This window comes from Narcine bancroftii, chromosome 2 (genome assembly GCF_036971445.1).
Source record: "Narcine bancroftii isolate sNarBan1 chromosome 2, sNarBan1.hap1, whole genome shotgun sequence".
Taxonomy (NCBI): domain Eukaryota; kingdom Metazoa; phylum Chordata; class Chondrichthyes; order Torpediniformes; family Narcinidae; genus Narcine; species Narcine bancroftii.
The window spans coordinates 61,657,505-61,801,683 of record NC_091470.1 but is presented as its reverse complement, the minus strand read 5'-3'; the positions used below and the strand labels follow the sequence as shown (position 1 = coordinate 61,801,683).

General features: G+C 41.2%; 1 long non-coding RNA gene across 1 annotated transcript; it reads right to left on the bottom strand.

Moving 5' to 3' along the window:
- Positions 1-48,200: 48,200 nt before the first annotated feature.
- Positions 48,201-103,021, bottom strand: LOC138752358 (uncharacterized). The gene is made up of 4 exons (XR_011350556.1): positions 102,372-103,021; positions 90,414-90,497; positions 87,736-87,907; positions 48,201-48,316 (listed from the first exon to the last, which is right to left on the bottom strand). It is a non-coding gene; the product is annotated as an uncharacterized lncRNA (long non-coding RNA).
- Between the last annotated feature and the right edge of the window lie 41,158 nt (positions 103,022-144,179).

The following is a 144,179-nucleotide window of genomic DNA, read 5'->3' as shown; positions in this document are numbered from 1 at the left end:
GATCTGAAAAAAAATCATATTCCACATTGCAAAATGAAAACTTTGTTGTAAGCATGGAGCAAACTTGAAATATTAATAAAAATAATTTATTCTTAACAATTCCTGTACTGATAATTGCATTATTAAAAAATAGCTCATCTTCCCTGAGTGCCATTGATATTTTTCCTAAAACAACTTCACACTAATTTCATTTTAGTGAAAATACATAGCTGTAAGATAGTTTGCAGTTTCACATGCTGCACCAAGAAATGGGATCATACGTAATTGCAGTTAGCAACATGCAGAACCTGGACTGTCACATATAATTTTGAATTAGATTTAACCAAGTTTATTCAGCATCAGTACACAGTGCTGAAGATTAGAATTGTTTCAACCATAGGACCATAGGACAGTATGTCTATGAATAGAGTTCAAATTAAACTGGATTACAGAATCCAGCAAAATATCTCATTGAGGCATTGTTCAACAGAGGGTTAGCCTTGTGATGGCACATTATTAGCTGGATTTCTAATACGAACTGTCGACCAGATGCATTCTCCATCCTGGTTCTCCAGCCTCATCCCACTCAGCCAAAACAACCATTGTTGAACACTCTTAAGCAGGCCAATTAACATAACCCATGGAGGAAAAGGACCCTCTCCTGATTGATGAATCAATACTGATGACCCACATCCATTTCCCAATCTGAACATTCAGGACATCCATCCTTATCCATTCTCAAACAGATCGCTAGTGCCATCAGGAATGATGGCGTGCTATTAACTCAATCTCAAGCCACTATTGTCTTTTCACCACTGTCAATAGCTCTGACCCAAATTTCATGTCCATCATCAGACAGCAATTCCAACCCATTTTAATTTAGTGACCCCACCAAAAGCTCACTTCACAATATTGCCAGCCAGAACCTTGTGTGCAACTTGCTGTTATGCAGGATTCCCATTCATACTTCAATAAACCTGCATTTTTGCTCATTTCCTGCCAGACCACACTCTGATAAAGTCTCCAAAGAGACATGCTTCCTGAACCCAATTTAATTTGAAACACTGATTCAGTACCTGTGCTTCCTGCACCCTCCCCTACCTCCCCACCCAGTAAAATGTCCAGTCAACCTCCGTTGAAGGCCATCAGATCATTATTTCAACAAAAGTAGCAGACTCAAAATGTGGACTCATCCATTCTCATTGTGGTATCTACTTGACTGGCTGAGTGCTTCCAAACATTGTTTCTGTCTGAGATTGTAGGATCTGAATTTCATGTCCAAATGATTTGCATTTTTTAAATTTTAAATCCATGCTCTTAATCCAGCAAGTTCTTTTGTAAATCCAACTAAGGTTACCTAATCAAGGTTTTTATTGCGCTCCACTGCAGTAGATTTCATTTCCTTGAAGGGCTGCTCCTTCAGCCACATGACCGGAAGTTATAATTAAACTTTTTGCACACTTTCACTGTCATTCGTTCCTTATCATGAGTAGCACAAATTTTTAAGTGTGTGGTTTTAAACATTAATTTATTGATTTTGTGCTTAAAACCAGAATTTGAGATTTGGATTAAACAACAAATATGGCAATATGTAAAGTTATTGCTGATATATTTCATAGGGTGGCCATTCCAAAGGAGGGGATGGCTATAGGTTACCACACACACAGACACACACACACACACACACACACACTTAAATTAATCATCTTTAAGAATGTTTCCCTTTTATTATGAAATTGATTATAGAGCTAAGTTTATCATGACTTTTTTTTCTTTGGCTTGGCTTCGCGGACGAAGATTTATGGAGGGGGTAAAAAGTCCACGTCAGCTGCAGGCTCGTTTGTGGCTGACCAGTCCGATGCGGGACAGGCAGACACGATTGCAGCGGTTGCAAGGGAAAATTGGTTGGTTGGGGTTGGGTGTTGGGTTTTTCCTCCTTTGCCTTTTGTCAGTGAGGTGGGCTCTGCGGTCTTCTTCAAAGGAGGCTGCTGCCCGCCAAACTGTGAGGCGCCAAGATGCACGGTTTGAGGCGTTATCAGCCCACTGGCGGTGGTCAATGTGGCAGGCACCAAGAGATTTCTTTAGGCAGTCCTTGTACCTTTTCTTTGGTGCACCTCTGTCACGGTGGCCAGTGGAGAGCTCGCCATATAATACGATCTTGGGAAGGCGATGGTCCTCCATTCTGGAGACGTGACCCATCCAGCGCAGCTGGATCTTCAGCAGCGTGGACTCGATGCTGTCGACCTCTGCCATCTCGAGTACCTCGACGTTAGGGGTGTGAGCGCTCCAATGGATGTTGAGGAACGAGCGGAGACAATGCTGGTGGAAGCGTTCTAGGAGCCGTAGGTGGTGCCGGTAGAGGACCCATGATTCGGAGCCGAACAGGAGTGTGGGTATGACAACGGCTCTGTATACGCTTATCTTTGTGAGGTTTTTCAGTTGGTTGTTTTTCCAGACTCTTTTGTGTAGTCTTCCAAAGGCGCTATTTGCCTTGGCGAGTCTGTTGTCTATCTCATTGTCGATCCTTGCATCTGATGAAATGGTGCAGCCGAGATAGGTAAACTGGTTGACCGTTTTGAGTTTTGTGTGCCCGATGGAGATGTGGGGGGGCTGGTAGTCATGGTGGGGAGCTGGCTGATGGAGGACCTCAGTTTTCTTCAGGCTGACTTCCAGGCCAAACATTTTGGCAGTTTCCGCAAAGCAGGACGTCAAGCGCTGAAGAGCTGGCTCTGAATGGGCAACTAAAGCGGCATCATCTGCAAAGAGTAGTTCACGGACAATTGATTATAGAGCTAAGTTTATCATGACTACTAAGGTCTATAACACAAGAGATTTTTTTTTAAAACTTCGAAATTTATTCAACTGGTCATGTCCGAACAAAACCAAAATTCCTTTAAATGGAAAAACAGACTCAAAATGCTTAACATAGTAAAGATCATATAATGTTTGAAATAGTTTATTTCATAAAACTGGAATAAGACTTTTCTTATTAAAGATTGTAGTTCCTCCTACTCAAATTAAGTACAAAATGTGGGAAATATTTAACATACCAAGATCCTTTTCCTAATGGACGTCTCTACCATAGCCTGGGTGAGGTGCAAACATGAACTACCTTCAAAATGTCTTCAGAAAACTATTAGAAAGTGCTATCAAGAATCCTTGCAAACCAAAGTTTATCATTTTCCCAATTCTTATCAAAAATTATTTCCCCAAGGAAATAGGCCATCTACATCTTTTTCAAGGGAGAGACCAAAGCATAATTTAATTGTGTAAGAGTAAACAATCACATCTGCAGTAAATATCTGCATCTCCTCAGTTGTTGAGCTAGATAGTGAGGTACCCACAATGCTCTGCACCAAGTGAGAGACGAGCTACCCGGATATTTTGATGTTGGGTAGAGGTAATATCATATACACAAGTACAATGTACAGTTGAACTGAAATTCTTACTTGCTGCAGTCAAACTGGTACACAAGATCCATCAACTATAATATACCTATACATTAAACTACCACAATATGGGAAATGGCAAGATCATATTAGAAAAGAGTTATTTAATAAATTCTACATCACTTAGAATTAAGAAGGGCAAGACATGGTAAATGCTGGCAAAGACATTTTGGCTACAGAATCTAGTCTCATGATGAAGGGCCTTTTCTTTTTAATGATTGTGAGTGTTTGGAATACTAAGGGCCAGTTTTGGATGTCAATTGTTTAATAGGTACAAGATAGATTTTTGGATATGAAGCACTTGGGAATTGTCTGAAAAGGTAAAAATTTGTTTTAATCTTACTGAATGACACTCAGAGTCAAACAGCCTGTATTACTGTATCTTGTATTTTTATCATCTTATGAAAAGTTAAAGCAACGATAAAATAAAACTCTGCTTCCTCTCATGTTTTATTCACTGATATAGTGATCCAAATGGGCCAAGAGATAAGCATAATGATTTTAAACAAGAAATCAATCCAATGCTTCTAAGCATCTATGAGTATATAAAGCTTTATGTTAACTTTACCGCTATGCCAAAAAAATCCCAGTCGAGTTATTAACTGTGAATTAAAACTACCATCCCACTTCTAAACAGATCCTGCAAGTTTCCTTTCATAACTGTTCCAGAGGCAAAAAAATGCAAATGAAGATGTGTTCAAAAACAGTGAGCCACACATATTTGAAATTAGCATACATTTTACATTATTATTAAAAATTGCAGAGTCCATAAAATGCCATAAAGAAATATTATATATTTTTGTCACTACATCAGATATATTTTTCAGAATCATATTCTGAGTTATTTCTCCAATTGGATTGAACAAGTTAAATGGGCCAAGAGGACTCAAATGCACAATGGAAGAAATCATCATTAATAATTAGACCTTGTCAATCTCAGTTAAGCGTGTTCTTGCTTTCAGTGGCCAATAGGAAAGCAAAAAGAAGAAAGCATAATGAAAACGTAAATTGCTTCTAGAGTAAAATTCCAATTATCAAGGAATCGGCAACCTCAAGCAGCCAGAGAAGGAAAAAAATGAGGAATTAAATTAAAAAAATAAAATAAAAACTTAAATAAAAGTTTAAAATTGTAAAAGTAAGCGTTCTCTGAAGTAAACATAAATCATCTCTGGTGAAGATAGGTGCATCTAATAAGCTAGCAGGATGCCATGGTTGTGCCTTGCTTATAGCAGCTGTTTGAATAAAGTTGAGTTTGAATAAAATAACGTCATGCAGGATGAAGAGCCAGTTGATGCCATTCGCCATTGGGGTAACTCTCTTAAAGTGCTTCCTCATTCCTGTTTAGTAAGAGTCTTTATTATTAAGACTTTAACTGTAAACAAGGGAGAGGGCAGTGTTAATTATTATGGTGGCAGTTAGTGTTATGGTTAGCGGAACACTGTTACAGCACTAATGACTGGGATTCGAATTTAAATTTTATAAGTTTGGGGAATTACCAGATCAAAATGAACATAATTAAAAACTACAATACTGATATTTTAGAAAATCAAATAACTTTACATTTTGGACTTTATTTTGTCTATTAAACTTTTATTCTTAATGCCAGTGTATTGTTAGCCTTATAAGATTGAGTCTCAAGCAGCCAGAAAATGCACATATCTGGCATCTAGCAATCATCGTAGGTGCCAGATACCGGGGGTTTTACTGTATATACCTGTTGCAGCAATGATGTTTATAGTGGTTTAAGTGCTCAGTCAGCAAGGTCTATGTCAAAGCAATGAACTGTGAATGACTGTGTTATCTCTCGATGCAGTAAAAACCAATCCTTCTGCAAAGGGAGTAATTATCCATGTTTATTTAATATAAGACATGACAAAAGCTAATTAACTTTCTGATTAAGAAGGATAATGCAAGGCTTGAAGTCATGTTTTAGTTGACTCTATCAATGAACTATCTTGATTGTATCTATTTCTGCACAATTTGACAGAAGAATCAATAATTAAGGTCAATGTTCCATGATGTCTGTCAAGTACATGTTCTCCCATACCAAACTTGCAAATCTCCAGAGTTTTTATAATTTCAATTCAAGTGCTACATTCCAGTATGTTACTGGGCCTTTGACTGTGCCAATTGTACCATAAAAGATGTATATTATTTAACCTCTATTTCCCAAACCTGATTATAAAAATGTGTGCAGCAAAATATCATATTCCAAAATAAATTTTAAAATAATCTTCTTTAATCACTGAGCAATTGCAACAAATGTATTCAATTCAAAAATTACACTATCATCAAATTCTTTTTCTTTGGCTTGGCTTCGCGGACGAAGATTTATGGAGGGGGTAAATGTCCACGTCAGCTGCAGGCTCGTTTGTGGCTGACAAGTCCGATGCGGGACAGGCAGACACGGTTGCAGCGGTTGCAGGGGAAAATTGGTTGGTTGGGGTTGGGTGTTGGGTTTTTCCTCCTTTGTCTTTTGTCAGTGAGGTGGGCTCTGCGGTCTTCTTCAAAGGAGGTTGCTGCCCGCCGAACTGTGAGGCGCCAAGATGCACGGTTTGAGGCGATATCAGCCCACTGGCGGTGGTCAATGTGGCAGGCACCAAGAGATTTCTTTAGGCACAAAATAATGCAATATATTATTTATTTCAATTTCAACTGCATAGAATTTCAGGTCTTTGATGCCTATTGTGCCAGAATTCATAATGAGTAACCCGTTTATTCCTGGGAAAACATTCTTTAGTTCAATACACAAAAGTCCTGAAGAAACTCAACAGGCCACACAGCATTCTTTCTGTTGCACAGATAAATAATCCTTTAGTTGTTGGTCGAATTCATTTCTCAGTCAATGAAAATTTACTATCACTTCCCAATGCAAATCATCAAGAGCGAAAAACCCTGGCAATTGTTTGCCAACAATCTGGCCAGTGTGTCAAGGTGACTATTTTAGTAGCCAAGATTAATTAGTTTAACGTACCAAAGTTTCAAGCCTGACAACATCAATAACTTGGCTGAATTACAGAAAAACCCACACTTTTGTCATAGGTACAAATATTACATTTTTTTTAAAAATTGAAACATGTCATAAAATATATTTTAAATAGAATATTTATGAGTCAATACAAATAATTATTTTACTTTAATTTTCAAAATTGTAAACATTCACCGTGCATCTATAGAAGGATGGAATATGGCACATTTCAAATTGTATCTGTAAAATCTTGCATCGAGATCTAAACGTTCTAATTAAAATAATTACATCTATTTGAAGCCTTTTTCAAGATATTTAATAAATGTGTGATTGGTATTTTATGTTAAAATATTGTTTTATAATATATATTCACATCTCAAAGTATTAGTTTAAAATGGTCTCTATGTTTTGCAACATACAACATTGGAAAATCCATTTAATAGCAGTGATGTGATGTGAAGAACAGATTTTTATGTGTAGAACAGGATGACGCCAAAGAAAGCAGCATGTCCCCAAAGAACAGGCCCCCTACAGTGCCACGGCCAAGGTGAGGAGAACCCTATCCAAGGTGAACCCACATAAGGCGGCGGGACTAGACAACATACACAACTGGGTACTGAAGGACTGTACAGACCAATTGATGGAGATCTTTACGGACATCTTCAACACCTCATAGCAGCAGTCCATCATTCCTGCAGGATTCAAGACAGCCATCATCATCCCGGTACAATAGGTGACGATAACAGGCCTCAGTGACTACCACCCTGTGGCACTTACCTCTACTATTATAAAATGCTTCGAGCATCTGGTGATGGAACACATGAAAGCTCGCCTCCCAGAGACACTGGACCCATTTCAATTGAACTATAGAAGAAACCATTCCACATATGATGCCATAGCCTTGTCCCTTCACTCTGTCCTGACCCACCTGGAGAATGATGCCTCATGCGCCATGCTTCTGTTCACAAACTTCAGTTGGTGTTTAATGCAAACATTCTCCAGAAGCTGACTGAGAAGCTGTTCTCACTGGGTCTCAGTACCCCTCTCTGTAACTAGATTCTGGACTTCCTAAAGGAAAGACCATGGTCTGTCTGGGTCGGTTGCAGAATATCGAGCATTGTTACACTGAGCACTGATGTACCTTAGGGCTGTGTGCTTTGCCCACTCCTGTTCATGCTACTGACTTATAACTGGATCACTAGATCCAGCTCCAAAAGTGTCATCAGGTTTGCAGATGATAAAACAATAATGATGAGTCATATTACAGAGAAGAGGTGGAAAATCCCCTCATATTAATTTTTTTACATTTAGACATACAACACAGCAACAGGCATTTTGGCCCACAAGCCCATGCTGCCTAATTATACCCAATTAACCTACAACTCCTGGTACATTTCAAACAGTGGGTGGAAACCAGAAGCCCAAGAGAAAGCCAACACAGATACAGAGAGAATGTACAAACTCTGCACAGACAGTGCAGGATTCAAATCCTAGTCCTGATCGCTGGCGCTGTAATAGCATTGCACTAACTGCTATGCTAACCGTGCCACCTTTTGGTGTGAGAGTAATAATCTGAGACTCACTGTGGACAAGATGAGGGAGATGATCATGGACTTCAGGAAGACCTGGAAGGACCACTCTCCACTACACGTCAACGACCCTAGAGTGGAGAGCACCAAGATCCTTGGATTGACCTGTTGTGGACACTCAACATCTCCTTCCTTGCCAGAAATATGCAACCGCAACTACACTTCCTGAGAAGACGGAAGCGGGCAAGGCTACTGGCCACCATTATGTCAGCCTTCTACAGGAGCACTGTTGAGAGCATCCTGGCTGGCAGCATCATAGTGAGTTGCTGCAGAGAAATGGATCGTATATCAACCCACAGGACAAGAGTGGTAGAGGGGATCACTAGAGTCTCCCTCTCCCCCCTGATCTACTGGGATCAATGATTGAAAAGGGTGCACAAAACCCCTTCCACCCCACACACAGCATCTTTCAGCTGTTCCAATTGGAAAAGAGACACAGGAGGATCTTGCTGAGGAACAGCTTCTTCCCACAGGCAGTGAGAATCCTGAACAACTAAAGGAACTGCTCACATTAACTATATGGGCCTTTTACATTCTCAAAACAATATTTATTTATTTGCACATATGAAGACTTGACCTGCATATATATTGCTTGTCTGTACGTGTGTTATGTCTGATTGTGTGTCTGCATGTTTTTCACCAAGGACTGGAGAACACTGTTCCATTGGGTTGTACTTGCACAATCAGATGGCAATAAAGTTGACTTGAATTGATTGATTACTAATGAGCTTTTCTGATCATAATGAAGAAGCCCGTTTTTGTGGCATGTGAGAACAGTGAGTATTTATGTGCAAATACTGCAGATAACCTACAAAAAGGAAAACTAGGAATTATTTGTACGAGATACGTTCTGCATTTGCAATATTGCTCACATCACAGCTACAGTATGAGCAGTTTAACATTTTGGTGGTGGGCAAAAGTTATACCTGTATCTAAGAAGTGTAGAAAATAAAACAGTATTGTATTAGAACAAAACCAGCACAATTACCAAGCTTTCAACCACTGCTATTCTGACTTCAGTGCCTAAGTCCCCAGTGTGTACTCAAACACCATTAACCAGGACAAATTTTACAAAGAATTTTTTCCAAAAATTAAACATTTTCACCAAAATTAAACATTTATGCCAATGTTTTTCATTTGTGTATAATTTCTTGCTGGTAAGAAAATTGCCCTAACTTAAAAAAAAATTGCATAAACAATTTACCAGTGCTACTCTCAAAAATCTCTTCAGTCTCATCTGCAAAAAAGAGGTTTTATGAAAAATAAAGATCACTCTTAATCAAACCAATGATATTCTCAACAGCACCCTAACAGAACCAGACCATCATGATGGTTCCCAACCATACGCAGAAGTTGGAAACAGCTGATTTGCAGTAACCTCATTCTGAATTTTCAAATCTATTTAGGGCTATAGTTATTCTTATTTTACATTTTCATTATATTTATTCACATAATGGGGTTTCAAGTAAAAGTTATCCAACCATACTTTGTTGATTGCTAAACCATTACAATTTCAAACTGACCTTTTAAGGACCGAGTGCTTCATTAAGGTATGAGCACAAAGCAGGCACGTGTTTGAATTAAAGAGGTGGGCGGGGAGAGAGCGAGCGCAAGATGGAGAGCGCAAGATGGAGAGCGAAGAGAGACAGAGACAAAGCATGAGAAAAATAAATCTAGTTGAAGAGCGCCCAGACAGAATATTAGGTGTTCTTTCTCAATCCCTCATTTCTTTTCCCTTTTCCTTTACATTGAGTCGTTCCCTGTTCCTCTGTTTCCTTCATCACTGCGACTACAGACTTTCTTATTTAACTCAATTTTGAAATGAAATGCATTTGATTTGTAAATACCAGATCAGAAGGCCTAGAAATCAAATCAAACAGCTCACCTTTCTCAACTAAACACAATCCCAAATTGTTACTTGGTGAAATCATCCTAATTAAAAAATTGGTCCAAACACTTCTGATTGTAATCATGTTTATTTGTTTGATGTTTTCCCAGAATTAGGCTGGTGCCACTCATTTTGTAAGACACCTTTCAACTCCTTGTGGCAGAGTTTGGAGTTCCCAGCATCAGGAAACATTGAACAGGAGTACTGTCTAAGATATTGCATTCTCCCTTTACATATCTCATAAAGATTCCCTCCGTTGTCACCAGGGCATTTTTACAAGGAAGCTCAAAAGAGTTCCCCTTATATTTGAGAAAATTTTGTGAGAATAAATATATTGGAATGAATGTAGGATTAGTGTTAATGGATGGTTAATGATCAAAGTTGAAGGACCCACATCTGTGCTGTTTTTCCTCGGTAACTCGGTTATGGACATTCTACAGTGTCTGTATTCAGACTAATAAAAAATGTTTTATTGGATAATGTAACCAATGGGAAAGCAATACTGTAATTATTAATGGCAATAATAAACCTGTAGGTAGATCAACGTGAGACAAAGTACAGTAACCAATTCCAGCAGGGGGATGACTCCAGGGGAAGAGGCATACAAATAGATAATTGCAAAGCAAAGACTCTCTACTGCAGCTTCCCTCTTCTGTATGCTATCCTTTGTGTTTCTGGTACTTGCTCTGATCCGGTATATGATTCATAGTGGTTTAAATCATAATTTCTTCTTTTCTTTCTTTTTCTTTTCTTTGGCTTGGCTTCGCAGATGAAGATTTATGGAGGGGTAATGTCCACGTCAGCTGCAGGCTCGTTTGTGGCTGACAAGTCCGATGCGGGACAGGCAGACACGGTTGCAGCGGTTGCAGGGGAAAATTGGTTGGTTGGGGTTGGGTGTTGGGTTTTTCCTCCTTTGTCTTTTGTCAGTGAGGTGGGCTCTGCGGTCTTCTTCAAAGGAGGTTGCTGCCCGCCGAACTGTGAGGCGCCAAGATGCACAGTTTGAGGCGATATCAGCCCACTGGCGGTGGTCAATGTGGCAGGCAACAAGAGATTTCTTTAGGCAGTCCTGTACCTCTTCTTTGGTGCACCTCTGTCTCGGTGGCCAGTGGAGAGCTCGCCATATAACACGATCTTGGGAAGGAGATGGTCCTCCATTCTGGAGATGTGACCTACATAATACACTGGGTTTAAATCATAATACACTGATACTGATCTTGATAGGATCTACATGGGTTGTGATTAAACGTTTTCAACAGAAATAACCACATACCTAATGTACACTTCTAAAGCAATGTTGCATTTATTTTTGGGAAGATCTACCATAATTCACAGTTTGATTTATTTTTGGATACATTGGTTGATTTGTCCATGGTTAATGAACTCTTGGTGATGGTTTGGGAGTCAATCTTGTTGTTTAGCTTTTACACAACTGGTTATTTAGTTTCTCCACAACAAAAATGGCACAATGCAAGCACAATTATTTTGTTCAATTCTGCAGTGCTAATGGTGCTCAAAGTTAATTCACTAGCTTAGTTTGCATTGCACGTCTCTCCACATCCTTTGTAAAGTCAAGATTATTGTCATCTGATTGGACAAGTCTCTTTTTTGGCTTGGCTTCGCGGACGAAGATTTATGGAGGGGGTAAATGTCCACGTCAGCTGCAGGCTCGTTTGTGGCTGACAAGTCCGATGCGGGACAGGCAGACACGGTTGCAGGGGAAAATTGGTTGGTTGGGGTTGGGTGTTGGGTTTTTCTTCCTTTGTCTTTTGTCAGTGAGGTGGGCTCTGCGGTCTTCTTCAAAGGAGGTTGCTGCCCGCCGAACTGTGAGGCGCCAAGATGTACAGTTTGAGGTGATATCAGCCCACTGGCGGTGGTCAATGTGGCAGGCACCAAGAGATTTCTTTAGGCAGTTCTTGTACCTCTTCTTTGGTGCACCTCTGTCACGATGGCCAGTGGAGAGCTCGCCATATAACACGATCTTGGGAAGGCGATGGTCCTCCATTCTGGAGATGTGACCCACCCAGCGCAGCTGGATCTTCAGCAGCATGGACTCGATGCTGTCGACCTCTGCCATCTCGAGTACTTCGATGTTAGGGATGAAGTCGCTCCAATGAATGTTGAGGATGGAGCGGAGACAACGCTGGTGGAAGCATTCTAGGAGCCGTAGGTGATGCCGGTAGAGGACCCATGATTCGGAGCCGGGTATGACAACGGCTCTGTATACGCTTATCTTTGTGAGGTTTTTCTGTTGGTTGTTTTTTCAGACTCTTTTGTGTAGTCTTCCAAAGGTGCTATTTGCCTTGGCGAGTCTGTTGTCTATCTCGTTGTCGATCCTTGCATCTGATGAAATGGTGCAGCCAAGATAGGTAAACTGGTTGACCGTTTTGAGTTTTGTGTGCCCGATGGAGATGTGGGGGGGCTGGCAGGCTGACTTCCAGGCCAAACATTTTGGCAGTTTCCGCAAAACAGGACGTCAAGCGCTGAAGAGCTGGCTCTGAATGGGCAACTAAAGCGGCATCATCTGCAAAGAGTAGTTCACAGACAAGTTTCTCTTGTGTCTTGGTGTGAGCTTGCATGCGCCTCAGATTGAAGAGATTGCCATCCGTGTGGTACCGGATCTAAACAGCGTCTTCATTGTTGAGGTCTTTCATGGCTTGGTTCAGCATCATGCTGAAGAAGATTGAAAAGAGGGTTGGTGCGAGAACGCAGCCTTGCTTCACGCCATTGTTAATGGAGAAGGGTTCGGAGAGCTCATTGCTGTATCTGACTCGATTGGTTTTCATGCAGTTGGATAATCATGTTGAGGAACTTTGGGGGGCATCCGATGCGCTCTCGTATTTGCCAAAGCCCTTTCCTGCTCACGATGTCGAAGGCTTTGGTGAGGTCAACAAAGGTGATGTAGAGTGCTTTATTTTGTTCTCTGCACTTTTCTTGGAGCTGTCTGAGGGCAAAGACCATCTCAGTAGTTCCTCTGTTTGCACGAAAGCCGCACTGTGATTCTGGGAGAATATTTTCGGCGACACTAGGTATTAATCTATTTAGGAGAATCCTAGCGAAGATTTTGCCTGCAATGGAGAGCAGCATGATTCCCCTGTTGTTTGAGCAGTCTGATTTCTCGCCTTTGTTTTTGTACAGGGTGATGATGATGGCATCTCAAAGGTCCTGAGGCAGTTTTCCTTGGTCCCAACAAAGCTTGAAAAACTCATGCAGTTTGACATGCAGAGTTTTGCCGCCAGCCTTCCAGACCTCTGGTGGGATTCCATCCATACCTGCTGCTTTGCCACTTTTCAGTTGTTCAGTTGCCTTATATGTCTCATCCCGGGTGAGGACCTCATCCAGCTCTAGCCTTAGGGGCTGTTGAGGGAGCAGGAGCAAGGCGGAATCTTGGACTGAGCGGTTGGCACTGAAAAGAGATTGGAAGTGTTCTGACCATCGGTTGAGGATGGAGATCTTGTCGCTGAGGAGGACTTTGCCGTCTGAGCTGCGCAGCGGGCTTTGGACTTGGGGTGAGGGGCCATACACAGCGGAGGCCCCGGTCCGGGCAGAAAGTCGGAGGAGGCGGCCCCAGTCCGGGCACAGGGAAAGCAGCGGCAGCCCCGGCCCCGGTCCGGTCAATAGCAAAGGGGAGGCGGCGGCCCCGGCCTTGGTCGAGCCCCAGTCCGGGCAGAAAGTGGGAGGCAGCAGCCCCAGTCCGGGCACAGGGAAAGCAGCGGCGGCCTCGGCACCGGTCTGGGCAGTATGGACCGACCTAGGAGGGGAGGCAAACCCCTCCAGCCCGGGTAAGAAACCTGCATAGGAAAAGGCCACTCCGATATAAAACCTACGACCTAAGGACCTTGCTGCCACGTCCCAGCTTGTTTGGCCACGGCACATGAACCATGGGTGTAAAGGGTGGGGCCTGTACTGTGCGCACTGCACTCCACCTAAAAGCTCCTTTGCGCAGTCCCAAGGACAGGTCCACGTCCTCCCCCTCCACGTCCTCCCCCTCCACGTCCTCCCCCTCCACGTCCTCCCCCTCCACGTCCTCCCCCTCAAAAGATGCTCACAAACTCAAGCTAGCATGCTGGAACATCAGAACCATGCTAGACAAGGCTGACAGCCACCGACCTGAACGTCGGTCTGCCCTCATTGCACATGAACTCCTCAGACTTCACATCGACATAGCCGCTCTCAGTGAAGTCCGCCTGGCAGAAGTAGGCAGCCTCCAAGAACGTGGCGCGGGCTACACACTCTACTGGTCTGGCAAGCCTTTGGATGAACGACGCCTATCTGGTGTAGGCTTCATGGTCAAGAACTCCATTGCCTCCAAACTCGAAAACCTCCCACAGGCCACTCGGACCGGATCATGTCCATGCGACTCCCCCTTCAAAACAAACATCGCATCCCCCTCATCAGTTTCTATGCTCCAACCCTCCAGGCGGAACCAGCAGAAAAGGACAAGTTCTACACTGACTTGCGCAACCTCATTCAACGCACCCCTATAGCCGACAAGGTTGTCATCCTTTGCGACTTCAACGCTCGTGTCGGCAAAGACTCAGAAACCTGGCCAGGAATCCTTGGCAAGCATGGTGTCGGCAAGTGCAATGACAATGGGCGCCTCCTGTTGGAGCTCTGCGCAGAACAGCGGCTTGTCATTACAAACACCCTTTTTCAGCAGAGGGACAGCCTGAAGACTACCTGGATGCATCCCCGATCCAAACACTGGCACCTCCTGGACTACGTCCTGGTGCGAGAAAGAGACAAACGAGATGTGCTCCACACCAGGGTCATGCCCAGCGCGGAATGCCACACTGACCACCGGCTGGTTCGCTGCAAGCTCAACCTTCACTTCAAGCCAAAGCCCAGGAACAGTAAAGCCCCCAGAAAGAGGTTTAATGTTGGAAACCTGCAGTCAGACGAAGTGAGAGGCAACTTCCAGGCAAACCTCAAGGCAAAGCTCGAGTATGCAATCTGCCTCACGGACTTGTCCCCTGAAACCCTCTGGGATCAGCTGAAGACTACCATACTGCAATCCACTGAAGAGGTACTGGGCTTCTCCTCCAGGAAAAACAAGGACTGGTTCGACGATAACAGCCAGGAAATCCAGGAGCTGCTGGCAAAGAAGCGAGCTGCCCACCAGGCTCACCTTTCAAAGCCGTCCTGGCCAGAGAAGAAACAAGCCTTCCGTCGCGCATGCAGCCATTTTCAGCGTAAACTCCGGGAGATCCAAAATGAGTGGTGGACTAGCCTCGCCAAGCGAACCCAGCTCAGCGCGGACATTGGCGACTTCAAAACAGCATTTCCAGTCCTCGGTGCAAAAGATGCAGCCACTTACATGCAGACAAACAGTACATATGCAGGAAAAGTATTTAATCTCTACAAATAAATAAATGCATAGATTATGTTTTGTAAATATGAGAGCCTCAGATGTTTAGTGTGAGCAGTACCATTAGTCATTCAGCATTCTCACTGCCCATGGGAAGAAACCATTCCTCAGTCTGGTGGTGGAGGCTCTAATACACCTGCACTTCCTCCCCAGAGGGAGCAGCTTTAAGATGCTGTGTGTAGAGTGGAAGGGGTCCTCAATGATTTTTCACGCCCTCTTCAGATAACTATCCTAGTCGATCACTTCAATTGGGGTGGGGGAAGGGAGGGAGACTCCAGTGATCCTCTCTACCATTCTTATGGTCCTATCAATTGACCTCCGATCCATTTCTCTGCAGCAACCCTACCACGATTAGCTGCACAATCAACAAGCAGTTTCCAAAAGATCAGGAGGAACCTGTGCCTTAATAAAATCAACTCCAGCATCTTTGTTGGTATCACTGAGAGCAGGCACTTTCCCTCGTGTAGCAACTCCAATGATGTCACCATTAGAAGTGCCAGTTCCTTCCGTACTCTTCACGGGTCACCATGATGATTGGCAGTAGATGTTTGCAAAGAAGGTATAACCAATTCAAACAGTGACCAGATCCTTCCCCATTGTACGTCATATCTTGTTGCAAAGTGCATCCAACAATTCCACAATAAAGGTACAGGTTGTTACAAAAAGCAGAAGACCATTCCCATGGCAAATAGTGATTGTAATCACTTCAAAGGCAAGAATAACTAGATTGGAAAAAGGAATGAATGAAAGAGATATAGAATGTAGAATTGAGCATAGAAGAGTGACTATGAGCATAGAAGAGTGACATAGAAGAGTGGCAATCCTCCGGAAGTGCTTTATAGGTTTTCGACACAACAAAAAGATAATTTTTTTTTTAAGTTTTAAATTGCAAAGCATCTAATATTAGTCAAAATGGATTCTGTTAACATTTTTTTTTAAATTTACATACGAGCCCATGCCGCCCAATTTGCCACCAGGAAATCTTCATTCAGGACTATACTTTTTATTTTGCTGGTTGGCTCTCACTCCTGAACCAAATCAACATCTCACACCTCAAGAAGAACTGCATGGTTTATTTTTTGTTTCAATCGGATATCCTCTCAAGTAGAAATTTATCCTTGGATCTCATTTTCCTAACAAATTCCTTTCCATTATTGTCAGACTTGCCTCTGATGTTGACAATAATGGAAAGGAATTTGTTTGGAAAAGGTGTGTTATTTTGTTATTTTGTGTGAGTACTACAAATCAAAGGACATGAAATCAAAACTTGTCTGCCCTCTCAGACTCACTCAAAAGGCAGGTGAATCCCATCTCATTTTGCCTGATATTTATCCCTGGCCATTGTTATTTGATTTTATGTTTGTTGGTTTGTGCATTGCACTTGGGAATAAAAAAGATCTCTTCTAACTACAATGAACACTGAGGTACCTCGTGTTCATGAATGGCACTACATAAATGCAAATTCTTTCTCTACATCCTTTGCATGGTTTTCATCAGCTAGTGAACAATCCACATAATTTCTGAAGTGCTGGTGAAAAATTTATTGGAGTTATTTCTTTCCTTAGAAATGAAAGAGAACTATGTATTTCTAAAGCTTATTATATCCTGAAAAGGGAAGCTATCTGTAAAAGCTAATTATTTATTGGAAACAATGTGAAGTGTTTCATGGCTTTTGGAAATGAAACTCTAATGGATTTTTGGGCTAGAACAAAAATTCCATTTACTGTGAGTTTCACTGGATGTGATTCATAACGTGCACTCAAACAAATCAAGATAGATTTTATAATGTAATTTTCTTGTTAAAATCTGCAGGGAAATTCACAGCTTTATTCTAAAACCGAATATGTATAAAACTTTTGCAAGCACTTAAATAATGCGCATAATTACTTCCATCATACGAAGAGTACAACTAATAAACACAAAGTACAAGCTGTAATTTAATAAACATAATTGTTTGACTGTTAGACTTAAAGAGAATAGGTAACACTTGAAGATGTAAAACAAAGTGAGTAATTAGTGTTAGAATGAAAAGATGGAATTTGCTGCTAAAATCAGAGCAGCTTTTGGGCAGAAGAACCCATGAAGAGTGACTGGTACAGATGAAATCCTGGGATGTGTCCCAAGATCCTGCAAAGATCAAATGGCGGATGTATCCATAGACATCTTTAACCTCCCACTACAGCAGGCTACAGTTCCCATTTGCTTCAAGGTACCACAAAAGAAGAAAATCACAATAGGAGATTTATATGGCAACTGACCTGTGGCTCTGGCATCCACAATCATGATGTGCTTTGAGATGATGGACATGGCTTTTATTAACTTAGCCCACCAGCCAGCCTTGACCCTCACTTTGCAGCTAAATAGATTGATCCATGGCAGATACCATCTCTCAAACTCTACAAACAGCCCAAGAATAACTGGATATCAAGTATGATAGGCTATTGTTAATCAATTTCAAGTCCATGGATTACAGCTCATGGACCTCAAGCTCTGCCTTTATACCATAATTCCAAGCAAATTCATTCCAGGATCTTGGTCTCAGTGCCCCTCTCTGCAACTGAATTCTAGATTTTCTGTCTAACAGACTGTATCAGTGAAGTTGTGTAACAACATTTCCTTCATGATCACACTAAATGCTGGTGCTCCTCAAGGATGTATCTTCAGCTGCCGATTATATTCACTCTAAACATATGACTGTACAGCTAAATGCAATTCCAACTCCATCTTTAAATTTGCCAATGACTCCACAGTAATGAACCACGTATCCAATAATGATGAGTCGGAATACTTGAAAGAGCTTGAAAGTCTCATGGCATGGTGGCCTCCGTAAAATGAAGGATATGATCACCAACTTCAGGAGTGGGGCAGAGACCACACCCCTGACTATATTAATGGCACTAAAGTAAAAAGCGTACATAGAACATTACAGCACAGTATGGGCCTTTTGGCCCACAATGTTGTGCTAACCTACATAAACCTGCTCAACAATCTAAACTTTCCTTACCTCACACCCATAACCTTCTATTTTTATTGCATCCGTGTGCCTGTCTAAGTCTTTTAAATGACCCTATGGTACCAGCTTCCACCACCAGCCCTACCAATGCATTCCAGGCACACTCTACCCTGTATTAAAAAAAAACGCCCCTGACGTCTCCCCTAAATTTTTCTCTCCTCACCTTGTCCACTGGTGTTTGCTACTCTCGGCTTGGGAAAAATGTACTGGCTGTTTCTCATAATTTTTTTGACCTCTATTAACTTATCTCTCAGCCTTCTTTGCTCCAAAGAGAAAAAATTTAGAAGACTCGTTCTGCAATCCAGGCAACATCCTGGTAAATCTCCTCTCGATAAATGAAGGATATTCAAGGCTGCTAAGAATTACATTGTGCCAAAATCAAATGAGAATTTCTGAAGACTGAGACAAAAAGTTGACAGGGCAAAAATTTCAGCGGCAGCTATTCAAAGGTCACCACTGAAAGATCGAGCATTATCTAAAATGTCCATGCATCCTACTCCTCCCCACCCCCTGCAAAAAAAATGTTGCTCTTGCTGTCTTCAAAATGAAATCTTGGTAACAGAGCGAGGCTGGTAAACTGGGTCAAGGAACTGCATATACTTGGATGGTTTAGAATGTAATGACCAAAATCTGCACATGGCCACTCTGATTGCCTTATACATTGCCTTTCATGCTTTACTTACGCAATTGATTATGGTATGCAGCTTGGTCATTCTCCCTCTATCCCCGAAAAAATATATTTTTATGTCAGTAACATGTTAAAACGCAGCTTTAATAAATATTATCCTCAAAAGAAACCTCAAGGACATCCTCCGAACGTTTTCTCTATACCCTGGAAACCTCTTCTCTTGAACCTTCTGGTACAGTGCTTGCTTTTGCATCTGATGTGAAGCTGGCAGGAGACACCAAATTGATGGCATGAGCTTCTCAGGATTAAATTCATCAGCAGATATGCAGAAATATATCTGTAATTGTAGAAAACAGGAAGATAAACTTTCACTTAATTTTAGTTACACTGGTGCCTGAAAATCCATTCACATATTCACTCCATGTGATCTTGTATTAAACTTGCTATCACAACCAGGGTTGGAATTCTACATTTTGGATTTTGAATTAAATTGCACTACCATAATGCAGGGAAAAGATGGACTAGAAATTCATACACTTCATTAAAAGTAGACTTGATTGATAAGAGATCCAGTATCAGCATTCCCTCGTGGGTCAACATTCCCAGCATCCAGCCTGCAATCATGGCCAGCAGGTTTTAATGGTCCAGTTGTGTCACCTGCAATTCCAATACCAGAAGCATAAGCAAGCACTCTCCCACGAGGTTCATGAGAAGAGATTTTTAGGGTACAGAGAAAATGCTCTGAGGAATTCCTCAAATCTTCCTTGAAATAAAATATTTGTGACCTTATTAACAGGAGCATTAAAAGGGGCATAGGAGCATCTAGGGAGACACCGAGCTCTGAGAGTCCATTTTAGAAAGTAGCAGAGGCCAGTTCCAAACAACCCACCATCCACTGCAGCAGAGGTTGTGGATATTACCTGGAGCTCCTCAGTCACTTCCAAATCCACAAAACTGGAGTGGAGGCATTCTCAATTCTGTGAACTACCTATGAAGATAGATAGATTGGGGGAAATCACCACATTAAACATCAGCCGTGCTCCAAGCTGTTGTGGAACAAGGATGGATGCAGGGAGGAGCAGAGCAGAGGGTCCTGGATGATGTCAGAGCATGTAATGAAGGAGAGGGGGCTGGCCCACAGATAGAATGAACATCTATACTTTTGTTTTAAATACTTTTATCCTTGAACTGATTTGTGCTGACGGAGTAGAATTTTATCCTCAGTTGGTCGTATTACGTGCATTTTACTTTACACTGCTTCTGAAATGCGTGACTGGGATCAAATTCATTACCCATACCTTGAGTAACATAAACACTGGCAATAGCCTCATCTTCAATTAATGTGTTCTTTCCCCAGCCAGAGCCACCTGGCTGCTTCCTACAGGCAGTGAGATCGCTGAATAACCACTAAAACAACTCTCCGTGACCATTTAATAAATATATTTTAATATATGTACATATGCAGTGTCCATATGTATCATTTGTCTGTATATGTGTTATGTCTGTATGCATGTTTTGCACTGTTCTGCACCATGGAATGGAAAACACTGTTTCGTCAGGTTGGTTGCATTGGTACAATCGGATGACAAATAAACTTGTCAGGAACCAATATCAGGATTTCAACTGACCATCAATAAAGGAATAGCAATACAAGTTCAAATCAGGACAAAGTCTAACCCAGATTCGATCACTTTTATTTTTAAGCTGTGGCACCCTTCTAGGTGGATTCCTATTAGTTGTGGTAGATCCTGTCATTGGCCTGAAGCAACTGCATAATGAAGTGCGTGCAGCCCATGGCATTAGAAAGGAAAGCCTGTATTTCTCACAAAGCTCTGTACTCATCCTAGCAGCTGAAAAAGGAGAATTCAACATAGTCAAACTCAAAACTCTTTGAATCAATGGGGTGCCTGCCCATTGCTCTTTCTACAGCCAAGAAGCAAACCAACGCATGAATATCAATGGACACGACACCTCAGAATAATTGGCAAAACAAGGAGCGTCATGTTCTAACATTCATTTGGCTGGAATAGGTGGCGGAATGGTCGAAGGAAGAACTAACTATAGAGGTTGTGAAGACATTGGTAACGATTTTGCAAGAATCAATAGATTCTGGCATAGTTCTGGAGGACTGTAAAATTGCAAAGGTCACCTCGCTATTTCTAAAGGGAGGGAGGCAACAGAAAGGAAATTATAAACCTGTTAGCCTAATATCAGTGGTTGGGAAGTTATTGGAATCGCTTGTCATGGATGAGGTTACAGAGTACATGAAGGTTCATGACAAGATAGACCAAACCCAGCATCACTTCCTGAGGGGAAAATTTTGCCTAAAAATCCTGCTGCACTTTTTTTGAGGAAACCATGATCAGGCGAATGAAATGATCATGCAGTGGATGCTGTACTTTTGAATTTTCTAAAGGCCTCTGACAAGGTACTGAACATGAGGCTGCTTACAAGATGTGACCCCATGGTATTAAAGGAAAGATACTAGGATGGGCATAGCATTGGATGATTGGCAGGTAACAGAGAGTGGAAATAAAAGGAATCCGATTCTGGTTAGCTACCATTTACTTGTGGTGTTCTGCAAGGGTTAGTGTTGGGGCCACTTCATTTTATGTTGCAAGCTAATGATTTAGACTGTGGAATAATGGCTTTCAGGATAAGTTTGCAGAAGGCACAGAGATATGTGGAGGGGCAGGTAGTGATGAGGAAATGGTGAGGCTGCAGAGAGAATTAGATAGATGAGAAGAATGGAGAAAGAAGTGGCAAATGAAAACAATGACTCACGCCGGGCCGCGGACTGCTGGAGACTGGCTTGAAACTGGCTGAAGGGGTGCCAGGTATTGGAACCCGGATGCAAGAGGCTGCTGAAGGGTTCCTGACTGTGTCAGTGTTTCTGATCTGGAGCTCAGGTTGCCAATGGTTTAGACTGAATTCTGTGTGGCGGAAGCGAATCTACGGACACTCAGTGACTCTGGGGGGAAGGGGGGATCTCTCTTTTGCTTCTCTTTCTCTGACTCTATTTGCTTCAAGCAATTTCTGCCGATGGTGAATTTGTCTGCCTTACAGCGGGCAAAAGCGATTTTGTGTAAAATTACTCTGTTTTTATTACACGACAATAAATTGAACCTAGAACAATGTTGGAAAGTATATGGTCATACACTTTGTAGAAGGAATAGAAGGGCAAAGTACTATTTGGATGGAGAGAAAATTCAGAAGTATAAAGGGACTTGGAAGTCCTCATGCAGGATACCCTAAGGGTTAACCTCCAAGTTGAGTCGGTGGTGAAGGCGGCAAATGCAATGTTGATTCATATCTAGAGAAACAGGTCACAAGAGCAGGGATGTGATGTACTTATAAGGCACTGGTGAGGCCTCACTTGGAGTATGGGGTGCAGTTAGGGTGGCCATTCCAAAGGAAGACATGGTCATAGGTTATCATAGTAATATATGGTAACCTATGACCATGCCATCCTTTGGAATTGCCACCCTAGGTATAGTTTTAGGCTCCTTATTTAAGAAAGGATGTGCTGGCATTGGAGGGAATTCAAAGATTCACAAGAATTATTCCTGGAATGAATTGGTTAGCATATGCAGAATATTTGATGGCTCTTGGCCTCCTGGAGTTCAGAAGAAAGAAGACGGGAGGGGAGGGGAGGGGAGGGGAGGGGAGGGGAGGGGAGGGGAGGGGAGGGGTTTTAATACAAGTATTTTGAATGTTGAAAGGCCTCAACAGAGTAGATGTGGCAAAGTTGTTTCCAACTTCAGGAGTGAAAGGCACTCATTTAAAACAAAGATGTGGAGGTATTTCTTTAGCCAGAGAGTGATGAACCTCTGGAATTTGCTACCACAGGCATTGGGTTAATTAAGGCACAGATTGGTAAAAATCTCAATAATCAGTGTCTCAAACGTTATGGGGTGAAGGCATGGATTAGGGCTGAGTAGAAGAACAGCAACTCATGATGGATTTGATGGGCTGACTGGCCTACTTCTGCTCCCATATCTTATGACTTTATGGCCATGGATTTCAGTGAGCATTTTTTAACCAATGAACAAATATCCCTTCATATTATTCTTTATTGAAATTAAGTGTTTAAAACTCCTCTGTGCCCCTAGGGTGACTATGTCCTCCTGATGACACCTCTACCTCCTTCTTCTAGTAGCCAGCCTACTCAGTGATCAATCTCTTCACGTATCTCAGATGAAGCCCCCTGTGGAAAGGTTTCAGAGAAAGATAAATACGCGTGTTGTGTTTATGGATTTATAAATGGCTTATGACATTTCCAGGCATGATGACCAACTCCATGAATTTTGAATCTTCTAGTATTGCAAACCTGTCAACATTTGTTCACACCTGCAGAAAAATCTAAATTTCCATGTGTATCTTAGCAACAACAATGGATTCAGAATTGGCTTGCCTGTTGAAAGCAGAGTGGTTTTTGATGGAAAGTATTCTGGCTAGAGGTCAATGATGAGTTCCGCAGGGATCTTTTCTGGGACCCCCGCTCTGTGATTTTTATAAATGATCCAGATGAAGAAGTGGAAGGATGGGTCAGTAAGTTTGCAGATGGTACAAAGGTTAGAGGAGTTGTGGATATTGTTGAAGGTTGTTGTAGGTTACAAAAGGATATAGACAGAATGCAGAGGGAGATGGAGTTCAATCTGGATAAGTGTGACATAATGCATTTTGGAAGGTCAAACTTGAAGACTGACACTGAACAGTGTGGAAGAACAAAGGGACCTTGGGGTCCAAATCTGTATATCTTTCAAAGTTGCTGCACAGGTGGAAAGGATAGTTAAGAAGGCCTATGAGATGATGGCCTTCATTAGTTGGCAGACTGAGTTCAAGATTCGAGAGGTCATGGTTCAGCTCTACAAATCTCTGGTGAGTCCACACTTTGAACGTTGTGTTTAGTTCTGGTCGTGTCATTATAAGAAGGATATGGAAGCTATAGAGAGGGTGGAGAGGAGATTTACCAGGATTAGAAAATAAGTCATATGAGGCAAGGTTAGCAGAGCCAGGGCTTTCCTCTTTGGAGAGTAGGAGACTTAATAGAGGTCTACAAGATTATGAGAGACATAAATAGGGAGGACAGGAGTATCCAACACAAGAGGACATCTGTACAAAGTGAAGGGAGGAAAGTTTAGGGGAGACATCAGAGTAAGGATTTTTTTTAATACACAGAGTTGTGGGAGCCTGGTATGCCTTGCCAGAGGTGATGGTGGAGGTTGCAACATTAGAGGCATTTAAGAGACTCTCAGCCCCACTCCATGCCTTCACCCCATAACCTTTGAGACCCTGTGTATTGAAATTTCTATCAATCTCTGTCTTAGTTAACCAATGCCTTGGATTCCACAACTGCCTGTGGTAGCAAATTCCAGAGGTTCATGAAAGAAACATAGAGGGAGGTAGAGAGGTTTCGTTACTTTTGGTAAAATATGTAGGTCGGCACCTCGTCAAAGGCTGAAGGCCATGTACTGTGCTGTAGTGTACTATGTTTGAAGACCACATAAACATGAACTCAATAACAGCTTGCCATGGAGTTTGTGTTTTTACCAGCTCCTATCAAAAGGTTCACAGCATACAGTATATGTGTAAATATCTGAATGTTATTCAAGTTGAAATGAGAGGTAGAAAGTAAGAGGGTCATGAGTGCCACGCACAGACTGGAATGGGTAGATCCAGACCCATTGCAGGTGGAGTTCAGATAAGATATTGGTATCAACACTCCATCTGAACTGCAAGGATACTAAGAAAGAATCGAAGATGTCCTGTTGCAGAAGGCAGCTTACCTGTAAATCTCAGTACCTGGCTTTCACCTCCAGTAAGACTTCCACAAACTGGAGCGACAAAAGATTGAAGATGCTGGAATCTGATGCTGGAGGAACTCCAGGTGTCAGACAGCATCTATGAAGGTAAATAGACAGTCAACATTTTGGGACAAGTCCTTTCATCAGGACTTAAAAAGTAAAGGGCAACTGGTCGGAATGAAGTAGCATGGAAGAGAGGCGGGGTAATAGCTGTAAGTGATAGTGGATCAGCTGAGCTGCAGTTAATTGGCAGATAAAGTCAAATGGGGGGGTGGGTGAAGAGGGAAAGATGGAAATACAAGGTGAGGCTAGACCTCTCACATATTGGCCTTATCAATGAACCTATTCAGGAAACTTGGTGGAATATCGCAGGGAAACAAAGCTGGAGCACTCTATACTATGACCGTGAATGAGATAGTCTGCTGCAAAAAGTTGGAACACAATATGATCCTGAAACCACCGCACATAATCTGAAGATATTCTGTTAAATGTGCCCATCTCCCATGTGCTGCACTTCCAAATTCCTCCGTGAGGTGGACAAATTCAAGAGTAATATAGACATTCCTTTTCATAAAGACTTGGCAAAACTGTCATAAGAACATTTAAAAATCCCACTGACTATTCTGGGAAGCAGCAGGCAGCGTATGTGCTGTGAGAACCTACAATAGAAGGTGAAGGCACGGTAGTGACAAAATATATCAGAGTAGAGGTCTCTGGCCTCACCCTTCCCCAAAGGGAGTGAATGACCCTCAATATGATTGATGCAGGCTATAGGCAATGTAGACATCTGCTTCACTAATGAAAGGTGCTGGATGACTCCGTGTGCATGGCCACAACTCCCAGACAAAGGAATGTAACAAAAAGCTGCCCATTGACACCCATTGCAGGAGACATGCCATTTGTCTATTTAGAAAGTTAAGAGTTGATGAACGAATGAAAAGAATATCCCATCAATGGTCTTGTGACGCCATTGACGCCAATGTCACAAGAGTAGTGCCTGTCAATACAACCATATTTCAAGGCAACTTAACTGCAAAATTTTTCAACTTCTGTGGAAAAAAAATCCTTACTCTGATGTCTCCCCTAAACTTTTACAAAGAATTGTTGTAAAAGGTTGTTGTGTCTCTAAATGGATCTTTCTGGAGTGTCCCATCCTGTTTCTCCACTCCATTCCTTCCATCCAACTCGGTATTGAAAGCTTCGATTAATTCTGTACCAGCCTTAGAGAAAGCAAGCTCCAGAACATTAGAACTCTCTGCAACATGGCTGTATTTCACGACCATCAATTTTGACATATGCAGCCTCATCCAAGAAACATTCGCTGGAAGCTTATTGATTTAATACACCAATCAAGCCTCTTCAATCCTTGGAGAACAACCTCAGCTTCTCCTGTCTAAACTTTCAATTGTAATACCATTCCACTGGCGCCACTCTGATAAGTCTTTCTGTATCCTCTCAAAGACCTTCAAACATCAGGTAATTACAATGGGATACAATTCTCCAATTGTGGTCTAACCCCGGTTTTATAAAGATCCAATGTTTAACCTCCGTGATTTTGTACAAAATGCCTCTAGAAATCCAAAGGCTTTACCACTTTAGAAGTTTTAAGATTTTCAACTTTAATCAGAAAAGTGTTTTGCAATCAAAGTCGCATCCAGCAAAAATAATTGACAATAAAAAAATGAAGCTAATTTGTGATCCCCTAAATGGCACTGATGGGACCTTCTTGCAGTTGCTGATTGTCCACTCCACAAGCAGGCTCAGATGTTAAATAGATTGCCGACTTCCAAAACAACCAGTGCTGGCACCAAGTCAGCTAATTGCAGGAGCCAAAATATTGGTTATGAATTTCCACCTTTACTGCATAACGGACACTGTTTGACCTGCTGGGCTTCTCCAACATTTCGTGTTTTTACTTCAACCACGGCGTTGACAGATTTTCATGGTTTACTGCAGGAGCAGTGTTCCCTCATTGTATTAGCTGACTCTCATTTGTTGGGCATCGATCACAACAAACACTACATATGTACCCCTTGGATATCTTTCATAGCCAACTGGACAAAAGAAAAAGCACTTGGAAGGGACTTATTTTTAATGCTTGTGAATTTCATATGGCATAAGGTTAGCAACATACAAACAGTGGAATGAATTATGCACACACTAACATCTTTAATTTATGCTGGAATATGTGGATGTTGTAAATATATTCATGAGGAACAAAAAAAAAACCAGGAAGCACGAAATAATGTTGTAGGCATTTCACCTTCACTCTACCAATGTCTGATTAGTCTCACATAGGAGACCATTCAACCAGATCCATGCTCACTTTTCATTGTAAAAGCTTTTCCCGGAGACTTTTCACACGCCTATAGATATATTGTATATAATGTGTGAAGAGTCTTCTGAAAATTTTGATCAGGAGTGAAGATTCATCTGAATACATCTCACAAAATGATGGTGAAAAACTTGGCAATAAATACATTTCAGAAGAATTATTTGTTTTATTTGATTTGTTGGACGCCTTCATCCTTGTGAAATAAGGTTTGTGGAAAAATTAAGGATTTGAACGGTCATCAACATGTCAGATATAGATTACACCATTACACCAATGCCTTGTACTTCCAACATTGACTTGCATAGTTACCCAGTTGGGAATGTTGAGTATTATATATCAATCCTGAAGGGCATTTTCAGATGGATTACACTTGGCCTTTGCATACAAAATTTCTGCAGTATTACCGTCAGGCAAAAAGATAAAAATTATTATTAAATGTCATTGCATATATTGAGAGGTTAATAGAGTTTTACTCTCGTCATAAGAATTGGTAGAAATGGTGTAAATTAAAAAAAAAATATTTTCTTCTGAACAGAAATTCTGCTGGCAAGATCAGAGTTTATTGACAATCACTAATTGTTGCTGAGAGAGCTTCTAGTGTCGTCATTGCAGCCTGTACGGGACAGATAGTGAAACAGCATTATCAGGAAGGAAGTTCCAGGATTTAGCCCAATATCAAGGATAGAGTAACAATTTGGATTTTATCCATGCCTTTAATGAATTAGAAATTCACAAAGCACTTCAGAGCATTATCAAACATAAATCTGATGCCAAGTCACTTGAGTAGGTAAAACTGGAGTTATCTCTGGCTGGAGGTTGCATAGAAACACATTGGAAACGACTCCCTTGTGTCTCAGCTCTGACTTTGAGCACTACACAGAAGACAGAGAAGATCTGGATAGCAGATTCTGACTCGTACCATTTCACATTCTGCTGTTAGGCTAATCCTAGACTGAGGGCAGGGTTTGGATACACTTTGCATCCCAAACTCTGCCAAGGCTAGCAAATAAACACTTCATTCATCATAGTGGATTCACCAACTGCAACTTAAAAAAAAGGGAAGTGCAAGTAAGTGGTGTTGATAATTTCTAAAAAAAATTTGTTTTGTTTGTAATTAAATTTTGTAACTACTGTATATGATTTTTTAAATTTAAATATATTTTAATTGATATAGAATTTCTCTAAAAGACCTTTAAAAGCAGCTAATGAGATCTTTGATGGTATCAGGTTGCCAAGATCCAATCTGACTCAGAGATAGATGCCAATTTAACCTCGTAGGTATAGTCCTATCCAGTTGGACAACTGTGACAGTACTGATGACCAAATGTGGTGAAGATAAATAATACAGATCAGTGGAAATTTAGGCACCAAAAAGGAAAACAAAAGTTAAGCTAAACAAGTGCAAGGAGGTGCATTTTGAGAGGACGATGACAAGATGAAAATGTATGCAAGTGGCAAGATCTTCCAAAACGTTGATATTATAGAGAGCAATCTTTTATGCAACTCCACAGCTCCCCGAGGGGGTGCAGAAGATGTTCACTAAATGGTTATATGGTTATATGGTTAAGTGGCCTGGATTACAGTTTGGACAGAAGAGTTTGGAAAAACTTCTATTTTCTCTGGAGCTTCAGAGACCGAGGGTAAACCTGACAACTACTTAGAATTAAAATGAGACATAGGTGAGGTAGATACTCAGAATATTTTTTTCCTGGGGGGGCATAGGTTTAAGGTGAGATGACAAAAGTATAAAGGAGATGTGGGAGTCAAGTTTATTTTCTTACTTACAGTGAGTGGTAGCTGCTTGGGGATCATGGTTGAAGCAGATACAATAGTAATGTTTAAAAGGCATTTTGACAAGCATATGAAATGGAAAGGAAGAGAGCGACACATTCCATGTGATGGTATCATGGTCAGCAGAGACATGATGGGGTGCATAGGCAGTTCCACATGATATGCAAGTAGGCTGTTTGTGCATGGAGGGAAGCAGAAAGATTTTGTGGAATTTAGAGATGAATTACAGTGCACTCTCCATAATGTTTGGGGCAAAGACACCTTTTTCCCTTTATTTCTACAGTTTTAAATTTGTAATCAAATAATTCACATGTCATTAAAGTGCTCATTCCAGATTTTATTTAAGGTTATTTGTATATGTTTTGGTTTGACCGTGTAGAAATTACAGCACACTTCCCTCTTTTCAGGACACCATACTGTTTATTCTTCACGGGTGTTTAATTGATGCATTGGTACAGGTATAAGAGAGGTGAACTTGCTTCTAAGATTTTAATCAACTCTGGAGTCTGTAGATGCCATTTTTCAACATAAGGTCCAATGAAAGTCAAAATAAAAAACCATTATGAGGCTAAAAAACAAGAATGAAACATTAAGAGAGTGTCCAAACTTTAGGATTACCAAAATCCACTGTTGAGAACATCGTTAAGCAGAAAGAGCATACTGATGAGCTCAGTAATTGCAAAGAGGCTGCTGTTCCAGGGAAGACCTCCACTGCCTGATGAAAGGGGAATTTTCATTATAATCATATGTCTGACAGAACAGAAACTCTGTTCAGGAGGCAGGTGTGGATATGTGAATGATTAGTGGCCGCAGCAGACTTCATGAACAGAAATACAGAAGCTACACTGCAAGGTGCAAACCATGGCAAAGGTGGTATACTTTGGATCTTGTGATGAGAATTCTTCTGTTATCAGTAGAGGATGGCTTCCTTGGAACACCAGTCCCTTTGTGATTACTGAGCTCACCATCACCTTGTTTCTTCTTGATGTTACAACCTGTTGATTTTAGTCAACCTAAGCTTTGGTCGATGTCTCTTATTGTTTTATTCTTATTTTTCAACCTCATAATGGCTTCTTTGACTTACATTGACTCAACTCTGATCCTCGTGTTGAAAAATGGCAACTACAGGCTCCAAAGGTGAATAAAAGCTTAGAAGCAATCCAAGCTCTCTTATACCTGCACCAATGAAGCAATTAAACATACTTGAGTAATCCAACACCTGTGAAGCTAAATGTTCCAAACACTATGGTGCCATGAAATGAGGGACGATGTCTAAAAAGGGCTATAATTTCTACAGGGTCAAACCAAAATGTATACAAATAATCTTGAATAAAATCTGGAATGTGCATTTTAATTGCAAATGAATTGTTCCATAACAAATTTGAAACTGTGGAAATAAAGGAGAAAATAAAAGAAAAAAGTGTCTTTGTCCAAACATTATGGAGTGCACTGTACTTGCTGAAGCAAGATCTATTCTTTGACTTACTCCTTTAACCACATCATATCTATACTAGTGCAGTTAATTTTCTGGTCAGCATTGAATCCCCACACTTATAGGACATTTGAAATGGTAATACCTCTGCATCTCAAATAAAAGTGACAAGACCATTTATTGGAAGGGACAATCGTTGCCTGGACTTGCATGATTACAATTGTTTACCCACTATGAGCAGGGCCAAGTATGGTCTCATCAATGATTATTGTCTTAACATCAACTCCCAACAAAAAGGAAGATAGGCAAAGATCAATTTCAAGTGAATTTGATAGCAATTCCAGAACAACCAATCTTCTCCAAGTTATTCTTGCGGAATTTTTTTGAGCTCCTGTTAAGAGTCTCCAATTTCACATCATTGGGGACAGAAAGATCAAGAGAAAAGCCCAACAAGAAAGTTGATACTGTGAAACTCCACTCTTCCTGGAAGACCTGTGATGACAGCATAAGATGGGAGGTCATCTCCAAATTTGTTATTGAAGTCAATGTTTCTTTACAATGAGGGGAAGGCACTCCTCGGGTGATTGTACGTATGCCTCACACAATTATGTGCTTACATTGGAATGGTCTTTGGCGCTACTATGGTCAAGATCCTATCCTGCAATGGTAACAAGATGGAATGCAATTGTTTGAGGTTAGTATTTTGCATTGGTTAAGCCTCTCCAGCTAATCTGCTTCATTCTGGGCACCATGATTTCAGAAACATACTAAGGCCTCAGGAAGGCACCACTACTACAAGCGAATCAGGAATATAGCAAATTCAGACTGGAGTAACCGTTCTCTTCAAGTAGCAAAATAAAATATATTTGATGAAATGTTTGATGGGTTGTGACAAATGCAAAGTATTTTTGCCATGAATTTTGTAGGCTACATATTCATTCCATATATCTGTAGGTTAAGAACCATGGTAAAGGCTCCATTATTGTCACATAATACTACATTTAGAATGTAACATACATGAACTTCTTTAACTTTGTCTACCATAAAGAAGACAAAAAGTTGTCACTTGTCCAGCGCCCCTCACAGAAATGAGGCCACAGGTAGGAATAAACTCACAACACCTTGTTTACGACACCAGTGCTTTAACCACCAAGCTATCGGAGCTCAGTGGTCATCCCATTCAAATTAAGCATCTTTTCTTTAGAGAAAACTGGGACTCAATAAAAACTTTCATACCCCTAGGCAAGGAAGTTATTATTTTCAAGTTCCATTCCAGAGACTTGAGCAGAAACGTATAGCCTGGTACACCAGCACCACAGACAGACACATTAGGAGTGAGAGGAGGTGGCCACTCAACCCATTTAATTTGCTTGGCCACTTTACAAGATTGTAGTGTATATGACTGCAACCTTAATAATTCACTGCAGATGAGATGTCAAGCTGGCTCTTGTCTTTGAAATCAGGTAGATAAACATGTCCACATGGCAATACTTTGAAAGAGAATTTCGGCAGCTAACTACAAATATTTTGACCAGTTTCTATCTCTCCACTTCACACAGACACGATCAGTACATTGTCACCTTTATTTATTGTTCATACCAAGCTCACACTGTAAAGACAAGATAGTGTTTCCCAGGACCGTGAAACATATTTACATAAAAACAAGTTAGAATAGAACTTAAACACATTGAAATATTAAAACGTATACATTACAAATCCACAATATATTATCCATATATGTACTGAGAATTCAGGAGCCTGATGGCTTGGGAGGGAAAAAAATTGCTCCATCTAGATATAAGGCCCCGAGTGCTACGGTTTCTCCTACCAGATGGCAGAAGGGAGAATAGTTTACATGAGGGGTGTGTGGAGTTCTTCACAATGTTTATTGCCTTTCACCTGCATTGAGTGTTGTATGTCCTTCTTGGTAGGAAGAGAGCCTCCAATTATCTTTTCTGCTGATTTCACTATCTTCTGCAGGGTTTTGCAGTCCAAGGTGGTACAGCTTCCAAACCAGGTGGTGATACAGTTGCACGGGATGCTCTCAATACATCCTTTGTAGCACATAGTGCGGTTGAAGGGCGGGAGATGAACTTTTCTCAGCCTTCACAAGAAGTAGAGGGCTTTCTTGGCTATGGTGCTGGGGATCAGGGGAGATTCTCCGCCAAGTGCATTCTGAGGAACTTGATACTCTTAATGACCTCAATAGTTGAGTCATCAATGGTCAGCGGAGTGAGATCCCCCCAGGCCCTCCTGAAATCAACAACCATCTCTTTCATTTTATTAATGTTCAGATACAGGTTGTTAGCTCTGCACCAATCCATTTGTGGGAGTTTCTTAAGCATACAATGTAGACAATGCAGGTCACATTTTGACCATTAAATGAGAGACTGCACTGTGGCTATGGGACACAAAGTGTGAACGGTGCCAGAGGAATGCAAGTTTCATTTTTCAGCTACATCCAATCTATGTTTCTTTTTGATTTGGGATTGGTTTCAATGGTAGAATGTTCAATAACCAGAAATTGCAAATTTAAGACCAGAAGAGGGATGAGGGAAGATCTTTATTTTACGTTGATGTGAATGCCATGCGTGCTGGGAAAGATTCACTGATAATACTGAAAATATCTTTGGATAAACATGCAAAGAACAAAGAAATGAGAAGACTAAATTTAAAAATTCTAAGACCTTCCCAAATGGCAAAATGCTCAAGAGCCGACTCATACTCTACCTCATTCAATAATCCACCATCAAGCAAATGGGAATGATTCACAGCTGGCCTTCACTGCAATATTGTTGGGCAACAAACACATCAAATGAAATAGAGACAATAAATTGAATAGAATTATGTTACCATTTTGGCTCACACACATCATAAAACTTTCAATTCTTTTGCTTATTAAAGGATCCACTGAATGAGGTTTGGAGATCTACAGAAACATTGTCTGTAGGAGCTACTTAATCTCCAATTGCACAATGACAGTTCCACATTATTACAGTTACATTATTGCAAATAGCTTTTGGGCTACAATCACTTTACCAAAGTGCAGTTTATTTCAGGTTTAGACGCAAGAGATGTTTTTGAACAATAGTGGAGTATTTACAAGCCCTGCTAGCAATTGGAAAAGAAAGTCACTGAACAAATGCTTCTTATTACATTGAAGTTACCAACAATTTTCAAAAATCTTAACAAATTTTAAATATCCTCAGCCACAGGTGAGGTGCTGGAGGATTGGCAGGTAGCTCACATTCTGTTGGTTAAAAAAGGAGCCAAAAGGAAATTATAAGCCAGAAAGGCTGATGTCAGTAGTAGACAATATACAGAAAGGTGTCCTAAGGGATTGGATATGAAAGTATTTGGTTAGCCAGGCTCTGATTAGGGATAGTCAACATGGCTTTGAGTATGGTAGGTCATGTTTAACCAAACTTATAGGTTACCAGGAAAGATGAAGGAAAATCTATGGATGTTATCTATATGGACTTTAGTAAGGCCTTTGACAAGGTTCTACAAGGGAGGTTAGTCAAGAAGATTTAGGTACACAGTATTCATGGTGAGATAGTAAACTGGAGTTAACATTGGCTAGATGGTAGGAACCAGAGAGTAGTGCTGGATGATCGCTTCTCAGTCTGGTGCTCTGTGGCTCATGGTGTGCCTCAGGGATTGGTGTCTGGGACCATTATTGTTTGCCATCTATATCAATGTTCTGGATGATAATGTGGTAAATTGAATCAGCAAGTTTGCAAACAAGACAAAGATTCGATGCGTTGTGGACAGTGAGGAAGGCCTTTCAGGGGGGGGAATCAGGAACAGCCGGAAAAATGACAGATGGAATTTAATGCAGACAAGTGTGAGGTGTTGCATTTTGGAAGGACAAACTAAGAAAGGACATACTCGCTAAATGATAGGGCACTGAGGAGTGCGGTAGAACAGAGGGATCTGGGGATGCAGATACATAATTCCCTGAAAGTGGCATCACAGGTGGTTAGGGTTATAAAGAGATCTTTTGGCATATTGCCATCCATAAATCAAAGTAATTAGTATAGGAGTTGGGATGTTATTGTAAAGTTGTACAAGATACTGCTGAGGTCACATTTGGAGTATTGTGTATAGTTTTGGTCATCTAACTACAGAAAAGATATCAATTAGATTGAAAGAGTGCAGAGAAGATTTTCTAGGACATTGCTGGGACTTCAGGGGTGAGTTAGAGGGAAAGGTTAAACAGGTTAGGACTTTATTCCCTGGAGCATAGAAGAACAAGGGAAAATTTTATGGAGGTTCACAAAATTATGTGGGGTATCAATAGAGCAAGTAGTTTTTTTTTCCCACTGAGGTTAGGTAAGATCCAAACAAGAGGACATGGATCAAGAGTGAAAGGGGAAACATTTTGGAGGAATATGAAGGGTATTTCTTCACACAGAGAGAAGTGGGAGTGTGGAATGAGTTGTGAGCTGAAGTCATGAATGTGGGGTCAATTTTAACATTCAAGAAAAATTATATGGATAGGAAGGGTATGCAAGGCTATACCACATTTGTAGTGTGGATGGTCATGTGACCTCTCCAGCAAGCCTGAGATTGCTGCTGTCCCAATCAAGGGTTAGATCTGCCCACAGATGAGGCTGATGCACAATTGGTCTGAGCAGGTCACATGAATTTCCCCCTAATGAAAAACTATGCATGAAGGCTGTTTGGTCCCTTTTTGCTGCTGTCTCTAGACCAGAACTGAAGTCCAGATTGCTGGCCACAGGTGGGCATTGGAGGGCCAACTATAATGAGCCCACCCCAGAACCCATGGCAAGATTGATGCTGGAAAGTAGGTTCATTTCATATACTTGTTCATTGTAATTAATTTACTGTTCATTGGTGTGCTGTGCCTGTGGGTGGATGGGCATTGTGTGTTTAACCCTTGAATTCAGAATGTTTACCAGTGATTTATTTGCACATGGCCCCAGCCCCGGTCCGGGCAGTATGGACCGACCTAGGAGGGGAGGCAGGCCCCTCCAGCCCGGGTAAGAAACCTGCATAGGAGAAGGCCACTCCGATATAAAACCTACGACCCAAGGACCTCGCTGCCACGTCCCAGCTTGCTTGGCCACGGCACACGAACCATGGGTGTAAAGGGTGGGGCCAGTACTGCGCGCACAGCACTCCACCTAAAAGCTCCTTTGCGCAGGCCCGAGGACAAGTCCACGTCCTCCCCCTCCACGTCCTCCCCCTCCACGTCCTCCCCCTCCACGTCCTCCCCCTCCACGTCCTCCCCCTCCACGTCCTCCCCCTCCACGTCCTCCCCCTCCACGTCCTCCCCCTCCACGTCCTCCCCCTCCACGTCCTCCCCCTCCACGTCCTCCCCCTCCACGTCCTCCCCCTCCACGTCCTCCCCCTCCACGTCCTCCCCCTCCACGTCCTCCCCCTCCACGTCCTCCCCCTCCACGTCCTCCCCCTCCACGTCCTCCCCCTCCACGTCCTCCCCCTCCACGTCCTCCCCCTCCACGTCCTCCCCCTCCACGTCCTCCCCCTCCACGTCCTCCCCCTCCACGTCCTCCCTTTCCATGTCCTCCCCCTCAAATGATGCTCACAAACTCAAGCTAGCATGCTGGAACATCAGAACCATGCTAGACAAGGCTGACAGCCACCGACCTGAATGTCGGTCTGCCCTCATTGCACATGAACTCCTCAGACTTGACATCGACATAGCCGCTCTCAGTGAAGTCCGCCTGGCAGATGTAGGCAGCCTCCAAGAACGCGGCGCGGGCTACACACTCTACTGGTCTGGCAAGCCTTCGGATGAACGACGCCTATCTGGTGTAGGCTTCATGGTCAAGAGCTTCATTGCCTCCAAACTCGAAAACCTTCCGACAGGCCTCTCGGACCGAATCATGTCCATGCGACTCCCCCTTCAAAACAAGCGTCACATCACCCTCATCAGTGTCTATGCTCCAACCCTCCAGGCGGAACCAGCAGAAAAGGACAAGTTCTACACCGACCTGCGCAACCTCATCCAACGCACCCCTACAGCCGACAAGGTTGTCATCCTGGGCGACTTCAACGCTCGTGTCGGCAAAGACTCAGAAACCTGGCCAGGAATCCTGGGCAAGCATGGCGTCGGCAAGTGCAACGACAATGGGCGCCTCCTGTTGGAGCTCTGCGCAGAACAGCGGCTTGTCATTACAAACACCCTTTTTCAGCAGAGGGACAGCCTTAAGACCACCTGGATGCATCCCCGATCCAAACACTGGCACCTCCTGGACTACATCCTGGTGCGAGAAAGTGACAAACGAGATGTGTTCCACACCAGGGTCATGCCCAGCGCGGAATGCCACACTGACCACTGGCTGGTTCGCTGCAAGCTCAACCTTCACTTCAAGCCAAAGCCCAGGAACAATAAAGCCCCCAGAAAGAGGTTCAATGTTGGAAACCTGCAGTCAGACGAAGCGAGAGGAAACTTCCAGGCAAACCTCAAAGCAAAGCTCGACGATGCAACCCGCCTCACGGACCCGTCCCCTGAAACCCTCTGGGATCAGTTGAAGACTACCATACTGCAATCCACTGAAGAGGTACTGGGCTTCTCCTCCAGGAAAAACAAGGACTGGTTTGACGAAAACAGCCAGGAAATCCAGGAGCTGCTGGCAAAGAAGCGAGCTGCCCACCAGGCTCACCTGACAAAGCCGTCCTGTCCAGAGAAGAAACAAGCCTTCCGTCGCGCATGCAGCCATCTTCAGCGCAAACTCCGGGAGATCCAAAATGAGTGGTGGACTAGCCTCGCCAAACGTACCCAGCTCAGCGCGGACATTGGCGACTTCAGGGGTTTCTACGAGGCTCTAAAGGCTGTGTACGGCCCCTCACCCCAAGTCCAAAGCCCGCTGCGCAGCTCAGACGGCAAAGTCCTCCTCAGCGACAAGATCTCCATCCTCAACCGATGGTCAGAACACTTCCAATTTCTTTTCAGTGCCAACTGCTCAGTCCAAGATTCCGCCCTGCTCCAGCTCCCTCAACAGCCCCTAAGGCTAGAGCTGGATGAGGTTCTCACCCTGGATGAGACATATAAGGCAATCGAATAACTGAAAAGTGGCAAAGCAGCAGGTATGGATGGAATCCCCCCAGAGGTCTGGAAGGCTGGCGGCAAAACTCTGCATGCCAAACTGCATGAGTTTTTCAAGCTTTGTTGGGACCAAGGAAAACTGCCTCAGGATCTTCGTGATGCCACCATCATCACCCTGTACAAAAACAAAGGCGAGAAATCAGACTGCTCAAACTACAGGGGAATCACGTTGCTCTCCATTGCAGGCAAAATCTTCACTAGGATTCTACTAAATAGAATAATACCTAGTGTCGCCGAGAATATTCTCCCAGAATCACAGTGCGGCTTTCGCGCAAACAGAGGAACTACTGACATGGTCTTTGCCCTCAGACAGCTCCAAGAAAAGTGCAGAGAACAAAACAAAGGACTCTACATCACCTTTGTTGACCTCACCAAAGCCTTCGACACCGTGAGCAGGAAAGGGCTTTGGCAAATACTAGAGCGCATCGGATGTCCCCCAAAGTTCCTCAACATGATTATCCAACTGCACGAAAACCAACAAGGTCGGGTCAGATACAGCAATGAGCTCTCTGAACCCTTCTCCATTAACAATGGTGTGAAGCAAGGCTGTGTTCTCGCACCAACCCTCTTTTCAATCTTCTTCAGCATGATGCTGAACCAAGCCATGAAAGACCCCAACAATGAAGAAGCTGTTTACATCCGGTACCGCACGGATGGCAGTCTCTTCCATCTGAGGCGCCTGCAAGCTCCACCAAGACACAAGAGAAACTTGTCCGTGAACTACTCTTTGCAGACGATGCCGCTTTAGTTGCCCATTCCGAGCCAGCTCTTCAGCGCTTGACATCCTGCTTTGCGGAAACTGCCAAAATGTTTGGCCTGGAAGTCAGCCTGAAGAAAACTGAGGTCCTCCATCAGCCAGCTCCCCACCATGACTACCAGCCCCCCCACATCTCCATCGGGCACACAAAACTCAAAACGGTCAACCAGTTTACCTATCTCGGCTGCACCATTTCATCAGATGCAAGGATCGACAACGAGATAGACAACAGACTCGCCAAGGCAAATAGCGCCTTTGGAAGACTACACAAAAGAGTCTGGAAAAACAACCAACTGAAAAACCTCACAAAGATAAGCGTATACAGAGCCGTTGTCATACCCACACTCCTGTTCGGCTCCGAATCATGGGTCCTCTACCGGCACCACCTACGGCTCCTAGAACGCTTCCACCAGCGTTGTCTCCGCTCCATCCTCAACATCCATTGGAGCGCTTTCATCCCTAGCGTCGAGGTGCTCGTGGTGGCAGAGGTCGACAGCATCGAGTCCACGCTGCTGAAGATCCAGCTGCGCTGGATGGGTCACGTCTCCAGAATGGAGGACCATCGCCTTCCCAAGATCGTGTTATATGGCGAGCTCTCCACTGGCCACCGTGACAGAGGTGCACCAAAGAAAAGGTACAAGGACTGCCTAAAGAAATCTCTTGGTGCCTGCCACATTGACCACCGCCAGTGGGCTGATAACGCCTCAAACCGTGCATCTTGGCGCCTCACAGTTTGGCGGGCAGCAACCTCCTTTGAAGAAGACCGCAGAGCCCACCTCACTGACAAAAGGCAAAGGAGGAAAAACCCAACACCCAACCCCAACCAACCAATTTTCCCCTGCAACCGCTGCAACCGTGTCTGGCTGTCCCGCATCGGACTTGTCAGCCACAAACGAGCCTGCAGCTGACGTGGACATTACCCCTCCATAAATCTTCATCCGCGAAGCCAAGCCAAAGAAAGAATACTGTTTGTTGATAACACAAGTCCAGCCTTAATTCTCTTTGAACCCCTTAAACACATCATCTACTCCATTAAAGCCTTTCAACAGTTGAAATGCCTCAGCGAGGCCCCCGCCCTCACTCTGCTGAACTCAAAAGACATACAGTCCAATAGTCATCAAATGTTCCTCAAATTCTAATGTGTTCATTTATCATTCTTGTGAATTTTCTCTGAACCTTCTCAAATGCCACCACATCATTTCTTAAATGAGGATCCTAAACTTTACTCTGCACTCCATCTGAGGCCTCTCCAGTGTCTTATAAAGACTAAACATTGCATTCCTGCTCTTGTATCCTAGTCCTCTAGATATGAATGCCAACATTGTATTCACCTTTTTTACCACCGAAAACCTGAAGCTTAAACTTTTGGTTATCTTGCACAAAGACTCCCAAGCCCCTTCTCATTTCCAAATTTTGAATTTTCTCCCCATCCAAATGATAGTATGCCTTTTTATTCCTTTTTCCAAATTGCACGACCATCTCTTCTCTCTCTTTGGCTTGGCTTCGCGGACGAAGATCAATGGAGGGGTAATGTTCACGTCAGCTGGAAGCTCGGTGGTGGCTGACAAGTCTGATGCGGGACAGGCAGACACGGTTGCAGTGGTTGGAAGGGAAAATTGGTTTGTTGGTTGGGGTTGGGGGTTGGGGTTGGGGTTGGGGTTGGGGTTGGGGTTGGGGTTGGGGTTGGGGTTGGGGGTTGGGGGTTGGGGGTTGGGGGTTGGGGGTTGGGGGCTGGGGGTTGGGGGTTGGGGTTGGGGCTGGGGGTTGGGGCTGGGGGTTGGGGGTTGGGGGTTGGGTGTTGGGTTTTTCCTCCTTTGTCTTTTGTCAGTGAGGTGGGCTCTGCGGTCTTCTTCAAAGGAGGTTGCTGCCCACCGAACTGTGAGGTGCCAAGATGCACGGTTTGAGGCAATATCAGCCCACTGGCTGTGGTCAATGTGGCAGGCACCAAGAGATTTCTTTAGGCAGTCCTTGTACCTCTTCTTTGGTGCACCTCTGTCACGGTGGCCAGTGGAGAGCTCGCCATATAACACGATCTTGGGAAGGCGATGGTCCTCCATTCTGGAGACGTGACCTACCCAGCACAGTTGGATCTTCAGCAGTGTGGATTCGATGCTGTTGGTCTCTGCCATCTCGAGTACTTTGATGTTGGTGATGAAGTTGCTCCAATGAATGTTGAGGATGGAGCGGAGACAATGCTCGTGGAAGCGTTCTAGGAGCCGTAGGTGATGCCGGTAGAGGACCCATGATTCGGAGCCGAACAGGAGTGTGGGTATGACAACGGCTCTGTATTCGCTAATCTTTGTGAGGTTTTTCAGTTGGTTGTTTTTCCAGACTCTTTTGTGTAGTCTTCCAAAGGCGCTATTTGCCTTGGCGAGTCTGTTGTCTATCTCGTTGTCGATCCTTGCATCTGATGAAATGGTGCAGCCGAGATAGGTAAACTGGTTGATTGTTTTGAGTTTTGAGTGCCCGATGGAGATGTGGGGGGCTGGTAGTCATGGTGAGGAGTTGGCTGACGGAGGACCTCAGTTTTCTTCAGGCTGACTTCCAGGCCAAACATTTTGGCAGTTTCCGCAAAGCAGGACGTCAAGCGCTGAAGAGCTGGCTCTGAATGGGCAACTAAATCGGCATCATCTGCAAAGAGTAGTTCACGGACAAGTTGCTCTTGTGTCTTGGTGTGAGCTTGCAGGCGCCTCAGATTGAAGAGACTGCCATCCATGCGGTACTAGATGTAAACAACCATGAAAAAGACGCATAACCATACACTTTCCAATATTGTCTTTCATTTGCCACTTTGTCCATTCTCCTAATCCAAGGCTCTCTTCAGCCTCTCCATTTACTTCTCATTACCTGCACCTTCACCTATCTTTGTATTATCTGCAAACTTTAGCCATTCATTCCACAATCTAAATTATTAATATACAAAGTTTAAAAAAATGCCCCCAATACTGACCTGTGTGGAATTTCATTGTAACCAGTAGCCAACCAGATCAGAATCTCTTTATTTCCCAAACTATAAACTTGTTATTGAGGGGATTTATTTCTTAAATAGCGGGCAATTAAATATGATCTTCAGTATTACTTCACTCTTCAATTTTGTTTCCAAAATACCACGTTAAATCCTTAACCTTACTTTTGCATTCTTTTTCCCCATCTCCCTAGTTAAAACCCTCCCAAACAGCTGTAGCAAACCCACCCACCAGGATTTTAGTCCTACTCTAGTTCAGGTTCAACCTGTCCTTTTTTTTTGAGGTCACACTATCTCCAGGAGAGATCCCAATGATCCCTGAATCTAAATTCTTGTCCACTGCCCCACTATTTCTGCCTTCACTGACGCTTAGCACTGGCAACAATCCAGAGATTGCTACATTTGAGGTCCTGCTTTTCAGCTTCCTTCCTAGCTCCCCAGATTACCTCTTCGGGACCTCACCTAGTTTCCTATCTATGTCATTGGTACCAACGTGGACCACAGCATCTGGATGTTCATCCTCCTGTTATGACATAGGCCAGAAGCAATAGAAATTCACCAAGACAATGGCATCTTCAAAAGAATAATTTTTATTAATAACTGTTAATAATAACATTTCTTACTTAACTCTAAACTTGAGCCCACTATGCACAAACATATGCGTGTGTGACAGATACCAAACCATTAGAATTTAGGCATCTTTGAAAAGATTATTAAAATTTAAACTTCAGTCTTCAAAATCTTCAGGATCTTTAAACTGTTGTTCAAAAATAACTATGAAGTTGGTGAAGCGCCAAGTCATCAAACTTCTCAAAACTCATGAATTCCTGTAGAGTTGCTTTCAGAGAATGCTTCTTCAAACAAATGATTTTTCCATAATTCCCCTCTCCTGCATGGAGGTTACAGAACTTGCAATTTCCATAAAGATTTCACAAACCCAGGTTAGGGTTTTTAGATGGAATTACCATTACAAACGGCCCTGGTAACAGAGCTCTCTCTTAACAAATAAAGACAGTTGAACTGGCAATTTTTTCCAAAGCCACTTTGATTCTGCATTCCTCTCTTGACAAGAAGAATACAGTAGGAGTTCTTTTCTCAGAGAATAACCATATAACCATTTACAGCACAGAAACAGGACAGATTGGCCCTACTAGTCCATGCTGAACATCTTCTCCCTCCTAGTTCCATTGACCGGCATTTAGCCCATAACCCTCCACACCTCTCCCATCCATATACCTAGAATGTTACTGCATTTCTGACCTCAGGTGATCTGGTTCATAATATTAAAGATGCTTTCCTGAAGTGTCTTTATCACATAACATGACATCACTGTTGGCTCTGTATAAAGTTTAATTTCTTTGGAAAGATGAGTCAACAAGCAAATGATATTCTATTTGACCAGTTTGATGTAGTCAAACTGTCTCTTTGAGCAAACTAGCTGCCAATTTAACAATTAACTCTAACTTCATGGCTCTATTCACAGCTTTCAACTGGATAATGAAAAGGCTTTGATGGCTCCCACTTGATAGAACTTCAGTGTCTGCTTTAAAATGATGTAATGTGTGTCTTTTCCTGTCCAAACCCACCCAGTAACTTTATTTATATATATCAAAATATGATCTAAAGATTAATAATAACACAAGTCTGTCACACTCCCACTTCAGAATGCTGTGGATTCAATCTTATACATCCCTAACCCTGATACCTGAGAGGCAACATACCATCCAGGAGTCTCAAACTTGTTCACAGAACCTCCTATCTCTTCCCCAGAGCTCGTTAAAGAATGAAAAGCATTTTAAGACAACTTGTGGTATAGAGACAGATGATGAGTCACAATGGTTTTCAATGGCATATTAGGTGCTTGAAGGCCTATTCCTGCTCTTACTTTCCTTGTTTTTATTGCTAAGCATTAAAAAGACTGAGTCTGAATAATATTCTTCAGTGAGGTTGTCAAAAGGAACTGTTAAAGGCATATTAGATATGGAAAATATCAATTTTTGGGACACAAAATTGGTATTGGATAAAGAGTCTTGTAAACTTTGGAGCTGACCCATGAATTCTGAAAATAGAAAGAATTCTACCTCTTACAACAAAAGAATTTGCCACCTTGGTAAATAAGAGAAAGACCAGAAATTATAAACTTCATAACTTGGTCTTTCTGACCCAGAACAAAGAGTTACAGATGATCATGGAAACAGGCCCTTCATCTGACCAAATCTCCACCAATTATAACCATCCATTTATACGAATCTTGTATTATTTTATTCTCCTCATTCTCATCAACTTCCCCAGATTTCACCTGCAATTATGGGCAATTTATATTGGCCAATAAACCCATCAACCTGCACAGCTTTGGGATTAAACCAGAGAACTCAAAAGAAACCCATACAGTCATGGAGAACACACAAACGCCACATAGATAATGCCCAGGTTCAGGGTTGCACCCAGGTTTCTGGTGCACTGAGGCAGCGATGAATGGCTCACTATCTCAATGTTCAGATCAGAGCAACAAAAATGTAGCATGCATGGGAAAGGATAAAATTTCTTAAATGACACTTTTCCTCAGAACTCAGGATAGTCTTTAGACTTTCCTGACAGTTTCCAACAGATGGGGTTGTGTTTCAATGTAAACTTAACCTGCTGAAAGCAAAACTAGAGCAGGATAACTCCCAGGCAAATACAATCTCCCCACCTCCATGTTTTTGGACAAGTCACCCACTTCCAATGTGCATTTGGCAGCAGCAAAAGACTAAGTGCTCCTCTCAAAGTGAGTTTGGGCTTGCCTATTGGTTTGGGAGATTCACAGAGAAATCTCTAAAATTATATAGGAGCTTGGCATTTAAAGTTTACACGAGACATTGGTGGAACACTTCTGTTCCCTCCAATGCCAAGAGAGAAAAAATACACATTCTCTACTAAGTATTGAGAGCTTAGCATCAAGGCTGCCAGTCCTGTAACCTGGATATAGCCCAGCAAGTGCTTCAATAAAAGTTGCCCTTTTGCATGGGTGAGAACGGCTCTGATCATATAAAGTGGTAAAAGACCATTTAACTAAAGCTTTCATGCATCTTCTCTGTTCACAGATGTGGCTCAACTTGCTGTGCACTTAACATCATGCTCCATTTTTATTTTGGATTTCAAACACCCACATTATGTGGGTTCCTGATGTTTGATTCTAAATAAGCACCCACCCTCTAAATGAGACAAAGAATTATATTTTCAATGGAGGATGACTTTCTGACAATGGATTGACAACTTTTGACAGCAGCTGGATTAAAATTACAAGCTGGGAGTTCCAAAAGGAAGAGAGTTTATCAGTTCCTGATATGTCCTCAGCATCCTGTCAAGCTGGTTCACCTTGAATTGGGGCGCAAAATTTGCACAAGAGCTCAGAGTATTCTATTAATGCAGCGGTTACTTTGAGGCAGTACAACTGGTGAAGTGGTTAACGCAACATCTTTATAGCGCCTGCAATCAGAACCAGGGGGTCAAATCCCCCACTTCTTGTAAGGAGATTGTATGTTCTCCCCGAGTTTGTGTGGTTTTCCTTGGGCTCCAGTTTCCTCCCACCATTCAAAACGTATCAGGGGTATATATTCATTGCGTGCGAATTGGACAGCACAAAATCATGGGCTGAAATGGCCTGTTATCATGATGTTGGTTTAAATTTATATCCAATGCTACATGGGAGAATACTAAAGGTAAATAATTTTAAAAAGTTTCCCCCCCCTCCTCCCTCTCTCCCCCCCCCTCCTCCCTCTCTCCCCCCCCCTCCTCCCTCTCTCCCCCCCCCTCCTCCCTCTCTCCCCCCCCCTCCTCCCTCTCTCCCCCCCCCTCCTCCCTCTCTCCCCCCCCCTCCTCCCTCTCTCCCCCCCCCTCCTCCCTCTCTCCCCCCCCCTCCTCCCTCTCTCCCCCCCCCTCCTCCCTCTCTCCCCCCCCCTCCTCCCTCTCTCCCCCCCCCTCCTCCCTCTCTCCCCCCCCCTCCTCCCTCTCTCCCCCCCCCTCCTCCCTCTCTCCCCCCCCTCCTCCCTCTCTCCCCCCCCCTCCTCCCTCTCTCCCCCCCCCTCCTCCCTCTCTCCCCCCCCTCCTCCCTCTCTCCCCCCCCCTCCTCCCTCTCTCCCCCCCCCTCCTCCCTCTCTCCCCCCCCCTCCTCCCTCTCTCCCCCCCCCTCCTCCCTCTCTCCCCCCCCCTCCTCCCTCTCTCCCCCCCCCTCCTCCCTCTCTCCCCCCCCCTCCTCCCTCTCTCCCCCCCCCTCCTCCCTCTCTCCCCCCCCCTCCTCCCTCTCTCCCCCCCCCTCCTCCCTCTCTCCCCCCCCCTCCTCCCTCTCTCCCCCCCCCTCCTCCCTCTCTCCCCCCCCCTCCTCCCTCTCTCCCCCCCCCTCCTCCCTCTCTCCCCCCCCCTCCTCCCTCTCTCCCCCCCCCTCCTCCCTCTCTCCCCCCCCCTCCTCCCTCTCTCCCCCCCCCTCCTCCCTCTCTCCCCCCCCCTCCTCCCTCTCTCCCCCCCCCTCCTCCCTCTCTCCCCCCCCCTCCTCCCTCTCTCCCCCCCCTCCTCCCTCTCTCCCCCCCCTCCTCCCTCTCTCCCCCCCCCTCCTCCCTCTCTCCCCCCCCTCCTCCCTCTCTCCCCCCCCTCCTCCCTCTCTCCCCCCCCCTCCTCCCTCTCTCCCCCCCCCTCCTCCCTCTCTCCCCCCCCCCTCCTCCCTCTCTCCCCCCCCCTCCTCCCTCTCTCCCCCCCCCTCCTCCCTCTCTCCCCCCCCCTCCTCCCTCTCTCCCCCCCCCTCCTCCCTCTCTCCCCCCCCCCCTCCCTCTCTCCCCCCCCCTCCTCCCTCTCTCCCCCCCCTCCTCCCTCTCTCCCCCCCCCTCCTCCCTCTCTCCCCCCCCCTCCTCCCTCTCTCCCCCCCCCTCCTCCCTCTCTCCCCCCCCCTCCTCCCTTTCTCCCCCCCCTCCTCCCTCTCTCCCCCCCCTCCTCCCTCTCTCCCCCCCCCTCCTCCCTCTCTCCCCCCCCCTCCTCCCTCTCTCCCCCCCCTCCTCCCTCTCTCCCCCCCCCTCCTCCCTCTCCCCCCCCCTCCTCCCTCTCTCCCCCCCTCTCTCTCCCCCCCTCTCTCTCCCTCCCCTCTCTCTCCCCCCCCTCTCTCTCCCCCCCCTCTCTCTCCCCCCCTCTCTCTCCCCCCCCTCTCTCTCCCCCCCCTCTCTCTCCCCCCCCTCTCTCTCCCCCCCCTCTCTCTCCCCCCCCTCTCTCTCCCCCCCCCCTCTCTCCCCCCCCCTCTCTCCCCCCCCCTCTCTCTTCTCCCCTCCTCCCCTCTCTCCCCATTTTAAAAAACAGAGAATGATATCTATGTGCACTTGTCACTACTACACTGCATTGTAAGCATCCTGGCAGAGTAAATAAATGAACTCATCAGAAACAGCTTCTGTCTGAGCTCACTTCTGCTAGAAGTAAAGCACTGTGACATTTTGCCGAAGTAATACCAGTGCACCCCCTTTCAGCTAGCTGATCCTATCCTTTTCAGTAGCCCTGAGCAATGGGACCGTTCTGCGCCCACATATACACACAGACAAAAACTGTTGTATTCTTTCTCATTAGAATCATATAACACTACAGAATGAAAACAGGCCCCTTCAGCCCTTCTCATCTGTGCCAAAGCATTTGTTTTTAACCTAGTCCCTCTGATCTGCACCCAGTCCATAGTCCTCCATACCTCTCCTAACCATGTACCTCTGTAAATTCTTCTGAAGTGTTAAATTAAGCCCATATTCACCACTTTAGCTGGCAGCTCGTTCCACACATCACTCTCTGTGCGAAGAAGTTCCCCCTAAACTTTACCCCTTCACTTTTAACCCATGTCCTCTGGTTTGTATCTCACCTATCCTCAGTGCAAAAAGCCTAGATGCATTTACTTTGTCTATCCCCCTTTAAACATTTTAAATACCTCTATCCAACATAAACAGACATAGAAAAAATACACAGCCTTTCCTTCATCAACTTTCCTGGTAACCTCAAAAAATTCTACAAGGTTGTTTAAACATGACCTACCATGCACCCAGCCATATTGACTAACCCCAATCAGTTTCCGGCTATCCATATAATTGGATATCAATCTGAAAGAACACCATCAAATAATTTACATCAGGTTTACTGGCCTATAATTTACAGGGTTACATATGGAGCTTTTTTTAAACAACAGAACAACGTGAGCTAGCCGTCAATCCTCCAGCACCTCGCCTATAGCGAAGGACATTTTAAACATTTCTGTTGAGCCCTTGCAATTTCTACACTAGCCTCCCTCAATGTCCGAGGGAATATTTTGTCAGGCCCTGGGGATTTATCCACCCTTATTTGCTTTAAGACAGCAAGCATGTCTTCCTCTAATCTGTTTTAAGCTCCATGACCTCACTGCTTATTTTCCTTACTTCCCACAACTCTGTGCCAGTTTCCTGAGTGAATACTGATTTTAAAAGACATTCAAGATCTCCCCCGTCTCTTTTGGCCGATACAAAGCCAACCACTCAGATCTTCAAGACGACCAATTTGTCCCTGTTATCATTTTGGACTTAATACCTGCAGAAAGCCTTAGTATTTTCCTTAACATCGTCTGCCAAAACAACCTGATGCCTTTTTTTTTAAAAAAAGCCTTTCTGATATTTATCTTGATGTTTTTCTTGCATTTCCTTTTATACATCTCAAGTACTTTGTTTGCTCCATGTTGCCTATACCCAAGGTCAGGGCTACTACTAGGCGAATGAGGCCACCGCCTAGGGCACAGACCTCAGGATAGCCGGACGTCCAGTGTGTAGGGGCCAAATGTGCAGAAGTGTACTTACTTTATCAGCTGGTGTCCTGGGGTCTGTCGGCTGGGTGCAACCATCTTTATTCTTGTGTGCATGCACGATGGATTTGAGCAACTGCGGAGCTGCATGAGCACTGAGCAAGCCAGACACATGCTGCATCAGATGCAAATAGGCAACTATTCAGCAAGGGGCCAAACAAATCCAGTGCAAAAAGAGATCTGGATTGGAAGGGTAGTTTTGATGCCGGTTGGAAAGCAGAAATGCCTTCATGACATTTACATGGAGAATTAAAAGAAACAAAATTCTTCTGTCATTCAAAAGCTTTTACTTCAAAGCATAATTTTAAGGTAACTGCAGAGATCTTTCCATGGCTTCCAATAAAGGACAAATTCCAACTGTTTCAACTCTGAACCAAAACATCTTTTTGAATGCAGGGTCTGACTCGGGTAAAGTGGGAGCTCTTCAGTACCTGAATGCCACAGAGGATGAAATGCAACAAATCTTACTGACATACAAGTACATGGGTATTTTCTTGTTACATTCACATAGGTGCTTATACAAATGAAGATTTCATAGTCTAATAACTGGGTTTCAACACCTTACATTCTTTTAAATGTACGGTTGTGACCTTAGAAGGAAATAGCAGAACAGTTTGAAGGAATAGTCCTATCATATGAAACTTTTACATCAGTGTTGTGAAATTTGGATAATCTATTCAGAATTTAAAAAAATGATCTTAAGTTAGAAATATATTGACGCTGAAGATCTGGGTTACAAACTTATGACAATAGCTCAAAGACTTCCAATGTCTCTACCACCACAAGGAATACTTCGCTTCATACTACAACAAAAACTCCAGGATCGTGTTCCAATGCTTCCGTTGCTCTAAGGATCCTCCTCACATTTGCAGTATCAGAGCCAAGTGGTGAATATAGTTCCTCAAAGCTCAAACTTAGAAATACTTACATACGCTCAAAAATGTTGCATCAGAGACTAATGGGTTGGCAACTCTATCAATTAAACATGCCCAGGCATCAGCAATTGATCTGATTGAATTGGTGACACAATTTACAAAGGAAAAGGCTGGCAAAGTGAGATTCTGATGTGCCTGAAATTGAAACTTTTATGAGACTTAAATTTTAACAACACAATTCACAAGATTATTACCTTCAACAAGGAGGCTATGTTTTTAATTGTATTTTTTTGTTTTTCAGTCTGACTGTAAGCAAAATATTGTCCTAACACATTGGGAGGTTATGTCAAGTAATCTTAAAATTTATGTAGACTTAAAGGTGGATGAAGTAAAAGGTTATTCTTGGCGGATGTACCAAGTGCCCTTTAGTTCAAAATTATTTATGTGCCAAAATATTTTTTGTATTTGAGAAAGGTAATCAAAGATTGATGTATTACATATTCTTGCAATTTAAAATAAATTTAGCAGTTTCAAGTTTAATGCTTTTCATTTTTTCTACAAAACATCGGTTTTTGAAAATTGAAGTTGGGATTTTGTGGGGGGGGGGGGTGGGGTGCAAGTAGTTGGCCTTGCCTAGGGTGCAAAAATAGTCTGGCACTGGGCCTGCCTATACCTCATTCTTCTTCCAAACCAGATCCCCATTATCCCTCGAAAACCAAGGTTCCCTATGCCTGTGAACCTGCCTTTGATCCTGACAGGAACATAAAAACTCGGTACTCTCAAAATTTCACCTTTGAAGGTCGTCCACTTACCTCACTCATCCTTTTCTGAAAGCAACTCATCCTAATCCATGCATTCAAGATCCTTTTTAATTTCTTCAAAATTAGCATTTTTCCAATTTAGAATCTCAAACCAAGGCCCAGACCTATCCTTCTCCATAATTAACTTGAAACTAATGGCATTATGATCATTGGACCCAAAGTGTTCCCCTACACATACTTCTGTCACTGGACCTGTCTCATTCCCCAATATTAGATCCAGTGTTACACTCTCTCTCTAGTTGGTATTGATTTAGAAAACTTGCTTGAATACATTTGACAAACTCCAAGCCATTCACTCCTTTTACAGTATGGGAGTCCCAGTCAATATGTGGAAAATTAAAATCCCCTACTATCACAACCTTGTGTTTTCTGCAGCTGCCTGCTATCTCTCTACAGATTTGCTCCTCCCATTCTTGTTGACTATTGGGTGGTTTATAATTACAACCCCCACGAGTGTGGTCATACTTCCCCATTCATCAGCATCACCCACGTAGCCTCAGTAGACAAGTCCTCTGGTTTGTCCTGCCTGAGTACAGCTGTAATATTTTCCCTGACGAGCAATGCCGCTCCCCCCTTTCTTTCATTCCACCCACCCCCCCCCCCCCCCACCCCCAGTTCTAACACATCTAAAGCAAAGGAAGCCCGGAACATTGAGCTGTCAGTCCTGCCCCTCCTGCAACCAAGTTTCACGAATGGCCATGATGTCACAATTCCACATGCTAATCCACACTCTAAGCTTGTCTGTCTTTCCTACAATACTCCTTGCATTAAATATATGCACTTTAGAAAATGTGCACCACATACAACCTATTGACTCTCACAGTGCATGCAATTTTCACATCATCTTTTCCCTCCTCCACTCCTCTATCTGCTCTGGCACTCTGGTTTCCATCCCCCTGTAAATCTAGTTTAAACGCACCAGAGCAGCAGTAGCAAACCTTCCCGCGAGGATATTAGTCCCCCACTAGTTCAGATGCAAACCGTCCTGTCGGAATATGTCCCACCATCACTGGAAGAGAGCCCAATGATCCAGATACCTGAGGCTCTCCCTCCTGCACCATGTGTTAGGCTGCATTATTCTCCTATTTCTAACCTCACCAGCACACAGAATCCTGAGATTACAATTCTGGAGGTCCTCTTCTTCAACCTAGTGTTCTCAACCTTTACCTTTCCACTCACATGTCACTTTAAGTAATCTCTACGCCATTGGATCTCTATGATTAGTAAAGGATTGCTTAAGGTGGTATATGAGTGGGAAGGGAAGGTTGAGAACCACTGCTCTAGAACTAATTGTTACTGAAATATTTTGCTTGAGAAAAATTGTCCTTGGTCCATTTTCTTTGGAGTTATAAAACCATGCACATAACGAGTCGATTAAGTATGATTAGAATAGTGGTTTTTAGTTTTTTTTCTTTCTACCCACATACAACCTTAAGCACTCCCTTACTAATCACAGAGCATCTATGGCTTAGGGAATACTTAAAGTGGTATGTGAGTGGTAAGAAAAAGGTTTCTTACCTAGCTCCTAACTCACTGAAATCTCCTTGCAGGACCTCCTCACCTTTCCTAGCCAAATCATTGATCCCTCCATGGACCACGAAATTTGGCTGCTCACCCTCCCTCCCAAGAATGCTTCCCAAGAATGCCATGAACTCAATCTGAGATATCTCAAACCCTGGCATCAGGGAGGAAACATACTATATGGGATACGCAATCTCTTCTGCCGAACCTTTTATCTATCCCCTTAACAATGGACTCCCTTAGCACTACAGCTCACTTCTTCTCCTCTCTGCCAGAGACCTGATCACCCTGCTATGAGACAGATTTTAAATTAGCACCAACAACACAGCTAATTACCACCAATGATTTATGGACAGATTTGCAGCAGAGATTTATTTTTAGTCGCATGTACTAAATGTCCAATTTAGGACAGCTCCATTGTGTAGATCTCTCACAATATTCAGTTTCATTTATATCAGTGGTACCAAATGCATTGACACTGCCAAATGAAACCAATTTCTTTTAAAATCTCATAAAAATAAAAAGTTGATTATGGGTTTAGCTTCCCTGTAAATTATTATTTAAACTCATTTGCTGTTAAAATTCAGTCCACCTGGAAATACATCTCATCTGTTCTTTCCAATTTTGCTTCTAAATGAACAATTAGTTTGAATAATTAATAATTAAGATCAGATTACTTCTAATAACATGTTTAATAGGCAACCTGAAGAACAAAGGCTACAAGATACATGAATGTACCTTTGGATTATTTTGATATCACCATGGCAGCACCCCTTTTAATAAAACATGCCTGATTTTTTTTAATGTTGGTTTTCATTCAGTATGTTTTTTTTTGTGCTCAAAGAGGGCCTAATGTTTGCAATGTAAGTAAAGCTGCCTTTACACTGTTTCTCTGCAACTTGTGGAAATGGTGCATTAATATTACAAATAGGAGTTTTAGTTTGGATATCCAATCTAAAATTTCTGCTAAATTTCTTCAGGGGGTTGTTTTATATTAAATTTATTTAATAAAACAGAAAATAATCAACTTCCGTACAGTTAAAATTTCAGGCAATCGTCCTAACAAATTTAAGTTCATTACCTCATGAATTAACCAGGTTACTGAATAATTCTGATTTATGTTTAACCTGCACCATTCTCTGCAGTGGAGTGAATCAGGTCTTGATTAAGAGAATCTTCTGCACCTGAACATTGGATTGCATTGTGAATATGTTGCCAGACAAACATTCTTTACCTCTTTGGGTTGACTAAGTTTTTTTTGGGAGAATAGCTTAAACAATTAAATTTTCTTTAACTTTATAGACTTTATGTAACATTTTGAATTATTTCAGTTATTTTGAGGATCATTCTTTAATAATTTAGGCCTTTTTTTAAAAAAAAACACAGAAATCCAAATTAATTAGCATGTGAACAACTTGTCTTTAAAGACAGCTGAACCAAGAAATGCCAAGTCAGCATTTACATAAGCAAGCAGGCACCCCGGAGCGAAAGGAGGCGGGACCTGAAGCATTACAGCACCAGCGTCCTGTGTAAACCCTTCGAGACAGAATCTGTTATGAATTGCATCATCTTGGCAGTATCAGACATGGGATGAAAATGAATCCCATTCCACCTTCATTGCATTTACACAGGTAGGTGAAGCAGTTAAAAGGCAGTTACTTTTAAAGGCTGTGTAAAAGGGGCCAAGGTCTACAAGTTGTGGATAACACACCATTTTCACCTTCTGCCCAATTCCCAGCTGAACTGACAAGGAGATTTATTTTTAAGCGGGTTATTGGCCATTTACACTTCATAACATCTCAGACTTTAAGTGGTGAAAGAAAGCAGACTGAAATGTTATGGTCAAATGCCACTCTGCTTGATCGGTCACTCCATTCAGCATCGAGTCCAGGATTAAGCAGTGACTCACACTTGCACCTTGTCCCTGGAATTAACGGCCAATTGACTGGTTAAGGGTCAAGTGTGAAAGCAAAATCGTCTGAATTGCCGACATGAAATTATGACATTTCATGCCAGGGATAGACGGCCTCGAGGCCTACTGCAATCCCCGGCGTGCAGATTAGCCGAGTGTGAAAGTGAGAATTGCATTATAGGACAGAAATGACGCACATTTTTGCACAAGTGCAGGAATGTGAAGGAAAGAAAGGATGAAAATGAAGGTATAAACTTATCTGAGGGAAAGTTGCAGCAAAAGAGAAAGGAAAGTGCTAATAATAGCAGACAATTTATAAACAGTGTGGGTAAATTGGTAGCGCTATTGTGCACAATTTGTAAAGACAGTGGGAAAAAGTGATGGCGGACTTGCCCTCCCAGAATTCCATGTAGCAGAGAAACCTCTCCATATGTGCTCCATGCAAACAGCCATTTTTCTGCTGCTTATTTTTATGAGAATTCTGGGAGGGTAGGTCCGCCATCACTTTCTCCCCCCCCGCCCCCTCGGTATTTATAAATTGTGCCACAATAGCGCTACCAACTTTCCCACGCTGTTTAAAAATTGGCTGCTATTACTATTTATTGCTAGCACTTTCCCACGGTCCCTTATAAAGGTTTATATAGGTCGGTACAACAACCGCCATGGACTTAAGGGCTCATACTGTGCTGTACAGAAATCTTAATTATTTTATAATTTAAATGTAGATGTAACTATCCATGCAAGATCATAAGACATTGATCAGGATTTAGGGCAGGTCCAACATCGCTCGATCCATCATGATGTCAACAGTAGAAGGGAGAAAACTCCTATCCCGGGGAAGGCTCGAGGTGAGTACGAAAGTGTTCAGTGTCCTGGTTAAGAGTGGCCTAACTGAGACACCGAACAGCTGATTTACTGGGACGCATGTCAAAAGGGTTACACAAAGTCTGGATGTGTTCCACATTTGCTCCCAGCTTTAAACCAGAAAGGCCTGGTAATGGGAACAACTGCTCCATTTATTTCAAAAGTCCTTTGGAAAAAGGTAATTAACTGATTTATTAAACAGATTGAAATAAAATAAGTTGTTAGAATTTTGATGTGTTTTAATTAATATATTTGCTTCAAAATAATTTTAGATCTTTTTGAATAGCTCTAAAATGCCTCTAGATATTAAAAAAAACTGACAGTTAGGGAGCTAGCTAAGATTGGAAGTGCATTAAGGCAGAAGTTCTCAGGGTATTCTCGCTGGAGCCTGCTCCACCTCACCAGCTGCCTGCCTTTAGAAAGCTTAGGACGTCAGCCATAAACGTACATGCAGCCAGGTCAGGATAACAGGTGGTTATTTTAGGCCATAGGCCATGTCCCAGATGATCTAGTCCAACACATGTCTAAGTCACTACAGGATTACACTCAACTTGTACACAAAGGAGCTTCTCTTTCATACAATCCTGACATTCAGGATCTAATCCAGTTACCATAGTTTAAACTCTCCATTCAATTGTGCGGCTACATTTGGAGGAATTAGTTTTCCTCCTTCAATTCCATCTTCCTCCAGGAGAGAGTGGGGATTGAGTAATCATTTTCACCTGAACTTTAACCAATTATTTTGCCCATGGCTTAAACATTTTCATTTACCTTAATCAACAAACCAAATATTTTCACCATACCTGGATGCAAATTACTTACGCTCTGAAAATATCTTCCAAGCATCCATGAAAGTAAATCAAATTTCACTTTTGCATCATGGGTGTCGTCAACTAGATGGTTTATTTCAACTTGCAATCCCCCATTTCCCCCATCTCCTGCACTTCTCAATATCTTTCTTTTTTCTTTTTTTTTCTTTGGCTTGGCTTCGCGGACGAAGATTTATGGAGGGGGTAAAAAGTCCACGTCAGCTGCAGGCTCGTTTGTGGCTGACAAGTCCGATGCGGGACAGGCAGACACGATTGCAGCGGTTGCAAGGGAAAATTGGTTGGTTGGGGTTGGGTGTTGGGTTTTTCCTCCTTTGCCTTTTGTCAGTGAGGTGGGCTCTGCGGTCTTCTTCAAAGGAGGTTGCTGCCCGCCAAACTGTGAGGCGCCAAGATGCACGGTTTGAGGCGTTATCAGCCCACTGGCGGTGGTCAATGTGGCAGGCACCAAGAGATTTCTTTAGGCAGTCCTTGTACCTTTTCTTTGGTGCACCTCTGTCACGGTGGCCAGTGGAGAGCTCGCCATATAACACGATCTTGGGAAGGCGATGGTCCTCCATTCTGGAGACGTGACCCATCCAGCGCAGCTGGATCTTCAGCAGCGTGGACTCAATATTTTGCATTGAAATATATACAAAGGAAAATAGTATAAAGGTTCTTTACATTTTTAGTGTCATTCACTGTAGACATTTTTAGTGTCAGTCTGTACATTCATGTTCTGTTCGTAGTGTTAGCACTTCCCTTTCATAAATAGGACCATTATCAACCATGGGGGTGATATAGCTTTCAGATGTTTGAGGGGCTTCCCTCAAACTTGACCCTTGATGTCTAAGACTCTGCACTGTGGTCCTTCCCCACAGAGCCTTTGCATTGGCTGCACCAAGCTTCAGTGCATCCCTCAGCACATATGCCTCCAGTCAAGAATGTGCCAATCAGCTGCATTCTTTCACTGACATCTCACTGTAATGGAAGATCACCTAGATCCAGGCAGACCCAAGAGAGTCTTTCATGGAGTTGAGGATCTTTCAGCAGAGTTGTTGAGTCTTCACTATCCATGCAAATTACAACAGAGGCAAACAAATAGGTTCCTATTGTCTAAGTATCCATTTTGCACTATGGTGGTCAAATTCTACCCCTTTGAGCTTTTCCAGGGATTCCAAGAATCTTTTGCAGGAAATACAAATCAAGTTGAACGACATAAAACCTTTGAGCTCAGTCTGGCCATGAGGGATACTGGATTACTGTTAGAATTGGATCACTTTATCCTTTTCATTAAAAGAAAGCATCCAACAATAGAGATGTCGCCTCTTGCATTGAATAACTTGCACTGTTTTCTTGTACAATACAAATAATCATCATCCTTGCTTAAAAACTGTGTTACTACACTGACATTCCCTGATGTACATTATGTATTCCATTTTTCTTTCAAAAATTGAATCCCCAGTTATGCGTCAACAGCCTACATTTATTTTTTACAAAAGCGACATCTCAGTTGAATGTTATCTGATCAGATTTTCTTTTCATCTTTTCAACAACTTTCCTCCTAGATATTCATGTGCAAACCTCATTTTTCATCTGGAAATATCATTCTCTAGTTTCTGCTGACTGGCAGATCAGACTTTTTTGTTTAAAAAACATTCGAAAAGCTTACTCATACCTATTGACTAACATAACGCACCTGGACTTCATGTTTTTTCTTGCTCAAGATATCAAGTTCCCACTCATTTGCTGATTGATAGCTCAACTTCCTCTGAACTTTTATTGTCACTGACAGGCACACACTCATCCACCACAATCCAGGAAAATGTGTGCTGTGCCAACTACAGTTTAATTAGAAAATATTTATAAAACACACATTTACAACATTGTCACGAGGGGAAATAATACGGACACCTCTGCCAGTTTTTTTTTAATATTTTACAATGCAAGCAAAACAAGATAATTTTAATTTTACACAAACACATTTAAATCGTAACCTCTGTATATTATAAAAATCCTTTTAACAGATCTCTTATAACTAGATAATGCCAAAATCACAGTGAGGTTGTCACTAGTTACCATTACAATTGGCACAAGTCCTATGGCATTTACATTTTCTCCTCAAAAAATTGAAATTGAAGAGCAACTGTATAAAACAACTGTTTCAAGCAAATAATAGACAATAGACAATAGGAGATGGAGTAGGCCATTTGGCCCGTCAGGCCAGCACCGCCATTTTAGATCATGGCTGATCATTACCATCAGTACCCCTTTCCAGCCTTATCCCCATAACCCTTAAATCCGTTACCCACAAGAGTCTTGTGGTTGTTGTATTCAGTTAATGAAGATTATGCAGGTGTTATCAAGTGGTTAGTTTTCTGATTTTAATTTTTCTAAATATTAACTTCTCTAAATCATTACTAGGAATAAAAATTATTCAGATTTACAATGTGTAGAACGTGTCAAAAGAATCAAAGGATTGTTGATCCAAACCAAGGCTTTTATTAACTAGAAGACTGGAGCGTATCACATGTAGATCGACCAGTCCAGAATGATCTGGTCTGGCTAGGAGTAATCCTTTAAGACCTGCCAGTAGATGTGGCTACACTCTCAGCCAATCACAGTCATCCTCCTCTACAATCTATACATATACACATTGGTGATAGAATCTGTACTATTACACAATGCTCAATAATTTAAAGGATGGCTTCCAAATTAATATCTGGTTGAAGAAGAAAATTTGGATAAATTCTACTGAATCTTATAAGGATAATTTTGGCAGGGACTTCAATGATCAAAGCTCAGAACCAGTTAACATTTGAAATGGGTTGCAGCAATAAAATTGGATATCAATGGGGACTGTTGCTTGTAAGCCAGCAGTTTCCATGCAGAGTATACAAATGTGAAAGCAATACAAATTAATTCACTTTTCCCAAGTGCCTGACACTGATAATGCAGCAGGTCTTGAATTTCAAGTGAGCAAAGGGAAGCTAGAGAGATTCAGCAGGGACAGGCAGCTGGTTGCATAGAAATAGTGAGTCAATATTAGGACACTTTTCCCCCCTTTTTACACTTGCGTCCCTGTAAATCGGCCATTCAGTGTTCTGGTTAGGCATAGCATTTTAGCTGTTCACACTTTGCCACTCCTAACCGGGACACACCATGCTTTCATACTTACGATGAGCCATCCTCGGGGATAGGAGTGTTCTACCTTCCACTGGTGACGTCATGTCGCATTGAGAGATTGTGGACCTGCCCCAAGTCCTAATAATGTATTACGATTTTACATTTGAACAAAATTAATCATACCTAAGTATAATTAAGCTGTATGTACACAAAGTATGAGCCCTTCAGCCCCTATTGTGCTGAACTATGCAAACCTTTGAGGGACCGTGGGAAAGTGCTAGCAAAAAATAGCAATAGCGGCCAATTTTTAAATAGCGTGGGTAAGTTTATAAATACCTAGGGGGAAAAAGCGATGGCGGACCTGCCCTCCCAGAATGACGTGCTCCAGAGAAAGGGCTTTATGCATGGCTGCATGCACAGAGCACTCATGGAGGCATTTTTCTGCTGCACAGCATTCTGAGAAGACAGGTCCGCCATCGCTCCCCCCCCACCCCCGTCTTTATAAATTGTGCGCTATAGTGCTACCAACTTCCCCATGCAGTTTAAAAATTGTCCACTATTGCTATTTATTTCCTCTCTCTCCCCCCACTGCTGTGACTTTCCCACTGCAAAGTTTATACCATCATTGTAATCTTTCCTTCCTTCACATTCCTGCACTCACGCAAAAACTTGGTTCATTTCTGTCCTAGAATGCATTTGCCCATTCTATGCTCGCCTGATAGCAATTCTGTCATTTGCACATGCCAGGGATTGTACCAGGGGTCGAGGCCGTCAATCCCTGGTGTGAGATGACTTCATTTCATGCCACTGTTCAGACACCTTTGCTTTCTCACTTAACCCTTTTTCAGCCAATTGCTTATCAATTCCTGGGACCATATGCAAGTGTGAAAGGGCTACAGATTTACAAATGAAAAACATCATCATCTCCTCTCAAAAGTTGCAAATAGCATTGCCAGTGGGATCTGTGATTTGGATGGTCAATTTTAGAATGAACATTTCTGTGTGAAGGGCTGGACAAAGTGATGACTCTGTTGCCTTACAGTAGACAAAAGTTAAAGAATTTCATGTATGGTATGTTACATTCTAAATGTAGTATTATGTGACAATAATGGAACCTTTTCCTTTAATCTTGAGTTATCTTTCTCATTTCACTGCAAACTGTTTCATGATCATTCAGTTTTCCCTCATTCTGGGAGGGCGCCATATTAGCATTGTAATAGTCCCATTGCCTTCAAAAGTTTAAATTCTTCTGACCTGTTGAATCGGGGTCAGATTGCATCCTCAAAAATACACTGCAGAATTGTGCAATGTGTCCTCATTAGATGTGACTGTCAAAGGCCTAATAGCTTGTCACCTAATCTCAGTAAAGAGAGGGTACAAGAATTCATCATCCAAAAAAATGTAAGATTTCCTGAAGTCAAACTTCAAACAATTTTCACAAGGATCACACTCAAACTCCTCTAATTCAACTATCAAGTCAATCAAATTGGTTGTAAAGACTTGAAAAACCATACTAGTGTGACTTGTTTCTCTAAAATGCTGTCTTAGCCATTTTCCTTCTGATTTAACAGCACCCATGATATTGTGTTTTCCATTTGGTCTAATCTTGCATTTACAAATCTTCTCTTGGATCAATAACTAATAACTTTTAACCAAGAAAGGTTAAACAATGGTCCCATGGTGTGGTGATACAACTACCTGTCTACCTTTTACCTGCAGGAAGACCACCTAGGAGGCTGACTCCACCTGGCTAGCTGTCAATCAACCGACCTGGATAGAGACCTTGAGCCGACCCCTCCCAGGCCAGTCACACGTGCAACCATTGAGACTGAACCTGGTGCACAAGACTGTGGGTGGATTAAAGCCCGTAGTACAGTCTTTTCTGCATTTTGTGTCTACTTGCTGCACCACAGTGTGCCACACATCGGAATGTTTGGACCACAAAATCTAACCAAACCAACTCATGAAATAATTTTCTTTTGGTTAAGAACCATTTTTGGCATTTAAAAAAAAATGGTAATTAGCCAGGCTGTAGATTTGTATTGCCACTTCCATGAGAACAGATCAATAAAACATGTTCAAAACTAGTTAGCATTCCATCAGATCAACAGTGTTCCAACAAGGTTCTCCACCCACAATTCACTCCAACAGCATAAAGCATCCTAAATCTTGGCTGTAGAATTGTGCAGAAGTCTACAGTCTTTCCAGAAGGTTGGAAACCAGGAGAAGGAGTGAAGAATGTTCCAAATTGTTGAACTTCAGGTGTCATTTTTTTCCCCACTTTAAACATAATTAAAATTATTTAAATGATTTCCATCAGATTTATTATTTTAATGTTTCTGAATCTCAAAAAAATTTAAATTTAATAATCCCTTTTTCTAAATATGTGGCAAAACTGTGGGTAGGACTTTGCTAGCAGTCCAGCCCATCAGTGATGTTGGTAGTGGAGCTTCCTCAATGGCTTACCCAGGGCTTCTTCGTTCATGCCCCACTGCTGAAATGAACAAGGAAGAAATGTCTGTGTCCCCAGATCCAAGTTTATCAAATTTATTTTAGCAAAAAGCAAGGTGAACTTGACCATTTCAGCTAGTTAACAATTTTTAAATGTAATTTATCTAGTTTTTATTGAAGCTCTGATCTGTAGTTATACCACTGTCAGAAAAAAAAACTTCATCTTACAATCACAGCCATTTTCAAATGCCTGACCTGCTTCCCTCACACAAACCTGTGTTAGATTGATAACAATATTTCCATATTGCCAGCGCCAGTCAATACACTATAAGCAATGAACCTGGTTTGCCCTTGGCCCTGCACCAGACTGCACACTGCATACATCTCACCGCAAGAACTGATTAGATCCACAAGAGATTTGGGAGGTTGATGAAGTGTCAGAATAGGAAAACACAAGTGACAAATATTGAACCTTCTGCTGGCCCTATAAACAAACATTGTACACATTATCATACCATAGATGTCAACCAGTGATTAAAGTGATGGCATGTTTCAAGAAGCAGCCCCAGAATTGATGCTTCTATTAATGGATGACTCTCAGATACAATAAGCAACCAAAAATAATAACAGCACCTGGGAGGCTAGATCAATTGGTTCTGAAAACAGATGAAGACAATGCAGGCTCACGCTGCCCATAGTAAAAACATAATGCTGGAGAATCTCACCCGGTCACACTGCATACCTGATGTAGACAAGTGACATTTCAGGCCTGAGCTTTTCTTCATAGTATGATCAATATGTTGGCAGGTGCCTGAATAAAATGGCAGGGGTGGGGGAGGGAGGATCACAGGTCCACAGCCACAGGGTTATAGATGGATACAGGAGGGAGAAGACAAGACTGAGGGCATTGGGAGTAACTGAATGGGGAAGAATGGGGGGGGGGGGGTTGGGGAAGCTAGAAAGGGAACAGTGAGGCCTATAGAGGTGGCAGGCAGGGGAGGTCAAAGAGTTGGGCGGGGTGGAAACAGGAAGAAATGAGAGGGTCCAAGAGCTGAGTTTTTCCAATATTGTGTTTTTACTGCAATCACAACTTCTACAGACTTTCCTGTTTCTACTCACTTGTGGCCCATTGCTTCCAATATCAGTGTCACAAGGAAAGGGAGATGTACAAGGTAGTTTTGCAAATCCTCAATACTTCACAACCTCCTCAGTGCTCCACAACCTCCTCAGTGCTCCACAACCTCCTCAGTGCTCCACAACCTCCTCAGTGCTCCACAACCTCCTCAGTGCTCCACAACCTCCTCAGTGCTCCACAACCTCCTCAGTGCTCCACAACCTCCTCAGTGCTCCACAACCTCCTCAGTGCTCCACAACCTCCTCAGTGCTCCACAACCTCCTCAGTGCTCCACAACCTCCTCAGTGCTCCACAACCTCCTCAGTGCTCCACAACCTCCTCAGTGCTCCACAACCTCCTCAGTGCTCCACAACCTCCTCAGTGCTCCACAACCTCCTCAGTGCTCCACAACCTCCTCAGTGCTCCACAACCTCCTCAGTGCTCCACAACCTCCTCAGTGCTCCACAACCTCCTCAGTGCTCCACAACCTCCTCAGTGCTCCACAACCTCCTCAGTGCTCCACAACCTCCTCAGTGCTCCACAACCTCCTCAGTGCTCCACAACCTCCTCAGTGCTCCACAACCTCCTCAGTGCTCCACAACCTCCTCAGTGCTCCACAACCTCCTCAGTGCTCCACAACCTCCTCAGTGCTCCACAACCTCCTCAGTGCTCCACAACCTCCTCAGTGCTCCACAACCTCCTCAGTGCTCCCTGTCCCACTCATTCCCAGCATTAGTGGATTCACCTGCCTTTATATTTCCAACTATTCAATCAGGACAGCCGCATCTCATTGAGTGATAATTGTTTGGAATTATTTGGGACATCTTTAGTTAATTCAAATGACAAGAACCAGACTTCAAAATCTGTCAACTTTTACTGATATCTTAAGGCCCTTGAAACCAATCATTGGAATATATTGTAGCTTTCAAGATGGAAAGAGGGAACACATCTTTTGCACTGACGCATAATGAAAGACTAATTCCTGCCATTTAAAACAGTCCACCACATATGTGTTTGTTACTTAATATTCTGGCTGCTTGTATATCCAGGAAGCCATTCAAAAGTAGTGTGAATATATACAGTATGTTGTCTGGTACTTTGTGCTCAGACCCCCCTTGGACCAACCACTGGTATTTGGTGGGGTTCTATTGGTTGAGTTGTGCTCCTGTTGTAAATATGTAATTCTGCAAAAGTTATCGGTCTACCCTCAAAATGTTAAAGTGGGTGATAAAAGCCCAAGGATGCTGCGGTTATTCTTTTATTGCTGCTTTTTTAAAATAATGCTGTTGAGTGTCAGGAGAGAAGAAATAGTTTCTTTTGGCCCACAAGCCCATGCCACCCATATGACCTACACTCCAGTACGTTTTGAAGGGTGGGAGCACCCAGAGGAAACATATGTAGACACGGGGAGAATGTACTAACTCCTTACAGACAGCACCGGATTTGAACCCAAGACAGTGCACTGTAACAGTGTCCTGCTAACCTCTATGCTAACTGTGTCACCCTATTTACACTTGTAAATAAATTCCAATATATTGATTCTCATGCTATCCACCAGTGAAATAAAGTCAAAACATTGGGACAATATCGTCAACGAGAAAGCATGTTTAGAATGGATGGATGACTAATATTATATGAATGAAAACCATTTGTGATAAATATCTACCGTATTTTCAGTTAACCAGTCACAAAATAAATCATGGTTCAATTCTTTCTTCTACATAGGAAGCATTCGGGCAGCCAGAAGCAAGCTGCTGGAGGAACTCAGTGGTCCTTGGTCATGCCAGTCTGCATGAGCCAAGTCAAGTTTATTGTCATCTGAATGTACAAGTACAACCCAACAAAAGTGTTCTCTGATCCTCGGTGCAAAAAAAAGCAGACATACAGCCAGACAAAGCATACAGACAAACCATACACATGCAGGACAAAAATTTAATCTGTACAAATAAATAAATATTATTTCATGAATATGAGAGTCTCAGATAGTTAGTGTGGCACTGGTCCATGAACACCCTGGGCGAAGACTGATGGTCTTTTAGCAGAGACTATCCCTTTTCCTCCTCCACCCCCTCCTCTCCAGTAACTTGTCATTCTACGTAAGTCCTCTCCTTGTTTTCCAAAGGAAAATGGACGAATGTCTTGGAGCAACAGAAGCATAAAGAAGCCTTTTCAACAGGAAATGTGTTAGATGTTCAATTCTGAAATATACTGAGCCTTTGCGCAATCAAAGCACCAGCCACAGAAATTTATTGACCCACGATTCCTCAAAATCAAGCTAAGGGTCCCTCAAGCAATAAAACATGAAACCAAGGTCTTCAGCCCATCTCACCGGCCTGTTTCCCATGCTGAATGTTTATTGAGCTGTGCAAGTTAAGAGATGCAATGGATGGAGTGTTGAGCTCTAACATAGTGGTGCTGATGTTAATTCATGTTCAAAGTTCAGATTTATTGTCAGAATACATGACATCACATACAGAGCGAGTCAGGCACATTTCTAATTATCCATGACTGTAAACTGCCCTCATGAAAGAAATGTAAACAAACTGTGCAAATACAGAAAAATAAATTTTCAGTAATAACTAATGATTAAAAATAAGAATCCTTAATTAAGTCTGTTTTTTAGGAGTCTGAGGGGTAGCAGCAGTCTGTGAACCTGGAGATACAAGCTCTGTGCCAATAGTATCTCTTTCCTGATGGCAGCAGGAAGAACAGAGCATGTCCTGGACGGTGTTGATCCTTAATGGTTGCTGCTGCTCTCTGATAGCATTGCACTTCGATTGACAGCACAATTTATTTTTCTATGCAATTTCTTTAGCATTACCTGTTTCTGCAATAATGCTATCATGTATTTGCTATTAGATGTGACTATTGCCAGAATTGTGTGCACTTGGACCATTCTCGAACTAAAATGGGATATTCAGTGTGTAAATGTATGGCCTATGTAGAACAAAATGTTTCATTGGTGATGCAACTCAGTCCTGTGAAAATGTAATAAAAAAAAATGTTATTGAACTGCGAAGCTTGTTAAATAACTTAGAGGTGCAAGATTCAAATAACAAAAGAGACTTTACCTACTGATGCCTTCCACCATCACAGAAAAACTGTTCTCACACACATACGCATACACCCCATAATGGAGCACTACAATTACTAAAGTGAGAAGGGTGTATTCTTACACGGTTAAAAAATAGTTCACATTATCCTGACTATATAACAAGAACCATCTTTCTTTCAAATCAGTAGAAGCATCTTTAATACCTGATCTCTGTTCTAATCTTTCGTGAATGCACTGACCTTGTATCATGGAAATGCAGCTCCTTCAGAGTTAGAATTGCTTGCAAGATAAATGCAGTCCCTGTTTTAATTACTAGTAAATGAAATGACTTCTAAATCCCATACTTAATGAATAAAGTGTCTTCATTTACTCCATCCAGACAATTACTTACCAAAGGTTTAATTATTTTGCCAATGTCATAAAGTATAGCCTTATCTATTATCTCACCTGAATCAATTACCAAAGAAGTCTATTTTGTTCAAATGCAGATGTGAAACCATTATGATGACTTTCTCAATCAGTTTAACAGCAGAGATTAAATAAAGCACATTCACCTTGAAATATAGCATCAAGGTTGTTACCTACATCTTCATTAGATTTTATTTTTAAATTTAGGCATTTTAGCCCTGTACCAGTTTCTTTTGGCCCACAAGCCCATGCCACCCAATTGACCTATACTCCAGTACATTTTGAAGGGTGGGAGCACCCAGAGGAAACATATGTAGACACGGGGAGAATGTACTAACTCCTTACAGACAGCACTGGATTTGAACCCAAGACAGTGGCACTGTAACAGTGTCCTGCTAACCTCTATGCTAACTGTGTCACCCTATTTACACTTGTAAATAAATTCCAATATATTGATTCTCATGCTATCCACCAGTGAAATAAAGTCAAAACATTGGGACAATATCGTCAACGAGAAAGCATGTTTAGAATGGATGGATGGCTAATATTATATGAATGAAAACCATTTGTGAGAAAATGGCCAATTCAGAACATCTTTCTTTTTATTAAACTTATTATAAGTAAGCAATACATGAGGAGAATAGAATTGAATAGTAATAACAGAAACATCAAATGCAACACTTAATACAATGTATAACATTATAACATATTGAATAATATTATCCCTTTCTCCTCAATTTGGAATCTTCAAAAATGAGAAAAAAATTGTTAAAACTCCATCTAACCTACCAAAATAAAGAAAAAACAGCAATAGAAAAGGCTGGGTAGCCTAAACTGAGAATTCACTACAAACTATTTATCTGGTCTATGCCAATAAAAAAAACAACAGAAATCCAAAATAGTCAGGAAGGTAAAATCAAAATACAAATTAACTCGTATGAAAATAGTTTATAAAAGGACACCAAGTCTCTTCAAACTTAAGAAGTACCAAAAGCGAAACTTCTAATTTTTTCTGAACTTAAACATGATATAACTTGAGAGAGCCATTGTATCAAAGTAGGTGAATAAGGATCTTTCCATGTAAATAAAATGGCTCTTCTGGCTAACAGTGCAGTAAAGGCGACCGTCAATGTGCAGAAGTGGGAACTTGACACACCTCTGGAACTATAATTCCAAAAATAGCAGTGAATGGATTAGGTTGCAATCTAATTCCCAGTACAATTGACAAAGTCTAGAAAATATCTGTCCAATACTTCTCCATACAGAGCAAAACTAAAACATTTGCGTTAGTGTGGCCACTTGTGATTTACATCTATCATACATCGGGCTAATATTAGGAAAGAAAACGGGCCAATTTATCTTTGGATATATGAACCTGATGTACCATTTTAAACTGAATCAATGTGTTTTGAGCACATAATGAAGAGGTATTAACCATTCCAAGAGTTTTTTTTTCCCCAAAGTTCCTCTGGGAGAAGTGACTGAAGTTTCAATTCCCACGGCCCTTTAATTTTAACATTATAGATCGATTGCAATTTTAATAAATTATTGTAAATATTACCTATTAAACCCTTATGGGAAGGATTCAAATGATATGCTAAAGGAAAGTTAACATAACATAACATAACATAACAATTACAGCACGGAAACAGGCCATTAGGCCCTTCTAGTCCGCACCGAACCAAACACCCCTTTCTAGTCCCACCTCCCTGCACAATGCTCATAACCCTCCATCTTCTTCTCATCCATATACCTGTCCAACCTTTTCTTAAATAATACAATTGACTTTGCCGCCACTATTTCTCCCGGAAGATCATTCCACACGGCTACCACTATCTGAGTAAAGAAGTTCCCCCTCATGTTACCTCTAAACCTCTGCCCCTTAATTCTTAACTCATGTCCTCTTGTTTTAATCTTTCCTCCTCTTAACGGAAATAGTCTATCCACATCCATTCTGTCTATCCCTTTCATAATCTTAAATACTTCTATCAAATCCCCTCTCAACCTTCTACGCTCCAAAGAATAAAGACCTAATCTGTCCAATCTCTCCCTATACTCTAGATGCTTAAACCCAGGTTACATTCTGGTAAACCTTCTCTGCACTCTCTCCACTCTGTTTATATCCTTCCTATAATTAGGCGACCAGAACTGCACACAGAACTCCAAATTAGGCCGCACCAACGTCTTATACAATCTCAACATCACCTCCCAACTCCTATATTCCATGCAATGATTGATAAAGGCCAGCATACTAAAAGCCTTCTTCACCACCCTATTCACGTGAGTTTCTACCTTCAGGGAACGATGTACCGTCACTCCTAAATCTTTCTGCTCTTCTGTATTCCTCAATGCTCTCCCATTTACCACGTATGTCCTATTCTGATTCTTCTTACCAAAATGAAGCACCTCACACTTATCAGCATTAAATTCCATCTGCCATTTTTCAGCCCACTTTTCTAAGCAGCCCAAATCCCTCTGCAATCCTTGAAAACCTTCTTCATTATCCACTATTCCACCTATCTTAGTATCGTCTGCATATTTACTAATCCAATTCACCACCCCATCATCTAGATCATTAATGTATATAACGAACAACAATGGGCCCAATACAGATCCTTGAGGCACACCACTGGTCACCGGCCTCCAACCTGACAGACAATTATCCACTACCACTCTCTGGCCTCTCCCTTTCAGCCAATGTTCAATCCATTTGACTATCTTAAAATTTATACCTAAAGACTGCACCTTGCTAACTAACCTTCCATGTGGTACCTTATCAAAGGCCTTACTGAAGTCCATATAGACAACATCCACTGTGCTACCCTCATCCACATTCCTAGTCACCTCTTCAAAAAATTCAATCAGATTGGTCAAACATGACCTTCCTCCCACAAATCCATTGTTAGGAAATATTCAAAAAAACTTTGAACATGGAAATATCTAAAAAAAATGTAACAGGTATATTTGTTAGTTACATTAAACATCCATCTATAAAATTTCAAAAAAATAAACAATTCGTTTCATTTTCCAAAAAGAAAAAACTTGATCCATTATAGACGATAAGAAAAAAATAATGAAGATAAATAGTACTTGATAAACTAAAAAATTTTAAATAAAAAAATATGCAAAATTGAAACTAAATCTGTAATGTATGTTCAAGAATTGGGTTAATCTTTGAAATTGTAAAAGGAAGAGCAGGTCCCAGTAAGGAAGCTAATGAACAGCTCTGTACAGATTTCAACTACATATCTGTCCAATGAGGGTGTTCAGGTTTGTCAGAATAATATACCAAGAAAATAATATATTGAATATTAACTGCCCAATAATAAAATCTAAAATTAGGTAAAGCCATATCACCATCTTTAATTTCCGCAAATGAAATTTACTCAACATAGCATTCTTAATAGTTTATATACAAGAAAAAATTTAAACCCAAACAAAAGTGGGAACAAGATCTAAACATAAAGATAAAAAAATGAAATATGGGAAAAGCTATGCTCCGGAACTATGAGAAATACAATAAACACGAGGTTACGCATGATACAATATAATTGGTTACATAGGCTATATATCACGCCCGAAAAGCTAAATAAATGGGACCCAACAGTATCTGATATATGTTTTTGCTGTAAGAAGGAAATGGGAACAACAGTACATGCAATTTGGGCATGTGAGAAAGTGAAAAAGTTTTGGGAAGATCTAAACCATATATTAAATAAAATCACAAAAAGCAACATACCAAAAAATCCAGAGATCTTTCTTCTAAGTAATATAAGAAGTAAAGAATTAGGCCTCAAACTGGATGAAGCACAAAAAAAGATTTATTATGATAGCCTTAGATATAGCAAAAAAATGTATAATGTCAACCTGGAAATGAGAAGAGAGCCTGAGAGTACAGCAATGGTACATAGAAATGAATAAATGTATTCTATTTGGTAAAAATAACATATAATTTAAAAAATAAAGTCATATTATTCGAACAAATGTGGGCACCGTACATGGAACACAACAGAAAAAACCTAACACAGACTTCCACCCTCTAAAATTATAGAATGAGAGCAAGGCGAAATGAACTGACCCAGTGTATAAAAGCAGATGACACAATTTTCTTGTTTATTTTCATTGTGTAATGACATTGTTTAATGGGTTTATTGTATTGTATATGTTGAACATTTAGTGGGTTGGGAGGGGGGTGGGAAGAAGGGAGGGAAGGGAGGGGGGACAATGGGAAGAAAATTACACTGTGTATATTCAAGAGGGAAATGTTTGTGTGTATTTTAATTAATATGGTTCATAGTGTGAAAAATAAAAAAATTATATGAAAAAAATACTGAATTGGGAAAGCAAAGACAGCATTGAAGTAATGGATTTCTCAGGATCTGAAATATATACTAAAAGATCACCTGAGTATAAAGATACCTTATAAATTACTCGGAATATCACTGGAGTCATGAAGGGCTATCACTAAAGGTTCTATGGCTAGGTTAAATAATAAAGGACTTAATGGACAACGCTGTCTAGTTCCTCAAAACAGAATAATAAAAAAGAGGATTTTTGATTATTTGTAATTATTGCTGTGACAGAGTATATAGATATATTTTGAGAGATAAATTAGGAAAGGTATGTTAGAGTAGGTCTCATACAAACACTTTAAAACAGATCTTATATAAATACTGGAGCTCTGCCCCATGGAAGACATATTGGCTCCAGAGCTTTTGCAGGTTCTTTGGATAATACTCAAGAGACTTCACTAATGGATTGTTGTTTGCAAAAGGAAACAGATGAAAGAGCATGTCAGATCCGCCATGTTTGGAAGAGAACTTGCTGTTCTGAGAGGGTTACATGGTTTTGCAAGCAGAGAGAGTCAAACAGGCTTTTTCTCAGAGAGAGAGAGAGACACACACACACCGAGATCACTTGTACAATGTTACAGCAGCAGACAGCAGCTGGGACTGGAACAGGACAAGCTGGCAAGATTTTGGAAAGCCCCAGTTGTAAGATGGCTTGGTTAAAGCCCTTGTGGTTCATGCAACAGGAGAGGACTGACTATCTAATGTTTCACTTGGAATAAGTGAAACAGAAAGGAACTCTGTGATGACCTGATAGAAAGAGATTATCATCTGGTGAACCCTGAAGGGGCAAGTTTCATCAGCAAGACACTGAAGTGGGAGGGGGCATGGCAAAATAGCGTAAGGATCAGACGTGCCTTCCAGTCCTCTCCTGACTCTATCTTATTGTTTTGTCTAGAAATGCCCGTTAAAATTCTTTAAAAGTTTAGATAATTTCAGTGCTGTTAATTTAACTTATGATGGTACAATTGGTGAAAAAGAGCAAAATAAAACGATAACAGATCATCAAAAATGACATTTTCCAAAAGTTCAAGTTTTGGAGCCTACCTGCAGGAAAGACACCGGGACTCAACGTGAAATGGATCCCAGGAGAGAGGTACAGTGTTTGGATGTAGAGCTCTATGTTACATCAGTAGAGCCCCCTAAAGAGGGCGCCATACAGCCTTTAGAACAAAGAGTTTCTCAAAGGCATTTGTCAACTATAGAGGTGGCGCTGAAAACTGCACCTCTTGAGATAGAAGAACCTATACAACTTGATGTACTGGGAGAACTTAATACATTATGGACTGGGGAAAACCCCGGCCAGCGTCCTCCACTCACTGCTGGAGAGGCTGTGGCTGGGGTTTCCACACGCAGTCATACTACAAGGAAGGCAACCAGAATGAAGGAAGGAACAGAAGATCCTTTGGTTATGCAGAAGAAGCAGGAATCTGTTGAGCAAAAATCTCTTCCAATTGAAAAGATTTTTGTGAATCTTGAATCTAAATTATCTTATACAATGCAGGGATTATCCAAGATTATGACTGAACTTGGTACTAGGTTTAATACTCTGGTGAAAATACATTCTCAACAGATGGCTGAGTTTGGAGCTTTTAAGCTTGAAGTGAGAGATAAATTTAATTCGTGTGAAGAAGATATAGACGAAATACGGGATCAAGTTTTTGATGTGATCAAAATGGTCGAAGACTTACAAACTCAAAATAAAAATTTGGTGAAAAAGATTGATTATTTGGAAAACCAATCCAGACGGAACAATATAAAGATTATTAGTTTGCCGGAAGGTATGGAGGGAGCAGACCCAAGAAAATTTTTTACTGAATGGATTCCGCAGGTGCTGGGTCAAGAACATTTCCCGGAAGGTATAATACTGGAACGTGCTCACAGAGCCTTGCATAGAAGACCTATTTCAGGTCAAAGTCCAAGACCTGTTTTGGTTCATTGCTTGAATTATTACGACAGAGAAATAATTTTACGAGTGGCTATTAGAAATGCACAACAGAGAAAATCACCCTTGATGATTCAAAATAATCGAGTTTTCTTCTATGCGGATTTGAGTCAAGAAGTTATGTTCCAACGACGGGAATTCAATCCTGCTAAAGAGTTGTAGTGGAAGAAAGGTTACAAGGCAACCTTTTGATATCCAGCTGTTTTAAGGTTTTTCAAGATGGTTACCAACCAAAGTTCTTTGATTCTCCAAAGGAAGCTATAGCATTTGCTCAAGAGCTGCCAATTACTCAGTTTCAACAGAGACATAGTCCGCCGCGATCTCTAAGGAGACAAGAGATGGAAGAAAAGAGCCGTGCTCCAAGAAGGAATGGTTGTAATGGTGACTCGGCAGTTGGAGCTGATTAAAAGAAGAGTTGTCCTTTTTTTTTCTAATGTTTTTTTTAAAAAAAAGGGATATTAAATAATGATGATGTTAGTTAAAGATGAAGTGAGAGTTGGGGGAGAGAACTGGATAGGCACTATTTCCTGAAAGTCATCTGCTACGTGTGAGTTATCTCACACCCATTTTTTTTTTGTGAGTTACCGCATTGCACGGTTTAGATGGGAGGGGGTATTTTTAACCTCCTACCCGTTTTTTTTCCTTTTTTTTGTATTATTAGATTAAAGAGTGAAGGGGTTTTTTTTGTTTAAATATAAAAAAAAAAGCATAAGAACGTATTTGATTGTTTAAAAAAATAAAAATTGATGTGGTTTTTTTTTGTATATTCAGTAGATAAGGAATATCTAAAATTTGAATGTGAATGGGATGGATAAGTTTTTTTAAAATTTTTTCTTTAACTTTAAGGTGAAAGGAGTGGTAATTCTGGTGTATATTGTTTTGCTATTTTAGTTATAGAACGAAGGGAATAATGGTGAAAGTTATAAATTGAATTGTACAATTCTTAATGAGGCTTGAATTTTGTTTGAGGTTTATGCTCCATTTGTTGAAGATATAGATTTCGTTGTAGATGTGTTTTTATTATTTGGATATCTGAATTTTAACGTAATGATTGGGGATATTTAAATGTGGTATTGGAGCTTTTATTGGATAACTATTCAAGAGTAAAAGGGAAAAATGGTGGAAGAGTACTAAAATTGAATTCTACAATGCTTAATGAGGTTTGAATTTTGTTTTAAGATGGTGGTTTATATGACTAATATGATGATAGATGTGAAGTTAGTTGATATTTGGTGAAGGTTTATCTCTATAGAGAAAGTTTTTTTTCATCTTTTTTTCATGCTACAATTTTTTTTAAGAATTGATTATTGTTTAAGAATTTTTGATAGATAATGTTACTAACTTTACTAATTTTTTATATTAAGTTTGAGTTAAATATATGTTTCATCTTAACTCCGTTTGTTAAATATATGCATTTAAGTTTGATTTAAATATGTTTTTTAAGTTTGATATCTTAGTATTAATTACTTTTCTTTTTTGTTAGTATTTTAATCGGTTATGTTTTTGTTTTTTTTTGTAAGTGGGTTTTTTTTCTCACATATATTATTAACTTTATTAATTCTTCACTCTTTATTTTTGGGGGGAGGGGGGGTTGGACTAATTTGAGTTGGGTTATTAATGTGTAATAATTATTGGGGAGGGTATAGTTTATTTAGATTACTGATACTGTATTGTAATTTTATTATTTTATTCTTAATTTTTTAAAATGTAATCCTATATGTTATTCATGTTATAAAATCTTAAATAAAGTTAAAAAAAAAGCAAGAGATTGAAGTGGCTGATTAAAAAGGAACAACAAATCTCTCTCTAAAAATCAACAAGAACCTTCCTGAGTGGTAACCATTTATCTTTCAAGCACCAAATCCTGGTGAACTTTATAAATGTTAAATTCTGTGCACAGAATAAGAATTACCTGCAACTAGTGAACCAGGGGGAATGAGAAGTGAGATTGGACTGTGAACCAAAGAATTTTTCTGAACTTACACACACATTACAAGCATGTGCGCTTATAATTAGAAGGGGGTTAAGTTAGGTTAAGTAAGTCAATAGAGATAAGTTAAAGTTTGATTCTATTTTCATGTTTAAAGATAGTTAAACTTTTGTTTAAGTAACTATTTGTTTAAGTAACCATTTGTCATAGTGAATATCTGTTGCTGCTGGGTTTTGGGGTCCTCTGGGCTCATAACACTGCAGCTACAGAAGCATGATGGATCAAATTAATTCATGAAATAAAATCAGGATCAAAATTAAATATTTCCAAAATTTCAAACAGATATTTCCATTCTACTCTATCAAAAGCCTTTTCTGCATCTAATGATATTATACATTCTGGAATTTTAGTCGAAGGAGAGTAAATAATATTCATTAAACTACAGATATTAAAATATGATTAACAATTCTTGATAAATCTTGTTTACTCCATAGAAATTATCTGAGGAAGAATATTTTCCAATCTGAAAGCTAAAATCTTACAGAATTTTGGAATCAAGGCATTGGTCTATAGGAAGCACAATCTAAAGGGTCCTTATCTTTCTTAGGAATTAACAAAATTGATGCTTCATAAAATGTCCGTGGCAAAGTTCCAAGAGATACAGAATTGTTAAACACCCTACACAAAGCATTTTAAAAACTCAAAGGAATAACCTTCCTCGTCTGGGGCTTTGCCAGATTGAAGAGAGAAAATAGCTTTAAAAATTTCCATTTCTGATATTAGATTTTCCAATAAAAATTGATAATTAGAAGAAATTTTAGGGATATTCAATCATTGCAGGGAACTATCCATACTTATGGTATTATCAGGAAATTGAGATTTATACAAATCAGAATAGAAATCTTGAAATGCCTTATTAATTTCATCATGATCATATATAATGTTGCCATCTCCTTTAGAATCTTGTGAATCTGTCTTTTAGCCATAGCTGCCTTTAATTGTCCAGCTAATAATTTACCAGATTTATCTATGTCTACATAAAAGTAGCTTTTTGATTTAAACAATTGTCTCTCAATAGGATATGTTAATTTGGAATTCTACTCTTTCCTTATAGAGATCCATATTAGGTTTCCACGAGTATTCTCTATCAATTTCTTTAATTTTTTATTCAGTAATAATAACATTTTCTTAACCCTGCTGAATAAGAAATTACTTTTCCTCACTGATATGCCTTAAATGTATCCCAAAAACAGTTAGGCTCAACATTCCCTCAGTTGAATTTCTTTAAAAAAAAGAGATGTTTTTTTCCTTAATAAAGTCTACAAACTTCTCATCTTGAAGTAATGTTGAACTGAACTGCCACTGCTGTGCTCCGGAAATGACATCAGAAAATTTAAGAGGATTTCAAGGGTGTATGATCAGAAACAGCAATTGCAACATATACACAATCAGTTATTAAGGAAACTAGACAAGTATCAATAAAGAAATAATCAATCCTAAAATAACTATGATAAATATGAGAAAAAAAGAAGTCTTTGTCCTTTGGATGTAAAAGCCTCTATATATCAACCAATTTATAATCAATCAAAAAAGTTAATAAAAATAGCATATGTATTAGGAAGCGTCTGATTAGAGGAAGAATTATCAATCATTGGATTAAGATAACCATTAAAATTTCCATCTATAATCAATATATATTCATTTAGATTCAGTAAAGAAGCAACACGTTCTTAAAAAAAATCCAGATCGTCAACATTAGGAGCATAATATATTAACCAATGTGACTTTTTTATTATTCAATGTACCTGTAACTATTAAGAATCTACCCATGGGATCCAGTTCCAGATGAGACAAATAACATCAGACTCCACAAAGTACTTCATGTGGTGAACTCCTTGGACCAAGAAACGTCGTCCATGCCCCACTAGAGGAAGGGTAACATGTAGTACTGAAAGTGGTACTCCTCAGCACCTTCAGACTCTCCAGATACAAAATAGCAGCCAGGCTGATGCATCTAGATGGTCTGGGCAACCGGACCCAGTCAGCTCTAATGGTCGAAGCGCTAGCACTGGCAGAGGGACACAAGCCCCTCATGTTTCAAGCAACTGCCCGACAACATCCAGATGGTGCTGGCAGACACAGACTTCAGCAAACCGGGATGTAGCAGCCAGAGCAAACATCTTCTGGAGAATCAGGAGGGAGAATGAAGCTGCTGTCAGCCAGCTGTCCAGAACAAGGACCCCACAGTCAGCTGACCCTAGTGGGACACAGGAGAACCAGATACCCCGATGAAAGATGGAGGACACAGAGGACCAATGGTGTTTATATCACCAAGGGATGGGGACAGAAGTCTTCCCCTGCTTACCACCCTACGGGTTTCAGGGAAACATCAGGGCCAGCCGTCACTGATGGCTTTGGCGGGTGGCCATCCAGACAGTCTGCTGCATGTGTGGGACAAAAGGTCCGGGCACCATTTCCTCATGGACAGAAATCAGCATCATCCCACCCATCGTACTAGAGACAAGGACCAGACAGCATGGACCTGTCATGATAATGAATATGCATGATATGTATTAACCTGACCGGAAGTCAGATGGTATGCACTGGAGGTGGAAGATGCAGGATGATGAAATAAGGGAAGCAGGAAAATAAAGACACGGAGATGTTCAACCGGTAAAGCATGTGGTGATGGTGTTATTAATTTCACATTTCGGGCCACAAATGTGATATTGGTGACGAGGATAAACATTTTGGATTTTAAATGTGATAAACATTTTGGATTTTGAATCGGTGGCTTTGAGCTGGAAGGTTTTCTTCATGGCAGTCACAGGAGCTGAATTTCTAGCACTTCGAGATGTTCCTCATTTTGACACGACGGGTGATGCAAGCACTGTGAGTGTGAAGTGGAAGGCATGGCTGGAAGAATTTGAAGCCTACGCCGACAGTCGTGGCCTATTTCTCGATAGCAGTACGGAGGAACAGAAAGCGCAGCGGAGGGCGTTACTTCTCTTCACCGCAGGACCCGCAGTTCGGAAAACTTTTAAGACGCTTTTGAATACTGGAAGGAAGGAGGAATACCAGAAAGCCGTAGATACAATGAATGCACACTATGTGGTGACACCAAATGCTACATTTCAACACCATTTGTTTCGCAAGACAAAACAAGAAGATGGAGAAACGGTTGCCCAGTACGTGACGAAATTGCGACAACTGGCTGTGGGATGCAATTACGTGGTAGCTGATTTGGACAACCAGTTATTGAATCAAGTTGTGCAGCACTGCAGATAAGACAAACTCAGAAGCTGACTGCTGGAAAAAGGGGGTGAGTTGAAACTTACCAATGCTTTAACAATGGCTGCTGCATTAGAGGCTGTTGAGGGGCTATTTCATACCATGAAACTGAAAGACAACTCAAGCCAGCCCAGTAAAGACAAAGTTGGTCAATAAGTAAATAGGCTCTCGCATAGCCATAGCCAGCCAAGAAATATGCCGACACATGACTTGGAGTGTTACAGATGTGGAAACAGAGGTCATTTTGGAAAAGACCCATGCTGCCCAGCAAAAGGCAAAGTTTGTAGAAAGTGTGGAGGTAAAGAAGTGCAAAAGCAAGTCAAATGCAAACCAGAATGGGAAGAGTACAGCTTCTAAGGGCAAAGCTTTGGGGAAAGGAAAGTATCCTGGAAAGAAAGGCACTATTCGCCATATAGAAGGTGACCCAGAAAGTGACGATGATGATGACAACCAGGATGGGCAGAAATACTATCAGTTTACATTGAATGATGTACATCATGAGAAGGTCCCAGTGAATATAGGTGGTGTGACAGTTCCGGTCATTGTAGACTCAGGCAGTGACAGTAATGTAATTGATCGACATTTATGGGAGAAATTGAAAAGAAAAAAGATCATTTGTACATCAAAGAAGTGTTCAAAGAAACTGTATCCATACACAGCAACCAAGCCGTTGCAGACCATTGGATGTTTCACTGCGACTGTTGAAGCTGGTGACAAGTACACCGAAGCAGAGTTTGTTGTCATAGACGAGAGGGGAGAACCATTGCTGAGTAGACGCACGGTGCAAGACCTGGCAATACTTCATATTGGAGCTCAGTTCAGTCATACAAGGATATGAAGCAAGAATTCCCCGCAGTTTTCCAGGGAGTAGGAAAGCTGAAAGGTCGACAACTAAAGCTAGCAGTGGACAAAACGGTCAAACCCAAGGCGCAACCAGTGCGCAGAACTCCATTTGGACTTCGTGGGAAAGTCGAGGCCAAAATCAAAGAGTTGATCGAGCAAGACATTATTGAACCTGTAGAACATTCAACACAATGGGTCAGTCCAGTAGTGATCGTGCCCAAACCAAATGGTGACATAAGACTGTGTGTTGATATGAGGATAGCCAATGAAGCTATAATTCGAGAACGACACCCCATACCAACAGTGGAGGAAGTACTTCAGGAGTTAACTACCAGTCAGGTGTTCTCAAAAATTGATTTAAAATGGGGCTATCATCAATTAGAGCTGGACCCAGAATCCAGGGACGTGACAACATTTGTTTCTCACTGTGGATTGTACCGGTACATGAGACTATCATTCGGCACCAATGCAGCTCCTGAGATCTACCAGTACGAAATCCATCGAGTGATTCAAGGCATTCCTGGAGTCGCCAACATTTCTGATGACATCATAGTCCATGCGGCTACAAAGGAAGAGCATGACAGACGGTTGAGGTGTGTGCTATCCAGACTACAGGGGGCAGGCTTTACCGTGAATGGAGACAAGTGCCAGTTTGGTGTCTCAGAGATGGACTTCATGGGACACAGGCTTACACGGGAAGGACTGAACCCAGCTGATGCCAAGGTGAAAGCTGTTGCAGATGCACGTGAACCCCAGAATGCAACGGAGATGAGGAGCTTCTTGGGATTGGTTAATTATTGCGCAAAGTTCATCCCCTAAGGTATCAGACCCCTGGTCAGCCCAGCAGCAGATGCACCTTTCCTACATATTGGAGTTTACGACAGCAATCCAGCACGTCTCCAGTGAAGATAATGTCATGGCAGACACTCTATCCAGGCCAACCATCCAAGCTTTGGCACAGGGGATTAACTACTCGGAGCTAGCAGAGGCACAACGAGGAGACACACAGCTACAGGACCATGGCCTCAGGCCTGCAGCTGCAGGACGTACCCTTGGGTCCAAGTGAGCAGACACTTCTTTGCGATACAGCCCATTGTCCCGGCAGCCTGAAGACAGTGTGTATTTGACTCCATGCATGACCTAGAGCCACAGTCCATTTGATATCCAGTTGTTTTGTGTGGCACGGCCTCAAAAAACAAGTCAGCAACTTGTGTCTGACACCCAAAGTCCAGAGGCATACTAAAGACCCCCTGCAGCAGTTTGAACGCACAACCCACAGATTCGACCACATGTTACCTCCTCATCATGGTGAACCATTTCACCAGTTGGTCAGAGGCAGTTCCCTTCACAGACACTACCACCGAATCCTGCGCCAGGGCCCTAGTCGCAACTTGGGTAGCACGTTTCAGTATCCTAGCCCACATCAAATCAGACAGAGGGACCCATTTCACATCAAGCCTGTGGACCGCCGTATCCAGCTTGTTGGGGACCCAGCTGCATCACACCACAGCCTATCACCCGCAATCAAATGGACTGGTGGAGCGCTTCCATAGACACTTGAAATCAGCTCTGATGGCCAGGCTGAAAGGCCCAAATTGGGTGGATGAGCTTCCCTGGTCTTACTTGGGATCCTCACAGTGCCCTGGTCTATGGAAGCCCCTGGAAGTCCTTGGCAAGTTTCTACCTGCCCTGAGGGGGCAAGAAGCAGACACCATGATGGCCCTAAGCAAGTTCCACGAAAGGCTGGGTAACCTGCCACCCTCCCAACCTCCCAACATGGATGGACACTGACCTCCATTCCCAGACAATTGAAGGACTGTGAGTAGGCCTTTGTTAGAAGGGGCGCACACTGGCCACTGCTGCAGCTTCCATATGAAGGGTTGTTTAGAGTAGTAAAAAAACAATGGGTCTATGTTTGTGTTGGGCATGGTGGGGATAAAGAGGAGGTGTTCACGATGGACCGATTAAAGCCGGCACATGCAGACTTGTAAAAACCGGTCAAAATGCAAGCAACCAAGCATAGAGGCAGGCAGCCCAAACAGAAGAATGTGCAGACTTTGGGCTGTTGGGGATGTGGGGGGGAACATCACCCGTTCTGAGGGGGGATGGGGTGGGAGGGCTTGTGTGGCAACCAAAACATTTGGTGTTCAGGCGAGCTGGCTCCGATTGTAATGTGCGTGTGGTCGGAGCAGTTTATACCAAGATGCCACTGGGCATCTTCCCCTTCCCCTCAAGGAAAGGGTCCACACATGCAAAGTATGAATAGCTGCTAGTCATTCAGCGACGCAACTTCTGGTTCCCAGCGGCAGAAACAGGGAGCACCTTTAAAACACTCAGTGAGCAAACAATAAAGCAGCGAGTTTTAGAACGAACCTGTCGACTGCCAGTCTCGTTATTTGCTCCGTAGTGTGAATGCTACAATTCCATCATTTTCACACATTCAAGCTCCAATTTGATTGATTTAACAACATAACCACAAGTGCGTTTACACTGAATTAACAATGCCACACGCAAATGATTTGTGCAGAAAAGATCCATTCAGTGACATTTAAACAAACTGCTGGAGGAACTTAACAGGTCAAGTAGGGAGGTAAATAAAAAGACAGCAGATGCTGGAAACTTGGAGGAACACACAAAATGTTGGAGGTGCTCAACGGTTCAGGCAGTATCCATGGAAAGCAAGAGGCACTCAACATTTTGGACCAAAAGACTTGGTCAGAGATGTTGCTTGACCTGTAGTGTTCTCCAGTTTATTTTTTTCCTCCCAAATTCCAGCATGTTGTATCTCAATGACATTGAAGTTAAAACACAATGCTGGAGAAACTCAGCAGGCCAAACAGTGAACTTTATGTGGCAAAGGTAAAGATACTTAACTAACATTTTGGGCTTGAACCCTTCATCAAGAAAAGCTCAAGCCGAATCATTGGTTTTGCATCTTTATTTTTGCAATATAAGGACACTGTTTGACCTGAGTTTCTCCAGCATTGTGTTCTTACTTCAATTATAGTGTCCGCAGACTTCTACATTTTACTCAAATTTCATTGAAATTGGTTCCAGAAAACTGCATGGGTCCATAGCTTGAACAGCACCTACTCTTGGAAACATAATAGATGGACCTTGTTTGTCTTTATTGCCAATTCCTTTATTAGCACCCTTAAGTCCATTCATTATCAAAAGATTGCTCAGGATTAAGCAGTAGCATAAGCTACTCTGGGCAGGAAGCCTTTTTATTTTCCTTTGCACTCTACTCAAAGGTATCGATGAAAATCAAATCACAACACAATATCTCCCTTCCGAGATCTCAACCTCAGTTTTGCTAATGACATTCCAGAAGATTTGGAATTAAAAATCAATTCTCCTTAATCAAACCCCAAATTCTGTTGCTTCCACTGGCCAGCCTCCTTTAGGATGTCAAAAGTCTAATCAAGACTACAACCACATAACATTATCCAAGTTTTCATTCCAGCAACCTACTATCTTTGCTCATTGCTCTGGTTGCAGAATATTTGCATTGATTGGATCACTGGATCCAGGTCCAGGATCTCCCCAAGTGGAGATCCTGGTGGCCAAACTACAGCCCCTGGGCCAACTGCAGCCAGTTGCTCATTTTTAAGTGGCCTGTTAGAACATAGTCTCTAACAATAACTTGTACTGCATGTACATGCAGTTCTTAGTTTCAACATGAGATGTGCCTGCCATTTTGAACAACTACTAGACTGAATTTTGAAATGTTTCTTATCACTGAAAACATTTGCTTCGGTTGGTTAAATATGGCAGAACTGAAAAGGCAGAAAATAGCAAAAGAGTGCCATTAAGGTGGACGCTTGGGCCATGAAATGAATTCACTAAGAGTTGTAGAGGAATTTTGGAGACTGCCTTGATACTTTCTTGATCTTTTCTCCTCTTCTTATTTTGCATCCAGCATTTAATTTAGCATTGCTTTTTGAATGAGAGTTTCAAATAACTTTATTGTATCCATTTAAATTAAATTTAAGAGCAGCAGATATTAAAAAATACAATAATTGATGTGAGCACATCAATAAACTTATGTAACGTCAACAGTTAAGTTGTTTAGTGATATCATATAGTTATTTTGAAAGAAAATAAATTTTCAATGGCACAGCGGTTTCTGGTCATAAACACCATGTTTTCTTGCAGTGTAACTGGTTAAAAACTGCTGGGCTTAATATTGGCTTGTGACTCCATAATGTTTCCTGTATGTCGCTCACAAACAAAAAGGTTTGGTCACCCCTGTTCTAGATCATACTTCCTATCTGAATCTGAACTGATGGAGGAGAGTATGAAATCAGGTGATGTTGTGTCTTCATCTTGGTCTTTTTCCATGCCCAGGCCATGGGGGGGATGAAAGGAACAAAAAGAGACAAAGAAACTTCAGTGCAATATCCACAGAATGACCATCAGAAATCATTCAGTTGAAGAGGAAATATAAAAGATACCAATGCATAATGATGAGCTGGCCCATAACCTGGCCCACAAGAGTGGATTTGCTGCAACAGCCAAAGCCTACTTGTGCACCTCTCTCCCACCTAATAGTCCTTGCTGTCGCTATAAAGTGATATTTTATACTTCAAGGCAGATTGAGGTATGATACTGAGTCAGTGAAATATGTTTGGGAGATGCAGCAGTTACGGTTGGACAGCTGGCATAGTGCAAGGTTCAAATTTATTGCCAAAGTACATCCATGGCATCACATAAGATTCTTTTTCCTGCAGGTGAGGAAGAATTACCATTTATTGGTAGTGAAAAAACTATACTCAAGAAGATGCATATGCTGTACATGTAAACAAATAAGGAAATATAAACAAACTGACTGCACAATACAGAGAGAATTGTAAGAGTTCTTGAATGAGTCCTTGATTGAGTTTGTTATTGAGGAGTCTGATGGTGGAAGGGGAGCAGCTGTTCCTGAACCTGGTGGTGCGAGTCTTGTGGCATCTATATCTCTTCCTTGATGGTAGCAGTGAGAACAGAGGGTGTGCTGGGTGATATAGATCCTTGATGATTGGTGCCCCTCTCCGATGACAATGTTCCCTGTAGATGTTCTCATTAGTGAGGAGGGTTTTACTTGTGATGTCCTGGGCTGTGTCCACTACTTTTTACAGGACTTTATGCTCAGGAGTATTGCTGTCCCTATACAAGACAGTGATGTAGCCGGTCAGCACATTTTCTACAATGCATATGTGATTTCGGTCCAGGAAAAATCCTCTAAGATGGTGATTCCCAAGAACTTAAATTTGCTCACCTTCTCCACCTCTGATCCCCCCAATGATCACTGAATCGTACACGTCAAGTCAATGAATAGCTCCTTGGTTTTGGTGGCTTTGAGTACGAGGTTATTGTTGGTGCACTATTCAGCCAAGTTTTCAATCTCCCTCCTCTATGCTGACTCATCTTGCCCTTTTATACAACCCACTACCATGGTATCGTAAGCGAATTTATAAATGGTGTTGTCGTCGTACTGAGCCACACATTCATAGATGTATAGGGAGTACAGCAGGGGGCTAAGAATGCAGCCCTGTGGTGCTCTGGTACTTATGGAGATTGTGGAGGAAATGTTCTTACCAATCCCCACTGATTGTAGTCTAGACGTGAGGAAATCCAGGATCCAATTACACAGTGGGGTATTGAGCCCCAGGCCATGGATTTTACTGATCAATTTTGCAGTTGGAATAACAAGGTTTGTAGACGTCCGTGAGAATGAGATGTAACGGAATGGTTACTAGGTCCGATTGACAGATCGTTGGTAAATTAGTCATAGGAGGGAGGTAGTGGTGCACTGAGGGGTTGCTGTTGGGCAAGTTGCATACAGTATGGTTTGGCATTATGAGGCAAAATTACTAATCTCGGCAACTGGTAAGATTTCATTCAGCTTGTCTGCATTCAAGTCCCTGAAGATAAATTCATGGTTTCTATAGTTACCTGTTTACATTGTTTTCTCGTGGTGTGTAGGTGCAGCCTCCTGGCCCCTGCAGGCAGGCAATATGTTTCTTCTCCATCTCCTCCAGCTGCAACTTTAGAGTAATGCATCTGCAGAAAACTTCTGGCACATTTGTTGACCATGATTAACCAATCCTCTTTGTGGCACATTATTCAATAATTTCCACAAAGCCCAATCATCCTTAATTTTAAAGGTAAAGGGCAGCATTATTAGCAATGGTCAATTTTAATGGCCTTCTGAGTACAACTACTGAGCTACAGAACTGGTGTGACTCATGCAGAAATTGTGTCTAATACACTGAATGAGTATGATAGGAGTGTGCATCATGTCTCTACGCATTGTCAGAAACTATCCAAATTAGCATCTACAGTTCCTCGACTGGTGCATAATCTTCTTTTGCGAGAGAAGACACACAAGCAGCAATTGCAAACCTTCTAAAAATAAAATTCATCTCTTCAGTAGACTGCTACTCCATAACAAGAGGTTATTCCCCAGTGATACAAATGTGGTTATTGAGTTTGAAGCTTGGTTGCTATTTGGAACAAGGATATTCTTGCTATCATATTGAAAATAACTCACTGCCCCATGTGTGGTTTCATCAACATTGTGCAAATAAACAAGTCTGTGATGTTACTGAAAATTCAACAATTGTACCAGTTACAAAATCTTACAATAGTTGACCAAGTCCAAATAAACTAAGATCGTTCCTGCATATTTTCAGCTCTGAAAGAAATTGCTGAAGGTCTAGATAGAATAATATAATAGTTTCTTCAAGCACTCAAAAGTTCCTGTCTTTCAGTCTGGAGAATAATGCATTTCCTAATCAGTTGTATAACCTTTAAGGGAAATTGTTTTAAAATAATTTAAGGAAAATGGAAATGTTACTTTGGAAAGCAGAGAGAATACTTGTGGCATTGGAGCAGTGTTATGAAGTGTGATTAAAGTTCATAACCAAATCACCTACTTAAATATCTCAATATATTTGATGTATTTGATATGTCTGAGCAGAACATGTTTTACAAGCATTTCTAAGTCAGTCATGTCAATCACATCATGCAAACATACTTTAGGTTTCTTTTCTTTGAAATATGCTTTCCAATTTATAGTGTGATGTTAAACTACAAAGGAATTGCAGAACTGGGGCAGTTGTAATAAGCACATACCATTTTAACTTTAAAATCAGGCAATATTATTTCTTTGTTTAGCAAATTAAAAAAACTCAAATTCATTTACAGAGACACAAAATTCTATCTAAAGAATTTGCAAATGTCAATTTCTGGGGTTTTACAAAAGTTCATAGAGTTCTGTCGATACTTCTGGGAAAATTTGAGCCAAGGAACATGTGACAATGTTTAATGTGTGAATAAAACATCCCCTGAAAATATTTAAAACATTTAAATTACTAAAACTGCAACCAACATCTTAAATAATGTAATGTATTCTCTAATTAGCCAAAACATTTTTCCCAAAATAAGAGGTATGTGAATATAACCTCACATCAAATCTGATGCCCCAGTGTAAATGTTGCAGAGATCCAGTAATGTCCTGCCACATTGATGGATTCCAAGATTCACGGAAGAACTCTGCCAACAAGTTCACTCAGATGGTAGTCCATCTTTGGAATGAGCAGTCAGAGGAAGCTTAACAAGCTGGCACAATTACAGCATTCAAAGGGTGTTTAAATTGATATATGGATGTAAAGGCTAAAACCTTGTGTTTTTCATTTTGTTAATTTTGTGACTATCCCTTTAAGTAAGATTGTTATTTGTAATGTTACCATAGTTACTATGATGTCATATGTCATAATATTTTGGTGTACAGGGAGCTTGTGTTCAGTCTTCAAAGAACCATGTAGGAGGCGTGAGCAGCAAAATACTTTAATCTCTTATCTTAATAATAACAATATAAAATAATAAGATGATTTGTTTATATATCATTATGAAAATCTTAATGCAAAGTTATTCAAAATGGTTTTATCAATGAATTAAAAGCTACTTACAGCCGAAAATACGAAGTTTGGTTTATTTGAGTGATAAGATAGGAATTCGGAATATTGAAGCTTATGTTTCTTAGAAGATGACGTTTTGAAATTGAAAATTATGAGAGATTGGAAAGTGTCATTTACAATGGCAATGGATAGGAAGGATTTAAAAGGCTTTGAACCAAATACAGCCAAATGGGATGAGCCCTGTGACAGATTGTTATATTTTATATTATATATAAATATGTTTTTGGAAGATAAATTGTGGGGTTTTTTTTTAACTAGGTCACAAACAAATACTTCACAACACAGATCTCATTTAAAATGCCAGAGTTCTACTCAAGCCAGACAGTCCAGGCTCCCAGTGCCTCGGTAAAGACAATGGAAACTGCTTTGATGAAGGACTTCACAAGTAGGTTAACTGGGCATGCTGTAGAGTAATTGTTTTGGAAAGCAAAAGATGAACGGACTCAGAAGATTAGGTCCAGAGCCCCAGTCTGTGGTTTTGAGAGAGAGAGAGGGAGAGAGAGAGAGAATTCAGTTCTACTGTTTAGCAGCAGCAGCTGGGACTAGAACAGGACAAGCTGGCAAGCTTGTGGAAGAACCCCATTTTGGAAGACGGGTTGTGAGTTCTGACTTCAGCCTATTCAAAGCCCTTGTAGTCCATACAAGAGGAGATGGCTGGCTGTTTGATGTTTTGCCTGAGATAAGGGAAACAGAAAAGGAACTCTGTGATGACCTGAAAGAAAGAGGTTATCATCTGGAAAACCCTGATGGGGCAAGTTTCTTCAGCAAGATACTGAAGTGGCTGATTGGAAGGAATCAGTTTGTGTTCAATGAGCAACAAATCTCTCTCTGAAAACTGACAAGAACCTTCCTGAGCAGTAACCATAAACCTTTCAAGCACCAAAGCCTCGTGAAGATTCATAAAAGTTAAATTCTGTGCACAATATAAGAATTGCCTGATACTAGTGAACTTGGAGGAGTGAGAAGTGAGATTGGACTGTGAATTAAAGAACTTTTCTGAACTTACACACACATTAGATACATGCACGGTTACAATTAGAAGGGGGTTAAGTTAATAGTAATAAGTTAGTTTGATCCTGTTTTTATGTTTAAAGATAATTAAAAGCAATGTTTGTTTAAGTAACCATTTGTCTTGGTGAATTTCTATTGCTGCTGGGTTTTGTAGTCCTCTGGGCTCATCACAGCCAAGAACACCAACTCGGTCTGCATGGATGTTGGAATGGAGGGCCTGTTCCATACTATATAGCTATGATGCTACTGTTCAGATCTGTGTGGTGGAACAGGGTACTGCAGGCATGACCTCGCTGGACTGGACAGGCTAACCCACCTTCTGTACCAGTAGTTCCTCCCCGTAAGATCCCTAATAAAAACTGATAGCCCTAATCTCCTCCATCATACTCATCTTGGTTGCGAGCCAGCAGCATGTGCAGGCAAACCAAGGTTTTCTGATTAATAAAAACTTTGACTACTTGCTTCATGTCTGCGGGTAGTCATTGATCATTCCACAAGACCTACAGAGGTTGATAGGAGTAAATATCAATGGTTGCATTGAACTGCTGTCAAAAGTCAACAAAGAAACGGTCCCTGTCTATCAATAATAGACTTTGCTGGAAACTTACATAAAACTTTTGCTAGGCTGCACTTGGAAAATTGTATTCTATTCAGGTTTCCACAAAACAGAAAAGATGTGAAGGCTTTGGAAAGGGTACAGAAGAGATTTTCCAGGATATTTCCTGGATTAGAAAGCGTGAGCTACAAGGTGAGGTTGGACAGACTCGGATTGTTTGCTCTCGAGTGTCAGTCAGAGGCTGAGGAGAGACCTAATAGAAATTTGTGAAATTCTGAGAAACTTCGATAAGGTAAAGACTCAGAAACTTCCCCCCCCCCCCATAAAAATATTATATTTTAGTGTATATAATTAATGTGAGAGAGGAGAAACATTTAAAGGAAATGCATATTTAATAGAGAGTGCCTGGAATGTGCTGCGAGGGGTTCTGGTGGAAACAGATACAATGTGGAATACGTTTCCACGGGTCAGCGTAATATGATGGCCTGAAGATTCTGTGTTGTAATGTTCTGATAGTTGTGCTTAAGAAGCATTTTGATGGACAATGGAAGGATATGGATCATGTGCAGACATGAGAGATTGAGTTGAGTTTAGCATAGACAAGGTAGGCTGAAGGACCCATTTCCGTACTGTAATGTTCAACATTCAATTATTAGTAACAACCTTGGTAATGCACTTCAATGATCCAGCTCCCTCAGCTGGAAGTGGAGACATTGATTAGATTTCATACTTTGCCAATCATTGTCCCAAAGGGTTCCCATCCAAAGAAAGACACCAACATTCCACAAGTAAACAAGCAGAGAGAACACATGGATTGCCCTCCCTCCCCTCTATTATAGATATGCCATTGTTTCGGAGGCATTTGTCAACTCTGTCAGCATTCAAACAAGCACATGCTTCCTAAGCTCATGCAAAATTCCAAAGCACTGTGAAGCATGATATATCCATGGGCCCACAACTCAGTCACAGTTATGCAGGCACGGAAACAGGCCCTTCGGCTGAACTCACCTACACCTGCCAAGTTGTCTACTTGATCTAGTCCCATTTGCCTGCGATCTACCACGGTTTCCTCCTTAGCGTAGCACAGCCATGGTTTTAAATGACCCAGTATAGACACACTCAGATCATTTATGAATAATAAACAGGAAACGTTGGAACCCCTCAGCCGGTGAGGCAACATCTGTAGAAGGTGAAACAGGGTTAACTTTAAAGACTTTTGGTCAAAATGGTATTTCTAGAGACGCTGCCCAATCTCCATATTTTCAGCATTTGCATTTTCTGTTTCATTTGCATTTAAATCAGCTTTGGTTTGACTGGGTGCATCAGAGTCACAGCTGCTTCGACTGAAATCACAATTTCAAGTTCTGGCTTTCAGTCAAGGGGGTGGCGGCCATCTACATTATCAATCCTGGCACAGTTTGTAGCTACTTGTAGGGTTTATTTCTAGAAGTGAGTGCAAAGGGTGCTTTTCTAACCAAAAAGCACTCAAGCCACAGAGTACTAAGTAGGATCCCCCTCACCCCCCCCCCCCCCACAAGCCAATACAATTTAGTAAGAGGTGTAAGGGAAATGGGTCAGGCAGTATCCGAAGAGAATGGACAGGGCACCAGACCCGAAGTTTGTCTGTTCACTCAGGATTTCAGTGTCAGCCGCACTTGTGTTTCTCTACAATTTCATGAGAATTACTGATTGTAATTGCGTTCCTTCCACCCCACCCTCTCCACGGCGCCAGCCTGTTGGTCTCAGCATCTTTGGGATGCTCTGCCCCGGGGAGTTTCACTACCCTGCTTCTCTCCTTCTCTCCCACCCCAGGCAGGCAGCGCAGGGAAACCAACCCCCGTGGTGAGTGAGCGCAGCGGGCGGTTTCCATTCCTACACAGACAGTGGCTTTTAATAGATGCAGCCTCAAACTTCTCTGATGTATGCACCGAAAGAGATGGGCTCCCCGGCGAAGAACTGCAAGCCGGAGAGCTGGAGCCCATGCGGGGGTCAGCAGGTGATTCTGCGGAATACCTACCCCAGCATTTCTCGGCCAGGTCAACCAGGAAGGTTTGCTTCGATCAGGTGTAACTGATGTCGGGAAGGGCAGAAAGCAAGAAAACTTTCCCAAATGAGAACAATCTGAACCCACGCAGTCCTTCTGCTTCTCTAATTCTTAGTCAATTAGAACCCATCTCACTTTGACAGTAAAGGAATTCAACGGTGGCTGCAGATTTTTTTTTTAAAGAAGGGGAGGTGGAATAATGCCGTGGACCGAAAAGTAGAAATGGGAAGCTTCAGGAGTGTTTCACAACATTATGCCACAGATTGAACTTCTTTTTATTTTATTCATTGGGCTATTTTACATGATCAGCACCTATCAGATATTTTAATTACACAGAATTCTGGATAAAATTGAAACCAGTTTCTGCAACTTCGAACAAAATTCGCTGAACAATGGTCATGGGGCAGAAATGATGGATTGAGTGACTTTTCACGAACATTTTTTTAAGGTCTGTGTAAAAATGTCTGAATACACTGAGCCCTGTTTTGGCAACTGTGGGTATTTATTTAACCAGATAAAAACCTTAAACACTACAGCACAGAAAACAGGCATTTGACCCTTTTCGTTTGTGCCGACAACAACATTCCGCTAGTCCCACTGACCTGCACCCATTCCATAACCCTCCAGACCTCTCCCATCCATGTTATCTTTCCAGTTTATTTTTAAAACTTAAGAGTGAGCCCACATTTACATCAGATGGCAGCTCATTCTCAGGGTTGGCACCAAGGGGTCACCTGCGGGCATTTTCCCGGAGTGAGGTGCTGTGCCCCGCCCCATACTGTCACGGCAATCGTTGGCTGTCAGACCTGCCCCCACTTCCTCCTGCATCACTAGCATCTAGGTTGGTGCACGCTAGCTGCTCTCCACCCACCCTCAGCCACATCACTAGCCTTGGTTTGGCGGTGTATGAGGCCAGAGACAGACATGTTAGTGTGGGGGTGGGGCACAGATTTGAAATAATTGGCCACTGGGAGATCCCTGTCATTGATGAGGACAGAGCGACGGTGCTTTCAAAGCAATCTCCCAGTCTGCGTGCGGTTTCTCCGACGTAGAGAAAGCCATAACAGGGGCACCAGATGCAGTAAATGACTCCCACAGATTCACAAGTGAAGTGCTACTTCACTTGGAAGGACTGTTTGGGGCCCCAAAAGGTGGTGAGGGAGGATGTCTGGGCACAAGTGTGGCACTTCCTGTAGATTCAGTGGAATGTGCCAAGGGGGCGATTGATGGGTAGGGATGAGTAGACGAGGGACTCACTCCTTTCCTCTAGTTTTCCACCCCTTCCCTCAGTTTGCTGATGTGCCCTCCCTCCCTTATCCTCCTGCCTGTGCTTATCCCCTCCCCACCATTTTATTTAGGCACCTGCTTACGTTTTGTCCATACCTTGATGAAAGGCCTAGGTCCAAGATGTTGGTTATGTATCTTTATCTTTGCTATATTAAGTATGCTGTTTGACCTACTGAGTTTCTACAGCATTGTGTTATTGCTATACCACTTGCTGTCCTGGGAAAGGACTCATCCATTCAGTCAGCCTCTTCCTTCCATCAGGCTTGAAAATATAAACCTACAGATACAAAGGCAATTTCTTTGCAACTGTGCGAAAAATCGCATATGCGCAATACAGTAAAGCAAAATGTATTACTTGGTGTAGGACCACAAGCCATGGAGAAGTCGAAGATTTCCACTTCAGTGCTGGACGATGAGGAGTCGGGTTCCAGATGAGGATCTGCAAGCGAAGAAGAACAACATCAACAGGAAGAGGATGTAATTAAGAAAGTTAAGATTATTTCACAGAGTAGAAGATTCAACTACAACAATAATTCATCAGTTTAAAGTAATGAAAGTGGAAATGAAAGAAGAAATGAAGGGATTGAAGGCAGAAATGAATGCAGAAAGGAAGGGGGGAAAACTAACAGTGTTAGAGGTTGTGATTAAAATTAAGAAGAAATCGGATCAAATGGATGAGAAAATAACAAGCATGCAGCTTGTTGAAGACAGGGCGTCAATTGTGGAAAATACAACTACTGGTTTAGTTGTGGTGAATCAAAAGCTTTTAGAGTAAGTAGATGTATTGGCAAACTTCAGTAGAAGGTGAAGTAGTAGGCCTTCCAGAGGGGATAGAATATCCGATTCAATTTGTTTTTTTTGTTTCAAAAATGGATCATTGAAGTTTTGGGAAGATCCAATTGAAACTGAAAGAGTTCATTGGGCTCTGAGAGCAAAACCCCTTTCAAACCAGGAGCCATGTTTTATTTTAATCAAATTTTTACATTATCAAAACAGAGAGAAGGTTCTAAGTCTTGCTGTGAGATTGGCAAGGGAACAGGGTGGAAGAAGAATTTTATTTTATCCTGATTTGAGTGAAGAGAAGAACAGAATTCTATCCACCTAAGAAAGCTCTTTTGGATAAAGGCTACAAATTTGTGCTCCGTTGCCCTGTGACTTTGAAGATTTTTGTACCGGGAGACCAAAATAAATTATTTTCTAATTTCACTCAATCAGAAGAATTCACCCAGGGTCTCCCTAGAGGGCAGTTCCAAGATACTTCACCTCTGCTGCAATGAACTATTTTCCTTTTTCTGTTTTATTATTACTAGAAAAGAGAAAGTTTGAAAGATTAAAGAAATTAGAATAAGAATTATTGTTTTATTTTTTTCGATTTCCAGGATGTTATTTTAGTTGTGGATAACTAACTAATTAAACATGATATACTAAATATACCAAGGGAGCTGGGAGGAGTAGATTGCTACGAGATTGTGTGTGACTTTAGTCACAGCTCGTAAAATGGAGGTAGGTGGTGTTGTATGTTATTTAAACATCACTTACAGGGAGGGTTTTGTTTTGTCTATATATAGTTATAAGTGAGGGATAATGTATTTTTTGAGTATTTATCTGTTTTCTTCTTTTCTATTTGGATTGCGAGAGGAGATGCATACTTCTTCTTTGGCTTGGCTTCGCGGACGAAGATTTATGGAGGGGGTAAAAAGTCCACGTCAGCTGCAGGCTCGTTTGTGGCTGACAAGTCCGATGCGGGACAGGCAGACACGATTGCAGCGGTTGCAGGGGAAAATTGGTTGGTTGGGGTTGGGTGTTGGGTTTTTCCTCCTTTGCCTTTTGTCAGTGAGGTGGGCTCTGCGGTCTTCTTCAAAGGAGGTTGCTGCCCGCCAAACTGTGAGGCGCCAAGATGCACGGTTTGAGGCGTTATCAGCCCACTGGCGGTGGTCAATGTGGCAGGCACCAAGAGATTTCTTTAGGCAGTCCTTGTACCTTTTCTTTGGTGCACCTTGTCACGGTGGCCAGTGGAGAGCTCGCCATATAACACGATCTTGGGAAGGCGATGGTCCTCCATTCTGGAGACGTGACCCATCCAGCGCAGCTGGATCTTCAGCAGCGTGGACTCGATGCTGTCGAACTCTGCCATCTCGAGTACTTCGACGTTAGGGATGTAAGCGCTCCAATGGATGTTGAGGATGGAGCGGAGACAACGCTGGTGGAAGCGTTCTAGGAGCCGTAGGTGGTGCCGGTAGAGGACCCATGATTCGGAGCCGAACAGGAGTGTGGGTATGACAACGGCTCTGTATACGCTTATCTTTGTGAGGTTTTTCAGTTGGTTGTTTTTCCAGACTCTTTTGTGTAGTCTTCCAAAGGCGCTATTTGCCTTGGCGAGTCTGTTGTCTATCTCATTGTCAATCCTTGCATCTGATGAAATGGTGCAGCCGAGATAGGTAAACTGGTTGACCGTTTTGAGTTTTGTGTGCCCGATGGAGATGTGGGGGGGCTGGTAATCATGGTGGGGAGCTGGCTGATGGAGGACCTCAGTTTTCTTCAGGCTGACTTCCAGGCCAAACATTTTGGCAGTTTCCGCAAAGCAGGACGTCAAGCGCTGAAGAGCTGGCTCTGAATGGGCAACTAAAGCGGCATCGTCTGCAAAGAGTAGTTCACGGACAAGTTTCTCTTGTGTCTTGGTGTGAGCTTGCAGGCGCCTCAGATTGAAGAGACTGCCATCCGTGCGGTACCGGATGTAAATAGCGTCTTCATTGTTGGGGTCTTTCATGGCTTGGTTCAGCATCATGCTGAAGAAGATTGAAAAGAGGGTTGGTGCGAGAACACAGCCTTGCTTCACGCCATTGTTAATGGAGAAGGGTTCAGAGAGCTCATTGCTGTATCTGACCCGACCTTGTTGGTTTTCGTGCAGTTGGATAATCATGTTGAGGAACTTTGGTGGACATCCGATGCGCTCTAGTATTTGCCAAAGCCCTTTCCTGCTCACGGTGTCGAAGGCTTTGGTGAGGTCAACAAAGGTGATGTAGAGTCCTTTGTTTTGTTCTCTGCACTTTTCTTGGAGCTGTCTGAGGGCAAAGACCATGTCAGTAGTTCCTCTGTTTGCGCGAAAGCCACACTGAGATTCTGGGAGAATATTCTCGGCGACACTAGGTATTATTCTATTTAGTAGAATCCTAGTGAAGATTTTGCCTGCAATGGAGAGCAACGTGATTCCCCTGTAGTTTGAGCAGTCTGATTTCTCGCCTTTGTTTTTGTACAGGGTGATGATGGTGGCATCACGAAGATCCTGAGGCAGTTTACCTTGGTCCCAACAAAGCTTGAAAAACTCATGCAGTTTGGCATGCAGAGTTTTGCCGCCAGCCTTCCAGACTTCTGGGAGGATTCCATCCATACCTGCTGCTTTGCCACTTTTCAGTTTTTCGATTGCCTTATATGTCTCATCCAGGGTGGGAACCTCATCCAGCTCTAGCCTTAGGGGCTGTTGAGGGAGCTGGAGCAGGGCGGAATCTTGGACTGAGCGGTTGGCACTGAAAAGAGATTGGAAGTGTTCTGACCATCGGTTGAGGATGGAGATCTTGTCGCTGAGGAGGACTTTGCCGTCTGAGCTGCGCAGCGGGCTTTGGACTTGGGGTGAGGGGCCGTACACAGCCTTTAGAGCCTCGTAGAAACCTCTGAAGTCGCCAATGTCCGCGCTGAGCTGGGTTCGTTTGGCGAGGCTAGTCCACCACTCATTTTGGATCTCCCGGAGTTTGCGCTGAAGATGGCTGCATGCGCGACGGAAGGCTTGTTTCTTCTCTGGACAGGACGGCTTTGTAAGGTGAGCCTGGTGGGCAGCTCGCTTCTTTGCCAGCAGCTCCTGGATTTCCTGGCTGTTTTCGTCAAACCAGTCCTTGTTTTTCCTGGAGGAGAAGCCCAGTACCTCATCAGTGGATTGCAGTATGGTAGTCTTCAACTGATCCCAGAGGGTTTCAGGGGACGGGTCCGTGAGGTGGGTTGCATCGTCGAGCTTTGCTTTGAGGTTTGCCTGGAAGTTTCCTCTCGCTTCGTCTGACTGCAGGTTTCCAACATTGAACCTCTTTCTGGGGGCTTTATTGTTCCTGGGCTTTGGCTTGAAGTGAAGGTTGAGCTTGCAGCGAACCAGCCGGTGGTCAGTGTGGCATTCCGCGCTAGGCATGACCCTGGTGTGGAGCACATCTCGTTTGTCACTTTCTCGCACCAGGATGTAGTCCAGGAGGTGCCAGTGTTTGGATCGGGGATGCATCCAGGTGGTCTTAAGGCTGTCCTTCTGCTGAAAAAGGGTGTTTGTAATGACAAGCCGCTGTTCTGCGCAGAGCTCCAACAGGAGGCGCCCATTGTCGTTGCACTTGCCGACGCCATGCTTGCCCAGGATTCCTGGCCAGGTTTCTGAGTCTTTGCCGACACGAGCATTGAAGTCGCCCAGGATGACAACCTTGTGGGCTGTAGGGGTGCGTTGGATGAGGTTGCGCAGGTCGGTGTAGAACTTGTCCTTTTCTGCTGGTTCCGCCTGGAGGTTTGGAGCATAGACACTGATGAGGGTGATGTGACGCTTGTTTTGAAGGGGGAGTCGCATGGACATGATTCGGTCCGAGAGGCCTGTCGGAAGGTTTTTGAGTTTGGAGGCAATGAAGCTCTTGACCATGAAGCCTACACCAGATAGGCGTCGTTCATCCGAAGGCTTGCCAGACCAGTAGAGTGTGTAGCCCGCGCCGCGTTCTTGGAGGCTGCCTACATCTGCCAGGCGGACTTCACTGAGAGCGGCTATGTCGATGTCAAGTCTGAGGAGTTCATGTGCAATGAGGGCAGACCGACATTCAGGTCGGTGGCTGTCAGCCTTGTCTAGCATGGTTCTGATGTTCCAGCATGCTAGCTTGAGTTTGTGAGCATCTTTTGAGGGGGAGGACGTGGAGGGGGAGGACGTGGAGGGGGAGGACGTGGAGGGGGAGGACGTGGAGGGGGAGGACGTGGAGGGGGAGGACGTGGAGGGGGAGGACGTGGAGGGGGAGGACGTGGAGGGGGAGGACGTGGACCTGTCCTCGGGCCTGCGCAAAGGAGCTTTTAGGTGGAGTGCAGTGCGCGCAGTACTGGCCCCACCCTTTACACCCATGGTTCGTGTGCCGTGGCCGAGCAGGCTGGGACGTGGCAGCGAGGTCCTTGGGTCGTAGGTTTTATATCGGAGTGGCCTTCTCCTATGCAGGTTTCTTACCCGGGCTGGAGGGGCCTGCCTCCCCTCCTAGGTCGGTCCATACTGCCCGGACCGGGGCAGTATGTCCACAGATGCATACTAACACATAGGATATTAACAATGGAATTAAGAGGAGATTTGTGGGGGGAGGTAATATAAGTAACATTAAAGGGATTGATTCATTATAGTTTACCAAGATGAGTAAGGTAATGAAATGAGTAAATTTTAATGTTAATGGGTTAAACAAAACTGTAAAAAGGACATGTGTTCACACATATTAAGAAAATGGGAATCAACGTGGCTTTTCTCCAAGAAACACATTTAATCGAAAAACAAGACTTGAAATTAAAAAGTGACTGGGTTGGATATGTAGTGTCTTCTGCTTTGTAAGGCAAGAGGTGTGGTAAGTTAATCTTCCAATTAAAATTCAAAATGTGTGGCGGATCTTGCAGGGAAACATGCAATGGTACATTGTCAAGTATATTCTGAATTCTGGACTTTTTATATGCCCCAAATATTGATGATGAGAAATCATTCAAGAAACATTTCTTAAATTAGCAGAGGCACATAACAATATTTTAATAGGAGGGGATTTTAATTTCTGTTGAATAAATCCACTTGAGTAGCGATGAGAATAAAAGCAGCAAAAGCTACATTGGTATTAAATTTAATAGATGTATGAAGGAGGATTCATCCTGGAGATAAAGATTATTCATTTTATTCAAATAGACATGATTCTTATTCTCGAATTGATTTTATTTTTTAATTTCAGCACACATGCAAACTAGGATTCTTGAAACTGATTATAAAGCAAGGATCTTATCTGATAATTCGCAGTGGATAATTGCCCCATCTGCCTGCAGACTAAAGGATGCACAGGAATGCATACTTCATGGCAGGAGAGCAGGCCAAGTGTGGAAAATAAACTATGTTGGCCTTCTCCAATGCCAAAATAAAAAGAGCTTCTTCCTGAGGATGGTGGACACCTACTCCGGTGTCATGGTGGCAGTGTCCTGCGAGATGGCTGACCAGGATAACATTGAGGACTGAAGTACTTCTCTCTATTATGGAGTCCTTTGGGAGGTACAGTCTGACCAGGGCTCACACTTTATGGGGGCCCAAAATACAGAATTGGATGGTAGAGGCTGGTATCTTGTGGCTGTTGCACATCCCCTACCACTCAAACGCATCCAGACACATAGAAAGGATGAATGGTCTCCTGTAATGGAATATATATTTGGGAGAAATTGGTAAAATTAGAGTAGATTACATACATACACACATTTTAAAACAGATCTTATTTGAAATACTGAAGAATTTATATTCAGTAAACTTTACTGAAAATATGGAGGATGCTATGCACATTTCACAATATGTGTTAATTGAAATGACGTCATGAACTGAATGGACCATTGACTTGGACTGGAGACACTCTGGCTGTTTGCAAGGATCTACAAAGAGCTCAAATGTCAATGAGAAGTTTTAACCTAAAGCAACAGATGGGAGCAGAAGGATAATCCCTGTTGTTTGCTGAAGAGGGTGGGGGGGGGGGGTTGTAACTGAGAGAGACACATGAGCTTTCTAGCAGTTGGAAGATGAGAGAGAGAGAGAGAGAGAGAGAGAGAGAGAGAGAGAGAGAGAGAGAGAGAGAGAGAGAGAGAGAGAGACTGAACAGTCACAGCTGAAGCAAGCAGGAAGCTTGATGGAATTGAAACAGAAAGCTCCAGGGTGGCAGATGGCTGGAAGTGCTATCTGTCTGATGTTTCTCTTGGAATAAGAGGAACAGAAAGGAAATCTGTGATAGCCTGAAAGAAAGAGGTTATCATCTGGAGAACCCTGATGGGGCAAGTTTCATCAACAAGACATTGAGGTGACTAATGGTGGTACCTGAGTGGTTGAAATCCTGGAACAACTAATCTCTCTCTGCAAACCTCCAAAGAACCTTCCTGTGCAGTAAACATTTACCTTTCAAGCACCAAAGACTGGTGAAGTTTATACATGTTAAATTCTGTGCACAGTATAAGAATTGCCTGCAACCAGTGAACTTGGAAGAATGAGAAGTGAGATTGAACTGTGAACCAAAGAACTTTTCTTAAATTAACATGCACATCATACACGTGCACTTAGAATTAGAAGGGAGTTAATTTGGGTTAGTTAAGTCAATAGAGATAAGTTAAAGTTTCATTCTGTTTTCATGTTTAAAGATAACTAAAAACAACTTTTGTTTAAGTAATTATTTGTCGTGGTGAATATCTATTGCTGCTGGGTTTTGGGATCCTTTGGGCACGTAACATTTTATGGGGGCTTGTCCAGTCAATTGAACATGAGTTTTGTGGGTTATTAGACAATTGTTTTTTTTTCCAAGCTAATTTAAACCTTGAGTGTGAAAAACAGTAGCAAAACTGAAGAGGAAGAGAAAAGAGGAACTGATGGTTATTTCTAAGGCATTAAAACTGACTGAAGTTAAACATTGGACGAGGAAAGTAGAAATTCAGAGGATTATAGTGAATATTATATAGGTGAGAGTTAATTTGTTCAGAAAGAAGATTTTCCAGAGGATAGATCTGGTGAGTTGCAATTGGAATTGGAGAAATTGAAGATAGAAGAAGAAAGAGAAAAACGGAGGGTGTTGGAGGCTGAGAAAAAGAGATAGTGTGAGGCCGACCAAGCTGAAAGGCAAAGAGAAGAGGCTAAAAATCAAAGAGAAGAGGATGAAAAACAGAGGAAATATCAGGGCAGAGGAAGCTGAAAAACAGAGGGTATATAAGTTAGAGTTAGCTGAAAGACAGTTTAAATTAGAGAGGATTAAAAATAAACAAAAACTGCATACTAACACCCAACCACACGTTTAAGGAGGTGGTTCAGCATGCTGCATGAAGCAGTGAACCAGTTAAACTCATGCACCACTGCACGGGGTGGGGGGGGGGGGGTGGAGGGTCCCACTTTCATGACATCTGGCCACTTTAGACCTACAGAAAACACATGAGGTCGACCTACAGGACCCATAGGAGAATGGTAGTGTGTAGGTGCAGTAGCAACAGGATTCACCTAAAAAGGGGAAAGTAATTGCACGTGAAGCGGGAGACGCACGATGGGTTGCATTCGCCAGACAAACGTCATTGTTGAGCCAACACGCTGACAGACTCTCCAAATATTCCATCCCACCTACCCTGAAGGCCCACTACACCAAGCTCAGCACAACGGAAGACCACAACATCGAGACGCTCTCAGCATCACTACTTCAGACTGCTGCGTTCAATTCACTGCTTCTGTATTTACTGTATATTTTGATTTGCGTGGTTTATGTACACTTCATTTAGTATAAGTATCGTAGCCTATCAGTTGAAAAATTCCTCTCTGTTAACCATCGTGCACAATGTTGTTGATCATGCCTGTAGACGATTAGTGAGTGGTGTGACTTCCGAATGGAATGTAGTGTGGATTGTGGAGAGTCATGTGGCCTCTCCATCTGGAACTTGGTGGGAATGTGGCTTGTGGAGGATCACATGACCTCTCCATCTGTATCCTAGTCGGAGGTTGCACCACCTGCCAATCAAGGTGGGACTCTGCCCACCCATTGGCCCCTTTAACCCACTTACTGATTAACTGGGCTGTCTCCCCAGCTTACTGCACTTTAAAAGCCCACCACGTGCAGCTGACCGATCTCTTTGCTGATTACATTTATTTGTAAACCCAATTTCACAGAAATTAAGTGGTTTAAAACTTCATCAGGTCCTCAATTGCAATGATTCCTCTGGCATGACTCAAAGATAGATTTATCCTTTAATAGTCATGAGAGAGAAGCTATTCATCTTGTAAAATATCAAAATCACAGCAATTAAATTTGCTTTCCACTGTCCACAAATGGCAAACATTCTTTCTTTAGTGCAATCCAAGCAAAAAATTACACTAGGAACTACAATGAATCAGATTTACCATCTTTTGCATATTTCCCAAGTCCCCCCACCCCCACCAAGTCCCCAATTTATTATGCTCATTGCATGCAATTAATACTCTGCTTCATCAAACTTAATAGTCGGGTAGATCGTTACCACATTGGCCTGGATTTGCTGAGAAAATTTTGACGAGATATGTAATTATCCCAGATATATTTTCTATGTGGTTACAAAGAGGACTGCTGGATTAAATTCTATATTCAGTCAGTGAGATACATCATCTGTCCTTGCTTCATATAATGGAACTGTGGAATTGCTGCACAAGCCTTAAGAAACATCAAAGTCATGTCCGAGATTCACTGTCTGTCAATATCGATAATGCTTTTTCTCATCCCTGATATTCAGAAGTATCCAAAAAAACATTTAAAGTAAAATAATGAAAACAAAAACAAGAACAGGAAATTAATACACATTTAAGTACTTAAGACAGCTACAAACACATATATTTCACATTTCCTTATGAATTAAAAGGAGGCCATTTTGGTGCAAGGAATTTATGCCAACTCTGGTCGACAGCATCGAGTCCACGCTGAAGATCCAGCTGCGCTGGGTGAGTCACGTCTCCAGAATGGAGGACCATCGCCTTCCCAAGATCGTGTTATATGGCGAGCTCTCCACTGGCCACCGTGACAGAGGTGCACCAAAGGAAAGGTACAAGGACTGCCTAAAGAAATCTCTTGGTGCCTGCCACATTGACCACCTCCAGTGGGCTGATATCACCTCAAACCGTGCATCTTGGCGCCTCACAGTTCGGCGGGCAACAACCTCCTTTGAAGAAGACCACAAAGATTTATGGAGGGGGTAAATGTCCACGTCAGCTGCAGGCTCGCTTGTGGCTGACAAGTCCGATGCGGGACAGGCAGACACGGTTGCAGCGGTTGCAGGGAAAAATTGGTTGGTTGGGGTTGGGTGTTGGGTTTTTCCTCCTTTGTCTTTTGTCAGTGAGGTGGGCTCTGCGGTCTTCTTCAAAGGAGGTTGCTGCCCACCGAACTGTGAGGCGCCAAGATGCACGGTTTGAGGCGATATCAGCCCACTGGTGGTGGTCAATGTGGCAGGCAACAAGAGATTTCTTTAGGCAGTCCTTGTACCTCTTCTTTGGTGCACCTCTGTCTCGGTGGCCAGTGGAGAGCTCGCCATATAACACGATCTTGGGAAGGCGATGGTCCTCCATTCTGGAGACGTGACCCACCCAGCGCAGCTGGATCTTCAGCAGCGTGGACTCGATGCTGTCGGCCTCTGCCATCTCGAGTACTTCGATGTTAGGGATGAAGTCGCTCCAATTAAGTCATACCAATCTCACCCACCCTATTTCCCTGATATCTCCATGGCCATACAAAGTATTCTCTCTCAGTTTACCTTGTGAGAACCATGAGTGACAGTATTTCCACCATCCCTCCAAATTATTATAAATCTCACATCATTTGTGCTTTTAATCAAACTATTAAGTCTGTGACCCCCCAACCCAATGTGCAGCACTTCTGGGCCATGATCTTCTAAACCTCCAATAAAATATTCTTTTCTTCAGGGAGAACAACCTCTGCTTTCTGGCATTCCTCATCCCTCAAACCATTTGAACGCACGTATAGTACAGCATACATTTTTTTTTTTTTTTTTTCTTTGGCTTGGCTTCGCGGACGAAGATTTATGGAGGGGGTAAAAAGTCCACGTCAGCTGCAGGCTCGTTTGTGGCTGACCAGTCCGATGCGGGACAGGCAGACACGATTGCAGCGGTTGCAAGGGAAAATTGGTTGGTTGGGGTTGGGTGTTGGGTTTTTCCTCCTTTGCCTTTTGTCAGTGAGGTGGGCTCTGCGGTCTTCTTCAAAGGAGGCTGCTGCCCGCCAAACTGTGAGGCGCCAAGATGCACGGTTTGAGGCGTTATCAGCCCACTGGCGGTGGTCAATGTGGCAGGAACCAAGAGATTTCTTTAGGCAGTCCTTGTACCTTTTCTTTGGTGCACCTCTGTCACGGTGGCCAGTGGAGAGCTCGCCATATAATACGATCTTGGGAAGGCGATGGTCCTCCATTCTGGAGACGTGACCCATCCAGCGCAGCTGGATCTTCAGCAGCGTGGACTCGATGCTGTCGACCTCTGCCATCTCGAGTACCTCGACGTTAGGGGTGTGAGCGCTCCAATGGATGTTGAGGATGGAGCGGAGACAACGCTGGTGGAAGCGTTCTAGGAGCCGTAGGTGGTGCCGGTAGAGGACCCATGATTCGGAGCCGAACAGGAGTGTGGGTATGACAACGGCTCTGTATACGCTTATCTTTGTGAGGTTTTTCAGTTTCAACAGACTCGCCAAGGCAAATAGCGCCTTTGGAAGACTACACAAAAGAGTCTGGAAAAACAACCACAGCATACATAGTACAGTAAGTAAGACAGAGTTCAAGAGTGGAGAGTTACAGAGAGGGATCAGTACTGAGCAAAGGCAGCAGAATGTTACTATTGTGAGGTTTGTTTTGGAGTCTGATAATGGTGGAAAAGAAACTGCCCTCGAATCTAGTCATGTGTGACCTCACATTTGTGAATCTTCTTCCGGATGAGAGGAAGGTCGGGGTGAGATGAGTCTTTTAATATGTTAGCTGCTTTTGCAAGGCAGCAACCGAGAGTGTTGGTTCCATCATGACCGATTTGTGTCTCACATATTTTTTGCGGGATTGATCAGCTTTTGTACTCATTGTTCATAAAAATACACAGGATCCTATAATAATACCGTGTCTGCTTTTTAAAGGGATGTTAGTCTATATGAATGAGAAGTAATGTTCAACCCTTTGTGGGCTTAAAAATTCACATCCTTAAAAAATGACTTTGTAGGCAAGTTTGTTAGAATTTGTTTCACATAAAATATTACAAGAGTAGCATTTCACAAGTAAAATATAAATTCACAAAACAGTCATGAGATGGAGGTGAAATGGAGAGCAGAGGGAACTCCAGAAGTCAAGAATGAAGAGATTAATTAACATATCATTTCTGAAGCAGTACCTCAAGCTGATTTTATAACTCATTTATTGCTTTTAGACTGCAGGCATGTAATGACACAATATTCAGAATTTGCAATTACGTGGGCAGTCTAAAAAAGAAGTATCCTGCAGGATACTTTTTGCTACAGGACTACTTTTTGGGGGAAGCCTGCAGTCTAAATCGCACCGCAAAACTCACCTCATTAATTCAACGTCCAGCTGATGACTCAGGCCACGTTGCTCCATGGAAAAGAACCGGGACTAATGCGCACAGGAACTGTATCTCCCCCGTGCTCCAACAGTCATTGCTTCACTTCGTTAGACTGAATCCCAGCCACATAACCATTCATTATGAGGTCATCAGTGATCCTGGCCGCAGTTTTATCACTGCACGCACATGCTCTCCCCAGTAACTTTAGTGCCTTTAGGTAGGCTCTGTAGGACTCACCCAGCTGCTGTCTCCTGGTCGCCAGCATGTGTCTAGCATATACCTATTCACAGGTCATTCAAAGAGTCCTTTTAGCACATTCATGGCTGCTGCATAGGAGGTCACATCCTGGATGTTTTTGTAGACCCTTGTGGACACCAGAGACATCAGAACTAGCAATTTATCGGCGTCTTCCTCCACAATGGGGGTCTGAGCACTGCAGGTATGCCTAAAAACACCTCACCCTGTGCCTGAAATCACTCTGAGCAGTAGCTGACTGCGGGTCGATGCTGAGGCATTCTGGTCGCAGCATTCACTCCACCCATTGAAAATTTTGGTAATAAAATTGTAGCGTGTCGAATGACTCAAAGACGTTGACTCAAACCAAGGCTTTTATTACCAAAAGACTGGAGCATAGTACATTGAGGGTGACCAGTCCAAACTGATCTGGATCTGTTTAGGTGCAGCCCTTTATGACCTAGCCAGTAGGTGTGGCTACAGCTCTCAGCCAATCATTAGTACTATATGCAAATATGTACAAATATATACAGTGATGATAGGATCCCATACTATCACAATCATAACAGGGAAAGCACAAAACAACACTTAATATTGAAACAATACAGGCATTTACATTGGATATAGCAATCTCCAATGCCTGTGGCTGCCTTTCTCTCTCCAATACACACATGCAGCAATATTCAGTAACTAGCATACTCTTACAAAGCAGGGAGTTCAACACACACTCCCAATTCCCTGTACCAATGGGTTAGGACACATTGCTAAGCTTTCCCACACGATACTACGGTCCCACTCTAAGCACGTGTTGGGCTTTTAAGTGTAGATAACCATGCTGACTTTGGTTTATCTTCAGGTTCACCATAACCTCATCCTTGACAATCAATTCTAACAACTTCCCAACCACCAATCTTAGACTAACAGGTCTATAATTCCCTTTCTGCTACCTCTTGAAATAGTGAAATGACCATCGCAATTTTCCAGTCCTCCAAAACCAAACCAGAATCTATTGATTCTAGGAAGATCATCTCTACTGCCTCCACAATCTTAATAGTTACTTCTTTCATAATGCAAGGGTGCATTCCATCTGGTCTGGGAGATTTATCTACTCTTAAATATTTCTGCTTCCCAAGCACCTTATCTCTGGTGATTGTGACTGCACTCATCTCTCTTCCTTGACACTTTTAAAAATGAGGTATACTGCTAATTTCCTCCACAGTAAAGACAGATACAAAATAATACTCAGTTCCTCTGCCATCTTCTTGTCACCATTACAATTTCTCCAGTGTCATTTTCTTTTTTTTAATACTTTATTTTAAATATTTAAACCACAATTACATTCAATTATAATAAAATACATATATGGACAATATATGTGTATATATATTAAAAAAAAGATAAGCCCCTCTCCCCACCTTTACTCCATTACTTACCCACCCTCCTCCCCCTAGAATTACCCAATAAAAGAAAGAACATCAATTATGCATATAATTCAACTTTACAGCTGTGAAACTAAAAATCATCACCAGAACGGACTGAGAGCTCATATCTTCAAACCAACAATTTATCCTTATGGGCTCCATATTTTCAAAAATAAATTATATTTATCCCATAAATTATGTTATCTTTTCAAGAGGGATACAAGATTTCATTTCAATATGTCATCTTTGCATTCCCAACACCAAAGCAGATTTCCAAGTGATAGCCAGACATTTCTTAGATACAGCTCAAGCTAATCATAAAATTTAATCTTAATTTTAAACTCATCATTTTAATATTTCCTAATAAAAACAACATTGGATCAAATGAAATTTTAACTTTTAATATTATTTCCAAAAATAATTGAACTTGTATCCAAAAAGTTTTAACTTTGGAGCATAACCAAATTGAATGAAGAAAATAACCTATCTCTTTATCACATCTAAAACATAAATCTGAGGATATTAAATTAAAACTTTTTAATTTTTGAGGGGCTAAAAATGGTCCTTTTCAATTGAGCAATTTGCTTACACTGACCATAATCCCCCTCAACTAATGGCATAATTTCACTTTTGCCCAATTAACCAGATATTTCTCCATAATTTTGTTACTTCTTATATAGTGAACTTAATGAACTTTCAGTATTTGATAAGGAATAGATTGAAAGAGATATTGAATCCTTGGAAAAAATATTCATTTTAATACAACTTACCCTACCTATTAAAGTTATAGGTAAATCATTCCACCTCTTTAAATAATCTTTAATGTTATTAAGTAATGGTAAATAATTCAATTTAAACAAACTATCCAAATTTTTAAAATCAATTTTGATTCTTAAATACTTAATTGGATTTTGTCCTTTTCAATTGAGCAATTTGCTTACACTGACCATAATCCCCCTCAACTAATGGCATAATTTCACTTTTGCCCAATTAACCAGATATTTCTCCATAATTTTGTTTCTTCTTATATAGTGAACTTAATGAACTTTCAGTATCTGTTATATATAAATGAAAACATCAGCAAACATACTAATCTTAAATTCCTCACTATTGACTTTAATTCCTTTAATATTATTATCTTGTCTTATTAATTGTGCAATTGTTCAATTCCCAAAACAAATAATGAAAAAGGAGAAGTTTGTCTATTAGTAACCACTCTAGCCAAAGGGTTTTTGTATAAAATATTAATCCAATTAATAAACATTGGTCCAAACTGAAATGTTTCTAAAACTTTAATTCCATTCTAACCTATCATAAGCTTTTTTCAGCATCCAATGATAAAACTAAGTTAAATCTAATTTCTTCTGAGATGCACAAATTAGATTAATTTAGCAATATTATCAGCAGAGTTTCATTTTTTAACAAATCCAGATTGATCTAAATGAAGCACAAAAATCATTAACTAAATCAAAAACTGCAAAAAGGATTTTGGCATTAATGGAAGATTTGAATTTAGTATATATTTGGAGAAAATTAAATCCAAGGGAAAGAGATTACACATTCTACTCATATTGATTTGATTCTTATTCTAGAATAGATTGCTTTTTGATTTAAGATCATTTACTAGGATGTGTTACATAAGCACAATATAATGCTATTCTAACAGTAATACCTAAGAAAGATAAAGATTTATTAAAACTTGAGTCTTATAGATCTATATTTTTATTAAATGTTGATTATAAAATTGTAGCTAAAGTTTCAGCATCATTTTTTTATCAGTCTTATATCTACCCTTGTCTCTTTTTTACTCTTAATATACTTGAACATCTTTTGGTATCTTTTTGATATTATTTGCTAGCTTCCATTCAAAGTTCATTTTTCCTTCCTAATGACCTTCTTAGTTGCCTGTCTCTTCCCATTAATTTTTCCTTTCTTATTGCTTTTACTTTGGCTTTGACTTCTCTTGTCAGCCAGTTTCAGGTTTACATATTGCTGAATTGAAAAGCAATGAAGTTTACGATCCCCCTAGTGTATATTCTCAGAAGACTATGCCTGTAAATAAGGAAAATATTCCATATCAGGATGATATCAAACAGTGGGATTGTCCAAAAGACATTTGCATACCCAAGATTGATGCTAAAACCAAAATGTTAATTGGATTAACCATATAACCATTTAACCATAAAACCACTTACAGCACAGAACAGGCCAGTTTGGCCCTACTAGTCCGTGCCGTAACAAATCCACACCCTCCTAGTCCCACTGACCAGCACCTGGTCCATACCCCTCCAGTCCACTCCTATCCATGTAACTATCCAGTCTTTCCTTAAATGTAACCAATGATCCCGCCTCGACCACGTCCCTACCACCCTTTGCGTAAAGAAATTTCCCCTCATGTTCCCCTTATAATTTTCCCCCTTCAATCTTAAACCATGCCCTCTAGTTTGAATCTCCCCCACTCTTAATTGAAAAAGCCTATTCTCGTTTACTCTGTCTGTCCCTTTTAAAATCTTAAACACCTCTATCAAGTCCCCTCTCAATCCCCTATGCTCCAGAGAAAAAAGCCCCAGACTGCACAACCTTTCCCTGTAACTCAAACCTTGAAATCCTGTCAACATTCTCGTGAACCTTCTCTGCACTCTCTCTATTTTGTTTATATCTTTCCTATAATTTGGTGACCAAAACTGTACACAGTACTCCAAATTTGGCCTCACCAATGCCTTGTACAATTTCATCATAACCTCCCTATTCTTGAATTCAATACTCCGATTTATGAAGGCCAACATTCCAAATGCCTTCTTCACCACACCATCTACCTGAGTATCAGCCTTGAGGGCACTATTTACCACAACTCCTAAATCCCTTTGTTGCTCTGCACATCTCAATAGCCTACCATTTAAGGCATATGACCTATTTAGATTTGCCTTTCCAAAATGTAACACCTCACACTTAAATTCCATCAGCCATTTCTCAGCCCACACCTCCAGCCATCCTAAATCACCTTTTAATCTATGGTAATCTTCCTCACTGTCCACAACACCACCAATCTTTGTGTCATCCGCAAACTTGCTTATCCAATTCTCCACCCCTACTTCCAGATCGTTAATATATATAACAAACAATAGTGGATCGAGGACCGATCCCTGAGGAACTCCACTAGTCACTGGTCTCCAATTGGACAAAAAATTTTCTACCACTACTCTCTGACACCTCCCATCCAACTATTGCTGAATCCATTTCACTACCTCCTCATTTATACCTAATGACTCCACCTTTTTTTCCTAACCTCCTGTGGGGAACTTTGTCAAAAGCTTTACTAAAGTCTAAATAGACAACATCCACAGCTTTCCCTTCATCAACCTTTTTTGTAACCCCCTCAAAAAACTCAATCAGGTTTGTGAAGCATGATCTACCCCTGACAAAACCATGCTGATTACTCCCTAGCAATCCCTTTACCTCCAAATATTTGTAAATACCATCCCTCAGAACACTTTCCATCAACTTGCCCACCACAGACATCAGACTCACAGGCCTATAATTCCAAGGTTTACATTTAGACCCTTTCTTAAACAGCGGAACCACATGCGCCACCCTTCAATCCTTTGGCACTACCCCCATGGCCAGTGACATCTTAAATATCTCTGTTAATGGCCCCACTATCTGTCCACTAGCCTCCCTGAGTGTCCTTGGGAATATTTTGTCTGGTCCCGGATATTTATCCACCTTTATCTTTTTCAACACAGCCATCACTACCTCCTCGGTTATCCTTATATGCTTCATGACCTCCCCACTATTTTTCTTTACCTCAACTGGTTCAATATTTTTTTCCCTAGTGAATACCGAGGCAAAGAAATCTTTCAAAATTTCCCCCATTTCCTCTGACTTCTCACTCAGCCCACCCTCGCTATCTACAAGGGGTCCAATTTTATCCCTCACTAATCTTTTACTTTTAATGTACTTATAGAAACCCTTTGGATTTATTTTTACTCTGCCAAAGCCTCTTTGTGCCTTTTTTTTTGGCCTTTCTAATTTCTTTCTTAAGATTCCTTCTACACTCCTTGTAGTCCTCCTTCAAATTGTCAGCTCCCTGTTCTTTATACCTCTTGTACACCTCCCTTTTTCTCCTAACCAAATTTCCAATATTCCTCGAAAACCAAGCCTCCCTATGACTTCCAGCCTTTCCTTTGATCCTCACTGGGTCATAACTACTCTGTACCCTCAAAATTTCTTTTTTGAATATCCTCCATTTTTCATTTACACCCTCACCTGAAAATATCCTGTCCCACTCAATACTCCCCAAATCCCTTCTTATTCCTTCGAAATTTGCTCTTCTCCAATCCAGAACCTCAACTTTAGGCCCCTCCTTACTCTTCCCTAAAACTACCTTAAAACAAACAGAATTATGATCACTAGACCCAATTGGATCTCCAACATTAATGTCTGATACCTGACCTAGCTCGTTCCCAAACAGGAGATCCAATATTACACTGTCACGAGTCGGTTCTTCTACTAATTGATTTAGAAAACAATCTTGAACACATTTAACAAACTCTAGCCCATCCAGCCCTCTAACTGTATGGGTATCCCAATCAATGTGAGGGAAGTTAAAATCTCCCATGATCACTACCTTATGATTCTCACACATATACGTTATCTCTCTACACATTTGTTCCTCTAGTTTTCTTGACCCATTTGGTGGTCTGTAATACACCCCTATTAGCACCCTCATGTCTCCCTCACTCCTCAATTCCACCCAAACAGCCTCACTGGACGATCCCTCCAGACCATCTTGCCACCTCACGGCAGTAATGTCCTCCTTAACAAGCAGAGCAACTCCTCCCCCTGATCTATCTCATCTAAAACAAATGTGTCCTGGAACATTAAGTTGCCAGTCCTGCCCCTCTTGTAGCCAGATCTCATTAATTGCCACAATATCGTGACCCCAAGTATCTGTCCATGCTCTAAGCTTATCTACCTTGTTCACTATGCTTCTTGCATTAAAATATATGCATGTCAGAGAATGACCCTCACATACATTCTCTTTTCTACCTTCTACCCTAATCTCCATCCTACCTTTGTTATCATTTTTTTTCTTATCTAGGTAGCCATGCTCCCTTGACACTGCTCTCACATTCTGTTCCCCACCCCCCTGCCAAACTAGTTTAAACCTTCCCCCACAGCTCTAGCAAATCTGCTTGCCAGCACATTGGTCCCCCTCCAGTTCAAGTGGAGTCCGTCCCTTATGTACAGGTCCGACCTTCCCCAGAAGAGATCCTAATGATCCAGAAATCTTATCCCTTGCCCCCTGCACCATCTCTTTAGCCATGCATTCATCCTCCACATCCTTCTATTTCTACCCTCACTAGCATGTGGCACTGGCAGCAATCCAGAGCTTACTACCTTGGAGGTCCTGTTTTTTAACTTCCTACCTAATTCCACATAATCCCGTTTCAGGACCTCATCCCCACTTCTAGCTAAGTTATTGGTCCCCACATGGACCACGACTTCTGGCTGTTCTCCTTCCCCTTGCAGAATGCTATGTACTCGATCAGAGATATCCCTGACCCTGGCACCAGGGAGGCAACAGACCAACCTGGATCCCTGATCTCATCCCACAAACCTTCTATCTGTCCCTCTGACTAACAAGTCCCCAACTACAAGTATTCTGTTCTTATCCCTCCTTCCCTTCTAAACCTCAAGGGCAGCCCCCGTGCCAGAGACCTGACCCCTATGACTCGTCCCTGATAGGCTGTTCACCCCAGCAGTATCCAATGCAGAATACATATTGCTGAGTGGCACTTCCACAGGGGTACTCTGCACTGGCACTCTCCCTCCTTTCCTCACAGTCACCGAATTCCCTGACTCCTGCCTTATAGGGGTGACTGTCTCCCTGTAACTCCTCTCTATCACTGCCTCTGCTTCCCTTATGATCCTCAGTTCATCCAACTGCAGCTCAAGCTCCCTAACACGGTCACTCATTATATGCAATTGGATGTACCTTTTGCAGGTGTAGTCGTCAAGAACAGCTGTGGTGTCTCTGACATCCCACATCCCACAACTGGAGCACTTAACTACCCCAACTGACTCCATTTCCTCCTTTCTTAATATAAATACCCTTCCCACACAAGTAGCTCCTTCTCGCCGAAGTCCCTCGAGCCAAAGTCCTAAGACCCCATTCCTTCACTGGGCCACTCACTCACTGTGCCGCTCCCTCCCTTTCTACTCCTTTTATTAGCCCTTACCAATTAACCCCAATTAACTCCCGGCTCCTCCTCCTCTCACCCGACACTAGGCACTGACTTACTGTCTCCTCCGACCCCGAGTCTGACCTTTCTGAGCCCAAGCCCCGGTAAGTCCAGCTATTTATTATACTCACCCTCTGATGCTGTCTCTTGGCTCCTCCTCCTCTCACCCGACACCAGGCACTGACTCACTGTCTCCTCCGACCCCAAGTCTGACCTTTCTGAGCCCAAGCCCCGGTAAGTCCAGCTATTTATTATACTCACCCTCTGATGCTGTCTCTTGGCTCCTCCTCCTCTCACCCGACACCAGGCACTGACTCACTGTCTCCTCTGACCCCGAGTCTGACCTTTCTGAGCCCAAGCCCCGGATTAGATGTACCAAAAGCTCTCGAACCTCTAGAAGTAATAAGGAGACAAAATGATGGACCTTATGCCATGAGATCATTGCTTGGATGGACAATTAACGGATCATTAGGAGGAAAAATGAATAATGATCAGGAGACATTAAACGTAAATGTCAACAGAATTTCACTTGTCAAACTTAATGAACTGTGGGAACAACAGATTAAAATTGATCCCCCCGAACGTCTTACAGATATTCAAGAACCATCAAAGGAGAACAAACAGTTTCTGGATTTAGTTTCAAATTCTGTTAAGCATGTTGATGGTCATTACTATATAGTATTACCTTTGAAAGAAAGAGAAATTTGTATGCCGGGCAACAAAATAATTGCAGAACAGTATACGCTGAATTTGTAGAGAAAGTTCAAGAGAAATTCTTCTTTTCATTTTGAATATACCAATGTCACATTGGACATGATAGCCAAGGCTCATATAGAAAAGGTATCAGAAGATACCTTGGAACGTAAAGATGGTAGAAAATGGTATTTACCTAATCATGGAGTGATACATTCACAAAAGAAGAAACTACACATAGTATTTGATTGTGGAGCATCATTTCAAGGAGTTTGCAACTTTTACAAAGTCCAGACTTAGCCAGTACTTTAATAGGTGTTCTGATAAGATTTTGTAAAGAGCCTATTGTAATTGCTCCAGATATGAACCGATATTTCATCAAGTGAAAGTACCATCAGGAGATCGTGGTTTTCTACAATTGCTATGGTGGCCTAATGGAGATTACAGTAAAGAAATGATTGAATACAGAATGACAGTTCATTTATTTGGAGCAACTTTATCACCGAATTGTGCAAATTTTGCTCTCAGGAAATGTGCTGAATTTAATGAAGAGCAATTTTGTTCTCATGCTATAAACATCATCAGAAATAATTTCTATGTTGATGATTGTCTTACCTCTGTGATTTCAGAAAAAGAAGCAATAGATCTTTATCATAAAATAGATTTGTAATAAAGGAGGTTTCTTCCTTACAAAATGGATTAGCAACAGTCAAGATGTGTTGGCTGTTATTCCTGAGGCAGAAAGAGCAAAGGAGGTAAAACATCTTGACTTCGATTGTGACATTCTACCTGTTGAAAGAATTCTAGGGGTGCAATATTGTGTTCAATCTGATCTTTTCAAATTCAAAATTGTTTTGAAAGAACAACCTTTAACAAGAAGAGGTATTCATTCCATTACAAGCTCAATATATGACTATTTGGGAATATTGGCACGAGTAGTATTAATAGCCAAGAAAATTCTGCAAGAATTGTGCAGAAGAAAATTTGGATGGGATGAAACTGTATCAGATTCCATTGCACAAGATTGGATGAATTGGATTGAGAGTTTTAAAATGTTAGAAAGTTTTGAAGTTAACAGATGTTTTAAACCAACAGTCTTTGGAATTTCCACATTTGCTCAGTTACAGTACTTTGCTGATACAAGCGAAGATGGTTTTGGTACTGTCAGTTATTTAGAACTGCAAAATAACCAAGAGCAAGTACATTGTGAATTTATAATGGGAAAAGCCAGAGTGGCTCCATTAAAGCCAGTCAACATACCTCGAATGCAATTGACTGCTGTTACTATGGCGAGCAAAATGGGCACTGTGTTAAGAAGAGAATTACAGATGGAGTTAGCAGTTTCAATGTTTTGGACTGATAGTACATCAGTACTTAAATACATTAATATCAAAACCATGAGGTTTCATAGCTTTGTGACTAACAGAAATATTAGATATTTAGTGCTTCAACCTTGATCAAAAGAATTATATCAAAATGTGTTATTTGTCAATGTGCAAATGCTAAATCTAGACAACAACAAATGGAAGATTTGCCACAAGACAGATTTTCTCCTGATGAACCCCCATTAACATACGTGGGAGTTGATTATTTTAGTCCTTTGCAAGTAAAATGAGGAAGAAGTGTTGAAAAACTAATCGGAGCTATTTTTACTTGTTTGACTATGAGAGCAATTCATATTGAAGTAGCGTCATCACTTGATACAGACTCTTTTATCAATGTTCTTCAACGTTTTATCACCAGACATGGTCAAGTAAAGGAATTACGTTCTGATAATGGATCTAACTTTACAGGAGCTCAACTAGAGTTATGAAAAGAAATTCAAAATTGGAATCAACATCAAATTCATCATAAATTACTTCAAACCGAAATTAGTTGGATATTTAACCCACCCACAGGATCACATCATGGAGGGGTGTGGGAAACAATGATTAGATCAACCAAGAAAATTCTTTATTTATATTTTATTTAATCAAAATATATAAGATCATAATAAACAAACAATAATAAGACACCATAACACAATGTTAACAAATATTTGCTAAAAATATATAGAAAAACCTAAAAACTGAGAAAAAACTCCAAAACCTCCCACCCCCAACCTAATCTAATCCCATAACTAAGATACATAACATTATTTCTGCATAATAATTAATTCATATTGCATCATTGCATCAGATGACACTCAAGGATCCCAAAATTATTGTAAAATTGTTATTCTTTCAGCGAAAACTTCACTAGTCAGGTGAATTTAAAACTAGAATTATAATTTTACCCTTATAATTCTAGCGTATGGTCTCCAAATTTGTAGAAATAAGGAATATTTACCCCTCAAATTATAAACATTTTTTTTCCTAAAGGAATACAACTTTGAATGTCAATGAAACATCAGATTTCCATGTTACAACAATACATTTCCTTGCTATTACTAAAGCTAACTAAACAAATTTTAATTGAGAATCTGACAATAATAATTTAGGAGTAACACTTTCAAAATTTCCTAAAAACATGAATTCAGGGTTTAACGGAAAAAATGTCACTCCAGTTATTTATTGCAAATATTTCTAACAGAACCCCCCCCCACCCAAAAATTAACCTTCAAACAGAACCATATGGAATGGAAAAATGATCCAATTTCTTTTCCACATCTAAATTTGATCTCCATCTACTCAGTTTCTGAAGTGTGATAGACAATTGATGTAGGAAATTATAATGGAGAAATCTAGATCTTATCTAATAGTATTAGACACAACTTCTTTACATAGAATTTTGCCAATCTATTGTCATGTTTAGATCTTCTTCCCACCTTTCTTTTGAATTAAACAAACCTACTTTAGGTGTTTATTCTTATAGCAAAATATACGTCATTGAAATAATGTTTTTATTCATTCCAAGAACTATAATATGCTACAAATTTGAAAGATCTTTTAAAACCATTTTGATCCTAATTTCTCTCTTAAATAAGCTCTCAACTGAAAATAACAAAATAATGCATTGCAAGGAATATCATATTTAATTATTAATTGATCAACAGATATCAATCTATCATTATCATAACAATCTCCCTGTTTTGAACTTCCTTTATTATTCCGTATATTTAAAAAAGTTACCTTTCAAAAAAAAATTAATAAAGGATTAATTAATGGCATTTTTAACAAAAGAAGATTTCCATTAATTTCTAACTTAACTTTTTTCCAAACATTTAGCAAATATTTTAATATCAGAGCATCTCTATCTGTTGTTATAAATAAACTCCTCTGGTATAATTTCTCCTATCTTATTGAATTCAATGTCCACCCAAGATGGTTTAGTTTTTACAAACATGGTGACTAGAAATCTTAATTGTACTGACTTATAATAATTTAAAATTAGCAAGTTGTAGTCCCCCTTGTTCATATTTCCATGTTAACATTTCTAATGACTTTCTTACCATTTTTCCTTTCCAGAAAAAATTTCCTAACTTCCTTATTTAAATCTTGAATTCATTTTAATACAATTAACTCTCCCAATTAACATAATAGACAAATTTACCAATCTCTTTAAATCTTCATCTGTTTTTTTAAATATTAGAATATAATTTAATTTATATAAAATACTCAAATTACTATCAATATGCATACCTCATTATTTAATTGTATCTGTCCATTTAAATTTAATTTCTTGTCAACATTGTGAATAATCTTTTACCGATTCCATTACTTCACTTTTATCCCAATTTATTTTATGCCCTGAAATTTTCCCATATTCTATCAAAGTCTTGGTAATGATAATTGTTGTTGTGTTAAGTAAACTAATACATCATCAGCAAATAAATTAATTTTATGTTCAGATTGATTTATTTCAAACCCTTTCAACTGATGATCATCTTGAATTTTTTTTGTGCTAGTGGCTCTATTTCAAAAGCAAACAAAGCAAATGATAAAGGACATCCCTGCCTATGAGATCTAGTTAATTTAAAAGATTGAGGTATCTTTCCATTTCTTATTACCTTAGCTTTAGAATTTCTATATAGTGCTTAAATCCAATTTATAAAATTTACACCAAAACCAAATTTACATAAAAGTTATCACTAAAATCTGTCTTTTATAAAAGCAGAAAGTTTTGATTTTTAATCTTATACTTACCATATTTACTTTTGTATCTGTAATAGTAATTATTATATATTAGCCATTCTTCTTTCTCTTCTTTTCTTCTTCTTTGGCTTGGCTTCGCGGACGAAGATTTATGGAGGGGGTAAAAAGTCCACGTCAGCTGCAGGCTCGTTTGTGGCTGACAAGTCCGATGCGGGACAGGCAGACACGATTGCAGCGGTTGCAAGGGAAAATTGGTTGGTTGGGGTTGGGTGTTGGGTTTTTCCTCCTTTGCCTTTTGTCAGTGAGGTGGGCTCTGCGGTCTTCTTCAAAGGAGGCTGCTGCCCGCCAAACTGTGAGGCGCCAAGATGCACGGTTTGAGGCGTTATCAGCCCACTGGCGGTGGTCAATGTGGCAGGCACCAAGAGATTTCTTTAGGCAGTCCTTGTACCTTTTCTTTGGTGCACCTCTGTCACGGTGGCCAGTGGAGAGCTCGCCATATAATACGATCTTGGGAAGGCGATGGTCCTCCATTCTGGAGACGTGACCCATCCAGCGCAGCTGGATCTTCAGCAGCGTGGACTTGATGCTGTCGACCTCTGCCATCTCGAGTACCTCGACGTTAGGGGTGTGAGCGCTCCAATGGATGTTGAGGATGGAGCGGAGACAACGCTGGTGGAAGCGTTCTAGGAGCCGTAGGTGGTGCCGGTAGAGGACCCATGATTCGGAGCCGAACAGGAGTGTGGGTATGACAACGGCTCTGTATACGCTTATCTTTGTGAGGTTTTTCAGTTGGTTGTTTTTCCAGACTCTTTTGTGTAGTCTTATATTATATTAGCCATTAATGTCTAATATAATAATTCGGGGCTGGAATGTAAATATTAAAACCCTGTGTTTTTGATTCTTAGTTAACTTTGTGGTCATCTCTTTAAGAAAGACTCTTGTTTGCAGTGTTACCATAGTGACTATGATGTAATATGTCCTAATATCCGTGCAGACTAAGAGCTTGCATCTCATTCTTTGACGGACTATGAAGGAGACATGAGCTCAAGATAAATTTCTTTGAATTCATCTTATTTCATCTTATTTCTTCTTGTATAGCTCTTTAAAGTTGAATATTGTTATATTTTTAAAAACAGTATATGCTTTGTTTATCCATGATTATGAAAATCTTAAATCAAATTTATGGAAAATGTTTATCCTTTTTATCAATGAATTAAAGCTACATAAAATTGCATCTACAAAGTTTGGTTTATTGGATTAATAAGATAGTAATTCAGAAAATTGTCCCCACTTTTCCTTGACGATGAAATGTTTTGAAATGTGGAAATACTAGGACCTGGAAAGTGTCATCTATACACTTGTACAATCAGATGACAATAAATTTGAAATGTAAGGCATAGCTTTGACATGCAAAGTGGAATCCAATAATATGCAATACATATCCAGGGTTTTCAGTCAAGTACGGGTCGTCCACGATATTCACAGGGCGACACATTGCCAGCCTCTCCAAGGATCTTTCTGCAACAATCTATTAATTTCTTCTATATTATTTGTGAGAGCTTGCTATATGCAATGTAATGCCAAATTTTCCTTTACTACAAATATGTTTCTATGTTTCTACATTTCAAAATGCACTGACCATAGTGAAGGTTAAATATCAACAACCCTATGTACCTTTCCATGGATTAGTAAAGTCAACATAGTCCTTTATGCCAAGTAGATTCCATTCTTTCTACACAGTTCTGATTATTTTATTGCATTACAAAACTGCAATGATCATTTATTTTTGGATTTCAAATTTGTACACATCTCAGAGCAGTAATTATCATCTCTTTCTACAAATGTCATAGGGTGCCTTGTCTTCAGCAAGAAATATTGTAATTTGAGCTAATTAATGTGCATGATCTTTCGGTGGTTAAGAATTGTGAAACCAAACAAAAAAAATCAGCAAATAAATGGTGCTGATGAATGTTGCAATTATTTTTTCTGTAAATTAACTAAACTTGAAAGATCATATTAGTGTATAATTTTAATCATAAAATTTATAAATAAGCTGCTTCATATGCATTTTCCTTCTTGAGTATTTAATAGTATCTGCAACTTCTAATTGACAATTTGCAAAACAAACTCCAATTGCATCAAGATATTTGTATTGAATTTATGAATATGTGTAATTAAAGTACAAAATGAATATAAATAAAAACAACAAATCTAAAAAATTGTAATTTAACATTGAATGTAAAGTTTAATTTCAAATCAGACTTGTCACCAAATCACTGCTAAATCACACAATGACTGATAAATTAAGTGATTCATCTAAATCCATCAGTAATAGGGCAATTCTGTTTTGCATCTATAATATATAACATGATCGAATAAAAATTTAATTGGCTCTTATCATTAGCTCTGAATGTGATAGCAATCAATACATAATCATTATATTTTAAGTGTAAACCACTAAATAAAGTCCTACAGAGATTTTTTAAAATTAGTGGATTACCTTATTGTGTCTGCCACATTGACCACCGCCAGTGGGCTGATATCGCCTCAAACCGTGCATCTTGGCGCCTCACAGTTTGGCGGGCAGCAACCTCCTTTGAAGAAGACCGCAGAGCCCACCTCATTGACAAAAGGCAAAGGAGGAAAAACCCAACACCCAACCCCAACCAACCAATTTTCCCCTGCAGCCGCTGCAACCGTGTCTGCCTATCCCGCATCGGACTTGTCAGCCACAAACGAGCCTGCAGCTGACGTGGACTTTTACCCCCTCCATAAATCTTCGTCCGCGAAGCCAAGCCAAAGAACTCTGCTACAACTACATAACTTTTGTTGTCTGAGTAAAATTTCCCAGTCACTTCCATCGCTCAAGGTAAGCATTTTTTTTTAAGGAGAGAAAAATAATACAATTTGCACTTATTCTAAATTAGCTGGACTGTTGTAACAGGTGATGGTCAAGGAATTGGATCATGACGACAAGAAGGAGGCAGGTTGCATGCAGTTGTTAACGTGATCCCAGACTGTATGTTAAATTTGTCCAGGGACTTGAAGTAATTCAGCCCACAATGATTGCCACTTGTGCTGCTTATTGGGTAAATGCCTTTGTATTAACAGAGATGGGGAACCAGGGCTTTGCACTTAAAGACAATCCAGACCTCTTAAAGGTGAATTTCATTCTGCAGTCAGCAGGAAAAATGATGAAATCACTTGGAAAATCCACGCTATTCAGTAGCAACTCATTCCATCTCGTTTTCTTTTTAAGGAATAACTTAATAAATAAATGAAAAGAATGGTTAACATTGATGATTATGTCAAAAGTAGTTCCAAGGAGAAGAATGAGGCTGTTTTAAAAAAAATTGAACGTGAATTTTGCACAATAAAATTACATTTATATCTTAAATAAAAAGAAAGTGAATAAAAATAAGTGCTCGTAACAAACTTCCTGCAGAACAGAACTCCATTTTTTGTCATTACTCTTTTTAAAGTGGTGAAATGTACAAAAAGCTAAAATTATATTACAAAAATATCAAAAATTTAGCAACATCTAACTAAATACCTCTCAATACCAAATTCATTTGTATTCAGAAACTTTAATTTTATGTGCCGGTTTAAGGATCTTACTCATTTTTAATTCTTTTTAACATCTTAACATTTAAGGCAATTAATTTAAACTCTACAAAATGTTAATGTGATTCAAATAATTATTTTCTTTACCAAAATTGCCAAGAATAGCAAGTTTCACTCCACTGCTGGTACCATTGTGTTTTAAATCAAGTTATAAACCTAAGAACTTATTTTCCCATAATTTTATGTCAAATTTACCTTTTATTGTCATTTAATTTAATTTTATTCTTCAATTTGAAGTGCTCTGTGCTTTCACATTGTTCTTTTGTTCCGTTCTTACTTTACCCACTGCTGGATGCAAGAAATGAAAATAAATGGTGTTATGAGCCCAGAGGACCCCAAAACCCAGCAGCAATAGATATTCATCACGAAAAATGGTTACTTAAACAAAAGTAGCTTTTAATCTTTAAACAGGAAAACAGAATCACACTTTAAATTATCATTATTAACTTAACTAACTTAACTTAACCCCCTTCTAATTGTAAGCGCATGTCTATGTTATGTGTATGTAAGTTTAGAAAGGTTCTTTAATTAACAAGTCTAATCTCATTTCTCCATCCCTCCATGTTCACTGGTTGCAGGCAATTCTTATACTGTGCACAGAATTTAACTTTTATGAAGTTCACCAGGTTTTGGTGCTTGAAAGGTAAAAGGTTACCACTCAGGAAAGTTCTTGCCAGTTTTTAAGAGAGATTTGTTGTTCCTGGACAAAAATTGATTCTTTTTAATCAACCAGATCAGTGTCTTGCCAAATAAACTTGCCCCATCAGGGTTTTCCAGATGATAATCTCCTTCTTTAAGGTCACCACAGAGTTCCTTTTTGTTTCTCTTATTTCAAGTGAAACATTAGGCAGCCAGTCCACTTCTCTTGTTTGAACCACAAGGGCACTGACCAGGCTGAACGAAGCACTCACAACCTGTCTTCCAAATGATGGGGTTTTTCAACAAGCTTGCCAGCTTGTCCTGTTCCAGTCCCAGCTGTTGCTGCTGACTGTAAAACTGCAGAACTGATCTCACTCTTTCAGAAAGCCTGTTTGACTCCCTCTCTGCTTGCAAAAGAAAAAAGCACATGGCCCTCTTAGAACAGAAAGCAACACTCCCAGACAGCCTGGTGCTCCGAACCTATTCCTCCAAGTTCTTTCATCTATTGTTTTTCAAAACAACAATCCATTAGTGAAGTCTCTTGGGCACACTCCAAAGCTTTTGCAAAGGCTCTTGGAGCCAGCCTGTCTGGCTTGAGCAGAGCTCCAGTATTTTAAATGAGATCTGATTTGAAATGTTTGTATGTGTCCTACACTAAAAACCCTTCCCCAATTTATCTCCCAAAATCATATCTATAATTTGTCACAATGGCACCATCAAGAACAATAAAATGATGTTTGAAATGGAAATTATTTTAAACTATTCTTGCTCCCATTTTCAAATAAAGAACTCGACATAATTGTAGTTTTTGTCAAAGTTTATTGAAATACATGCAAGTCCGTCAATCACTGTAACAATCAATAACAGATAATTTTATGATACTTTAGCTGCACTGGATGTAGAAGGCAATTAACTTTAAGTTCAAGTCACACTAACTTGATTACATCAACCTTAGAGTATGTTAATAAAAGGAAATAGAAGCACTGGGAAAACTGCAAGCAAGATTTATGAGTGATTTTGAGATTCAAAGCTATTTTGCTTACCTTGAGCGATGGAAGTGACTGGGAAATTTTACTCAGACAACAAAAGTTAAAATGAAAAAGATTTCGGGATGATGCTTCAACTTGTGTGGGGGAAGAGAGTTTAAAATGAGGTGATACACACACACACACACATATATATATATATATATATATATATATGATAACCAACGATAATTTGATAAAATATTTTTAAAAATTATTTGCCTTCTGTGAAAAAAAGAAAATGGAATTTGGTGCTCCGTGGTGCAATTTTGGCAAATACTATAGACAATTTGAGAAAAATTTACGAAGTGAAATAAGGAGAGAAAACAGAAAGATAATTTTGTGAGATAATAGGAGGAAAAGTCATATGTGATTTCGTAAAAGTATAAATACCATTCATGGAAATCTATCCAATATCTCAAAAAGAAAACTGGACCATGTCACTGAAAATTTACCATTGAATTTACCTTAAGGACTAATTTTTCATCAAATTTAGCCTCTTTCAATTGGCATAATTTCCCAGAATACATGGTGGTTATGCAAAAACGTCAGTGATTTTCTTCATTTCTCCTCGAAACAGAGAGTTGCTCAAATCACGTTAAATTCAAAAATCCAGAAGCTGAAGTCAGAGATCTCTTGCTCTTCCACAAGGTGCAAAAGCACAGAGTAATTGATTTGCAGTAACCTTCCTCTTTTAATACATTGTTCCCACTATTACATGATTGCAGCTTTACAAATGGGGCAGTTTTCAATGGGCTGCACTCTCTCATAGTCTGAAGAAATAAATCATGGAATGTGCAGCCATCGAGAAATGAGGCAGGATTTTTTTTGGTATGTTGTTTTTTGTGATTTTATTTAATACCCGATTTAGATCTTCCCAAAACGTTTTCACTTTCTCACATGCCCAAATTGCATGTACTGTTGTTCCCGTTTCCTTCTTACAGCGAAAACATCTATCTGATACTGTTGGATCCCATTTATTTAACTTTTGGGGTGTGATATATAGCCTGTGTAACCAATTATTTTGTATCATGTGTAACCTCGTGGTTATTATATTTTTCATAGTTCCGGAGCATAGCTTTTCCCATATTTCATTTTTTATCTTTATGTTTAGATCTTGTTCCCACTTTTGTTTGAGTTTATAGCTTATTTCATCATTTTCTTTCTCTTGCAGCTTGATGTACATGTTTGTTATAAATCTTTTAATTATCATTGTGCCTGTAATCACATATTCAAAGCTGCTTCCTTCTGGTAATCTCAGTCTGCTTCCCAATTTATCCTTTAAGTAGGTTTTCAGTTGGTTGTATGCAAACATATTACCATGAGTTATTCCATATTTTTACTTCATTTGTTCAAAAGATTATAAATTATTTCCCAAAAAACAATTTTTTATTCTTTTAATCCTTTATCTCTCCCATTCTCTAAAGGAAAGGTTATCTATTGTGAAAGGGATTAGTTGATTTTGCATCAATAATAATTTTGGTAGTTGGTTATTTGTTTATTTCCTTTCTACGTGAATCTTCTTCCAAATGTTGAGCACATGGTGCAGTACAGGTGAACTTTTACATTGCACCAGTTTTTCATCCCACTTATAAAGTATATGCCCTGGTACCTTCTCCCCTATTTTATCTAGCTCTATCTTGGTCCAATCTGGTTTTTCCCTTGTTTGATAAAAATCTGATAGATATCTTAATTGTGCTGCTCTATAATAATTCTTAAAGTTTGGTAGCTGCAAACCACCTTTTTTTGTACCATTCGGTTAATTTATCTAGCACTATCCTCGGTTTCCCCCCCTTTCCATAAGAATTTCCTTATTATTTTCTTTAGCTCATTGAAGAATTTCTCATACCAAAAAAATCCAGAGATCTTTCTTCTAAGTAATATAAGAAGTAAGAAATTAGGCCTCAAATTGGATGAAGTGCAAAAAAGATTTATTACGACAGCCTTAGCTGTAACAAAAAAATGTATAATGTCAACTTGGAAGTCAGAAGAGAGCCTGAGAGTACAGCAATGGTACATGGAAATGAATAAATGTATTCCACTGGAAAAAAATAACATATAATTTAAAAAATAAAGTCACATTATTTGAACAAATTTGGGAACCGTATATGGAACACAACAGAGAGGGCCTACCGCGGACCTCCACCCCCTAAAATGGAAGAATGAGAAGAAGACGAAATGAACTGACCCAGTGTGTAAAACTAGATGACACAATTTTCTTGTTTATTTTCATTGTGTGATGACATTGTTTAATGGGTTTATTGTATTGGATATGTTGAATGTTTAATGGGTAGGGAGGGGGGGGTGGGAAGGAGGGAGGGAAGGGAGGGGGAAAAAGGGGAGAAAATGACACTGTGTATATTCAAGAGGGAAATGTTTTTGGTTAATATGGTTCATAGTGTGAAAAATTTTAAAAATTTTAAAAAAAGAAATGAAGAGGATTGAACCAGAAAATACAATGTCATTTATGTCATTAATATCATTATTTTGAGCTATGCAAGGAATCTACAGATGCCTTTTATCTTCCAAGACCCCAAATGACTTTTAAAAATCTATTTTTTTAAATTTCAATCAATTTATTTATAGTTAATTCCACATATAAGCATGTGTGAAAACAATAATTGTTTACATAAATTAATATTTTAATTTGATGTCTCAGTAATGTAGTTGTGGCTGTGGCACATGGCAAATCCGCAAAGGACAAGGGTCTGCAATGTTGTAAATCACAGGGACATGTTGTCATTCTTGAACATCATTTAATCAAAGGAATCAATCAAGTTCTTTTGGGAAATGTCTTTATCTATTTTTAATGTGCCTGTGACAATGGTGCAAAATATGCTTATTATTGAATAAAAAGTGTTTATATATTTTCTGAGTAATTATTCTATGAGCTCCAGCACATACCAGTAACATTCTTACAAACGGCAAGCTGTTCCCTTACCACAAGATAATATCATAGTAGCATTCCATCTTTCAAATGATCTCAAGAGAAGTTAAAACATGAGTGGTTTTACTTTTTATGCACTTTTGAGGATGTGGACACCAACAGCAGAGCCACATTTTTCAGCAAATCCAGTCCCTTTGGTGCAAGTACAGGTATACCCTAATTTGTGAAAGTAAAGTGTTCCTATTTCCATCCTCAACATCCATTGGAGCGCTTACACCCCTAACGTCGAAGTACTCGAGATGGCAGAGGTCGACAGCATCGAGTCCACGCTGCTGAAGATCCAGCTGCGCTGGATGGGTCACATCTCCAGAATGGAGGACCATCGCCTTCCCAAGATCGTGTTATATGGCGAGCTCTCCACTGGCCACCGTGACAGAGGTGCACCAAAGAAAAGGTACAAGGACTGCCTAAAGAAATCTCTTGGTGCCTGCCACATTGACCACCGACAGTGGGCTGATAACGCCTCAAACCGTGCATCTTGGCGCCTCACAGTTTGGCGGGCAGCAACCTCCTTTGAAGAAGACCGCAGAGCCCACCTCACTGACAAAAGGCAAAGGAGGAAAAACCCAACACCCAACCCCAACCAACCAATTTTCCCTTGCAACCGCTGCAATCGTGTCTGCCTGTCCCGCATCGGACTTGTCAGCCACAAACGAGCCTGCAGCTGACGTGGACTTTTTAGCCCCTCCATAAATCTTCGTCCGCGAAGCCAAGCCAAAGAAAAAAAAAGAAAGTGTTCCTATGAAAGCTTCTGTAAGCGAAATGACATAAAGTGAAGACCCATTCACTACCCTTGAAGGCTATTTTTGTAAAAGCGTAAACCCATTCAAATTTATTTTGGGTAGCAAACACAGGTTTCTTCGTAAAAGCAAATTTTCATAAAGTGAGTATTCAGAAAGTGGATTCCCACAATGCTGAGATGAAGGGGAAGGGGGTTCAGGATTTAAGACAGACAAAAAAAGAAGGCCACTATAAAATTGTACATAGATTAGTGTCGTAATTATTCTTAACAGTCAATGCAGACTGGGTGATTCCATGCTGTATATCTCTATGACTCTATAATCTTTTTTCCAAGTCAGGATGGTTGGAGGGGACCTGCAGGGGTTATGTTCCTGTGCACCTGCTGCCCTTGTCCTTCATAATGGAAGTCACGGACTTGGGATGCTCCAAGGCAAGTGATGGTCCTGTTTTGTGGATGGCTAATGTAATCAGTCAGTGCCAATCAAGCCAGCTGCTTTGTCTTCAATGTTCTTGAGGTTTATGCTTCTCTCTCCCTTTGATTGGGCTTCTGCGAATCTACTACTTTTGCCCACGATGTTTCACCTCTACCTGGTCCGCACGAGATCCCTTTGCCACATCTCACCCTGCGCTCTTCACGCTGTCTTCTCTTTTCCACATACCCAGTCTCAAGAAAGCCTTTTGGCTGAAACATCAACTAATTTTTTTTTTAACCCCATTGATATATTCCAACAGACTGTGAATAGTGTAATCTCATTTTAAACTCTACTTTTAAATACTTTTAAATACTAAATATGAATTCTCTCTCTCACTCACTCTTCTGGGTTGGAGATTTTTGCTAATTTCTTGCAGCAGTGTGCGAAAAAAAAAACCCACCAATGCTGGAATTCAGGTCTCGTTCTGAGGTGATAGTCCACAGGAAGGAGAGGATGACTTCAAGTTGAGGCAGTACAGTTAGAATAGCCGTAAGTCCAACACTACTAGAGTGCCAAAGGTTCCTTTTATTGTCATGTAATAATACATTAAAAATGCAACATACTTGATATTCTACAATCTTTGTCTGCCATAAGGCAAACAAAGGGCCACCATGAGCTTTGCCTGGCAGCCCTAAAAATAGGAGAAATAGATGTGAAATAGAGTCCCTTCAGAACATTGAGTGGCTGTGGATTCACCTCCTAGGCTGCCACAGCCTCTGCAGCCACGCAGTCTCCAGTTCAACCCATCAGCCACCCAAGCTCCAGTTCCAAACCTCCAACACAATCAGGAAGCCTTCAGCACCTGAGGCCCTTCTTGCCCTCAGCGCCCTCTCGAATCCTGGTTCTGATAATGCCAATCTCCAGCAGCCCGCATAGTTTGGCGACCCTGCGACCACAAGTCACCAGCAGTGCACAGCCTGTGTGAGTCTTTCAACTGCGAGTGACCAACAGCCTGAAGTCGGTGTGGGTCCCTCAGCTGCTGAGCCCCTCGGTGGTCTGCAGCCGTGGTCACCGACCTGTAGAAGCAAACCCTGTGATTCTCCTTCTCAACAGGGGATGTTTTCCTCTTTCTGGTGCCCTGCACCAGTCTGCTCCTCTCCCAGAGTGTGCAACCCCATGTGCTACGCTACCCAGCACAGGCACTGCAATCTTGAGGACTGACCTCAGTGGTTGCAGGATTTTTAAAAAACACTCCTTTCACAGGCTGTTTAAAGGCTGTATGGAGTCCTCGGTATCAGGACTGGGCAGTAGGATCCTATGTCTCTTCTCCCAGGTCCACATCAGCGGCAGCACTTCCGGCAGCGCCACTAATTTTATTCCAGCACTGCCTGTTTGCACATTCTCCTCGTGTCTGCTTGGGGTTTATTCCGATGCTCTGGTTTTCTCAAACCCTTCAAAAACCTACGAGGATTGTAGGTTAATTGGTATATTTGGGGGGGGGGGGGGGCATGAGCTTCTGGGCCTGTTACTGTGCTGAGATGGTAAACCAAGGCAACTGGTCAACTTTCTCAAATATAAAAATTACGTGGTATTGTTTTAAGGGAGTGCTTGGGGGAATTCCCAATGACCCATTTCTCCCGCCTTAATTAAGCAGATCATCAGAATCAGAATTTATTATAAATTCATAATGAATATTATAATGAACGTTGTTTTGTGGCAACATCACAGAGCAAAATTTTATATGAACCACCTTACAAAATAAATAAATGTAGTACAAGAAAAATAAAAAATCAAAGTAAGGCAGTAACTGTGGTTGATACTTCACATGAGCATTATCATATTACACTGTATTATTCAGAGTCTTTTGGTGCATTTTGGAAATGAGTTTGCCTTGAGAGAGAATAAGGTTGCATTACTGGGCCTTGTTTTAATGCCAAATGCCAGAAACTCCTCATCTTTGAGGTCATTGACAGCAAGCTCTACCCAAGTCACAAGATAAATAAAAGCATGAGGGGCCTAGGTAAAGCGAATGCTCACAGCCCTTTTCCCAGGATAGAAGATTCTTGGGTGAGAGAGTTAAGAGGGGCCTGGGAGGCAAGTTTTTTCACTCAGAGGGTGCTCTGCATTTGAAATAAACTGCCAAGGAAGCTATAGAGATGGATAAAGTTATGAAGCTTAAAATATATTTGGACTGAAATATGGTAAGGAAATGTTTACAAAGTAATGAACGAAATGCAAACAAATGAGAGTATCCCAGAATGTCAACTTGGTCACCATGCTTATGGTTATAGGACCCTACTAAGGGTTACATAGTCGACAAAACCTTACAGACCTATGGAATCATCCAGATTCTCACTGAAGTGTAACTAGATAGAAATGTATGCTGAACCAAAGAGGAAAAGGGTTGGATTTCTGGTTGGTACCCCCTCCCTATCCATAAATCTGTCCAAATTATTGCACCCAATTCCACAGTTTCCTCAGGCAGCTCATTCCTGATGTGGATCATCCTTTGAGTGAAAAGGTTCTCTCTCAGTTCTCTCTGAAATCTCTTCCCTCTCACCGTCAAGCTGTATCCACTAGTTCTTGAATCATGTTACCCAGGAAAAGACTCAGATCATTCACTCTATTCATGCCTCCCATGATTTTATAAACCTTTCTAAGATCACTCTTCAGCACCCCTCTGCCCTAGGGAATAAAGTCGCATTTAATTTAGTGCAAGGATTGTTCTTTATAAGCACCATTAGGGGTTTTTCGACTCCAGGCATGTAACGGCACAATCAAGGAATTTTGCCGCTACACGGGCAGTCTAAAAGGGAATGTGCAGGAATTTTGAGTCAATTCCTGCACTGTGGTTTATCCTGCAGGACCCCTACTATTTTTTGGAGGAAGCCTGCAGTGTAAATCGTACCTGAAAAATTCATTCACGGTCATCCGCTCTACTGTCGAAAAACCCCTAACATGATTGCAACTACAATCATCCTCACATCAAAAAATCAATACCATCCAAAAAAAATTAATTTACAAGCAGGTACAAACTCAGAGTGAAAATAAAACTGACATGTTTTCTATCATCTCACGTCAATAGATATGGGATTGTACACATTAAATGAACTCGAATCAGATTACTTCATGAATCTAAAAGTTCCAGGAGAGCAAGTAAAATGGAGGAAACATAAATAGTTATTGCATGAACGGTTCACCCAGCTTTTGATAAACTACATTATTCTGGCGGAATCTTTTTATATATGATTGGCAAGTCAAATTTGATACTCTTCCTGGAGTCACTGAAGTAGAAACCACAAGATGATTGACAAGCATCAACTCTACTCCACATTTAGCATTAAATCCAGAATATACCATTTACATTTACATCCCATTACATCCCATTTACATTTACATCTCATTTACATTTAACCCTACATAAAAGAACAGCACTAAAAGAATATGTAAGTAACTTATAGATTTCACACAACTCATAGCTGAATTCTATTGTATTTTATTTGTTACATCACTTATTTATTTCGTGGAGATTACAGTGTACTTGGGGAGTCCAGGAGTGAAGGCCTGTGATTGGTACTATTTGGGAGAAGGAACTAATAGAATCAAAGCTTGACTTGTCCCAGGCCTGATAACTTGCATGCTTGTGACTTCAAAGGAAGAGCTTGAGCGATTGTTGTTCATAATCTTCTAGAATTCTGTAGATTCTGGAAAGATGGCAGCATAATGGAGAAGTGCAAATGTAAGATTCCTATTCAAAACAGGAGGGCGATGGAAAGGAGGGAATTATGGCAGTTAGCCCAACAACTGCCTTTGGAAAAGCACTGGAAACCGTTACTAAAGGCTATCAGCGCAACATCAATCATCTTAACTTACTGTTTGGAGCTGCTTTCAGCGGCAATCCTTTTACGTAGGAGGTGGAGCTAATTCACTCCACCTCTCACACTACCACCCTAGGCAAATGGAACCTGGAGCTACTTGGAGCAGCAAATCTACCTTTGGACCTTTTATGCAGGAAAGTGGAGCATCTTAAAGGCTGAGGAAACCTGTCTTCACAAATTGCTAATTTTCACAATAAAACGGCCTTTAGACTGCACCTGTCGACATTGATAGGAAGGAGGTGGAGAAAGTCAGAACCTTCAAGTTCCTTGGAGTGCATATTTCAGAAGACCTTTCTTGGAGCCAGCACATTGACGTAACTATGAAGAAGGCACACCAGCGCCTCTACTTCCGAAGGAGTTTGCAGAGATTTGGATGCTCTCAGACACTCTATCAAACTTCTATAGATGCACTGTGGAAAGTATACTGGCTGATTGCATCATAGCCTGGTTTGGAAATTTAATTTTCCAGGAATGCAGAAGGTAATAGACACAGGTTCTGACCTCTCATCCATTGTGGACACCTAACGTGAGATGCTGCCTCAATAAGGTAGCCAACTTTATAAAGGACCTCCTTCACCATGGTCACAAGCTCTTCTTACTGCTACCTTCAGGCAAAAGGTACAGAAGCCTGAAAAACAGCACCTCTCGGTTCAAGAACAGATTCGTTACCACAGCCATCAGACTTTGGAACCTGCCTTTGATACATTAATTCTGGACTGTCTGCATTATTGCAAGTCATTATTTTACAGTAGGATAACTGTGAATTTTTGATCTTATGTATTTATTGTCTCTGCTACATTTAATTTTGTTTACTCTTAAACTTAAGGCTCTGCATCAGGATTGAAAGTGGAGAGGGAAGACAGGCAGTATAAAGAGGTGAGAGGAAAGGGTGAGACAGGGGCTTCTAGGGGTTATGATAATAGTTCATTTATTTTTTAAATTACTTACTTCCACTTAGGTCAGAGACAGCCCATACACCAAAGTAGTTGGAGCTGGCCTCCCACCAGAGGGTTCGACCAGGCTCCAGGCTGGAAGAAGCAACATAGTGGCCAGCACCTTCAGGGCAACTGGATGACTGGCTTCAACACTAAGTGTGTTCGCCAGTGTACTTTAGAGAAGGATTTTGGATTGGGTTGCTGCCTCCCAATACTTCTCAACCACCTGGGCCTTTGCATCTTCGCAAATTTTCAGCCCATTAGCCTGGATTATGTGGACCCAGCACCACCGGTGGGCCTTTGGCTTGCAATGGCCTGACCCAGATCAGGAAGGCGACAGAGCTGACCTTGCATAACTGAGGGTTATCTCATGAAGCAGACAGACCAGGTTACATGCAAAAACTAGGCCATATCCCCAGCATACCCCAATAATATTTAGAGATTAAAATCTCTCAAATAATACTTTATAAATATTCTTAAAACACAATAAATAAGTTGTACACCTTGAAGTACTAGAAGTGAACTAAACACAGATAGTTTTAAAAAATAGACTATCTGTTTAATTAAGGTTGGTGATATCATTCAAATTAAGAGATTTTTGTTTTGTCATTAGCTTTAGCCTAAACTGATGGGACTTGAGGTAAGTAACATCCAGTCCCTGAGTCCAGCACACCCAGCTCCACTGGTTGTGCCATTTCTGACCCCAATGATCTCTGACTCCTCGTTCATCTCCGACTTCTACAATTTAGCCTAGACATAATGACGTTTGAGACTGGCTAGTGCTTGATAATGATATTGTCACCAGCTCTCTACTGACAACTCAGCCCAATTATTTACCTTTAATCTCTAGCAGCAAGAGGCTAGCACTTCCTGCCTGTTGATGCAGATGGCCAGTAAACAGAAAACTAAACAAGTCCATTTAAAGACGAAATAACAATGGAACATGTTGGAGATATTCAGAAGGCTGGCTGGCGTCAATGCCATGTGGGACAGAATTATGTTTCAAGTCAATGAACTTTCTCCTAAGCTTCTCTGTGAATCCTGATCAAGGGTCTCTCATTGGAAATATTAACCCTGTTTTCTCTCTTCTGACTTGCTGTGCATCTCTATTTTTTCTGCTTGTACTTCAGATTAAAGCATCTAATTTTTTTTCTATATAATAGGGGACAGACCAGGTGGGGCCCTCAGTCTGCTGCTATCCCTGCAGATCTCCCACTGTGCTTCAGTAACACTGCACTCATTGATCTGAAGGTGCTCTGTACATTGTACTGCTGGATATTCAAACAAGAGGCCATGGTTTGAGATTGCAGAGGGAAAATTATGAGGGGAAATTTCTTCACGCAAAGGTGGTTGGGATGTGGAATAAGCTTCCAGTAGAGGTGGTTGAAGCAAGGATGTTATTTACATTGAAGGAAAGACTGGATAATTATATGGAGGGGAGAGGATTGGAGGGGTATGGACCAGGTGCTGGTCAGTGGGATGAGGAGGGTGGGGATTTGTTCCGACATGGACTTGTAGGGCTAAACTGGCCTGTTCTGTGCTGTATATGGTGATATGGTGATATGATATGGTATAGCAAAGGCTCAACAAAGTCTATACTTTTCATCACTTTGCAATTTATTTGAACAACAGAACCATGACATACATTTCTTTACATGTTGACTATCATTTTGTCATTAGTGTGTTATTGAGAAGACTGTAAACAATTACAGTGAGATCAAAGATGAGATTTGTCTTAAAAACACAGAAATGCTGGAGGAACTCAGCTGGTCTTTTCAGCATCCAAAAGAGCAAAGATATATTGCTGACGTTTTGGACCTGAGTTCCTCTTAAAGGAATAAGGAGAATAAGCCAGAAGCAGGAAGTCTCAGAATTCAGTCAATGCTGGCTGGGGGGAGGAATCCAGACCAACAAAAGGTGTTAATTGGATATGATGAGATCCCTTGCAAATGATATAAAGGTTGGAGATGCTGTGGATGGTGCTGAAGGTTGTCAAAGGTTTCAAGAGGATATAGAGAGATGTAGCATTGGGAGGAGAAGTGACAAATTAATTTCAATCTGAATAAATATGAGGTTTTGCATTTTGGAACGATAAGCTGAGTACAGGGTTAATGGTCGGTTACTTAGGAGTATTGATGAACAGAGGGGCATTGGGGTCCAAATCCATGCATCCCTCAAGGTCACCACACAGGTTGATAGGATAGTTAAGAAGGCCTATGAAATGCTGGGCTTCATTAATAGGGGGATTGCGTTCAAGTGTAGAGAGGTCATGTTGCAATTCCACAAACCTCTGGTGAGACCCCATTTGGAGTATTGTGTTCAGTTCTAGTCACCTCACTAAGGAAAGATGTGGAAGCTAAATAGGAGAGGGTTCAGAGTAGGTTTCACAGAATGTTGCCTGGATTGGAGATTAAATCTTATGAGGTAGGTTTAGCAGAGCTGGGACTTTTCTCTTTGGAGCATAGAAGGATGAAGAGACTTAATAGAAGTCTACAAGATTATGAGAGGCATAGGTAGGGTGGACAGCCAGCACTTGTTTCCCAAGGCAGAAATGGCAAACACCAGAGGAGATGTGTACAAAGTGAAGGGAGGGAAGTCTAGGGGAGACATCAGTGGAAAGTTTTTTTTATTTTACGCAGAGTGTTGTGGGTGCCTGGAATGTCTTCCAGGGATGATGGTGGAGGCTGAAACATTAGGAGGATTTAAGATACTCTTAGACAGGGGTAGGGAGGATTTAGTACATTTTAAAATAAATATATGGATTGGCACAACATTGAGGGCAAAAGGGCTTGTACTGTGTTGTAGCGTTTATATTTTATGAGGTAAAAATTTATCATGTTTGCGCAAAAGGAAACAGGGAAAAGGGAGAGAGACAGAGCTGCAGGAATGCGATGGGGAAGAAGTGGTGGGAGAGGGGGGATTTTATGAAAGCCAGAGAACTCGATATTAATGCCATCCGGTTGGAGGGTGCTCAGTTGGAAGATGAGATGTTATTCAATTTGTGGGTGGTCTCAGTGTGGCAGTGCATAAGACCATGGATAGACATTTCAGCAAGAGAATGGGACAGGGAATTGAAACGGGAGTGGGCGGGGGGTCACTGGGAGATTGACGTTATTGCGGCAGACAGAGTCAAGGTGCTCAACAAAGTGATCTCACAGTCTGCGTCCAGTTCCTCCAATGTAGAGGAGACCACAACGGGATCAGCGGATGCAGTAGATGACCCCTGCAGATTGACAAGTGAAATGTTGCTTCACTTGGAAGGACTGTTTAGGGCCCTGAATAGTGCTGAGGGAGGAAGTGTGGGCGCAAGTGGAGCATCTCCTGAGGGCACAGGGGTAGGTCCCAAGGGGACGATTAGTGGAGAGGGACAAGGGAATCACAGAGGGAGTGGTCCCAGAGGAAGGTGGAGAGTGGAGGAGAGGGGACTATATGTCTAGTGGTGGGATCCCATAGTAGGTGGCAGAAATGCCAGAGGAGGATGTGTTGGATTTGACATGGTTCAAAGTTCAAATCAGGAAATAACACATTAAGTATACTGAAGTAAATCAAAAAGAAACTTCAAAGTTGATTAGTTGTTAGTTCTCTGTCATCTATTTTACATAACTGCCCAAGCCCTCTTTCACCCCCATCTTGTAAAAAGAATGAACATAGGCTGTAATTGACTTGTTTTATCAAGGGCTCAGGATGATTCCGATCTATCGAAAGGAAAATACAACTGCAATAACTCCCTGTTGCTGAATACATGCTTTTCAACGAGATGTAAACATGAATTCTTCAATTAGTGAGTTTGATGCAGGGATACATGGAAAGGAACACATAGGAAACAGTGCAGCTTGTGATTACATTATTAACATGGCTTATTGTATGCTGGTCAAGCTTGCATGCAATCATGTGTGGAGGGTATTATCTGTACTATTTTGACAGCTGTCATTTTTTGATGGAGATATACAACCCTCTGCAATGCAGAAAACAGAAAACCAACCCCTTAGGTCACTCAATCAAATGCTACAAATATAGAAACAGGAAGTTACAAGAATCAGAAACTTTCTTTTTGATATACCCAGATACCTTTGCATAATACCAATTTTGCGCTTTAACTGCGAATAACATACTCAATTTAATACAGTGAGTGAAATCATTATTACTCTGGTGGAAAATTATGGTATTTTCTTGCTGATGACACAGATAAAAATTAAACCAAGAGTTGAAGACATGAGGATCAAGCCCTATACCCGTTGTCACATGGAGGGAGATGCTCTACCATTCAATGACATCTCTTTCATTCCTGGCTTTTTTAAAAGGACCAAGGAATGCAGGCCATGGAAAAATCTCCATGGAGCCAGCTATTTTGATGCCCTTCATACCCCAGATCTGCCCAGAGTAGGTTGCACAGAACGTAAGGTAACTTTGGCAATTGTCTGGATGTTGCTTTTATGTCAGGAATACACCAAAGGATTGGAGATCACCTAAAGGAAGAGTTGTCTAGCAGGGCCAGTATCACTGCTGGAGACGTCACAAACAACTCACAATTTGCAGCAAGATGTTGTATTAAAGAAATAAGAAAGGGTTCCTATTCAAGGAAGTTTATGTCCATGGCTCCAAAGCAACAAGCACAGAGAGCTTGGGATTCTCAAGGACAGCATATGCTTCCCAATGACACAATGGAATGTATTCACGACCCATTGAGGGAACCATGCCCAGGGCTTGAGAGGCTTTGGAAATATAGGGGACAACTAGTCTTTGATACTCAGCTAATATGTGAGCAATGACATAATGAGCAGAATGGTACAGCATGGGTACAGGACATTTGTCTTATTGAACATATTGTTCAAATCTAAAGTCTGCTGTTTGCATCTGATAGATATCCCTCTATCTCCTTCATATTCATGTGTTTATCTCGAAGCCCCTTAAATGCTGTCATTGTATCTGCTTCCTTTATATCTCCAGGCAGCACATTCCAGGCTAATACCACTATTTGCCATATACTTCTTAAACTTCCTTCCCCATATCTTCTAATATGTGATTTTTTTTCCCTCATGAAAAGATTCTGACTGTCTTCCCTCATGATTTTATACTACAATGTTGTGGCCTACACAGAAACTTGACAGGAGGAAGGGCAGGGTTGGCTGATGTAGATACTGGGGGGTTTAGGTGTTTTAAAAGGTATAGGATGGGAGGTAGGAGAGGTGGAGGAGTAGCATTACTGGTCAGGAATAGTATCAGAGCCATAGAAAGGGAGGACACTGCAGAGGGAGTGTCCACTGAGTTGGTGTGGATGGAAGTCAGAAATAGGAAGGGGGCTATCACTGTGCTGGGAGCAATTTATAGGCACCCAAATAGCCCTTGGGACACCAAGGAGCAAATAAGCAGGCAGACTTTAGAATGGTGCAGGAAATACAGGGTGGTAGTTATGGATGATTTCAACTTCCCTAATATTGACTGGTACCTCTTGACTGCAAGAGGTATAGATGGGGCTGAATTTGTTAGATGTGTTCAAGAAGGATTCCTGCAACAGTATGTGGACCGGTCAATGAGAGGAGAGGCCATACTGGTTCTATTTCTGAGTAATGAACCTGGCCAGGTGGCAGACCTCTCAGAGGAGTATTTTGGTGAGAGTGACCACAACTCCCTTAGCTTCAGCATAGGTATGTATGGAAAAGGATAAAAACAGACAAAATGGGAAAGTGCTTAATTGGGGAAGGGCTAATTATGAAGGGATGAGGCAGGAACTAGCGAGAGTAAATTTGAAACATTTGTCCAATGGTGAAAGCACAGAAGTAATGGAGAAAGTTTAGGGACCTCTTGTGTTGGGTTCAGGATAGGTTTGTCCCACTGGGACAAGGAAAATATGTCAGGAAAAGGGAACTGGTTGACAAAACAGGTGAGATAACTAGTTAAAAGGAAGAGGGAAGCAAGAAACAGGAAGGGCTCATGAGAAGTATATGGTAGCCAGAAAGGAGCTTAAGGACTTAGGAGAGCTTGAAGGGGGCATGAGAAGGCCTTGGTATGTAGGATAAGGAGAACTCCAAGGCATTCTATGCATATATGAAGAACGGAAGGATGATGAGAATGAAGGTGGGGCCATTAAAGGTTAAAGGAGGCAACATGTGCTTGGAGGGTGGAACCGGAGGAGGTTGGAAAGATCCTAAGTTAATACTTTGCTTCAGTATTCAAGAGAAAAGAACCTTGACCAGGGTGAGGTCGGAATAGAACAGGCCTGTGTGCTGGACAATGTGGAGATTAAGGAAGAGGAAGTGTTGGATCTTCTTAAAAAACATCAAGATTTATAAGTCCCCAGGGCCAGATGCGATATACTCCAGGTTGATGAGGGAAGTGAGAGAAGAGATAGTTGGGGCAGTAGCTTGGCTACAGATAGTTGGCTGCAGGAGAGGTACTGGAAGATTGAAAAATGGCAAATGTAATCCCTTGTTTAAAAAAGGAAATAGGGAGAATCCTGCAAATTTGAGACCAGTGAGTTTTATGTCAGTGATATGTAAACTATTGGAGAGGATTCTTAAGGATAGGATCTATGAGCATTTGGAGAAGTACAGTCTTCTCAAAAATAGTCAGCATGGCTTTGTGAAGGGAAGGTCGTGCCTCATGAGTCTAATTAAGTTTTTAGAGGAGGTAACAAAAGAAATTGATGAGGGTAGGGTGGTAGATGCAGTCTATATGGATTTTAGCAAGGCATTTGACAAGGTCCTCCAATCATCTAGAAAGTCATGAGCTATGGGATCAGTGGAACCTTGGCTGCGCAGATTTAAAAAAATTGGCTTGTAGTAAGAAAGCAGAGAGTAGTAGTGGATGTCGATAACTAGTGGAGTGCCGCAAGGATCTGTTCTGGGACCTGTCTTTTTGATTTTTATAAGTGGCTGGAAAGATGGGTCAGTAAGTTTGCGGATGACACAAAGGTTGGAGAAGTTGTGGATGGAACTGAAGGTTGTTGAAGGTTACAAGAGGATATATAGACAGGATGCAGAAATGGGCAGAAAAGTAGCAGATGGAGTTCAATTCAGGTAAATACAATGTGATGCATTTTGGATGGACAAACCAGAAGGCTCAGTACAGGGTTAATAATGGTTGATTACTTAAGAGCGTGGATGAACAGAGGGACCTTTGGGTTCAAATCCACACATCCCTCAAGGTCACCACACAGATTGATAGGATAATTAAGAAGGCCTATGGGATGTTGGGCTTCATTAATAGGGTGATTGAGTTCAGGAGGTTGCAACTCTACAAATTTCTGGTAAGACTAGGCTTAGAGAATTGTGTTCAATTCTGGTCACATTATAGGAAGGATGTGGAAGGTATAGAGAGGGTGCAGAGGTGATATACCTGGATGTTACCTGGATTGCAAAACAAGTCATATGAGGCAAGGTTAGCAGAGCTGGGATGTTTCTTTTTGGAACGTAGAAGGATGAGAAGAGACTTAATGAGAGGCATAAATAGGGTGGACAGCCAGCACCTGTTTCCGATGGCAAGAATAGCAAACACCAGAGGACATATGTACAAGTAAAGGGAGGGAAGTTTAGGGGAGACTTCAGGGTAAGTTTTGTTTTACACAGAGACTTGTGGGCACCTGAAATGCCTTGCCAGGGATGGTGGTGGAAGCTGAAACATTGGGCATTTAAGAGATTCTTAGGTACATGGATGAAGAAAAAGTGGAGGTTATGGGATAGGGATGGTTTAGTACTTTTTTAAAGGAATATATGGGTCGGCACAACATCGAGGGCTGAAGTGCCTGCACTGTGCTGTCGTATTCCATGTTCTACACCTCCATCAGGTCACCCCTCATCTTCCTATGCTCCAGAGAAAAAATTTTTCCCCACAGCTCATACCCTCTGGACCTGGCAACATCCTGGCAAGCCTCTTCTCTACCCTTTCAAAACCTCCACATCCTTCTTATAATGTGACGACCAAAATTGCACACAGTATTTCAAGTGCTGTTGAAATAAAGTTTTATATCACTGCAATATGATTTTCTTTGTGCCCACTACCCTACCAAAAAATCCAAACATTCCATATGCCCTCTTTACCGCCCTATCTAGGTGCATGGCCACTTTAAATGAGCTATGGACTTGGACCCCCAGATTCCTCTCTACATCAATGCATTTAAGAGCTCTGCTATTAACATTTCCCTTGACTTCCCAAAGTGCAACACCAGACAATTATCCAGATTAAACTCCACTTGCCATTTCTCTGCCCATACCTGCAACTGATCTATATTCCGTTGTATTCTTTGATAGCCTTGTCTCTCTCTTTGGCTTGGCTTCACGGACGAAGATTTATGGAGGGGGTAAATGTCCACGTCAGCTGCAGGCTCGTTTGTGGCTGACAAGTGGCTGACAAGTCCGATGCGGGATAGGCAGACACGGTTGCAGCGGTTGCAGGGGAAAATTGGTTGGTTGGGGATGGGTGTTGGGTTTTTCCTCTGTCTTTTGTCAGTGAGGTGGGCTCTGCAGTCTTCTTCAAAGGAGGTTGCTGCCCGCCGAACTGTGAGGTGCCAAGATGCACGGTTTGAGGCGATATCAGCCCACTGGCGGTGGTCGATGTGGCAGGCACCAAGAGATTTCTTTAGGCAGTCCTTGTACCTCTTCCTTGGTGCACCTCTGTCACGGTGGCCAGTGGAGAGCTCGCCATATAACACGATCTTGGGAAGGCGATGGTCCTCCATTCTGGAGACGTGACCCACCCAGCGCAGCTGGATCTTCAGCAGCGTGGACTCGATGCTGTCGACCTCTGCCATCTCAAGAACTTCGACGTTATGGATGAAGGCGCTCCAATGAATGTTGAGGATGGAGCGGAGACAACGCTGGTGGAAGCCTTGTACACTGTGCAAAACTGCACCAATCTTTGCATTACCTTTAAACTTAATAACCCACCCACCTACTTTTTCACCCAAGTCATTTATGTACATCACGAACAGCAGGTGTCCCAACACTGATTTCTGCAGAACACCACTGGTCACAGACCTCCAGCCTGAAGAACAGCCTTCCATCACTACTCTCTATCTTCCATCAATCTGCTCTGTCTTCTCTGACCACCATCTGTCCTCACTTCCATACACTTTCAATGGTGAATGCCAAGTACACGGGGTGCCAGTATGACTCAGTTATTACATTATACACTTCTCTTCGCACTGTGTCATACTAAATATTGGCAACCTAGAGAAACAGACCCAATGAACACGACTCTGAATCATCATTCTGAAGCCTAGTCACTCTAGTGTAGCCAGGGTAAGAGGGAATGAACAAATAGGCAGGTTGATGGGGAGCCATTCAAATATGCTATTTGGTCCTGGATGGTGTCAAGCATTGATGGGTGTTGTGGGAATGTTGCTGGGTGTTACTGTACTAATCTAGTAAGTGGAGAGAATTCAAACAAATTCCTCCAGATTTATGCTATTGATGTCATTAAGACGTCACAGTCAGCCGATAACTTGGTCACGTCAGAGATCTATGATCTGCCAATGCTGCTGGTTTAGTAACAATCTATGGTATCCATACAATGTTGACATTGGATAATTTTAGTGAAATTAAGAATGCCAAGAGGCAGTTTGATTCTCTTTTTATTTAAGGTGACTGTTGTCTGCCAATTCTACAACACAGTATTTTTTTAAATTCCAGTTTTCCTAGAGGACTGGATGTATGATATGGTCAGAAATTAAAGCTGAGAAGATAGTAACATGATTTTTTCCAGAAAGGCAATACTGCTACTTTAAATAATATCAATTTTCCTTGCAACCATATAAAACAAAATTAAACTGATGTTTCAAAATTATCAAGAATATGACCTCTATATCATACATTATTATTTCAAACTAAAATGTATGCCTTGAGATGTACTGCAAGCCGGTCAAACTACCAACAGCATCAATGAATTAAGAGCTCAGAAGGGGACATATTTGTTAAGTTTGAGGTGATTTGAAAAGATTTATCTGCTGCAGAAACTGTTCCACAACAAATGAATGTGGGACATTGATTCAACAGTTGTTTATCATATTGACAGGACCCCAGCTGGTTAGTCTAAGTCAACACAGTGAAAGCTTGTCTGTTGATCAACTAAAGAAAGAATACTAAAGTACAATATCATGGTTTGATGAAAGAAACTGACAATGTTTCACATATGTTGAGGCTGCTTGTGCTATATCTATGCCTCAAAGAACCATTCAAAGAGGCAAATCCTGCTTTTGCCTTTTCAGATTTTTCCTTGAAGGACTCAGGTCCAAAATGTCAGCAATATATCTTTGTCTCCTATAGATGCTGAAAAGACCGGCATTTGCCACAATGACAGCGTCTACAGCCTATTGTGTTTCACTCAAAATCGACTGCACACATCACAGGCATTTATTTTGGCTTTTCTAATAATGGATAAATTATTTCTCAGAGCTTGTTTTATTTTTGTAAATACATTTACAAAACTTTTGCTTGGTCTAAACATCAATAGTGATTTAGTAGCAAGTATTAAAGCCCAGTTGATTTTCTTTGTTTTGAAATGAAAAGAATGTCATAGTTTTAAATGCTACGATATCACTATTGTTCATTCTGTACCATTTCTAATAACTATTCTATCCTGATTCCGTTTAACTTTGGACATCCATAGAAGAGGAAGAAGAAGAAAATCAAGAAATACTTTTCTAAAACAATAAAGATCAATCTCTGGATGAAGACTTTTACCACACATTATGTAATTATATAATTACCACACATTATATAATTAATACCACAGTAAAAAAAAAATTCAGATGCATTCTGAATTGATAATTATTTTTAAAATATTTTTTAAACCATTACCATTCTGTAATTGAATTGAATGAACATATCCTAGATATATTTTTGTCTAGATTTTGTGATGGTTGAATTTATTGGTGAATATTCACACATTAAGGATAATGAGGCTGACTGCTCTCAACAGTGTTATTAGAGTTAAACAGACAACAACTGAAATATAAGTGTGCATAGTAAACTATGGAAATCTAGAAGATCTAGTGTGAGTTACTCTGCTCTATCCTAATCATACTATACCCTTAAAAAGAGAAAAAGATGGCTTAAAAGGGAAAAATGCAAAAAAGATTAAGAAAGCTTTGGACAACTAGAGACACTCCAGGGGGTCTAATTAAATTTGCAATGTATGTATGTAAACACAAGCAGCATATTAAATTAGGCTTGTGAAGATCCGATGTAATTAACCATGTGATGGAGTTACTAGTGTTAGCTTCAAAATAGAGGCAGAAAAGGATTCTAACTATTCCTGGATAAGAAGTGATTGTAAAAGGAAAGGAAGAGAAGAGGAAGCAATATTGATTAAACAGAATACTGCAGTGCTGGAAAGAAAGAATCTCCTGGAACAAGCAAGACTAGAATCTGTCTAATTAAGGTTAAGGAGTAATTGTGGTGAGCCACCACCACTGGAACTATTCCAAAGCATCAACTAGTGGGAAAGATACAGAGGAAAAAAAATGCATGGAATAGATGAAAGGTGTACTGCAATGATAATGGAAGGGCTTCGGCTATCCGTTTATAAACTGAGATTGTAGAAAGTGAAGATTTTTTGATGTGTATATAGGAGCTCATTCCTAATCAGTACATACCTGAATCAATGCTGGATTTAACTCTGGGAAATGAAACTAGAAAGCTTGTGCAACAATGAATGGAAACAGTAATCATGAGATCAGTGAACAAATTTGCTACAGTCTAAAAGCATGTACAGTAGTTTAAATGAGAATAATCTGATGATGCATAAAGATTTCCAATGTACTGAAAGAAAATTAACGTAATCAGGTTTTAGCACAAGTACACAATTATGATCAAAAAAAAATTCTGCTGGATGAACAGCAGAAGGTGTCCAGTTTATATTAGTATTATTCACCTATTGGAGAATTATTTATGACTATTACAAAAGACCAAATTGGACGCTTGCTGAACACATCCATTCTCTGTGCAGAGAATTTAATACTATTCATCATTTTGAGTCAATTCAGTAATTAGTAGAAAACTAAGTGAAAACAAAGTGAAGAAGTTCAAAGTTCAGATTTATTGTCAAAGTAAATACATGCAAACCTAGATTTATTTTTTTCCTTCAGCCCAGGCAGAATTTCTACTTATCAATATAGAACTGTATTCAAGAAAAGGTAAGTATACACAAGAGAGAAATGTAAACAAAGAAAGAAATGTAAACAAATTGACTGCAATACAGAAAAAAAATTCAGAAATAAATAATGCGCAAAGTAAGAGGCCTTAAATGAGTCTCTGATTGAGTTTGTTATTTAGGAGTCTGAAGGTGGAGGGGTAGCAACTCTTCCTGAACCTTTCTTCTGAAATATAACTTGAGTGAACCATATCTTTGAAACATGTTTGGAACAGCTCAGAATATGGGCGACCCATATAAACCTACTCAAGAAACTAAACGTTCCCTACCTAACACCCAAAATATCCTATTTTTGTTATATCTATTTGTCTATCAAGAGTCTTTTAAATGTCCACCACTTCTTCTAGCAATGCATTCCAAACTTACCCCTTCCATCATCCCTAAACTTCCCTCCCCTTACCTTGTACAGATGTCCTCTGGTATTTGCTACTCTCCCCCCAAGTAGGACCATTCATCTGTTCAAATCTTCTTCAAACTTTTTAAGTAAAGGTAAATAATACAATTTATATATTTTTTAAGTTATTATCTGTACATATTCCTAAATATTTTATCCCATTTACCAGCCATTTAAAACAGGGTATCTCTTTGACACCGAGTATAATCTCCTCCTGTAAGCGGCATCATTTCACTCTTATCCCAATTTATTTTACAACCCAAAATTTTCCCATAGTCTTCCACTTTTGAGTACAGTTTCTGTAACGAGGTTGTAGGTTCTGTTAAATATATCAATATGTTGTCAACAAATAAATTAATCTTATATTCCTCCTGGTTGACCCTAAATCTTTTAATGTCTGGGTCTTGACAGATTACTTCTGCAAGTGGTTCTACAGCCAAAATGAATAGCGGACATTCTGTCTACTAGATCTTGTCACCTGGAATGATGTAGAGATTTATCATGAGTCACCACTTTGGTTTCAGGCTCATTGTATTGTAAAAATTTGACCTAGTTCAAATCTTTCCAGCACTTTAAATAAAAAAAAATCCCACACCAGTCTATTGAACATTTTTCTGCACCTAATGCCACAGTAACACTCAGATCACCTCACCTTTGTGCCAAATGTATTATATAAGTAACCTGCTTACATTATTAGCAGATTGTCTCTTTTTCACAATGCCTGTTTGGTTCATGTTTATCAGTTTTGGCAAAAATTTCATCAGTCTATTTGCCAAGACTATCGCCTTCCCAAGATCGTGTTATATGGCGAGCTCTCCACTGGCCACCGTGACAGAGGTGCACCAAAGAAAAGGTACAAGGACTGCCTAAAGAAATCTCTTGGTGCCTGCCACATTTTCCACCGCCAGTGGGCTGATATCGCCTCAAACCGTGCATCTTGGCGCCTCACAGTTTGGCGGGCAGCAACCTCCTTTGAAGAAGACCACAGAGCCCACCTCACTGACAAAAGGCAAAGGAGGAAAAACCCAACACCCAACCCCAACCAACCAATTTTCCCCTGCAACCGCTGCAACCGTGTCTGCCTGTCCCGCATCGGACTTGTCAGCCACAAACGAGCCTGCAGCTGACGTGGACATTTACCCCCTCCATAAATCTTTGTCCGCGAAGCCAAGCCAAAGAAAAAGAAAAGCAATAATCTTGTAATCTGAATTTAATAATGAAATAGGTCTATAAGACGATGGATCCACAGCTTTTTTTGGTACCACAATAATTATTGCCATTGAGAATGATTGTGGGAGAGTATGTGTTTGTTGTATTCATGATGCCTGATCCAACATCTCCATAAATAGAGGAATCAACAATTTTTTTAATTCTTTATAAAATTCATCAGGAGAACCATCTTCTCCTGGAGATTTATTACTTTGCAATTTATTACTCAATGCTTCTCTCACCTCCTCCTAAGTAAAGGGGGCATTCAGTTCTACCTATTCTTATGAATCTAACCTTGGAAGCCTAATTTCTGCTAAAAATTCTTCTATTTTATTAACATCTCCTTGAGATTCTGATTGATATAATTTAGAATAAAATTGTCTAAAATCTAAATTAATTGCTTGAGGTTTATAACTAGTCATATTCATACCAGTTTTTATCGCATTAATTGTTCTTGAGAACTGTTCTGCTTTCAACTGCCAAGAAAGTACCTAATAAGTTCTTTCACCCAACTCATAATACTTCTGTTTAGTTCCTATTACCTCTTTTTCCATTCTATATGTTTGTAATGTATTATATTCAAGCTTTTTATGAATAAGTTGTCTACACATTTCTTCAGAGCCCCTCTTCTGGAGGTATTTTTCTGAGTTAATAATCTCTTTTTCCAATTGTTCCACCTCTCATATATTCCTTTTTTTTAATTTTAGAAGTATAACTTGCCATTTGTCCTCTTACATATGCTTTCAAAGTGTCCCATAATTTATCAGTAGTTTAATTGCATTTGGTCTCGCAAAATTAAAGTCTCCTCCTATTAATATATTTTCATAAGCATCTGCTAAATTAAGAAATGTTTCTTGAATTAATTTCTCATCGTCAACATATAGATTCATAAGCGACCAGGGTTTTGAGTTTATTTGACAGTGCACTATAGCATACTTACCTACAGGGTCTATTACCATATGCTGTACTCTAACCGGAAAGTTCTTATGCGTCAAGATCGCCACTCACCTTGCTTTGAAATTAAACAAAGAAGCAAAGGCTTTCCTCACCAAGTCCCCTTTTAATTTTTAATATTCTTTGTCAATTAAGTGAGTTTCTTGTAGGAAGGCCAGGTCTGCTCCCATTTTCTTAACATGTGACAATACTTCCTTTCTCCTCACCATTACATTTAACCCATT